The sequence below is a fragment of the Pyrgilauda ruficollis genome, unplaced genomic scaffold (genome assembly GCF_017590135.1).
Source record: "Pyrgilauda ruficollis isolate IOZ18807 unplaced genomic scaffold, ASM1759013v1 scaffold252, whole genome shotgun sequence".
Classification (NCBI taxonomy): domain Eukaryota; kingdom Metazoa; phylum Chordata; class Aves; order Passeriformes; family Passeridae; genus Pyrgilauda; species Pyrgilauda ruficollis.
Window position 1 is genome coordinate 148,153 of NW_024523845.1, and position 127,483 is coordinate 275,635.

The 127,483-nt window shown below is 46.8% G+C and overlaps 6 protein-coding genes across 13 annotated transcripts in view; 2 read left to right on the forward strand and 4 right to left on the reverse strand.

Moving 5' to 3' along the window:
* The window catches only part of GBX1 (gastrulation brain homeobox 1), a 19,151-nt gene extending 17,125 nt beyond the window's left edge, over positions 1-2,026 (reverse strand). The window contains exon 1 of the transcript XR_005955426.1: positions 992-2,026. The gene's annotated coding sequence lies outside the window, so the exon portion shown is untranslated. The remainder of the gene's footprint in view (positions 1-991) is intronic.
* A 282-nt stretch (positions 2,027-2,308) lies between these two features.
* ASB10 (ankyrin repeat and SOCS box containing 10) lies at positions 2,309-11,200 on the reverse strand. 2 transcript variants are annotated; one of them, XM_041471034.1, is made up of 5 exons: positions 10,772-11,200; positions 6,003-6,270; positions 5,042-5,546; positions 3,202-3,315; positions 2,309-2,954 (listed from the first exon to the last, which is right to left on the reverse strand). In XM_041471034.1, the coding sequence occupies exons 1-5, from the start codon at positions 11,064-11,066 to the stop codon at positions 2,769-2,771; spliced, it is 1,368 nt and encodes a 455-aa protein (XP_041326968.1). In that variant the 5' UTR covers positions 11,067-11,200; the 3' UTR covers positions 2,309-2,768. The 2 variants fall into 2 exon arrangements, with proteins under 2 accessions (XP_041326968.1, XP_041326967.1); XM_041471033.1 differs by lacking the exon at positions 10,772-11,200 and adding an exon at positions 7,745-8,086.
* Positions 11,201-18,765: 7,565 nt separating this feature from the next.
* LOC121355538 (late histone H2B.L4) lies at positions 18,766-19,947 on the reverse strand. Its single transcript, XM_041471035.1, has 2 exons — positions 19,685-19,947; positions 18,766-19,002 (listed from the first exon to the last, which is right to left on the reverse strand). The coding sequence occupies exons 1-2, from the start codon at positions 19,802-19,804 to the stop codon at positions 18,766-18,768; spliced, it is 357 nt and encodes a 118-aa protein (XP_041326969.1). The 5' UTR covers positions 19,805-19,947.
* A 3,561-nt stretch (positions 19,948-23,508) lies between these two features.
* ABCF2 (ATP binding cassette subfamily F member 2) lies at positions 23,509-33,869 on the reverse strand. Of its 3 annotated transcripts, none has more exons than XM_041471019.1 (15): positions 33,718-33,869; positions 33,342-33,509; positions 30,948-31,160; positions 29,863-30,045; positions 29,385-29,556; positions 29,151-29,246; positions 27,995-28,097; positions 27,815-27,910; positions 27,595-27,714; positions 26,970-27,059; positions 26,635-26,745; positions 26,315-26,377; positions 25,720-25,848; positions 24,719-24,922; positions 23,509-24,104 (listed from the first exon to the last, which is right to left on the reverse strand). In XM_041471019.1, exons 2-15 carry the CDS (start codon positions 33,493-33,495, stop codon positions 23,967-23,969), a joined length of 1,872 nt encoding a protein of 623 aa, XP_041326953.1. In that variant the 5' UTR covers positions 33,496-33,509; positions 33,718-33,869; the 3' UTR covers positions 23,509-23,966. The 3 variants fall into 3 exon arrangements, with proteins under 3 accessions (XP_041326953.1, XP_041326954.1, XP_041326952.1); XM_041471020.1 differs by having other exon boundaries at positions 33,793-33,859; XM_041471018.1 differs by lacking the exon at positions 33,718-33,869 and having other exon boundaries at positions 33,342-33,711.
* A 70-nt stretch (positions 33,870-33,939) lies between these two features.
* Positions 33,940-39,208, forward strand: CHPF2 (chondroitin polymerizing factor 2). The gene is made up of 4 exons (XM_041471017.1): positions 33,940-34,491; positions 36,257-36,821; positions 37,271-37,453; positions 37,735-39,208. The coding sequence occupies exons 1-4, from the start codon at positions 34,220-34,222 to the stop codon at positions 38,995-38,997; spliced, it is 2,283 nt and encodes a 760-aa protein (XP_041326951.1). The 5' UTR covers positions 33,940-34,219; the 3' UTR covers positions 38,998-39,208.
* A 9,569-nt stretch (positions 39,209-48,777) lies between these two features.
* SMARCD3 (SWI/SNF related, matrix associated, actin dependent regulator of chromatin, subfamily d, member 3) lies at positions 48,778-120,318 on the forward strand. 5 transcript variants are annotated; one of them, XM_041471023.1, is made up of 13 exons: positions 48,778-48,905; positions 81,309-81,526; positions 84,641-84,683; positions 94,773-94,895; positions 102,041-102,163; positions 103,858-103,953; positions 104,453-104,554; positions 106,049-106,210; positions 110,175-110,272; positions 114,987-115,122; positions 117,184-117,306; positions 118,575-118,676; positions 118,774-120,318. In XM_041471023.1, exons 2-13 carry the CDS (start codon positions 81,318-81,320, stop codon positions 118,825-118,827), a joined length of 1,371 nt encoding a protein of 456 aa, XP_041326957.1. In that variant the 5' UTR covers positions 48,778-48,905; positions 81,309-81,317; the 3' UTR covers positions 118,828-120,318. The 5 variants fall into 5 exon arrangements, with proteins under 5 accessions (XP_041326957.1, XP_041326955.1, XP_041326958.1 ...); XM_041471021.1 differs by lacking the exon at positions 48,778-48,905 and adding an exon at positions 70,232-70,411; XM_041471024.1 differs by lacking the exon at positions 48,778-48,905 and adding an exon at positions 70,826-70,850.
* Positions 120,319-127,483: the final 7,165 nt, after the last annotated feature.

A 127,483-nucleotide genomic window follows, 5' to 3' on the forward strand; every position in this document is an offset into this window, starting at 1 on the left:
CCACAGCCCTCCCACTCAGGAAGGTTAAATTTCCCTGGCAAAATTGTCCCTGCAAATACATCCAATGCTGCATTAGGAATTTCCCCTTCAGAAACCTGAGAAAATAGCAAAGTTTGTTAAGTTGCCAGAATGTGCTCTGGAACATTAAATCTTTTAAAATCTGTTATTGTAAATGTTTTTGAAAATCAATTGCTAATCAATTAGCATAACTGAGTTGAAGTCAGAGCACTTACACTCAGCCTGCATCTTAGCTTGAGCCTTTTTGATTGTTTCCATTTGCAAAGGGCTGGAGTTCCCAGGAGCTTTTCTGCTGGATTGGTTTGATTTGGTGTAGTTTTTTCCCCACCAGTTGCATTGGTCATGATGTAAAAGGTTCTCCCTTTTTCCTACCAGCCTCACATTCCTTGAAGACTGTTATCCAGTGGTATCCTTATGCATGATGAACTCGTGCCCCTTTCAGTTTTGGTAGGAGCACAGACAAAACTCAGTTTCTGAAGACATGTGGCCAGGGATGGCCTGTTCCTCTCTCCACCCACCTGACCTCAGCCCCCCAGGCACACAGGATGCTCTGTCTGCAGTCTGGTGGCTCTGAGGGGAGCCCTTGAAATGCACCTGCAGCCCCACCACGGGTCCCTCATTGCAGGAGGTGCCCGTCTGGCCACCTTTGTCCAGGAAGGACAAGGATGTGCCAGAGCTCCATCTGCTCCTGCCTTTGCAGAAACCAGACCCTGTGTGTTCACCTCTTCCCACTGGAAGAGCTGGAGCTGCCTCCATCAGCCAGTGCAGAGCAGCCTCAGAACTGGCAAAAGCAGCCAGCGAGACCCAGGAGACAGCTGTAAGCCTAACAGCTGCAAATAAAACTACAAAATAAAGCAAACGATGAAATTCAACTCTTCCCTGTTCTAAGGAGATATTATTATGGCTGAGCATGCATTACTGAGCACAAGTTAATGCAGGCATAGGGACAATGTTGGAGAGAAGGATGGTATACCTGTCCAGGTGTGCTGCTCTGCACGCTGCCTTCAGACCAGGACATCAGGTCAGGCTAAGGCAATCCCAGATTGTGCTGCCACCAAAAAGGACAGACCTTCCTGTTTCTGTTCCTCTTTGCTCACAGACATCACCTGGCTAAAAATGAACTCTTTAAAGCGGTGATTAGACTTTGGGAACAAGACCACTGGCCCTGGTCACATAAACAGATGACCTGAGCAGACAAGCCAGCTCAGCCAACAGGAAGGAGGCAACTTCAGACTCCATTCCTTCACTGGTGCAAGGGAAATGCACCACTGGTCTGTGGGGAGAGGGCAGGCCATCGTCCATGTATTTTAAAAACTTTGGTTCCCCTGTACACTTCATGCCAGTTTTGCAGATTGTTGTTGACCACCCAAGCCAACACCTCACCTCTCTGCCCCTGGATGTCATAAAGCACATATCCTGAGATATACCATCTCTGTGCATTAGCACCTACTTAAAGGCAGGCACAAGTGCTTTCCAGGCACCTTGTGGGCACCTGTAGCACATGAACACATCCCTCCTGTACCCTGTTAGCATCCCTGCTGTGGCACATCAGCAGTGCACGATCAGGAGCAGCACCATCCACCTCTCAGCGTGGTTTTGGGCTCACGTCCTCAGAGCAGCAGGGCTGAGGGCTCAGGGCCACAGCCCGTGTGCCCGGAGAGGCAGAACAGGGAGCACCACTGCTCTGTCACACAGCCTTTCCTGCAGAGCTGCGTGTTGCAGGGTCCCACTGTGGCCGTGGAGAGAGGCACCACAAGTGCAGCAAGAGGAGGCACCCGCTGCCCCGGATACCTGTGCCACAGCTGTGGTGCTCAGGGCACTCCCTGAGCCAGAGGCAGTAATGGAGCTTGCTTAGAGCAGATCTTTAAAGGATGGATAATGCTTCTTTTTCATCATAAGTGTGTCTTATGTTGCAGGATAAAACATTTCCTCTCACCCTGCCAAGGCTGTGGTGCAGCCCAGGCCGCAGTGGGACCCTGCACAGTGCTCTGCTGCTGGCTGCTCTGTGCCCAGGGGAGCAGCAGTCCCAGGACACGTTCCTTCTCACCAGCAGCGAGGTCCTCAGTGCTGCACAAGCACAGCCAGCCTGTCCCAAGCTCCTGAGCCAGGTAACCCAGACATTGTACCTTCATGGGTTTTATTGGAAGGGGTTTTATTGGAACACCCACCACACATTTCCCACTGAAAAACAGGTGGGTGCACAGCTCTGAGTGCAAATGCCACCACCCATGGCATGTCAGGTGAGCTCTGTCAGGACAGTCTTCAAAGAAATGAAGAAATCATGCTCAGGTGGGTATAAAGAACAGGATTTATTCCAAACACCTTTGGGTACAGACCAAGCAACTTGACCAAAGACAGGACCACAGCAATCATCCAGGGCATCAGAATTGCCTAGTACAGGCTAGAGTATTTGGATTTGGGATAGGAAACTGGTATTCTACTACTAAGCCTGTGATCCATGCAGCATCTTTGCTCCTTGTACCACAAAATTCCCTAATTCCCATACCTCCTTTTGTTAGTCTGGAGTCTGTCTGGATTAGTATGGACAAACAGAACACTCCAAAACAGGTGCATGATGCAGAGCACAAGGCTGCTTGGGACTGGGACATGGCAGCAGGCTTGGCACAGGGGGCTGATGTGGCCAGGCAGGAGTGGGGCGAGGAGAAGGGGGCAGCTGCAAAAGCACAGACTGCATTGGCAGAGGTGGAGCACCTGCACAGAGAGGCACAGCAGGACTGGAGCTGCCACCCCTAGTAGAGAACGTCCTCAAAGCCGAGCAGCAGGAACTGGTGCAGGGCACTTGGCAGATGTAGCTGGGACAGGACCAGAAGCAGGCGGCCCTCCAGGAGGGTCCTGAGTGTGCAGCGAGCCAGGTGCTGCAAGGAGCGAGGTCTGTGCCCCAGGGAGAAAAGCGACTGGTAGAAACATGGGTATTTCTACAGAGAGAAGAAAGGACCAGAGGCATGCAAAGCTGAAGATATCACCCTGGGACCAGAGGTAGAACCAGACAGCCACTTGCCTCACTATGGAGCATCCTCCCTGCCCCCAGCAGCACCATCCCGTGCCTGCCACCCCCCTGGCCAGCCCCAGCTCCACCCAACCCCCTCCAGGCCTTCGTGCCCCGGCAGCCCACCAGAACCTGGGCACGTGTTCTCCAGCAGCAGCTGGCGTTTGCTCCCTCACCTGTACCACCTCTGCTGGAACCGCTCCCACCCAGTCCTCGGAGACGCGCACGTGGCTGTAGCTGTTCACCAGCGCCTCGATGACACGCGGGCAGCTGTGGCAGCACCGCAGCACCTGGCCAGGGAGAGACAGATGCCTTCAGAGGCCACCTGGAACACAGGCTGGACTCTGCTAAAGGAATAAAGTAGGGATTGATGAAAAAGGCCTTCAAAGGATACACCTTGGGCAGTACAAGAGTCTGGCTGAGGCTACACCCAAGATGGACTCCGAGTCACCAGCTGTCATATTTTTATAATTTTTGGTCCATTTACATATTGGGGTTAATTGTCCAATTACAGCTTCAGGTTAGGCAGTCCCATCCTTCCAGTTTGCTTTCCTCAATTCATGGTTGTTTACACTCTTTGGGCCTGAAGCTGGAATGGTGTCCTTGGTTCTGGGGCTGGAAAAGGATGGGTTTGTGTGACTGAGGTGTGAAGAGAGTTTGCTAACACTTTATATGAAATTCAGAGTTACATACTAATGCAGTACAGAATCTGGAAAATATGGAAGCTAAAACTTAAGGCATCAAGAGCAGGTGATCACCATCATTTGGCAAGATCCTGCAAGCCCCACTGTCACCTCCTAAAGTACTGCTCAATCCAGGTGTAGTAAATCTGGTGAACTGTCCTTCCCTCATTCTGACCCAGGAGAGAAAAACCACTGCAGGTATGAAGCACCAGAGCATCCCTGCTTGCACAGAGGAGGGCTGAGCCACCACTGAACATGCACAGCTTGGCTGCCTTCAGCACAACCCACAGCTCCTCCTCAGACACAGGGACAATCATGCATGGCTGAGGAGATGATCTCCATCAGCTTCACTGCTGCAAGGAGCTCATAAACACCAACACTCTGCTTGACACCAGACTCCTTACCTCCCATTTCAGTAGTTAGAGCATGAGCCATTCCAGGGCAGGGACTGGCATTCATTTTGTGATCAGGCAGAGCACAGCACACCATGCCTCTTTTGCGGGCCACACTGGGGTCTCAGGGATGCAGGATTGTGCCTCTCTGGTGCACGGCTGCAGAGACACCTGTGCTTGTGTCTAGAGCAGTGCTGTGGCCATGTCAAGGGTGGCACAGAACCGCAGAGGACTTCACACATATCTGTACAACACCTCTGGTGTGTCCCACATTGGTGTAGGTGCAGGTGACACGCCAGTGCCGTGTACCTAGCAACAGTGCAGCCTTTGGAGAGCACCCCACCCAGGCAAAGCCGCACAGAGGCAGATTTCCCTGGCTCCGGGCTGCCACTCCCCATGGCCCAGGCCAGCAGTAGCTGTCAGAGTCTATTCTGGCTGTACCAGTGATCCTCATTATCTGGCGTTAATAGGAGATTAATTAGTGTTAATTGTTGATTTTCCTGTATTTTCCCAAAGGGGAGAGCAATCTGCTGATCTCCGGGCTGGGTAATTATTGCAGTGCTCAGGAATTAAGACAGGAAATTAACCCTTTGTCTGCGGGTGTCTTGCAGAGACGGCAGGAGCTGGAGGGTGTGCCCCTGAGAAGAAACACCTCCAGAGGAAAAGGACCAACAATTTCCAGAGCAAGTAATGATGGAAACTGGGTGAGTGCTGTCCACACAGCTTAGCAGCCAAGCAGGAGAGTACTACAGCAAACCACACCCCAGCAGAAAGCATCAGGGATTCCCGTACCTATAATGCCAGTTCTCCCTTCCCAGGCCCTGGGCAGAGCAGGGCAGGACAGCAAACAGGCTGCCTTGGAACAAGCCCTGCTGTGGCAGGAGGGCCCACGGGGGCCCTGGTGTTGCTCACAGCCTTCCCCTCCCACACACTCCCCGCACCTTGAGGAGGGAGCCCGGCCAGATGCGGACGGCTCCGTGGTTGAGCAGCGCTCGCACCACCAGCTCTGGGCGATGCTCCCGCTTGTAGGCAGCCACTTGCAGGATGTTGTGCAGGGCCGTGTTGCCGCCGTAGTTCATGACATTGACATTGGCGCCCCGGGCCAGCAGTAACTCTGCGATCTGAGCGTTGGCATTCTTGCAGGCCAGGTGCAGCGGGTGCTGCCGGTCCCGGTCCTCGGCGTTGATCCTGGCACCGCTCTGCACCAGCAGCTGGCAGACCCGGTAGTAGCGGTCCATGTCCTGGGGCTGATGGGGCTGAGCACAGGCAGCATTCAGCGGTGTTTGCCCCTCCTTGTTCCTCACCTCCAATTCAGCCCCGTGGTGCAGAAGCAGCTGGACATGCTCTGCCAGGCCGTGCCGTGATGCCACATGCAGTGCTGTGTCCATCTCCTCCTCCGTCTGACTGTTCACACTGGCACCATGCTGCAGCAGCTGCCGGACACACCTGTGTGGGCCGAGGCGACTTGCTGACCATTTCTCATCTCCATCTCCCATCTGTACCACCCCAGCTTTTCCCCAGAGTCCAAAAATCCCTGCTCCTCATGCCCTGGAGCAGAGTTTTTAAGCCAGCATGACTGGTGAGCAGAGATGCTGTCACCCTAATTTAAGCTAACTCTGCACAGACCTCTCAAGTGTTGTCACACCTGGTGCCTGCTCACAAGCACAGTGGATCTGCACAGGAACGCCCTGAACATTACAGCGAGACCACTGGCTCCTCAGATGCATCTGCTAAGGACACGAGCTTGCAGTCACCTGCTGGACCTCAGAGCTGATCCCGGTCCAGGAGCAGCCCCATTCTGCAGGCATCAACCCACCTCCAGGGGGGAGGAGGGACCCCTCCTACACGGGATTAGGCTTGAGCCGCAGGGAGGCTGGCGGCGCTCCCGCAGGCAGGACTCACTCGATGGAGTCGGAGCTCTTGCAGAGGTGCAGGGGCCGGCAGCCATCCTCGGAGACAGCCTCGGGGTCGGCTCCGGCGCCGAGCAGCAGGCGCACGCAGCCGGCGCGGGCGGCCGCGCACGCCTCGTGCAGCGCGGTCCTGCCCCCCGGGGCCAGGTCCACGGCCGCGCCGCGGAGCAGCAGCAGCCGCACGCAGTCCGCGTAGCCCCGGCCCGCCGTGATGTGCAGCGGCGTGGTCAGCTCCTGCTCGTAGCTCAGCGACCACAGTCCTGCAGGGGAAGAGGGGTCAGGGAGCCACATCCAGCCGCGGTGCACGAACACCTGCCCTTTTCCTTGAAGTACCTGAGGGACGGCCCCCTGACAGACGTGTGTTTCCCCAAAAGGGACATCAGGTCCTTTCCCTGCAAGATCCCTGCATGTGGGCTGGCCGCAAAGGCAGAGATCCCTGGAGGGCTCTCAGGCCACAGAGCCGTGCAGACAGGGAGCTCCAGGGAGCAGCAGCCCGCAGCAGAAGCTGTTCTGGGCAGCGTGCCCCTCACCTGTGGCTCAGGGGGTACAGGGGTTTCTCTTGTCAGGGATGCAGCACATGAAGGGTCTGGTGCATGAGCAGGGCTGATGGCAGTGACGTGGCTGGGCCAAACACCATGTGTGTAGCACCACAAACATGAGGAAGCAGGCAGTAGAGAGGTGTCAGAGCCAGCTGCCACACACACAGGGAACTCAAACAAGCCCTGAGCAGGGTGCAAACAAGCTACAGCAGAGCTGGACATCTAGAACCTAGGAGAGAGCAAGGGGCTGAAATGTGCCAGCTCTCAAAGATGCTGACCCAGCACAAACCACCGCTGAGCTGGTGCTTTCTGCTGGCTAACAGCCTGCAGATGCTACAGGAAAAAACTCCTTAAACTGTGCCTCTTGCTGCCTACCCAGACTGAGCTGGAGGACATCCCAGACTGCATGGTGTGTTCCACACTACATCCTCTCAGCTCCTTCTTGCAGAGGCAGTATGTCATCTGTGTTTTCCAGGGCCAGGTTCAACCTGCACTGTCTCAATGACCTAACTCGTGTTGTGACAGCCTGGCACAACCCACAGTGAGAGCCCACAGCGCAGAGCAGTTTGCACACAGAGCAGCTCCCAAGCACTTAAACAATCCCTATGGGAGGGACCAGGTTTTCTGGATGCGCCCTGTGCTCTCAGAAATAGGAACCCCTTTCCACAAGGAACACAGGAGAACCTGACCATATCCCCATGCTCTTGTTGCTGTTCCCACCACTCTGCAAGCCAAGGAGCACTCATAACACAGAACCCCACAGCAGCCGTGCCCCACAGCACGGGCTGAGCCCCACAGCAGCCGTGCCCCACAGCACACAGCACAGGCTGAGCCCCACAGCACGGGCTGAGCCCCACAGCAGCCGTGCCCCACAGCACACAGCACAGGCTGAGCCCCACAGCACAGGCTGAGCCCCACAGCACAGGCTGAGCCCCACAGCACAGGCTGAGCCCCACAGCACGGGCTGAGCCCCACAGCAGCCGTGCCCCACAGCACACAGCACAGGCTGAGCCCCACAGCACAGGCTGAGCCCCACAGCACAGGCTGAGCCCCACAGCACAGGCTGAGCCCCACAGCACGGGCTGAGCCCCTCAGCACACAGCACAGGCTGAGCCCCACAGCACAGGCTGAGCCCCACAGCACGGGCTGAGCCCCACAGCACAGAGCATGGGCTGAGCCCCACTGCTCCCCATACTCAGCCCGCGGGGGTTGAAGCGGTAGTTCTTCCACTCTTCCAGGTCACTGGTGTCAAACACAGCACTGGGGCTCAGGTTGTTCTGAGGATCTCTGAGGATCTTGGCTACAGTGCCCTGGTCCCCAGCCAGCAGGGCCTGCCAGAACACCTGGGCAGGGCCGTGTGCCTGCTGTGTGCGGATGGGCTCCTGGCTCTCGTCTCCTCCACCCGTGATGCTGCCCATAACACCCAACCAGGCTCTCCTCAGAGACCAGGACAGGTCCTGCTGGTGCACCCCAGCCAGGCTCTGAGGCACAGCCCTACCAGCAGCCTGTGTTTGGGCCGAGAGTCTGCCTGCCTGCCAGCCCAGGGCGTTCCACAGGGAGGGGGAACACATCACACCCCTCGCTTTGGCTCAGGCTGGGCACAGCTCAAGTCTCAGCTGTTCTATTCTGGGAAACCTTGTGACCAAATGCTGGGGCCAAGAGGCTGATAAAGGCTCTCCACTCAGGCAGCAGTACCTCAGCAGTGCCCTGCTGTGAAGGGAAAACCTTCAGGAAGGGCAGGGGAGCTTGAAGGGTAGAAATGGGGATGGGACATCACTAAGACAACAGAGAGGGAAATGGTTTCATGCTTACTCAGCGTATTGCCCAGTGCTGCCCAGACCACAACAGCATGACCCCAGCAGCTCCACACACCTCTCCATGCCTTTGTTCACCCCTTGGCTCCACACACGTCTCCAGCACTGCACATCCATCTACCAGTTGCACCTGAGCCATTGCCACTAGGAAGATTTTTAAACAAGCTACAAGACAGCTATTTTTAATCAAAGCCAAATAAATGGTAGAAACAGGCACAAAGATGGGAAAAATTGGAGGTAATTATGCTTTAGACCCTCCCCACTTTCTCCTTTTTCTTGCTATCCGCCTTGCACAGAGCCCCTGCACAGCTCTAGTGCTCCCTTTCAGTGCTCAGAGACTCCCCTGACTTGGCTGCTCACTGCAGTGCTGTCACCTGAGCTGGTGTTTTCCTCTGCCCCCACTTGGCTCATGCAGGCAGCCCTCCCAGCTCGGTCACAGAGGAGCATGCCCTGCTCACGTGGCACTAGCACCGTGCACATTGTTCACACCGTGTGATCTGGAGAACATGTCAAACTGCACGGCAGGCTGGTAGAGTCCCCTTTAATTTTGTGTCATGGAGCTACTCAGATCATGCAGCTAAACACCAGTTAAGTGACCCCAACTGACCACCAAGCAACAATTACCAGAGGACCAGAGCAGAGTGTAAGACAGGGAACTTTACCATTCTCAGTAATGAAAATAAATGAGCAAGTTCTGTGCTGACAGCATCCAGTTTGCTCTGTGTGTGCAAACTTCACCTTGTCTGGCTGAAATGTAGCCTACAAAAAGGTAAAGAAAGGGAAGTCCCTGGCAGACGTTCTCACCTGATGGGACCCTCTATTTACCCAAGGATATAAGCAGGTATCCCGTGGGAGCCTGAGGTTCCCAGCCAGGCACCAGGGAGGCAGGAAGTGGTGTAAGTATCAGTGACACCAGACAGTTTACACTTCCTCTGGGCACCTTAAAATACCAGCGAGGTGATCTGGGAAAGACAAGGTCACTAGAACCTTCTGCTAAGGTCACTGAGTTCTAGGAACCTGTCCCTACACGGTCAGTGAGATACAGAGACAAGCCTCAGGTAGCATGAAGGTTTGTTTTGGTTTTTGTTCTCTATTCTTATCTGACAAAATTTGGCAGCACATTTTTGCTTTGTGCTTGATGAATGATTTTGTTTGTTTGGGTTTTTCATGTCTTGAAACTTTGTTGATTATAGAAATTTCTACATAAGGTTGTTTTACATTGTTCCATTTTCTCTGGGGCACAAACCCTTACCAGCAGAGAGACTGGCTGCTCCAGTGTCTGCCAGCCTGGCACAAGACAGGAGTTACCACACCCAATCCGTATTTTACTGACAAATTATCTCTCTTACATGAAAGGTAATGCCTTTAGTGATTTCGTTCCTAAGTAGACTGTAACAATTCAAAACCTGGGTCTTACAAATCTTACAACTCAGTGAATAATCTTCACCCCTCATAAGTAGCAGCATGTGCATTGGCAAGCCCACGCACCCTACGTGTCTCTTGCTGGAGTGGATCCCCACAAATCACTGTCTAAGCACCAGGACATTTGGCCTGCTCCTCTGGGAAAGCAGCTTCATCAACAGCTCTTCCATTCTCAGATGAGTGGCTTTTGCCACCAGCCTTCTGTTGAGGAGGCTCTTTCCCAAATTTGCCCTAAACCAGGACAAATACAGCTAAAGGCCTTCCCCACTTGATGCTCTTAAATTCTGGAGTCTGCCTGCACCATGTCACTACTTGACAGCAGAAGAACAAGGGCACATCCAGGCTGCCCAGCACACCCCTGCCTCAAACACACCAGCTGCACTGCTTACTGAGCAGCTTATGGACAATGCTGACGAGAAGCTAAGCAAAAGGGACCAGAGAGTGTGGAAGCATGTGTGGTAGCCCCAGGACGTGCCTGGACAAGGCAGAGATGGAGAAGTGAGATGTACAGACAGAAAGAAGCACCAAGAATGATCAGCTCCTACCACCTGTCACTGAGGAAAGTTTGCTTCCACCATCTTTCTCATACACTGGATTTCTGCTCCCCTTGTCAAATCTGTGTCATGGAACAGAGCAGCATTCCGATGCCTCTCCACCCATGCACACTCCCCACCTCACACATATTTCACATCCATCCCAGCAATCTCTAACAGGACAGTCCTGAGCATGTGCTTCTCCAGCAACTCTTCCAAGGGTCCTATTCTTACTATTTCCCAGTAGATCTGCCTCATGCCACCTTCAACAAGCCTGCTACTTCTTGTTGTACAGCCTTGGAAAGTTCCTTCCTCACACTAAAGCTGTTCTTCTCAAGTCCTTCTTCACCACTGGGGATTCCTTTCAATATTTTTCTCAGGTGCCTGAGCCCTATCCTTGGACCCCATCCTGGGCATTTTCTATTCCCCCATGTCCCAGTCCCTCATACCCACCACGTTTGCTGCTGGTCCAGCGCAGCACGTCGCCCCTGGTCTCAATGATGAGATTGACGGCTGCGCTCTTGGTGAAGTACTTCTGCACCATGTCCAGGTCTCCAGTGAAGAGTGCATTCTGCACCAGCAGGTCCTGGCACTGCAGTGGCTCCAGGCGGCTGTGCTGGTGTCCCCAGCCCTCTGGGCTCAGGCTGTGCTCGCTGTGGTGGGACCTCACACCGCAAGAATCCTTCCACGGCGCGGGCTGCAGCGAACGCTGAGGGGCAGCGCGGAGAGGGGAGGTGCAGTCCATCATAGGTGGCTAGCCAGACAAGTCTGAGCCACACAGTAAATGAGATATTACAGCAAAGACCCTCTCATTCAAGGGTTTGTCCTTTGCAGGTTGCTCCTGGGTTCCAGCTCCCCTGCATCTGGCTGGACTCAGGCAGAGGCCTGAATCACCCAGTATAAATAGCCTGGCTTGGCAGCTCCTCATCACCACCTCCCCTTCTTCCAAGAGCTTATTTTCAGCTGCTAGGTGCAATCACCAGCATGGACTAGGCACAAGAGAGGGTGGCAGGCAGCCAGGGAATGCTCTCTTTGTGCTTTTTGGCTCTGCAAAGAGCCCCTGCTCCACACAGTGCTCCCAGTGAGAAAGAGGAGAGCAAGGTGGGGACAACCACGGCAGGGAGGTGGGTGGTGAGGGGGAGCTTGGGAAAGGCCTGGATCAGACTCAGGGTGAGAAGTCATAAAGGACTAAGGACAGAGCTCTTCTCCACAGGCAGCTCACAGGGACCAAAAGACCCTCACAAGCACCACACACTGCTCTGGCAATCAGCCCCTTCCCGGGGGCAGCAAGGCTGCCCACAGGGCTGCAGGATACAGAAGGGCAGAGAGGTGAGCCCTGAGAGAAACAGCTTGTACAACACTGTCACATTGGCCCCAAACTGACATCAAATTCTTTGTGGTGGGGCTGGAGATGCTGGTCAAACAGGCAACCAGACTTCGCTTGTGTTCCTTTTGGCAGCTGTTTCCAGAGCAGAGAAAAGTGTTATATAAGAACCTTGAAGCTGAAGAGGGTCCACGAACCAGCCCCAGGACTGGGATCATGGCAAACATTCCCATTGCCACAGCACGGCTGCTCTGTGCCAGTGAGCACGTGCAGCATCCCCCTGGTGCTGGGCTGGGGGCACATTGCTCTCCTGAGGGATGCAGTGGCTGTGTCTCCAGCTCCACTCTGGATCCACATTCGAGCTTCAGAGTCTCCTCCAGCCAGGCGAGGGGCTCAGAGCAACAGCCCTGACTTGGGGAACTTTGGGTACAGAAAGTCTGGATCCCCTGAGAGATGAGGAAAAGGACAAACTAAGAACTCTTAGTTCCCCTCCAACCTCTCTTTACAACTTGTGCTGTTCCTGGAACCAATGCCGTCATTTTCACCCAGCTATGGGCTTGGGAAAAGAATCCCAAACTAGCCCCTGGCACTGAGCACAGTTCCTGCACTCAAGGCCATCCAGGGAAGGTCCCTGGGAGGAGTGCCCTGGCTGCAGTGTCCCCCACCCATTACCCCTTCATGCTGGCTGAGGCAGGCAGCGTGTTCACACTCAGCACTTCACACACCTTGGCCTGCACCAGTTACCCTGGACATTTTCTCCCATTCCCATGGCTAACAACAAAACAATCCCTCAAACCACTTCAAGCAAACCAATCAACCCAAAACTACAAACAAAAAACCCACAAAGAAAGGAAAAAGCAACAAAAACCACCAAACCCACAAAGAAAGGAAAAAGCAACAAAAACCGCCAAACCCACAAACCACAAGCAGCCTCCTTTAGCATCTCCAAGCCCAGCACCCACAGGTGCCAAGTAGAAAAGTCCACAGGGACATGGAGGGCACTGAGGGTCCTCAACTGCAGGCAGAGAAAAGGGTGTCAGAGCCATCTAGCCAGAAGAGCAGCCAGCTGGGTCACTGAGAAAGAGACAAATGTCAGAATACAACATGTCTTTAAGTGCACTTGGAGCTTTCATCCTCACCCCACTAGTGTTTGCTCACAAGGTAGCACTGAGAAAAACCACAGCTGGGAGAGCCTGGCTAGGGGGCCTGAACATGATCAGGAGGAAGAGGATAAGGACTGAACACTGCCTTGACCTCCCACACAGGATTTCCATCCTGCATGGCTTGAGGGGGCACAGAGGGTGCCCACACAGCAGTCAGAGAGAAACAGAAAGAGCAGCAAGGCCACTCTGCCAGCCAGCCACTAACCAGCACCCGCAGCAGCCCTGCTGAGGCTGCTGCAGCTCCATCAGCTCCCTCACACCTAGTCCCTCCAGCTCGTGCCTCTGCCATGGACATTCAGGAGCACAGGCTTGTCCTCAGCTTCAGAGCAGCCGAGGACAGCAGGCACAACTCAGCAGTGCCCAGAGCACCCCAGCTGGAAGCCCTGGGCCTTCAGGGTCAGGAAGCTGCAGTGACACAAGTCCAAGGGCTGGTCAGAAGGTGACCACAGGTGAGGGCCAGGACGCCTGAACAGCAGCTCCATCACCAGGCACGGCTCCATTCCCACGAACAGCACCCAGGTGCCATGACCTGCTGCACCTTATCCCTCAGCCCAGGGGACACCGTGGCTGGCTTGTCACAGAAATGTCTCCATAGGGCCAGGCGCTGCAGCCGTGGTGGGGGAGACGCGCTCAGAGCCTCAGAAGGAGGTTGTGTGGGGAGGGAGCAGCATGCGTGGAAACGAGCCTGTAACGAGTTTGTAATATGCATGTGTGGCACGGCCTGCGCAGCGTCATCACAATGGCACAGGCACTTTCCTGCCTCATTGCCTCCCAAATGGATTTTAAATATCATTCCGAGGACACAATTATTTAAAACGCTGAACTAAACACTCACTAATGGGAAAACGGCGTGTGGCCTGCAGCAGCCATTCCTCATGGGGCCACTCTGCCCATGTCATCCTCTTCCCCAGCCCCACACCCTGCGTGGGGCCACAGGGAAGCATCCTCCTCCTCTTCCTCAGAGGCCAAACAGGGCACCACTGGTACCTGTCTTGAGCCCAGGCCAGCACACATTGCTTATGTGCCTTTTGTCCCCATCCCAGTGACCTTCAGCCCCAGAGCAGCTTCCAGGCACCAGGGACACTGCGAGTCAGCCCCAGGGCTCCATGTCAGGGAGCACCTCACCAGACAGCAGGTCTTCCTGTCTCTCTCCAGTTTGGCATCAGGTAATGCAGGACCACACAGGGAGGGGACAAGGATGAGGACAAGGATGCCTCCTGACCCCCTTTATATGGCCCTGTAAGTTATGGTTACAACATCAGATTTACTTTTTCACTTAGTCTGAATACCTCCCACACCCCCAGGCACAATCCTGAACAGAGAGATGAAGAAGGCAGCATTATTGTAAGAATCCAGAGCACACAGAGCATGAAAAGAGAGAAAAAGCCCAAGGAAACAAACTCCTTGTAGCACCACTTGCAGGGAAGAACACGGGTAGAGGCAGCTCCAAGGAAGCCGTGGATGCTCGGTCCCATTACGGCCCTGGCAGCAGCAGGGATGACAGAACTTTAGGCAGCAGTGCATTGGTGATGGGGAGTGCCTGCCTGACCTTTGAGCATCCCCCTCTCCTTCCCTCCACGCCGGGATTCCAAGGCCACCACAGGCTGGCAGCACTCAGGCTAAGCAGAGGAGGGAAGTGACAGAGCAGCACCATCCCCACGCACGAGCAGCTGAGCTCAGAGAGGATGAGAGCCCGTGCTGGAACCCCGGCTGTACATCAGAGGTTCATATTTTAACAGCTTTGGCATCACCAGGGCTATCCATCACCAGCTCATTTTCCTCCCTGCGCTGAGCTGCTCCTCTGCTGTTTGGAGCAGTGTCTAATGAGACACCGGAGCACCACCTGGCAGCACGGCTGCCAAGGGACACACACGGGAAGAAGAATACACACAGGTCTGCACACTGCTGCCAGCTTCCACTGCCCAGAAAGCTCCCTCCCCTCAAGCCTGCTCCACTCCTAACAGACACCAGGGATGCTCTGCCTCCTGGTCCTTCTCCATGTGAGAGAAAGCACACGCTCCTAAGCCACTGCTCTCTTAGAGAACAGAAAACAGAGCACAGCACAGGTGATGTTTTCATGAAGGCTCATCCAACACTACAGTGCTCTTTTTGAGAGGTTGAAGAAAGGACAAAGAAAAAAAAATTAATTGTTTCTAGCCCACAGACAAGCACAGCTTAGTCAGAACATAGATGTGGGGCCAGGGATATGCAACATGAGGTGATGCAGTGTTGCAGCACTAAAAACTTGCTGTGAGACTGTGAAGACATAGGCAGACCTGGACAAAGACAGACTCTCTGGAGCAAGGCAGCCCCAGGACACTTTGGAAGAGAGCCTGCACAGGCTCCAAGTTTTGTTTTTAGTGTGAGCTGACCTGAGTACTTCTGACTGGTTCTCAGTGAGCAGTGCCCTGTCACTGGGCAGCAGAGCCTAAAAGTAACTTTGCCCACGTCTCACAGGAGCCACAAGCCTGGTCTGAAAGCAGCTGAGCTGAGGCATGGCTCTCGGCAAAGCTCATCAGCTAAACACAGGGTGAGCCCTCAGGAAAAGCCAGCCCTGTGTGACATCCAGCGTCCCGGGACACTCACTGCGGGGACACGAGCAGCAGCACTCCTGCACGGCAGAAGATGGGCCCTGACACGGGAAATGTGAAAGGAACAGCGTGGGCAGGCTCAGCGCAGAACTCCCTCATTCCAACAGCAACCTCCTGCTTCTGCACCACCTGCCACATCTCTGGGGATGTGCAGGGATCTAGCAAGAGCCATGTGAGCCCAATGCCCAACTCTGTTCTTCAGGTCTTTGCTGCGGTGGGGGGAGAGGGGGATGTGACACGAAGCGGGATGCAAAAGTGGAGTACTGGAGAAGCAAGCACCTACACCTCTAAATCCTGACTCCAGGGCTCACCCGGCGCTCGAAGCTCTATCAGACATCTGCAGGAGAGAGCCTCTCTCCTCAGATAAATCAGCGCCTTACCCACACAGCGCCGGCCGAGAGCCGGGCTGCGGCGAGCCAGGGGCACGGTCCGAGTGGCAGCACGGGCTGCGGCTGGCGCAGGGAAGGATCCGAGATCGGCAGTCAGACAGACCCATCTCCAGGGCAGGCGGGGAACTGCAGCTCCGCGCTCTCCTCGGCCTGCCATCCGTCCCTCAGAGCGCACATCCCGGCTGCCGGGGCCGCTGAAAGGGGAACGAGCTGTAGCGAACGCGTCAAGAGTTAGGAACGTTTCTCCATTGCCTCCTCAGAGATAAAGGTCTGTAAGTTAAAGCTTTGAACGGCCTCCGCAGAAAGTGATTCGTTTTAGAAAATGAGGCACTCCTTTACAGGTCACTAAAAGGGCTTGTAGATGATACATCAGGCAAAAAAGTAATAAACTTTTGATACATCAGGCAAACTTCACCAGATACTGAGGAGCTGATAATGACGTTTTAGCAAGTGAAGATGAAGATCTCCGCACGCCTGCTGTTGATAGGAGGTGGCTGTGACCTTGCCCCTTTCAACACCCTCTGTGACCAAGTACCTAACTTGCCACAGGGGCTGCAAAATCTACAAAACATCTAAGTCTTTGTTGTCCTTCACTGTCCTGGCTGCTCCTAGGAGGCTTTTCATGCCCGCCGCTGCTGGCCGGGCTGCCGTGGCTCTGCTCCCTCTCTGGCTTGCTGCCGGCTCTCAGAGGGAGCTCACCAGGGGAAGACCCATCACACCCAACACAGATCTCCCCCATTGCGCTCTATAAGCCAGCTCTGGACCTGTGGCAGTGGTCTCCCCTTTCCTGTGCTTTTCACAATTATTCTTGGCATTTTCCTTATCTTCTATTTTCTTTGCTTTTCTCTCTTATGAAGGAAAAAAAAAAAAAGTTTAATGATCGCTTTGTTTTCCAACATCTAACCTCATTTATGTTTTAATCTCGCTTGCAGGTATGTTTAGAACCTAGCTCCTTTCCACAATTATGGATCAAGGCAAAACTTGCCTCTCCTCACCTCAGGTGGATCAGAACTCCAGCACAGACACGTGGCAGTAGAACAGACTCAGCAGGGAGATGAGCTGCTCACCTGCTCAGCCTCCCACTCTCTGGCTGGGCTTTCCCCAATCCGTGCATGCAGCTGAGCATCCCCACAGCTCTCTGCCCTAGTGCCTCTCCCCACAGCACAGCCACCACAAGGGCTAGAGGCAGGAAAAGAGCTGCAGCCCACACCTCTGCTCAAGTCCAGCTCTGGCCTGCAGGCCAGACACAATGAAGAGATCGCTCTCCAATGCTGTCAAAAGGAAATGAGCACCCAGCACAGCCCTTGGCTCTCTCCCCCAGCCAGCCCCACTCTATTGCAGCAGGGACAGAGCTGAAGGGGAGATGCTCAGTGCTGCTGCCTCCTGTGCACTCCCTAGAAGCATCACGTACATCCAGGCTGGCCCCCATCAGAGATCAGCATCTGTCACAGCTCATGAGACTCAGCAGCACCTCACAAGCTGGAGAAACCCAGGACTGCCCCGTTTACTGTCACCTTAAAACTTAACACAGCTCTGGTTCCTCCTGCTACTCCTACCCTGATAGTGGCTGTGAAGATAGGACATTAGAACCAGGCATCAAGTCCCAACCTGAAGCTGACAAAAGGCACTGCAACAGGTTGTCCAGAGAAGTTGGATGCCCAAGCACCCAAAGCCAGGTTGGACAGGGCTTGGAGCAACCTGGTTTGGTAGAAGGTGTGTCTGCCTGTGGCAGGGAGGTGGACATGGATGGGCTTTAAGGTCCCTTTGAACTGAAACCGTTCCATAATCTCCCTTCCAGGATATGGACCATGTGTTTTCTCCACTCCACCACAGACCCTGAGGCAGCACGTCTGTGCAGGAGCCCAGGACAGCCCCCCACACCCCGGGAAGGAGCTGTACAGGGCAGTACAGACAGCAGGTGCTGTACAGGGCAGCCAAGCCACCCAGCACAGGGTCACGGCTCTGCACACAACACTCAGCCCTGCGGGTTGCCCCCGCAGAAGAAAAGGGCCCATGCTGCCTTCAGGGCCCTGGATCCCTCCTGTGGGAAGCACTTGGGGATACAAGGAAAGGCAGTGAGGGCCAGTCACTAATATGATGGTCCAAGGCAGAACACCAGCCCAGTCCTAGCCCAGTTTAGAGCCCTGCAAGATAAAGTTCTCTTTAAAGACACTGGGAGCAAGTAGAAATGATGGCCAAGTGTCTAGAAAGAAAATAGTTTGTTTTTCCTATCAGTGAAGCTCATTTTGCTTCAGTTCTGCCTATCCCAGAAAAGGAGAAAGCTTTCACCAGAAGGAAAAATGACCAAAAAACCCCACAACAAAAAAACCCCACAAAACCAACAAAACCTAAATTAAACAACAGCAATAACAAAAACAATACACAAAACCAGCTAACAAGGAAACACTCTCATTCCCACAGCCCACCAGAAAAACTCCCAACCAAACAAAGAACTACAGCTTTGAAAATAGTTTATAAACATTCAAAGAACCCTTGACCCAGTGCTAATTTCATCCTATTGACCCAGGGAGATTTAGCATCTACTCTGACCAGTATAAAATGCTAACTTGGGCGGAAAGACCCACCACAGTCAGGAAGCAGTTGAAGAACAGCAGGAAAGTCAAAAACAGCAGAAGTTTTTAGCAGTCAGGAGTCTGACAGCCATAGTAAGGAGTTTGGAGAACTGCAGAGAGCCCACTGTGCTCCCCGTAATGACCCCAGCTTTGCCCAGGCATACCCTGTGGTCCCTGCTCCTAGTTGCAATGGTTGTTTTCAAAGAACAGCTGTTCTTCCAGCCCTCCCAAACAATCCCCACGGCCACAGTTTAAACTGCCTCACAATTTGTGATGCAAAGATCAAAGACACGATCTGTATTTCTATGCATTTTTTATTTGCAGGCAGACAACACGAGGCTTTGCTTTTTCAGCTGAGTAAGACCAAGCACTTTTCCTGCAGGGCTGGTCTCTCGCGGCCCGGGCGGTCACTTGCTGCTGGTGTACTTGGTGACAGCCTTGGTGCCCTCGGAGACGGCGTGCTTGGCCAGCTCCCCGGGCAGCAGCAGGCGCACGGCCGTCTGCACCTCGCGGCTGGTGAGGGTGGCGCGGCGCCCGTACTGCGCCAGGCGCGAGGCCTCGGCCGCCAGCCGCTCCAGCATGTCGTTCACAAAGGAGTTCATGATGCTCATGGCCCTGGAGGAGATGGCGAGGTCGGGGTGCACCTGCCGGGTGGGAACCAACACCGGCTGGAAATCACACACCCAGCGCCCTGGGAGGAGCGGGAGCTCCAGCGCCCAGCCCTGACAGGGCACCCTGACTGCCACCCTGAGGGTTTCAAATCATGGGCCACTTTAAACTCAGGATAGGCTCTCATAAAGCTGTAGGAGTTTGGGATTGCACTGGCAGAACCCTCCTCACAATCCCTGTGAAAAACATGGCTGTGAGGGATGGAAATACTCCCATCTCCAAGTCCTATTTACAGGCTCATGCAGACAACAGTGGCCTAGAAAACTCATGGCCACTTCCAAAAATGCTCTCATCTCCCCATAAAAAATCACTAGACATCTACTCTCAAGGCCAGAAGCAGCTATTTCTACTGTACTGACTTGCATGAAATTACTTCTTTAGGCAGAGCTAAGCATCAGAGCTAAGCATCAGAGCTCATTCCTTCTGGGAAACACTTTCTGCTCTGGATCCATCTCTACTACCCCTAGAATCCACCCCCTCAACTTCTGAGCTCCAGCTGGGGCTCTACTGTACCTGCACTTACACTGTTTTTTCTTTTCCCATCTCTCCAGAAAGCCAGATTTTTTTCTTCCTTGCTCTTTATGATGCTAACATACAACAAGCAGAAGTTACTTTATGTACAAAGCAATTTCTAGCAGAAAAGAAACATTTACTCACCTGTTTCAGTACTTTGTAAATATAGACTGAAAAGGCTTCCTTTCTCTTCACCTTCCTCTTAGATCTTTTTTCCCCAGGAGCAGCAGCATAACCACGTTTCTTCAAAGGTTCTGGGCTCATCTTAACCTCCAACAGAACAGGCAGCAGGTGCTGTGGGGCTGGTTATATAGCACAGGCAGCAGGACCTTATCTGCCTCAGTTGCAGCCCCCAAGAAGCAGGACAAGTGCACACCTGTGGCTGGTGATTCACTTTGCACTAAATGAAAAGCAGCTGGCCTGAGAGCAGCTTGGAAGTGACAGATTCAGCTAAACTTTCAGACCTGAGAAATTTGAGTGTAGCTGGGGCAAAGAGGGGCAAGAGCAGAAACATCTGGTTTACTGGGGACAGAATTACCAGAGAAGAGCCATTCCCAGGTCCAAAAGGAGTTTGGTGAAAGGAGGGATCTTGCTTTGGTGCAAGGCTGTGAATTGGAGTACTCGAGGTACTCCAGAATCAAATGGAATCACATCTGTTCTATGGAACAGGTAATGCCATCAGGGGAAACTCAGTAACTGCAGGGAGCATTGGTCCAGAGATGAAATGATGGCACTGTAAACATCCTACCAGCCAAATTTCCCCTGCTACCTAGCCTGCTCTTGGGATGCCACCTACTGCCACAACAGGGCCTGGAATGTCAGGAGGGAGGCAGTGGAGGGCTGACACCCCAGGTGTGGATTTGACTTGTCTTGGAAACCAGTGATTACACTAATGAGGGTAAATGTGACACAGGATTTAAGCTTAGCCAGGAAAAATGTGCAGCAGCACAGCAGAGACATGAACAAAACAGAGTTTTCTGTACTTTGGAGAGAAAAGAAAGCCTTTCAGCAGACACCACTACAGCCATTTCATAAAAGGGTGATGCCAGTATGCTTGTATGGTGGGGGAACACACCTTGTTTGGTGGGGGTCTCTTTGCTGACATGTGGAATCCCCTGCTCAGGTGCACACCATACTGGCACATCCTGAGCAAATCACATCTCCCAAAGAAGGAGCCTGGGAGGCCTGCTCATCATCAGTCAGTGATTCTGCTACTGCTTGTGTTTCACCGAATTGCTTTATTCTCAGCCTGTCCTCATGGGGAGGCACCTGATCACCCTGCCCCAGTGCAAATAACAGTCACAGTGACAAGGGGGGCAGTGACAGCGAGGCTCCCAGAAACTGAAACATTACTGATCAGGCAGTACAGGCTGCAATGGTCGTGTCGGTGTGTTTGTGAAGATACGTGGCAGTGGGATCCTCCTGAAACAGGAGTGACTAATACTGGCAGCGAGGAGCAGGGGACATCACCACTCGTAAGGGGCGCTGTGTTGTCAGGAGCAGCGCCGGGCTCCCCTCGGAGGGACATCCCACCCTCCGTGTAAAGGAGCTGTGTTTCCTCGGTCTCGGGTCACAGCACGCAGGGAGGGACTCTTGTATCCCTCCCCAGCTACCACCCTGTTCATGATACACCGTGTTACACTGTGATAAACACACAGCTGTCTTTTCTGAAAAACCCGTTTAGTTGGAAGGGAGCCTGTTGGCGGAGGAGCAGCAACTGCTCACTCAACATCAGGCACAGGCAGTCTTTACACACCAAGGGTGGAGGCTCGGCTACGGAGCAGTACAGTCAGCTTTGGACCCTCAGGTTTGGAGAATTACCATCTGCTTCCCTGCACTGCATGTGCTAGAGGCTGTACACGCTGCTGTGCTGGGTCTGCCTCATCCTGCTGCTGGTTTTGTGGCGTGTGGATCGACTTGCAGCACACACACAAGGGAACGCCACGCGCCTGCACCTGCCGCATCTGGCTGTGTTAGAGCCAACCTTTCTTTTGGATAACAGACAAGTCTGACTGTGCAGGCGCTGGGTCACTTTTACAGAAATTACCATCCTAGCACCTGAGGAGCAATTATTGTAATTTATCGATAGTTTTGCTTTTCTGAAAACCAGAAAATTCTCAGCTGAAACAGCCTGAAGTGGCACTGCCTCAGCTTGTTACTGTCTCTGAGATCAGTGCTCCAGGACATCTGTCTGCCACAGCTGCTTCAGCACAGCCCAACACACTGTCACCACAGAACAAACTGAGGTTAAATCAAGGCTGTTAAAGCACATTTATGGATTCTATTTTACAAGTCCTGGCCTACGGTGACCTCTAGTACAGCTACAGCTTCTTTTGCTTCAAACATGTGTCTGTGGACCTTGTTTATACATCAGAGACATCTCTGCACCTGGGAAGTTCCTCTCTTTGCAGCAGCAGATAGGTAACAGCTCTTCCTGGCTCCATGAGCTGCAACAATGCTCCAACTACTGCCTGTCATGCTGGCTGTCATCCCAGCATCCCCAGGACATTCTCAGGATTTACCATTCCCAAAGAACTCAGGGTAAGATTGTATCCTCCATGTACTACCCGCAGATCTGAAATGTAGTGAAACGAATTGCTGCCAAATCTTTGGTAAGGAAAAAAAGTATAGGACAAATAGCTCTAGCTTCAGTAAGGACTCTGACAGCTCACCATTCTCAGAGCTACTTCACAACCGTTTCCAACTCACCAACACTTTCTACAACCTAGAGAGCAGAACAAACTGCATTAATCTATTATTGTTTAACTTGCGACCCATCAGTCTTTTCAGTAATCACTTCCCTGTGAGTTTTCACAGCCTTGCTCTACCTGATAACTTCCAAGTCCTCCACTGTGAGATATTCATCCAGGTGACATTTACTGCCATCTAGACCTTTCTGCAGAACTAACTTGGAAGCACTTATACTGACTGGCATTCTTTTCCCAGAAAACATTATTTTTCTCCTCTCAGGTCATTGCTAGAACGAATAAAAACCTGAAGGGTCCTATTTAATCTACTGGAAGCAGCTTGCATTGTGATATTTGTCCTGTGGATGACACTCAGTGCTTCCACAGCAGCAGTCACAACTTGGATGGGCCCTTTGGGAAAGAAAAATAAGGAAAGACTCTACTCAAAAAGTTAAAGCCAGTCAGCTGCACCAAAGAATGCTCTGCATGGGAGCACAACTCCTTTGTTTGTCCTTTCATTCACCCGGGCACTTGTGCTGCCAGATGGGCTGCTGGGCTACACAAGCCTCTCCTCTAACCAGTGCTGTCACTCTCATGTGTCAGAAGAAATTAAAACAATGACTCACGATCAAAAATAGCTATTAGGTTCAATTTGCTACTTATCTTTCTCTTTAGTACCCTTTATTCCAATACTAAATTAAAAATGTGTTTTATTCAAGCTTCTGTGGCTCAGGGTGAGGTTTGAACACCAACTTTTCCAAGAATCTGTTACTGAGAACAAAAATAACAACTAAACTTCAGTTGATCAGTCTTTAGTTAAACCTGCAAGGAACAAGGAATTAATTCAGAGTCCAAAATTCCTACATTATTGAGTCTTATTATTAGACAATTCAAGGTGAAGCAAAAGGCCACACCTGAGCCAGTGTGTTTGCAAGAACACACACTGGTGTTCCACAGACCCACGTTCTAACAATGATCTTCAGAACACTTTCAAGTTGTGTCTGTCACTGTCTGACACAGGCATCCGTGGCCTGTTCTGACTCACTGGAAATGCAGCGCTCAGTCTGGCTGAGCCGACGTGCCCCAGGTGAGGGCCCTGCTCAGTGCCTCCACAGCTCAGTACTCACCACTGCACATCTCATCTCTCAAGTTCTGGCCACAGCTTTGCTTGTACTGAGGAACTGAGCATTTAGCAGGAAGGGCTGATCTCACCCAAAGCTCAGGACTTGCTGACTCGCCCCAGCACAACCCAACTACCACGGCTCACAAAACAAGACAAGATTGTTTTTCTCTCTTTATTGACTGACGGATTCTCAGGCAGATCTGTTAATTACACTGTTAAATAATAGTTAAAAACAAACCAAGGCCAGAGGAGTTTGAAGTGAAGTATCTAAACTGAAGCAGAAATTGGGAAGGAAAAGGCAGGAAAAGCTGGGCTGGGGTCTCCACTTGTGGTTCACTGCAGCTTGGACACCCCAATGGCCACTGTTGTGACCCCAAGCCAACAGATTCCAAGGCCTGGCTCAGATGGGACGTTGTCTAAATAAGGAAACAGTTGCCCAAATGTAGCCAGATCAGAAGAGAACAGCTCTGTCCAGACATAGAGGCGCAAGGCAAGTCGAGGGGAAGCAGTATTGCAGCAATCCTAGAACACAGCCAGAGGGAGCAGCAGCTCTGCTCCTGCCGAGTGGCGCGGCCGCCGCCAGCCCCAGGGAGAGCACGGGCTGGGGCTCCTCAGCTCACACGTTGTGGGTCCGTTTGGTGAGCTGCGGGTCCTCATCCACCAGCTTCGACTTGAGATGCTCCTTGTAGGCAAGGATGTCCCCTTGCCACTTGGTGATTGTCTGCTTCTCACAGACCCAGATCTCCTGTGCGACCTGAGAGCAAACACATGAGCAGGAGGAGGAGGAGGAAGAGAGAGGTTTGCAGTGCCAGTTTTTATAATCTTACCAAAATTATAAAGTTAACTAAAACTACTCTCTGAAGTCTGGCAGAAAAGTTTGATAACTTTCACATTTAGACTACCAAAGAGAAGTATCTACACGGAAACATCTTCCCTGATGTTTCCTGAATAATTTGTACAAGATTTTAGAACTGAAAGTTCCAGGTCCCTCTACATTTCTGGTTTTGTTCATGGACTAAGATGAAAAGCCTTTCTTGCTAAATTGGTAATTGAAACAAAAGTAGTTCTTGACCTGAACTACTTGGATCTATCACAGTGAGAAATAAAATCATACCGGAACTTGCAGCCAAAGCTATAGCAGATAGATCAGCACTTCACATTTGTAGTGGTTTTTGTTTTATTTTAAGTACCTAATGTTTTCCTGGGCTAGCTCACCAATTGTTTAACACGAACACAGTAAGGGAATGGTGTTTTTTTTTCACTCACCCATCTTTTTGGGATGAGTAAGAGCCAGTCAGTTGAAAACACCTTGTTTTAATGACTAAAATGTTAGAAAGGTGCTCTGAAAAAACTCACAACTCTCCTTACCTGTTGGATGAGTCTGAAGTCATGGCTGACAAGCATCATTCCTCCCTCGAACTCATTGATAGCATCTGCCAGTGCATCTATGGTTTCTATGTCCAGGTGGTTGGTGGGCTCATCCAGGAAGAGCATGTGAGGGTTCTGCCAGGCCAGCCAGGCAAAGCACACACGGCACTTCTGCCCATCAGAGAGGTTCCTGATGGGGCTCACCTGCCCAACACACACATGGCTTGCAGCTCTGCAGTGACCTGACAGCCTGCCACCCTGACCCAAACCACTTAGGTCTCACCTTGGGCTCCCAGCAGCTCCATGACACAAGAAGACAAATGTTCAGTTAGCCTTATACCTACACTAACCTTCTCCCACCCAGGGGTTTCTGAAGGACTGTACACAGCAAGGCCCAGCTTGTGCCAAAGGTGTGTAAGGACAGTTAATTGGTCTGACTGGTATTCACTGACACAGCAAACTACTCTCAACTTCTGCAGTGATAAATGGGCAAAACCAATGGAAAAATCAATGCTGAACTGCAGCCATGTGGACAACTGTCACACAAGGACGTGTCACGTACAGTAGCGTGTCATGCTGGGACTCAGAGCACCAAAGGTGAGCCCACTCTCTTGTCTGAACCAAGTGGACCCTACAAACAGCTGAGCATCTTCTAGCACTTTGGTATTCATCTCGGGAATAAGAGAGAAGCAAAATAGTTCAAATTATAATTAAAACATGCTCAGGTCTAGCACTAAACCAGAACTTGCTTTCTTTCCACCCAGAGTCTGAGGGAGTCACCCCTTCCAACCCACACACTGCTGTGATCCAAAGGAAGTTCCCACGAGCCGTGATTTATTTTTTTCTCCAATTTCAAAGGCAGAGATAGAAAAGGCATTTTGATGCTGTGATGTGGCATGCTGCACACTGTATCACACTGTCAGGTACCAGCAGAGTAACAGAAAACACAGAACCTCTACTCCCTAATGAACAAAAAGCAAACCCCAACAGCGCATACTCACCTGCTGCTTCCCTGTCAAACCATATCTGCCAATGATTTTCCTCATCTCCTCCTTCTCCTTGATCTCTGGGTAGCATTTCAGCATGTACTCCAATGGTGAGAGGTCTAAGTCCAACTGCTCTTGCAAGTGCTGGCAGAAAAGAAAAGTCAGCTTCAGGCTGTGCAGGCCAACCACTTAATGGCCCTAAGCACTACCCCCCTTGCACACCTCGGGTACCAGGTGAGCAGCAAAACACATGAGCCAATAATCCCACCTGCAGGATACAGCCTCTGTGCCAAACTACTAGGGAATAATTTCCATTTCAGGAACAGGAGTGCTGCTCCAGAACAGGAGGCTTGTTCACCACCAAACACAAGGTAACCAGCTCTGCCATAGCAGGTGTGAGACTGAACAGGAAGGACCACAGCCAGCCTCTTTGCAGGGTAAGAACATGAGCTGGAGCCCATTCCATGGAACAGTTCCTTCCCCCATCTCCAGACACAGAAAGGCAGCACTGGGAGAAGCCTTAGAAGCACAACTAGAGGGGCAAGGTTCCTCATTCCTGACAGCTTTTTCCTCAGCATTCCCTGTCCCTTGGGGCTGCTGTAGGGAGTACCTGGTGGTATCTACCGATCTTCACATGCGAGTGCTTGCGAATCATCCCATCTGTGGGCAGCAGCTAGAAGGGGAAGATAAAATCATTTCAGCAGGAAATCTCTCCTCTTGTAGTATGCCAGAAATACAGAATCCAGCCATCTCCAGTCTGGCACAGGGGAGACAGTCTGAACAGGTAATACAGAGAAAAAGCCCTATGTTTCAACAAGACCACATGACTTCTAAGGCCTGACCAGGGTGTTCTGGCAAACAAGTGCACTTTGTTGAAGACTATCCCAAAAGTAAAGGCCCAGAGCAGGGTAGACAATGCACAGAGCAAACCTCTCCTGTGAGCAGTTTCAGCAGTGTTGACTTTCCAGCTCCATTGGGTCCAACAAGAGCTACACGAGTATCCAGGTCAATCCCAAACTCCAGGTTATTATAGATCCATGGCTGTGAACCACAAAAACCACAAAACATTATGCGTTTTCAGCACTCTCCAGAACCTCCCCGCTGCACGTGTAATGCTCTGTCCCCAGCAGGCCCAGCATTAGCAGTGCCAAGAACTTTGCTCCACTAGTCATACACTGCAGCACCTCAGGAAGCTCAGCCAAGTCTCCCACTCCCAAACAAGGCAGGAATACAAGTGATCCCTGTATGCATACTCCCATACTCACCCCATCCTTGGTGTATCTGAAGCTGACATTCTGCACCATGATGACGGGAGGGGGAATTTTCCCACACGGCGGAAAGTAGAAGGATAAAGTCTGTTAACATAGAATATCCACCTGTGAGACACCCAGATCACAGACAGCCCACTCATTCCAGTATAACCATGCCTCACTACCAACATCAGCTGTAGAACAAGGCACCAGATTGTGACTTTTTGTAAGTCCTTCTTGCAACTCACTCAGATTTATTCTGATGAGCTGCTTGCAAGTTCATCTGCTGGCCAACAAATCCCTACTTCTTTCCCTCTGAAACAAATGTCGGTTTGCACTCTTAACACAAATAAAAGCTGCACTGAGCATCCTCTCCTGTGAGCCCTAAGCATTCCTTTCTGATTTCTATATTTGCAAAATAGCCTTATTGATAAGACAACTACACTTCCCCCCCTAGAAATTTTCTCCTTCTCATTGTTCAGCACTACTCCATGCTGAGTACAGGGATACTTGGCATCAAGGAAGGGCATCTTGTTCTTGGCTCTGTCAGCCATTCCTGCTGTCTGCTGAAGACCCTTCTACTCCAGCAGTCCATGTTTCAGATCCTGATCTCAAGATGCAATCCCACGTCTGATCCTACCTTATCATTCACAACTCTCTCTGTCAAGCCAGAAGCCATCATTTTTTGAAGGGTCTTCTCCTTGCTCTGAGCTTGCCTGGCCAGCTTCGCACTACCATGCCCAAATCGTGCAATGTAATTCTGCAAAAAGAGTTAGCCAAAAGGCACAGTGATAAGGCTGACGAGGGGCAGGGATGCCCACTAAAAGGGTAGGAGGGTGCTCATGCGGCTAGGCAGGTACCTTCATATGAGCGATCTGATCTTGCTCCCAGTGGAATCGCTTCATTTGATTTTCTTCTAGTTCTAAGCGAGTCTTTACATACTGATCATAATTTCCCTGGAAAGAGAGCATGAAACATCAGATGTGTCCAGAGAACAGGCCCAGTTTCTGCTCTGGTTACATGGGGCTCTGCTTACTCACCGTGTAGTACTTAAGTTTGCGGTTGTGCATGTGGATGATGTTGGTGCAGACGCCATTCAGGAAGTCCTGGGAGTGGGATATCAGCACAAGAATCCGCTTGAACCTGTGGCACCACGTAAGTTATTAGAGACTAAATCAAGAAAAGAAATCCTGTTTGCTGGCCCTGATGGTGACAAAGGCTTTATATGCATGCTCTGGGAAATCGGCAGTGAAGCAGCTACAACCAACTGCAGTGGGTAAATCCTGCCAACAGTTTTCACTGTAGTATTACACCCTGCACCATTACATAGTCTTTGCCTGTTATCACAAAAAGTCCAGAGCTGGTTGCCTTTGAGGCAAGTGACTTGTGTCACTGATGCAGCTGACTCCACTGGCATCACGTTTCTAAGAAGTTTCAACCTTTGCTGCTTACTTTCCCCTCAGTACAGACTCCCATCCATAAGCACACTGCATCTGGCTCTGCTCCAAATCCGTACAATGAGGGGTTAAAGCCTTACCAAAAGAGGTTCAAAGTTCTTTTCTAAAGCACCTCACTTCTAAAGCGAGGACACAAAAGATTCACCTGACAGAGCTGATGGGAAAACCTCTGCAAAGGCAAAGCCCTTCTCATAATATAGTTCTTTTAGTGCACACCCCATAACCTGAGCTTCCTAACTGTTCAAAAGCTTTTTGCCTTACACTTCAGCATTTTACCTTTGTTATGAAAACCAGGCACCTCACACACTAGCAAAAGATGAAACCAATACACTCCAATAACTAGCTCTGTGAAAACAGAGAAATGGTGGGGAGGAAGATGAGCTGAGAGCCAGGTCTGGAAAGCTCATACTACTAGTACAGTACATAATGCTGGTACACAGGCTGCCAAGGCCTGCTCCTGGCTTTCAAGGAACCACCTTTAACCTGGGAGTACAAACCAGCATTTCTCATTTCTTCAGTGCCAGGGAGACAGGGAGTTGAACTGAATTCTTTGCCCTTGTATCAAAGAATCTCACATAGCAGCAAGCAGGTGTCATTGGTACTGCGACACAGTTATGCACCCACAAGAACTATAGTTACTCCTGCAGAACTTGCTTACGTGCTGACAAGATGTTCATGCTCACATGCTGACAAGCAGAAAAGCACAACCCACAGAAGCAGCAAACTCCTCCATGCTTACGTTTTCAGCTCTTCCTCCAACCACACACAGGCATCCAGGTCAAGGTGGTTTGTGGGCTCATCGAGCAGCAGCATGAAAGGCCGAATGAAGAGCGCTCTGTGAGGACAGGGAAGATACAGCACAGGGTAAGTGTAGGTAACCCAGAGCCTCTCAACCTGCTCGGAGTTCTTACAGCTGTCTGCGACTCCGCAGGCACGCATTCTCACAGGAGGCAGGCGGCACTATTCCACTCACCTGGCAAGAGCCACCCTCATTCTCCAGCCACCACTGAAGTCCTTCAGCTTCTTCCTCTGCATGGCTGGCGTGAACCCCAAGCCGTGAAGGATACGTGAGGCTCGTGCTTCTGCCTTATCAGCATCCAGCTCCTCCAGGCGTTCATATAACTCCAAGAGTTTCTCACATTCCGCTGAAAGAGAGCCTGCTGGTCAGCACCTCTGCCCACAAAGGGCTCTCAGCTGCACTGCTGCACAGCTGGGAAACCTCACAGTCCCTCTGCTTTACTCCTATTTAGCCCCCCCCCATCCAAGCCGGAGACACTTCTTAAGATGCCACATGGAATAATTCATCCAAAGAAGTGTCATCTCTGCCCTTAGTACAGGGCAACTGGGGGAAACAGGTACCACAACATGTGAAAACTTCCCCAAGGAACCCCAGTTTTTTTGGTAGGGAAGAAAAGGGAGGAAATGTCCCTTGGGACTCTGAGAAGCTTTACCATCTTCATGAGCTAAACGCTCTGCTTCTCGCTCCAGCATGGCCCTCTCTGTATCCACCTCCATCACACACTGCAGAGGGGTCTTGTCACTGGGAGGCATCTCTCGGGTCAGGTGATAGATGTCAATGTGCTCTGGGATGGGCACTTCTCGCTTCCCAATAGCTGACAAAAGCATGGATTTCCCTGTGTGCAGATAATCACAATTAATTGCTCAATTCAGTGAGATACATCACAGTGAAACAGATGAGATACACTCAGACCCCACTGTGATTCCTTCCCTTTCCAACCTCAGAAAATCCTGGGGATTTTTTCCCCAAGAGGCTAGAAGAACTGGTGTCACAGCAGAGCCCACTGCCTCATTAGGACAGGCCGCCCTCCTACCTAAGGCTCACCACCCCAAAGACAGGACTGAGACATGAAGAAACTTTTTGGAAATCACTGCACTTCAGCCCTTGCCCAGATTTGGGAAACTTTATCTCTGTTTTAGTTCTTCTGTCTAACCAGGTCTGACAGCTGGTATCAGGATCCCAGATTCCAAAGACTTCTAACATAGAGAAGAGCAATGCACTCATCCCTAAACAACCTGGGTTTTCCTGAAACTTAAACCAGATGGTCACTCTTACTAGCACCTCTCTAATCATACCAATATTCTACAACTCTCAATGTAACATCACTTTCTCCAGGGACTGTACCGTTGTTTCCCCAGTCAGGCCAAACCACACGTTTTCTATTCCTCCCTACAGTACAAGTTCTTTGACCAACACCATCAGCAATGGGTTTACTAGCTCTGCTAAGCTAATCAGGCACACAGGAAACAGGCAGATTAACAGATCCCAGACAACTCACCCAACTCTCCACAGAAACAGGATCAAAAGTACAGTCCAAATCTAGAATGCAATCTCAGACTTCTATCAACAATCCCAGTAATTCCCCTCCTGGGTAGAGATATGGGAGAACAGAAACTGCTGGGTTGCAGCCATATCTGTCAAACAGCCCTCCTTCTGGTTTCCAGCACTTCCCACCTGCACCTGCCCAGCTTCTCAGCAGAGAGTTCCAGGGAGGCACATTGCTTCGCCTCAGCTTACCAATCCCATTGAGTCCAATCAGGCCATAGCGTCTCCCAGAGTTCAGCTCCAGTTTGGTGTCACTCAGCAGCTCCTGGCCATGAAAGGTCAGTGAGAGGTTGATGATATGCACATCAGTGCTGTTGGGGTGGGAGGCCAGCACTCCTGTCACGGCTCGGGCAGCAGCTTTCTTTAACTCAAAATCCTCCAGCTCCTTTGTAAGAGCATCCACCTCTATATGTAGAGAAGACCAGAAGTGTTACTGATTTACAAACACAAGGGAAGCAATAAGCCCCTGCACCAAAAGGCCCAGGACCACAAAAACATCCCCCATTCCTATGGAAGAGTTGAGGAGACCAGGATGCAATGACACTCAGCTTTTCAGCTTAGCAGGAGGATATATATGGTCTAGTAGGAACTTCCACCAGCTAAATATCTAAATGTCATCTAAACAGAACAGGACCATCAGAACTAAGTGAGCAGCCACAAGAGTGAGCCATTTTCTGAATGTGATGGGACCAACCCCTACTTGCATGAAAGACTAGACTAGGAATAGAGCATACAAAGTATTGCCTGCAAATGTAAGAAAAGGTTTGGCCAGAAAATGAATTGACTAGGAAATAAACAAAGAGATAGCTGAGAACAGAGAAGCAGCAGCAGCAGCATTGAAACAGTCCCTACTAATTTTCTGAGAAGGTAAAATGCCCATCTGCATGTTCCCTCTTCCTTTCCTCCTACAGTACAAGGAAATCATAGAATCACAGAATCCTAAAATGGTTTGGGTTACATCTTCCAGAGCATGTAATTCCAAACCTGCTGCCATGGGTAGGGACACCTTTCACTAGAGCAGGTTGCTCCAAGTCCTGTCCAACCTGGCCTTGGACATTTCTGTGAACGGGGCAGGCACAGATTCTCTGGGCCGTCTGTGCCAGAGACTCACTGCCATCCTTCCTGTCATGCTGACCTTCTGTCACAGGCCAACTTCACTCCTCAGTGAGAGATGCTGCCCTTTGAAGCAGCCAGTGGCACTGGGGATCCTGGCAGGCAGACCTGATTTCTGATTGTGCCAGTGCAGAATGACACCCTGGCTGTCAGCATCCAGCACTCCTGGCAAAATCACTCACTCTGCAAAATCACTATTAACAAACACCATGGCAAATGTGCCTTAGCCGAGGAGCAAAAAATATCACTGGCACTGATACAGGACCCCTTTGGGCAATGCCATAAAGCAGTGACAACAAAGAATTAAACAGGTGAGCAAAAACGGGTAAGGGAGTGTTACCCCGATTTATGAATAGCTCAGCAAGAAATATGCCGGTATTGACCCACATACAATCACATGATCTCCTGAGCCGGAAGGGACCCACAAGGACCATGGAGCCCAAGCCGCGGCCCTGCACAGACACCCCAGCCCGCGGCACCCCGCGCCCGAGAGCGCCGCGCAGAGGCTCCGCGCTCCGGCAGCGCCGGGCCGCTCCCGGCGGAGCCTTTTCCCGAGAGCCGCCCGCCGCCCCGCCCGCCGCCCGCGCTGCACCAATAGCGAGGCGGCATGCAAATGAGCGCGCCGGAGGCCGGCGATTGGCCGGCTCGGGCCGGGCTGCCCTCGCGCGCCGGGGCCCCCCGAGCCCAGAGCCGCGCCGGGAGCGGCCCTNGCCTCCCGGCACGGCGCACGGGGGCCGAGCCTCCCGGCACGGCGCACCGCGGCCGAGCCTCCCGGCACGGCGCACCGCGGCCGTGCCGCGGAGAACCCGCGGGCTGCCAGCTGGGCTAAAGAGAGGCCCAAAAATAAACTCTCTGTAAGCCTTACCAGCCCTCTTTCCTTTAGGACCAACAGCTCCCTGTGGCAAAGCCTTTCTCTTTAACAGACACAAAACCTCTTTTAGAGACAGGCTCTTAGTTTCTGCAAACCAGGTACGTCTCAGAGAAACAGGCGAGCAGAGAGTCACAGCAAATAGCAGTAAGAGAATTAATTCAGACGCTACAGTGGTTTCTGCAGCAGGAAAGAAAACTCCAAATGAAACGAAAAACAAGAAACCCCAAACAGGTCTGGGCATCAAGTATCAGAAGACACTCGACAATGGACAGTGTCTGAGAGAGGGAGAAAACACCATCAGCCCCCTTCATCTTCACACTGCCATGCCCCGAGCGAGGGCCAACGGGCATCCTTCACACACATGGCCCGTGCGGAGCCCCCAGGGCCCGCGGGTGTCCTGCTGCCTCAGGGCACAGCGGTCCCAGCTACCGCAGCCGCCCGGTTCCGCGCAACCCATGCCCGCGGCGTTTCATCAGAACATCAGTGTCGCGGTTCGCCCTCCCAGGACACAGCCGAGCGCACACGGTCCGCCGGCAACGGCGCCGGCCAGGCCCCCCGCCCTGGGACACGCGGGGCACACACAGGACCGGCCAGCTCCTCACCTGGCAGCACCGTCCCGTTGGCCTCCGGGGGCCGCACTTCCTGCGGCTCCGTCCCGGCATCACCGTTCTCGTCCGGAACCCGGCGCGGCCGCTGCCGGGCCTTGGCCGCCTCCTTCTTCTTGGCCGCCTTCTTCTTGGCCAGGTCGGAGGGCATGGCACGGGTGGGAGCTACGCCAGAGGGGGCGACAGGCGCCGTTAGGCCGCGCCGATCCGGCCCGGCCCGGGTCGCTCCGCCTCTGCTCCCCGGCCCGGAGCACACGGCGCCGCCGGCTCCTGCCGAGGGTTCCCGCCCGCCTGCCGGGCTGCCCGCGCCGCACCGCCCACCCCGGCCCTGCCCCGCTGCTCCCCGCTCTCGACCCCCCGGGCCCGCCCGCACCGGCCGCTCGCGCTTTCCTTCTGTCGCAACAGCCCCGCCGCGACCGCGTGCGAGCGCCCCGCCCCCTCGGCGCACCGGCCAATCGCAGCGCGGACCGTCACCGGCGCCGGGCGGCGCGCGGCCCTGGGGAGCGCCGTCCGCACGGCCGCCGCGCCTCCCGGCATGCCGCGCGCCGGCCCGGCCCCGCCCCCGCAGGTACCATAGAGGTGCCGGAGGCGCGGGCCAGAGCGGCCGCCAGGCACCAGCGAGAGTGGAGCGGAAGCGGAAGCGCGCGGGGCGATGTGGCAGGTGAGGTGGCAGCGGCGGAGCGCGGCCGCGCTGGCGCCGCCGTCACTCCCCGCGCCCCCGTCCCGGAACTCAGGCCCGCCCTCTGTCCTGTCACCGGCCTGTGGGTAACAGAGCCCTGGGGCCGCCGTCCCGCGGGACCGCTGCCGCCCGAGCGCCCCGCGCCCGCCATGTCCTGCGGCTGCCCCGCGAGCTCGGCCCGGCCGTAGCTGCCGCGATGCGCCTGGGCGCGGTCCTGAGCGCGCTGCGGCCCGCGCTGCCTCTCCTGCTCGGGCTGTCCCTGGGCTGCAGCCTGAGCCTCCTGCGCGCCTCCTGGAGCCACGGCGCGGCTGAGGAGCGCTGTCTGGCACCGGGCCCGCCCGCGCCGCCCGCCCGTGGCGCTCCGCCCGAGGCAGCGGAGGGCAGGCCGGGCCCGGGCCACGAGGACTTCAGGCCTCGGATTGTGCCGTATTACAGAGACCCCAACAAGCCTTACAAAAAAGTGCTCAGGTAAGGCATGTTTTTTCTGGCCTAGATTTTCTTCAGTCAAAATATTCTCGTGGGAAGTTTTAAATCTTCGTGTAAGTGAACAGGTTAAAGGTGAAATTTGCTGTTTGAAATAACTTGTGTAGTAAGAGTGTGGTGCACCAAGGCAACAGCCAAGATTGTTGCTTTAAGGGGTGCAAGAGATGTGTTCCGGAAGTTAACCTCAGGGGGGAAAAAAGGCTGCAAATTGCCCAAGAAGAGTGAGAGTATTTCTTCTCGGTACAGGGAGGGTGATTCTGCCCTGCTCAGGTGAGACTCCACCTGCAATGCAGCATCCAGCCCTGGGGTCCCCAACACAAAAAGGGCATCAGCTTGTTGGAGTGAATCCAGAGGAAGCCACCAAGATGATTGGAGGAGTGGAGGAAAGGCTGAGAGAGTTTAAATTGTTTAGTCTGGAGAAAAGAAGCTTCATAGTGATCTAGCTGCAGCCTTACAGTACTGCAAAAGAGCAGCCAAGAAGGATGGAGAGAGACTTTAACAAGGACGTGAAGTGACAGGACAAGGGGGGATGACTTCAAAGTGAAGGGGAGTAGGTTTAGATTAGGTATTAGGGAGAAAGTCTTTCCTGTGAGGTTGGCAAAGCACTGGCAGAGGTTACCCAGAGAAGTTGTGGCTGTGCCATCCCTGGAAGTGTCCCTGGCTGGGTGTGACAGGGCTTGGAAGATGTCTCTGCCTGTGGTAGGGTGTTGGAACTAGATTGTGTTAAAGGTCTCTTCTGCCCCAAACCATTCTGGGATTTGGGGATTGTTTTGTTACTCATGTTTAATAGAACGTGTTAAATTATTATTCAAAACTTGTTTTAACTGGTGTACTTGTTAGAAAAATTTTGGTCAATGTGTTATGTAGTGTATGTGTTAAGGAAATTTTCCTGCCTGACCATTCAGGAGCCACTCTGGGTATCAGGCTGCCCCTGCCCTGACTGAGGCTCCTTTGCAGCTACAGCTCTGCTGACCCAAAAGGTGCCTTGCTCAGCTCCTTCCACACACCACACTCAGAGTGCCAGACAAGTTTCCTTGGCCCCAGGTTTCCTGTAGCAGAGTCTCTTTGGTTTCTCTTAGTATTTCACTATGGTGTAGCAACATCATAACAGCTCAGCGGGGTGCCTCTGCAGAGGGACCCTGGACAGAGACCCCTGGACTTTTGTACCTTCACAGTCTGTGTATTCTCTTCATATGTTTCCTCATGTGCCCCTTGGTGCAGTGGTGGTTTTTGGTCCGGAGTCTTCTCAGTGTTCACTGGGTCCTGCAGGGCTTTGTGCCGTTTGTGAGCCCAAAGACCACCACCCATTGCTGGCTCATGGCCTGGGTCTTCAGTGATCTCACAGCACCCAGGGCCCCATGTGCAGCTGGTGAACTCCAGCACACATCAGCCACCAGCACTAGAGACTCCTCAGCAATCATTCCTGTGTTTTTGTTGAGCATACCTGCTAAGCTGCACTGCGTACTAAGCTCCAAGTGGTTAGCTCTGTGGTATTTTAATTTTAATTGCACTAGCACAGTTTTCTAGCTTAGATAGATAATGTGAGATTGTAGATACCTTGAAGGAAGCTAGTGTTTTTACAGAATGGGATTTTCACTAGTGAGTCTTCTCTTAAACCTCTATGACTAGGCTTGACTTCTTCACCCTGGGCAGATTCCAGCATTTAATGACTTGTTCCAAGTTACTGTAATTCTTTGATGTTTTTTTCTCCTCCAGCTGTTTGTCATGTAGGTATGTACTTCCTTTACAGAACTCGCTACATTCAGACAGAATTGGGATTCCACGAGCGACTGTTTGTGGCTGTGCTGACCTCCAAGGCCACCCTGAACACATTGGCAGTGGCAGTGAACAAGACAGTGGCCCACCACTTCCCACGCCTGCTGTACTTCACCGGGCTGCGCAGTGCCAAGGTGCCCCATGGCATGGTGCTGGTGGCCCACGGTGACGAGAGGCCCATTTGGCTCATGTATGAGACCATGAACTATATCCATCAACATTTTGGTTCTGACTATGACTGGTTCTACATCATGCAGGATGACACCTATGCCCAAGCTGAGCAGGTCAAGGCTCTGGTGACCCACCTGAGTATTAACCAAGATGTGTACCTGGGACGAGCGGAGGAGTTCATTGGGGGAGATGAGCAGGCCCGTTACTGTCATGGGGGCTTTGGCTACCTGCTGTCCCGTAGCCTCTTGCTTAAGCTCCACCCACACCTGGACAGCTGTCGCAATGAGATCCTCAGTGTGCGCCCGGATGAGTGGCTAGGTCGTTGCATCATTGATTTCCTTGGCATCACTTGTGTTTCCCAGCTCCAGGTACTACCTCCCTGCTCAGATTTTGTGTTAGCTGAGCCTGGCAAAGCCCAGAATCTGATTTGTTCTCTCCTGCATAGCCAAGTAGCTTTTTTGTGAGCTGCTGCTGTGAGTTGCAGAGGAAGGAAGGGCTCTGTGCTATGGCAGCATTGGCAGAGGGGGGCCCAGAATCACAGCTGGGATGTTGGAGGAGAGAGCACACACAGGATTTAACTTTCAGCCTTACTAGCAGGGCTGATTTACAGGTTTTTGAAGGCATGATAAGGGGTATGTTGGTACTGACAAGCAAGTGGGAATGCAGTGCAGGGTGGGAGGGGCAACTTACCCCTTTTTTTTTTTGGTGGGTACTGCAGTCAGTATGGAAAGAGGGGCAGACGTGTGTATGGGGTGAGGAAAAGCTGCTCTGTGAACTCAAGTTCCATGCCAGTCTTTCTGGCTTTTGTCTGCTTCAGGGCCAGCATTATCGCACTTATGAACTAGCCAAGAATACTGAACCGGAGAAGGAGGAAGAAGAGGACTTCCAAGCAGCTCTGGCAGTGCACCCTGTTTCTGACATGACCCTGATGTACCGGCTGCACAAGCAATTCAGCAGGATCCAGCTGGACAGAGTCTATCAGGAGATCCAGGACCTCCAGGTATGTGGTGAGGGCTACCTGCAAAAATTCCTTGACCAAATGGAGGATTTCCTTCATTTTCAGCACACTGGAGGAAGATCATTGCTTCTGTTTGTGGGCAGCTGTCAGTCAGGCACAGGCTATAGTCCCTTGTCTCAGAAACAGAATTTCTGATACCGTGTTACCCAAAACTCCTGGTGAGACTACCCAGGTTGTAGGTGGTGAGGTGGGCCTGGGGAGGAGCTGGCCTAGATCTCTTTGGGAACATAGTGGTGATCAATTTGTGCTGTCTGTTTGCACAGATGCAGATCAGGAACCTGACAGCACTGACCCCTGCAGGTGAGGCAGGTGTGACCTGGCCTGTGGGCATTAATGCCCCATTCCTTCCAAAGTCTCGTTTTGAGGTGATCAGCTGGGACTACTTCACGGAACAGCACCTGTTCTCCTGTCCTGACGGCTCCCCAAAGTGTGAGCTCTCTGGAGCCAGTAAGGCAGACGTCAGTGAAATCATTGAGTCTGCGGTGGAGCAGCTGAACCGTCTCTATCAGCCCCTGCTCCGCTTCAGCAAGCGGCAGCTGCTGAACGGCTACCGGCGCTTCGATCCCACACGGGGCATGGAATACACGCTGGACCTGCTCCTGGAGGCTGCCACCCAGAAGGGCCACAGTCATGTTCTGGCCAAGCGAGTGAGCTTGGTCCGACCCTTAAGTAAGGTGGAAATTATTCCCATGCCATATGTGACAGAGGCCACGCGGGTGCAATTGGTGCTTCCCTTGACAGTGCAGGACTTGGATTTTGTAGCGAACTTCCTGGATATGTTTGCTATGAACACACTGGACACGCATGATAATGCCTTGCTGACTTTGCTTTTTATCTACCATCCCTACGATGCCCAGAGAGTTGGTCAGGTGGATGTTTTTGCTGGAGTCAAAGCCATGGTAGGAGAGCTAGAGAAACGCTATGCAGAAGTTAAAATCCCGTGGATTAGTGTTAAAACAGAGGTGCCATCGCAAGTAAAGCTCATGGATATAGTCTCAAAGAAGCACCCTGTGGACACACTGTTTTTCTTGGCCAGCGTCTGGACAGAAATCAACATGGAGTTTCTGAACCGCTGCCGCATGAATACCATCAGCAATTGGCAAGTCTTTTTCCCTGTGCATTTCCAGGAGTTCAACCCTGCGCTGGTGTACCGTGGTGAGCAGACAGCATCCTCCAACACTGACTTCCTGAGAGATGGGCATTTTGACAGACATTCCTTTGCTGAGGCCTGCTTTTATAATTCTGACTATATGACAGCACGTACCAAGCTCGCAGCTGATATCCTGGACCGAGATGAGGTGCTGGAGAGCATGGAAGTATTTGATGTCTTCCTCCACTATTCTGGCCTGCACCTGTTCAGGGCTGTGGAGCCGGGGCTAGTGCAGAAATATACACTGAGAAGCTGCAATCCCCGGCTCAGTGAGGAGCTGTACCACCGCTGTGTGCTCAGTAACTTGGAAGGACTTGCATCCCGCTCACATTTAGCCATGGCCCTCTTTGAACAGGAACAGGCCAACAGCACTTGAGAGATAAGAAGCATCAAGAGTTTCTCAGCACCTTAACACTCGGCACTTTCCATCCCCTTCCCAGCCTTGCCATGGGTGAAGGGTATGTGAGGTCAAGGGAGGAGGAAGACTTTCCCAGACCCTGGGGCACATGGGCTATGGAATGAGGCTGTTTCAGTAGAGGGGGTTTGGTTTGTTTTGGGGTTTTTTAAAATAAATTTAATTTTCTTTCCAGGTAGAGTAATGTCGTCACTTGTAAACTTTGCAGCCTCTGGGATGATGGAGGTAAACAAGCTGTAGAATGGATGTTACTTTAAGCTATGTAATTCTGCTGAGCAGTGCAGGGAGAGAATGAGTGTGAGCTGTGTACTTGGACAAAGTTACCTTGACTGTGCTATTCTCAGGGCTGTTGCTGCACCCTCCTGTGTGTTTATGCATTTCACTTTTTCAAGAGGCATAGACACAGCTTGTCTGGGTTAGCTGGATAAAGCTATTCAGCCACTTTCACTTTGGTGGTTTTGGCTCTTCCAGAGGTGCAGAGTGGTTCCAGTTTAAATATCTTGGGGGTGGAGACTCCCAGCAGTAGAGTGGATAGTAACATTTACAGTTCAAAACTTCTTTCTCCTGTTCAAATGATTTTTTTTGCATTTTAATTTGTGCCCATTGCTTTTCTCAGCATCACTGGACACCACTGAGCAGCAGCTGTTTGTGTCTTCCTTACACTTTCCCATTACTAACACACACACAGATGACACTGTCCTGAGCCTGTTCTCCAGACAAAACAGTCCCAGTTCCCATTACTTAACATTTCCACATCCCTTTCTGGACTAACTCCAGTATGTCCATGTCTGTCTTGTATTGGGAAGCCCAGATTGGAGACCGCACTCCTGGCATGTCTCACTTTTGCTGAGGAGACAGGTCATTGTCTTTGACCTGCTGGCCACAGTCCTACTGCTGTGGCCCAGGATGATGTTGGCCACCTTTGTTCCAAGGGAATGCTGCTGGCTTATGTTTAGCTTGGTATCCACCAGGACCCCACTAATCCTTTTACTTTTTCAGCTTTCCAGCATCATTTCTCCAGCCAACATCCCAGAAATCAAAGCCCTGAAGTGAGCTTGTGAATTTATGTGATAAGCTGGCAAGTGCGACTGACCCTGTTCATCGCTGCAGGGCCACTGCTGAAGGAGAGAGGTTGTATTTGCTACACTCATCTCATGAGGTGAGCGAGGTGAAGGTCTGGTGTGGGCAACAAAAGAGATGCTGAAAAATTAGAAAAGCTTGAAAGAAGTATTCAAAGTCAGGAACATTGGTTCAAATTGGATAGAAATTTCAGATTTTCTTACTTAAGTAAGGTATGTCTCAGTTACATTTACCTGGGAAGATCACAGATGTTTGCAGTGCCTTGTGGAGATGTGTGTTTGCTGCCAAGTGAATGAAGCAGAGCAATGCAGAGTCTCCAGGCAAGTGCGAAGGAGAGCCCTTTATTGCAAAAACCAGGCCTTTTTAAGAAGTTTGGTGGTTATCGGTTACATTCCATTTTAGCATAACAAATGTAATTCAGCTAACCAGCATTCACCACAATGTGAGCACGTAATGATTATATAACTTGTTTTTCTCCCTCCAAATCAGATGAGTCACTTTCCCATAGTCCTCTTCTACTTAGCCAAAGTAGCAGGCCTGAGCCATGATTTTACAAGGTTAACAAGGCCCTTATTTTATAAAGCTTTACCTATATGCAACATCTAAGCACACATTCACAGAATGAGGACAAGGGCAATTACCTGGAAAACCTTTTATTATTTTGAGGGTTGTTCTGCATGAGGAGGTTCTGATGCATTATGATCCAAGTAGGAAAGGTACTTGGGCTGTGTAGGGTGCTATTTAAAATATAATGTGTTAGAGCAAACAAAAAGAAGATTAGTGTATATCATCTCATATCCTTTAGATGTGGGAGCCCTAATTAGGCCTCTGATCCACACCCAACATGCCCTGCAGACCCCACCTGCAGTGCTGGTTTTTTGTGATTAGAGCCATTATAGGAGTGCAAGAAAACAGCTCTGTTCCTCATTCCTGCTGTCACACAGAAAGGATGTATGAATGAGAATTTCTTGCCTCACTGTTAGACAAAAGGCAGGCCGTATGAGTGGCAGAATGGCTGGGCATGACCAAGAGCTGCCCATGGGCATTTCTGTATGATGAGTGGCTGAGACTGTCTGGTGGGCAAGGGGTTTGTTTGGCAGCAAAGCCAGGTCTGACTGTCGCCCTGTGAGCAGCACAGGCCTGTGTGTGCTCAGGTTAACATCTCCTTGGGATGCAGCGACTGCCAGGTGGGATCACGTGCCACAGCAGAGATGGACAGCGTGAAAACTCCGGTGCTGCTCACCTTGGGGATGGTGTGCTCATGTTGAATGCAAAAGAGATTCTGGTGCATGAAAAATAACTTCCTGGTGTCAGCGAGGATACAGAGCTTGCAATTGCAGGTTTCAGTACAGTGTAATATCCAAGGAGAATTCCTTGGATCATTGTTCTACATAACACATCTGGAAGCACTGGTAGTGGACACTGGGAGCTGTAAGAAACTAAGCAAGCATCAGATCTTCTGCACAGGGACACAGTGGGTGTCATGCCACCAAGCTGAGCATTGACCTGGGAGAGATTCAGGAATAGGCTGTCAGGAATTGCTGACTGAGAGCTTAGGGGATGTGACAGGTAGGGATGTCTGGGATGTAAAACAAGCTGCTAAAGGAAAGGGTTTGAAATTACATAGGGCAAACAAGAATCATTAATGAGTCCTCATTAGAGAAGAAAGATAATAATAGGCAACAGGATAGTGAGATTTGATGGACGTAACCCAAAAGCCAGGAATGTTGTTGCCAACTTGTTGTTGGCAAGTCCCTGCCTGTGTTTAGGCTATGTCAGATGATGATGCAACACTACACGGAACTTAAAATTCTTAAGAGCATCTTGTATCTTGGGAGAAAGCTGAGGGAAGCTGGAAGCTGATTGTTCCATTTTTTACAATCCAGCTCTGTAGGAAAGGAGACGCAGGAAATATGCCAGCAAACTGCCCAATCCATAAGCTGGGGATTCTGGTTTTATCTGAGGGACAGTCAGCCAGTGTTGTTTGACACTTAATTATTTGGAAGCAAATATAAGATCTCTACAAATAAAATCAGCAGATATGTAAAAATATGCAAAAAAGTAATGAAAAGAGTATGATAGTGAAGAAGAGTGTGTAGCAGAGTAAGGCCCTTCATATAGACTTTTGTCTTTGAAAAGTCAAATGCAAACTTACCTGCTTGGGGAAGATAGTGTGTCACTCCTCCAGAGAGGACTGCATGTTAATAAAAGGTAAGTCTGTAAAGAAATTGACTATTAAAGTGCAAGCAGCTTCATTTTTTTTTTGACCCACTGTTTCAGACACTAATATCCAGGCTCTGTCCAAGCCTTATAAAGTATAAATTTAAGACATGATATAACAGATCTTTATGGGTAGACAGTGTGGGGGAAACAGATGCTGTTGTGAGACAGCGAGAAGAGCCCTGGTGGCATAGCACACAGCCTATTTTTAAGGCTTCTGGGGAACAAAGAAGAACATTTCAGGTTCACAAAACTTACCTCAAGATTATACGAAGTCTTTTACAATGTGAGATGCAGAACTCTTTTTAAGACAAGGGGTAATTACTTTAAACTGGGTTTAACAGTTTTAAACTAAAAGAGGGTAAATGCAGACTAGGTGAGAGACCATTTTTAAAATGAGGCTGGAAAGCACTGGCACAGGTTGCCCCAAGAACCTCATCCATGGAGGTCTCCGAGGCTGGGTTGAACAGGACTTGGAGTGACCTTATTATGAGTTGGAAATGTCCATGGTGGGGTGGGACTAGATGGCCTTTAAAAGTCCCTCCCAACCCAAACCTTCCTATGAGTCTATGAACTTTTAGAAGGTTGTGAGTGATCTGAATAGGGTGTGTGAGTAGATGTACAAAGTGAAAACACTGGATGCTAAAGCAGTTTTTAGTTGTCCAGGGGTAAGGCATGACTGCAGCAGATTTAATTCCAAAGGAAAACAGGCACATGCTTTCAGTGCTGAAAGTGAGTAGCTAGTGGAATTACGCTAGTAACTTTTCCCATGTGCTGCAATTTACTTGGTTTGTGTTACAGAGGTCATTGGAGGCAAGTGTGTAATTACTTGTCAAATATAAGTGGGTATAGTAAGTCCTTCATGGCCTTAAATGTCATGACTGTCACTATACAGTGGATAAAATTTGCAAAAGAGAATTCTATCAAAGGCTGTTAAAACACAAAGCCGAAACCCCTTGCACAGCAGGTCTCTGAATTACAAATCAGTAAGCTTTAGGAGAGCTGCCAGGGAGGGAGCACTCTTCATGTACCCTATTTTAGTGATTTTTTTCTAGGCAGGCAGTGTTGGCCACTGTCAGGGAGAGGGTAAATCAGTGAGGTGTGCTTATGATGTGACTCTGTGCCACCATTTTTGTCTCTTGTGCTAAGAAAGACTAGATCTTTTTTAAGGATGCACTTTATTTCAGCCAGAAATGATGCACTATGTGAGGATCATGATACAGAGTCTGTGTACTACAGTGGGTTCATGTACTGGCCAGGAAGATAAATTACCATGATTGTCATGTTTGATCCTGTAGCCCTGGAGAAATGCACACCCTTATGTGATGTTTCTGCTTTCCCCAACGTGCACTGGGTGTGTTTACTTTTGCGTATACGTCACTTTCTTTGGGGTCCACAGCAGTGGATATTTTTCTTCCTTGTCTTCAGTTGTGAAGGTAATTTCATCCATTGCATGTTTTAGACTGGCTGACATATCCTGTTGGAATAATCTGTTGATCCTGGAGAAGGATGTGTAATATATGTTACAAACACAAGAAGCCTCAGTCCCAGCTGCATTTTTAGCATTTGAAGTCCCTTCAAGAAACAGGTAAAAATAGGCTCTCCACCTTTTCATCTGTGACAGAGCTGCTACTCTATCCCAAATTAACAAGTATACTTAAAAAAAAAACCAGAACAAAACAACCCCAAAAAACCCAAACCCAGATGCTGTGGACTCAGATATTGTATCTAATCATAGTGTCCATCAGTCTTCTCCAAGACCAGAATATAAATGATGTGCCACTGCCACGTGATCTGGACGAGTAGCCCATCTCCCTTTGGGGATCTGCCCAGGGTGGCCTTCCCTCTGCTCCCTGGGGCACACCTGGCCAGCAGTTCAGGTCTGTCTGGGCAGGTCCTCCACTCAGTCACAGCTCCATGCTGCTTCACCCCAAAGTGCTGCAGAGCCAATTCCCAAGCACACTGGAGAGTGCAACCCAGGTCTTGCAAATGGTCTAAACTGCTTCACAGAAGTTCTGGAGCTGCAGTTGGTCAGATGAGCAGAGAGAGGACAGGATGCTCTCATTAACACGTTTCCCCAGCTACAGCAAGGTGTTCTTGCCCAGCATAGTCCTCCATTCTCAACTCCAGCACAGAGTTCTTTTCATAGGAGCTTGCTGTCTTCTATTTGGATTGGAACATTGCCTTGTCACACATCTATTGTGAAATATTCTGTACAGCACCAGAGCATGTGCAGGTGCCAGCTTGGTCTCAAGCCAGGAGTCGTGGCCTGAACCCCACACTAGCAGATGCTTTCATGCCCCACTGTCCCAGGGCTCGCCACTCCCTAGAGCTGTACTTCAGCCAAGGCAGTCACCCTCTCCCATTATGAACTTTCCTGGATGTACTGGGCACTTACCTTCTCTTCTCAGCATGCATGCTCATGGATTCTCAACGGGGCAATTTTCTGGTGACAGGTACCACAGAAGCTCATTTTGCATTTGCAACAGTGTTTTGCTGGTACAAGTAACCACAGGAAAAAGCTTGAAAATGTGACAAACAAAATGTAGTGAAAAAGCCAAAAGCATGTGTACAGTCCCTCCTTAAAACATCCACTAAGACTTAAATCCACCTTGTGGTCTTTACAATATTTTACTTCCATCTTTTAGACTTGCACTGTTTTTGAGCATGTCAAGCTGTCAGGTTTGCTTGGCTCCTTGCAGGTAGAGCTCAGTCCTTTCACTGCTTCCTCACAGCTCCTTGGAGCATTACTCCAAAGCTTTCATTCTGTCTGAACTTCCCTCATCCCCATGGACTGCAGGGCTTTGGCAAGGCACACTGAGGGTTCCTTCTAATCGCTCTGTCAAAGTGCATGTCACAGACATCTCCCCTTGCGTGTTTAAGAAGCAATTTTCCTTTGCTTGATAAAATTGACACCGCACCACAGACCCGTAGCCCGCCAGGCCCAGTACCCTCATTTCACCCTCCCGGGAGTCACCAGCTCCTTGACACAAGGAAAAGCATGCGGATAGTGGGTCGCAGCTCCGGGCCGGTTCTGAGTTTGAAGGACTGGACGTGCCTCAGAGCTCCCCTGGCCTGTTTGCTCTTTCATCCTGCTACTGCCGTCCTCATCTCCACTGGAATTCTCACTGCCTCCCGGTGAGCCCCGGCCCGGTCGCTGTCGGTGCGAGCCCCTCTCGGTACCGGTCGGGAGCGCTTCCGACGCTGCTGCGAGCGGGCGGTGCTGGGCCGGGCCGGGCCGGGCGGGGCGGGGGCTCTGCGTCGGGCCCCGCGGCCCGGGGGGTGATGCAGAGCGGGGCCGGCAGGCGGCGCTGGGGAGCGCGCGGAGGCTGCGGCGGCGGCCGGGAGCGCTGCGAGAGCACCGGGGCTGCGGCGGCGGGGGCGGCAGGGGGCGGCGGTGAGTGCGGGGCGCTGAGTGCGGGGCTGGGGGCTGCCAGAGTAAGGGGGCTCCGGCGGTGGTGCAGGGCGCTGGTGGGGAGAGAAGGGGATGGCTGTGGCCGCGGAAGCAGGGGCGGCAGTGCTGAGGTCCCTGGCGGCAGACCTAAAGCCAGTCCGTCCCTCTCTCGAGCTCCGTCGAGGCGGCAGAGCCGGCGCGGCCCGTGGGGCTGGGAGGGCGTGGGCGCCGCACCCACCGGTCCCCGGGAGGAGCTCCGTGCCGCGCCGCCCCCGCGGGGCTGGGAGCGGGGCAGGGGCCGCGGCTGCACCGCCCTCCCTCCGCAGCAGCGCGGCCGGGGCCGGGCTCCCGGTGCGGGACCCTCTCCCCCGGCGCGGCGGGCGAGTGGCACTTTACAGACGGTCCCTGGCCGCTCTCCGCAGCGCCGCGCAGGCGCTCCGCACGCGGACGGGAGCGGAGCATGGACGGGACGGTGAGCGCCGCGCGGGCCCCCGGCCCGGCCCCGGGCATCTGCGGGACGCCCACCCCGGCGGTACCCCAGGGCCGGGCACGGACCCCGGGCAGCGCCGCTGCTGCTCCCGCCCGGGCGTTGCCCGCAGGACTCGCCCTCTCGGGAGCCTGGTGGAGTCCGGGCGGACCCCTGCACCGCCGGTACCGCCCGGCGGTGCTCCCTCCTCCGCCGCCGCCGCTCGCTCGTGGAGCCGCGGCTGGAACCCTGGCGGCGGCCGCGCCACGCTCTCTGGTCTTCCCCGCGGACTCGGCTTCAGGCGGTGCAGCCCACGGCGGCTGTCCCAGCGCGGGCCCCGCGTCCTCTGCCGAGCCCCGGCGGCTTTGCTGCCTTGCGGGAGCTCGGCTCGTTCGGAGAGGCGGGCAGAAAGGGGGAGCCCAGTGCTCATTTACCGCTCCCGAATGTGGGCTGCAGGCCCCCTCGGGAGTCCCTTTAGCAGGGACTGACTTTACCGAGGGAGACACCATCACTCTTCTGGATTTGCCCATCCTGCCCTGACATAGTCCATGCATCCTCTGAAGAGGAGGGTCCTCTCCTTAACACCTGTCCCTGGAGACAGCCCAGCGCTGCTCTGCATCTAACTGACTGCTGTCTCTGGTGCTCCAGGAACAACCAGCCGTCACACAGGAGATGGCAGCTTTTGAGAGAGTACTTGACTTGCTGCCTCTAAGATGCCTCTCAGTTCTGTCTTCAGAGGGAGATACATGGTCCAAGATACTCTCTCAGGACTAACAGATCCATGTCTGTGGGAGACTGATGCTCTGCGTGGCCTTCTGGAATATCTCCTGACTTCCCACACATGCAAACCATCTCACTTTGGCACCAGGAGTTTGCTGCTGGAGATTGCTGCTCCTTCCTTCCCTCCTGTTCCCTGAAGCCTGAACTCTTCTCCGTTCCCTCCATCACCGTGGCCTGTGGAGGATCTCTGTGTGCTGGGAGAAACTGAGGTAGAATTGAAATGGGGGACTGAGGAGCAAGCAACGTCATTCACCAGTTAGCATGATCTGGGAGAGTGTGCATTATCCTTGCCTGGTGCTGTCAGCACTGCCCTTCTTGGAGAGACTGACTTCACCCTACCACCCATTCAAGGAAGTGCTGCAGCTTCTGAACATAATCAGTTCCTTGGGGTTGTCTCAGGAGCAATCAACAATCTGCTATTTTCCATGGGGACACCACCAACCAAACGAGCTGGAATTCCCTGACCTCTCTATGAGGAGGAACTTGCAGCTTGGCCTTGCCCCTAAGGCAGGGTGAGGACACTCAGCCTTTGCTCTCCTGCTTTTCCTCAGCGCTGCAGTAATGTTCCTTTCTGTACCTCATGCACTCTCCCTTCTCACTTGCGCTGCCTCCACTGCAGTGTTTGCCTCAGCCCCTGTGTGCCTGGGCTCTGTCCTTCCTTGACTACAGCTCTGTTTCAGCAGAATTCACCATTATCTTCTTTTTGCCCTTTGTTCTTCCCTTTTCTTGACCCCACTAGATCCAGAGCCTTGGTCCTGTCCCTGGTGGAGATATCCACTCTGCTCATGCTGCCTGGCACTGCCCAGGCTGGGACTGCAATGCTCATACTTCCCTTTCTTGCCTATCCATTCTTTGAACAGTTGTTTCTATTGGCATGTCTAGGTGTGAGCTTTTGCTTGAGAATGCTTTGTGCACTGGTGCTCACGCCTGTTCTGCTGTAATGCTGCTTTTCTTCATCAGCTACAGTACAGAGCTGTCAGCAGCAGCAGGGCTTTGAATGTGCAGGTGCAGCTGCCTCAGCTCTTCCCGTGGAACAGGTCCCTTTTCCTTCTTAGCCTGGGTAATCATCTTTGGGAGCTATCATAGCATGCAGACACTGAAGCTGCCTGACTATGCCCTAAATCTGTAGGATCATTATTCCAGTCTGCCACACTCCTTAAGCTACTCGGGCACCTAATGGTGCCTGATAAAATGCTGGAGTGGATTTTGAGTTCTTTAAGGAATTGATTTTTTAAGAATGAAAGCAAGCTGACTTGGTTAATGTTCCTAAACTGGCCTGCTTTCCCAAGGTTGAGAACATCTGTGTGAGACAATACCCTTGCTTCTTGGGACAGGCAAATTCTAGGGGTCCACTGCAATCCTACCCACCCTGTGGTTCTTATCAGAGCCTGCTCAATAGGTTGACGGGTTATAGGCAAGCAGTAACATTTGTGTTCTTTCCAGCCTCCACAAATACAAGCTGGGTCCTGTGGGGAAACTGAAGACTCTACCTGGATGGGCCAGTGCCTGGGCAAAACTGCTGTCCTGGCAGCCTGGTCATGCACCTATGTGCACAGTCTCCAGAGAAGTCCCAAACTGCTGTGTCAGTCTCATCTTCCCTTTCTTGCTCTTCTCCGCTCTCTCTTTTTCCGCAAGTTGTGCTGCTTATGAAGCGTCACATGGGTTTATGCTGTTCTAGAGAGTGTTATTTTTATTGTATGTTATTTCCCTCTCACCCAGTATGTACTTTCTCTTTTCAGAGCTGGATCCAAATGCATTCTCAGCCTGTTGTCTTAGAGCTGTTCCTGCTTAAGGTCAATGAGAACATCTCCTGCTAATTCATCATGACATAATATCTGGTCTCCTGCTCCATCCACAGGATAAATTTCTTGCTTCCTCTTGGTCTACACAGATGTGACTCCAGGTGTTCAGCTGCCTTGTCTGATACAGGTAGGTTTCAACTCTTTGGAAAGTGACCTGTTTTAGTCAGGAAGAATGTGTCTGTGCTTTGGACTGGGGATGGAAAATGTTTGCCTTTGGGCATATGGGAAATACTATGCTGTGAAATAAATCCTAAGATGCCAGCTTGCTGCTGACATAAACTAGTCATTTCAATAGCCAGTTGCTGCTGTGATAGTTTGTGCTGGTGTTGGCAGGAAGATTCTGATCTGGCAGAGTGGACTGGCTCAGAGGAAGTGACACTGGAGGATGCATTTGCTAAGAGGAGGAGGAGTAGTAGTAGTAGCAGCAGCAGGTATTCTTTGTGGTAATTCATTACTCCATTTGCCACAAGTAAACATGATTAGTTCTTGTCAGGTGGTTAATGGTCTGTGGGGCTCCCATGCTTCTCAGTGCATGTTTAAATTAGCTCTTCCCAGCTAGGACGACTTCTTCAGTACCTGCTGTTGCTGGATGGACATTGGTCACCTCCATGATAAGGTAACCAAATCTGCCACTCATATCCTTATTTTCTACCATTAGTTACATTGTTCTTGTTGCTTCCACTGTGAATATCCACCTGTAGCTGCTGTCTGTTTTCCCAGCCAGTACACAGCATGCCTTTAGGGGACTTTTGTTTCTGCCACACCTGGATTGGCGACTTTTCACCTTTCACAGCCTACACAGGTCACCTCACTGGTAGTATAAAATGTGTGGTAGAAGAAATGCATACTATTTTGCTTTGGAAATAAACAGCCTAGGTTATAACAATTCTCACTGGAATTGGAAGGGCTTATGTATGAAAACTCCTTCAGTTTTTGATGAAGATGGTAATGTTAACATTCCATTCTCATCATCACTCAGTGCTCTCTCCTTGCCCAGTGCAGTGCTGCCACAGTGGTTTTCAAGCAGAGTGCTTGGGCTAACACCTGGAATTTGGTGGTCTCTCCTTGAATTGAACAGCATTCCAGGAGCTTATCTTTTCTGGAAAGATTCAGCTGGAGGAATTGAATGGTTCTTAATTTAAACTTCGAAGGATTAAGAGTTCGGGTGTGATACCAGGGAAGTTATCCAGGTTTTGCATTTATATAGAAATGTCCTGGGTACATGGAACCAAGCAGGTATCTACAATTTGTGTGCCTTTTCATGTAGCTCACAAGGTTGCACTGTGCACACTCTCCATAGAGTTTTCATAATGCAAACACTGGGTGATAGGTCTTGTTCTGGGAATGTTCCTCAGAGGTCATCAAGTGAGGTGTGTTTGGTTTCCTCAGTGGTCGTCAAGTGAGGTGTGAACTGACAGCCTGAGATGCCCTTGTCAGTTGTTTCCAATATTCACTGAGTAGATGTGGAAGTGACAATGACACTGTCATTTCTGTACCTGCATGTATTTGAGAGCAGTGGCGGCTTTGTGCTGGACAAGAGCCTCATGAATGTTATGGAAAGCTGTTTTAGTCTTCCTTCCATTTTTTAAAAAACTCTGCATTCACAGGTTCCAGAGTTTGAGAGACAAACTTCCTATCCTTTCCTTTCTGGCCTCTTACAGTCCTGTAGCCTTCTCTGTTTTCTCTGCTGGTATGGAGGTGGTGTTTGTGTCTGTCTGTTATCAGTGCCCAAAGCAAGGGATAGAAGCATTTCTCCCTGAACATAACTAGCTTTAGCTAGCTTGAAGGCCTTAGCTAGACTTAAGAATTTGCCTGCTCCAAGAATGTCAGTATAAGATTCTATTCAACATTGTATTTTTTACCTTTTTTAACCCCAAAGTTGGCACACTTACTCTCTGCCTGTGAATAAATTTCTTACTTGTTTAAAGGTAGTTCAGCTCCTTTCGAGATCCTAAACTGCAGAGAAGAAAACACAATTTACCAGTTATATATTTTTATATTTACAGGTACAGCTATTGCATTGAAGTGGGAAATCATGTTAACTTAACTTTTCAGCATGTGGCCTTTGATTTGCAAGTCTGCTTTTGATGAGTAACTCCCCTATGGAGACAGGCTGAGAAAGTTGGGACTGTTCAGTCTGGAGAAGAGGTTATGTGGAAGTGTCTGAAGGGGCTGCAGCGGAGCTGGAGAGCGAGTCTTTGTTAGTAACTGCAGTAATAGGAAAAGGAGTAATGGGTACAAATTGAAAGAGGGAAATTTAGGTTAGATATTAGGAAGAAAAGTTTACTATGAAGGTAGTTAGACACTGGCACATGTTGCCCAGGAAGGTTGTGGATGCCTCGACCCTGGCAGTGCTCAGAGCCAGGTTGGATAAAGCCTTGAGTGACCTTGTCTGGCGGGGGGTGTCCCTGCCTGCCCAGGGCAGAGGAGCTTGGGACTAGATGATCTTTAAATCCACTCCAGCCCCTTAATGTTTTATGAGTCTACAATGTGAAAGAAATTTGACTTCACTTGGTGAAATTCTGAGGCCCAACAAAGTATGTTATTGAAAATTTATAAATGTATTAATTTTAAAGATCTAAACCAGTCATTTTCTCCTGGAAAATACTATGATTCATGGCAACAGCAAAATTCACAATTAAAAGGTGTTGTCTACATGGAACAGAAGAGCTGTGTTTGCAGCTGTGAGACCAATGAGGAATGATTTTACTTGCAGATTTTTAAGCTTTCAATTTTCATGATAGAGAGAGGACATAGTGGAAGGTTACTTGAGTAGTTTTATTCTTGTTTGTTCCTTGAGATCATAGGGGTAACCACATAGTAGCTGAATGGGCTGGCAGGCTAATCACTGTGTGGACAGGGGCCAGTCTTAGCAGTTGCAGGAGAGGGTACAAAGCTCATTCACTGTGGGTCACAGAGGGATAGAATGGGATGGGTTGGAAGGGACCTTCACAGATCACCTAGTTGTGTTCCAGCATTTTACCTTCCTCATTGTAAAAAATGTCTTCCTTAGGTCTAATCTAAAACTGCCCTCTTTAAAACAGCAGTTTAAAAGTGTTGTCCCTTGTCCTGTCTTATAGGCCTTGGTAAAAGGTCTCTCTCTGTCTTTCTTACAAGCCCCCTTTAAATACTGGAAGGCTGCAAGAAAATCTCCCTGGAGCCTTCACTTCTCTCAGCTGAATACCCTTGTCTCTCTCAGCCCATCTCCAGAGCACAGGGACTTCAGCTCTCAGAGCATCTCTGTGGCCTCCTCTTGGCTTGCTCCAACAGATCCATGTTTGTCTTGCACTGTGGACCACAGGTGAGGTCTGACAAGTGCAAACAGGAATAATCCCCCCCATACATGCTGTGTGTGCTGGGGCATCAGCTCAGGACACAGGTTGTTTCTGGGATGTCAGCCCTCATGGCCAGGATCTGTTCCCCCAATAAATGAGATGGAGAATTGGTGATGACCAAAATGGAGAAGGCTGAGGTACTCAACAACTTTTTTCCTGCTCAGTTTTCACTCTTAATTGCTCTTCCCAAATCTCTGGAGTCCTTGAATCTCATGGTAGGGACAGGGGGAATGAAGCCCTGCCCACTGTAGGAGTAGATCAGGACCTAGACCATCTGAGGAACATGTACATACAGAAGTCCATGGGACCTGATGAAACACACGCCAGGGTCCTCAGGGAACTGGCTGATGGTGAATCCTATCTCTCCTTAGTAATCTGTATTTATCAAAGAACATCCCATGACTGGAGAAGCCAGTCATCAACCCCAGCCAGGTGTTGATCCACATTGATCGTGGTTGTTTACACATTAATGGATTAAAGGAAAAGAAGCTTTTGGATCATATGACACCCATATTTTACTGAGTGCTAATTGATTTCCATTGGTCCTTACTGTGAGCCTTATACCTTCCACAGAGACAAGCTGGTTAACCATTGGAAATTTAAATGTGATACACTGCTTGTAGACCTTCTACCAGTGGAAGGTTTAAGAACTTGGACAAATATCTGTTAAGAAGGGTTTTGGCAGATCAAGGCTGACTTGGGGCAAGGAAGGATTTGGAGCTCTAAAGGCCATGCCAGCCCCTCTGCCTGTTCTCTTAATACTAGTCTCTAGCCCAATGGTATCTGTATGTGGTTTGTAAGTAATTCTTGTGCCAGTTTTGTGCTTGGTAGTCCAGACCTGTCTTAGTAAGGAAGTGAACCCGTGTGGACTGCTAAGAACAGCACAGATCTAGATCTATGCCTAGATCTCCCTGGGATGTGCACAGACCAGCTAGGGGACCAAGACAGTGTGCCCTCAGACAGGGGACCTGAGAAACATCTGCTGTCATAACTTTGCTCTGGACTGTCTGGTACTTTTAGTCTCCACCATCATCTGAAGTAAATGGTGGTTTGTGTCTTGTGGACATTTGGCACATACAGGCTTTGCCAAGCGGTTTACAAGACTGAGAAAACTGGATGCTCCATATCTAGTTACTGCTTTTTGCATCTCCAGTGTCTCTTGGCAAGTCCTATATCAGTTAGTGCCCCAGGCTGGCTATTTTACATGAAAAACATTTAATTCATTTTGAACTTAGTCCTCCATTTTTGTTGGTGATCCTCAAGTTCTTCTGTTGCAAGATAGTGTGCTCCTTTCATCACAGTGACAATTTTTATTCTGTATATTTCCCCTCCTCTGCAATATAAACAGGCACTCTGCTTCAGCTCCTCTCCATAAGAGGATTACTTTGTATCTAGTCTTTCTATATCTGTATGGTTATAACTCTGCTGTGTGCTTTCAGAGATGTGACCAGCAGTGGCTGCAGTGTCATAAAAAACCAGTACTGGCTGATACTGTGTTCTGTAATGTCTTCTGTCAAGCTCTTCATAACTCCTTCAAATTTTATTTTCTAAGTGAAGTCTTCTGTCAAGTGCTGCAGCCATCCTCATCTGTTAATATCTTTAACAATGTAAATTGCACACAAAGTTGTAATTAGTGGAGTCCTGTTTTTTGTTTGAAGACTTGGTGTGTAAGTGTGCCGCTGCAGGTAAGGAGTCACCGTGTCTTCTGTAGAGAGAAACACATGTGCCCCATGGGTCTGTTATGTTCTTATTCTAGTCTCCATTGAGTCCCTGTTTTATTAGGATTAGAATTCTTTTATAGGTCATGTAAATAAAAGTGGGCTTGTCAGCATATTGCATTTCAGTGTTTTGAAAATGGCTCTCAGCCAGGTTTCTAAAGAATATAAAAGCTAACAAGGGAAATAGATAGTCAATAAAGAAAACTCCTTGTAAGCAGTAAGAAAAAGCAGTGACTCATACAATCCTTGAGGTTGGAAGGGCCCTCTGGAGGTCATCAAGAAGAACTGGTTCCCCAGGACCATGTCCAGACAGCTTTTCAATATCTCCAAGCTGGGAGACTCTACAACCTGTCACCCTCACTGTAAAACACTATTTGTTGGTGTGCCAAAGGAACCTCTTGTGTTTTAGTTTGTGCCTGTGGCATCAGAGCCTGTCACTGGGCACCACTGAAAAGAGCCTGGATCCATCCTCTTTGCATGCTCCCATCAGGAATTTATATACATTAATGAGCTCCCCTCTGAGCCTTCTCCAGATGAGCAGTACCAGCACTCCTGGCCTTTCCTCACAGGAGAGATGCTCCAGTTTCTTTGTCGTCTTCTCTGCCTCTTCTCTGCACTCCCCAGTATGTCCACGTCTCTCTTGCACTGGGCAAGTTCTCCAGCTGTGACTCACCATGCTGCAGTGAAGGGCACGGTGGCCAGTGCAGACAGGTGCCCTGCCCTTGCTGCTGCCTCGGGCTCCACTCAGGGTCTCTGTGTGACAAACTGCTCTTGGGCCAGTCACCTCCAGCACATCCTGATGCCTGAGGCTGTTCTTCCCCAGGGGCAGCAATTTGCACTTCCTGGTGAATTTTGCTAGGAAATGTAAGGGTACTTGTGAGGTGACAGTACACCTCTTCTTCTTTAAGGTCAGGCAGTCAAGGAGGTTCTCCATGCAAAGGGGATAATAAGTAAATGGGGAAAGGCTACAGAAAAAGAGAGATACTGTCAGGCTGTTAGTCAAGAGATAATGGTGACAAATCCCAAGAGCAGACTTCCACTGACTGATGAGCCTTTAGGAAACTGCAGGCATAGCTTTCAAGAGGTCTAAGCTGGATTAGTGCAATCCCTGGGACACCGGGAGTTGCTGAAGGTGGTGGCTGTAGAAGGATGAATAAATGTTGTGTTTCTGTGCTTTTTTGGTTCCCCATTGGTGCGCAGTGTATGATGAATGATTTCCAAAGGTCTAAGTAATGAAGCAACAAAATTAGATGATAATGTGACATTGTTTGGTGCAGCAGAACCTAAATCTGTCTCTTAGGATTTGGGAAGAGTGTTTCAAAACTGGATGATAATATGGCGGAATAAATTTATACGTAAAGTCCATAAAGAAAATAAACCTGCTAATGTAGACACATCATTGCTAAAATTATCTCTTTTAGCTCAGGAAAGAACTCTTGGCATCTTTATAGAGAGCTCTCTGTAAACCTAAGCTTAACAGTAGTGATTAAAATGGAAACTTTGATGTTAGATATTAGAGAAAATGAATTAACAAAGCTGAAGTTACTGCTGTAATATTGTATAAATCCGTGGCTCTTCTATGTTGTGAAGAGAGAATGTAGTTTCATATCCCTTAAGATGCAGTGACTAGTAGAACAAGAGGAATTCTAGAAAAAGTGATTAGGATAGTGAGAGGTGGAGAGATTTCCATCAGAGGAGGCATGTGAGAATTCTTTAGAGAAATGATATATAGAGAATTCTTAGAGAAATTAACGTAAAAGTGCTAGAGATCATCAGCCACAACTGAGGAAAGGTAAAGCACAAATGGACTTAGAATTTATAGAAGATACAGGCATGTGATGAAATTATAAAACTAGCAGAAAATGTTTTGGGTGTCGGGGGTTTTTTCAGTTGAACATAAGCCCAGATGCCCCCAGGTGGGCAGGAGGCCAATGGCACCTGCCTTGTACCAGCACAGCCCCAGGGCAGTGCTTGTGCCTGTGCTGGCCCTGCTGAGCCACCTCCAGTCCTGGGGGCAGCTCCGAGCCTCGCCACAAGAAGGACATGGAGGGGCTGGAGCGTGTCCAGGGAACGGAGCTGGGAAGGGGCTGGAGCCCCAGGAGGGGCTGAGGGAGCTGGGAAGGGGCTCAGCCTGGAGAAAAGGGGGCTCAGGGGGGACCTTGTGGCTCTGCACAGCTCCTGCCAGGAGGGGACAGCCGGGGGGTCGGGCTGTGCTCCAGGGAACAGGGACAGGAGGAGGGGGAACGGGTTCAAGTTGTTGGGATATATTTATTTACTGAAAGGGTTCTGAAGCCCCAGCACAGGCTTCTCAAGGAAGTATCAGGGTCACCATTCCTGGAGAGAAGATAAAAGACATGTAGACATGACACTTGTGGATATGGCTTAGTGGTGGAAGTATATTGTATTTGATGATCTTGAAGGTCTTTTCCAGCCTAAATGATTCTGTACTTCTATTCTGTGATTAGTAAGTGGACCATGTTCCCCTTCACTCTTCGGGCACTGCAGTGCATTCAGTCAGTAAATTGAGGCATAAGGGTGGAGAAGGGGTCCCTCTGCTGCCAGAAACGCCAAGCCGCCAGGCTTCCCCATTACGAGGCGTGCTATCCACTGATCTTTGAGCTCAGTCTCTAGCAGTGTCTCCTTCCCCACATCAGGTATGTGGAGCAGAAGGCCCCTTTTTCAGTGGACACTCCTCCCCAGATTGCAAATCTTAAGTATCAGTGCAGCCTTTTCAGAAGGATGGGGAAAGGGCTTGGGTGAGGGAGGAGAGAGAATGTGGAACGGGATTGGGTGGCACCAGCAGTGCTGTGAGCACAGCATCCTGCAGCCCAGGGAGCCCCCTTGCTGCTCCTGCGCGGCTGCAGTGCCGGTCCCACCGGCACACAGCTCCCGTGCCGCCGGACACCGGACAGTGTCCGTGCTGAGCCGGGCTGAGCCGGGCTGAGCCGGGCTGAGCCGGGCTGCGGGGCAGCGCGGACACCAGGACACTGTCCGTGCTGAGCCGGGCTGAGCCGGGCTGAGCCGGGCTGAGCCGGGCTGCGGGGCAGCGCGGGCACCAGGACAGTGCCCATGCTGAGCCGGGCTGAGCCGGGCTGCGGGGCAGCGCGGACACCAGGACACTGTCCGTGCTGAGCCGGGCTGCGGGAGCTGCTCCCGCACCGCCTGCGAGGAGCCTGCCGTGTGCTGCTGCTGCCTGGGGCCTCCGGTGGACAGAGCCCGCTGATTTTACAGACATATTCTGGCTAAAACTAGTGGCAAAGACAGAGGAGAGATGGACACTGCCTTTGCCAACCAGCTTTTCTGGAAGTGCAGTTCTAGACTACAGGAAGCCTGTGGAGAGGAAGGAATATGTTTTATTGCACATTAGATCAGTGAGAGTGAATTGAAAGAGCAGCAGGACAACAGGAGAAAAGACAGGCATGCAGAGGTGTGTAGGCTGACAATGTCATTTTAAGTGTTGATATCAAAACCAGATATTAGGGATAATCTGACATATTATAGCAAAACGCTTAAAACGTATTCTGAAAACAAGAATGGAAGAATGATTGATGTGCCTAACTGGAGGAGGTGATTATGTCTGTGTAAAACTCTTTATGATCTTAAAGATGCTGAAATGCTTTGGGCACAGTCTCCAAAAGCAGTGGCTGTCTCCTTGGCAACAGGAAGGCATCTATCTGTTCCCATGGCAACGGGCTGCAGGGGTGCTCAAGAAGGGCTTGTGCCGGGCTCTGTCAGCGTCAGCGCAGGCTCCCAGCTCTCGTTGTTGCTCCTCCCTGGAGCAGAGGCTGTGGGTACATTCAGGTGCTCTGATCCTGCAGCTGACAAGGAGGAGTGAACTGGAAGTGTTCCTGCTCTCTGTGTAAAACAGATTAATTGTGCAGTGTTGTTTCATCTGGGGAGTTCCTTCCTAATTGCCAGCATTAAAGAATTCTTTGCGGCTTCCCATAAGAAAAGTCGGATTTTTGCTATCCAGAGAGGCATCAGAGGGTGTTTGATGTTGATTCTTTCAAAGGTGTGGACAGACAGATCTGAAAAAGCAGGAAACAATGTATATGCAAAGAATCTGCATCTCAGCAGCCCTTTCTGGTTTCTAAAAGGAGAACTGTGCAGACACTGACAGGCCTATCTGCACTAGATCCACCACATAAGAACTGCTAATAAAGTAAGCAAATTATGTATAATAGGCACCACTTCTTCTAAACCCACTGTGATTCTTTTCTAAGGGAGCCAACTCATATTTGGCACCAGAAGTAGGATTGAAGCATGGTTTGATGTTTTTATCTTTTTTAAATACTAGGCATGGGATGCAGAAGCACTAACGGAACAGTGATAATTTCAAAGTGATCAACTGAGAAAATTATTTTAGAAGCAGCATTTTGAATGCATTTCTGTGTATTGTGTGTAGGTATTACTAAGCAGTGTTTAGTTTTTTCATCAACAGCCTGCTTTTCATTCCAGTAGCTTCTTTCTAGTCCTGCATTAAAGGATAGCAAAACAGAAATGCATTACTTACCTTCATTAGCATACTGTTTTGCCCCCTAATACGGACCTTTTAAGGTAAAACCCACTTTCAATCACTGCTGCTGGACTAGCATATATGCTTGCAGGTAAAGGCACTCCAGGTGTTTTGTCCTTACCTTGTTTCAGCTCCAGTCTCCAGGCTGTGGTTCATCATACCAATTCACTACATGTTGATTGGGCAAGTTGAGTTACTTGTCATGCTTAAGTCTTTCCTGAGTAGAATCATAAAATCACAGAATGGTTGAAGTTTAAAAGGACCTCTTGAGACCGTGTGTTCCAACCTCCCATCTCAGAGCTGGGTCAGCTTGAGCAATTTGCTGAGTACCAAGTGCAGTGAACTGCTGGGGTTCGTTTTGGGGTGGGGGCACCCCGGTCAGGGCAGGACCACAGGCTTAGAATATACCATACATTTCGGAGGGGTGAGACAGGGCATGCCATTTCAATAAAATGCAATACAACAGTGAACTTCTGAATATCTGCAGTGATGGAGTGAACTTGCTCTTTGGGCAATCTTTTCTAAGTAAAACCTGTTCACCTGTTGTGTATATCCATCTGGTTCAAAAATTCCCTAGTCTTGTCTTCCTTCACTGATGTCGAGTCTTCCTTGCTCCAGACTTCCTTACTGGTCTTAGGAGCCTGGAATTCCTGACAGCCAATCTCGCCAATAACGAAAGATGCAAAGAAGGCATTCAGTACTTCAACTTTTTCTGTGTTCATTCTCAGTAAGCCTACATTCTCACATACTGTCTTCTACTGCTGAGATATTTGTAAAAACCTTTCTGTCTGCCCTTCATGTTCCTCACTAGATTCAGCTCCAGGTGGGCTTTTGTTATCCTGATTGCAACCCTGCATGCTTGGGCACTGTCTCTGTATTCCTTCTGGGTCATCTGTCCCTGCTTCTGCCTCTTGTAATGCTTCAGCTCAGTCAGGAGCTCCTTGTTCATGCATGCAGGCTTCCTGCTGCTTTTGATTAATTTCCTGCCTGTGGGATAAACCAGTCTTGAATTTGGAGGAGGTGATCTTTGAAAATCAACCAGATCTCCTGGAACTCTCTTCTTTCCAACTGATTGATTGTTTTCTACCCTGGTCCATCCTCTCATGTTCCTGAAATATCATGTCATGGTCTAGCCAAGGCTGCTCTGACCTTCACATTCCTGACCAGTTCTTCCATGACCAGCAGAGCACCTCTTTGTGTGCTTCTCAGTTGCCCATGTTAGGAGTTTATGGTCAGTGTGACCCAGAAGCCCCATGGATTGCTTGTGCCGTGCTCTGTTATGCCCTCAGCAGATACTGGGGTGGTTGAAGTCTTCCATGAATACCAGAGACTGTGGACATGGGGATTTTTCCTGCTGCCTGTGGTCCCACTACTTCTTCCTCAGCAGGTAGTCTGCAGCAGACCCCTACCATGGCGCTACATGTTGGTCCACCTGATAGCTCTGATCCTAGCTCTGGTCTCTTAACTCTCAGCTCATGCTCTGTCCATCCCAAGACAGAGCTCTGTGTGCTCCAGCCACACGCTTGGCTGAAGGGCAGCTCCTCCTCCTCACTCCCCAGCCTGCCCTTCCTAAAGAGTCCTGAAGGCTGCAGCCATCGCAGCACTCCCGTCCTGTGAGGTGTCAGTTACCCTGGAATTCAGTGCATGCCCAGGGTGAAAAGGGACCAGAGAGAGCATCACTAGCGTGGGTATTCAGAAGCTTTCTGGAGGAGGGAGAGATGGGCTGTCGGGCTGGGAGCAGATACTGCACCGTTGCTATAGGAATCAGGAGAATATGTCACAGCTTCATCAGTCTGAAGAGAGTGACTGAGGGCCTTCTGTCCTCCAGCCATCGGCAAATGGCAGAAAAAGCATTTCACATGTTCCTGCTCTCTCAGATGCTTTGCTACAGGGAGACTGCAACGAGATCAGGAACTGAAATATTAACTGTTGGAGTTATATGTGGTCCATTCTTCACCAGCTGCCAGACAGAACAGTAATTTTCTGGGGAGGTGTTCAGGGCTGTGTCTGGTTTGAAATATCAGAGACCTGTTGTTTCTGCAGACAGGCAAGAGGATTTGTCTTTTGATAGACATATGAAGTTGAAGTGTAAGGGAAGATCATAAGCCTTACAATAAGGCCATAACAGTGGAGGGATGCAGGTCTGGAACTGATTTTGATTAAATAATTTCTTACGAGGAGCTGAGATTGTTGACTCCTTGCAGCACTGTGGAAGAGAAAAGTCATCCTGGGATTGCATGGCAAAGTGGATGCAGGGCAGGATAAAATCAGCAAATGCATAAGGCTGATGGGATGCAGAGGGATGCAGAATTGGGCCCTTTTCTATATGCAGTATCTGTACTGCATATAGACAGTTTCAGAGCAAATTTTTGCCTGTGGCATTCCAAGAGGATTTAATCAGAGTGAAAAAAAAAGTATTTGCTAAGTTCAGAAGAGACAGAATTGCAGTTTTGTGATGTGCAACAGCAGGAGCTTGAACTGGGGAGAGGAAGGATTGACTCAAATAGAAGGAGGTGGAGAAACAGAAGATAAGAAAAGATGAGTAACTGTCAAAACAAAATCAGCCAAATGGAAGAGTTGCTAAAGATCAAATGCAGCAGAAAATGAGTAAGTTATGTGATAGACAGAAGAACTTCTTCTGAAGAACAGAAATACAACAAGCTTTTTCTGTGCTGGAATATTTCTTAGCTCCCTGTATTTCTTATTATTGGAATATTAGTGATTAACTTTCCATTACATAAACTTTTCACTAATTTTTTAGGTTTGTTTTATGCTTGTTTAGATTGGGTGAATACCCTACTGGAGATTAATGTCCAAGATCTGATCTAAAAGGATTTAAAGAAATACTGCTTTAATTTTCATGGTATCTCAGGCTTACAATAACAATTTAAAAAGCTTTTCTCTCTATAACCTTAGCAGATATTTATGTATTATTATTTGGCATAATATTTATAACATAATATTTAACATTTGGTGTTGCTGTATCATATGATATATACTAGCTTGGCTGTGTATTCTGATACATTTATCAGAACACAAGGGAATCTCTTTGAAGAAGGAAGCATGGTTATTTCCCAAGAGAAAATAAGGTAGTCAAAATCCCCCACAAGTGGTTGTTGATGGTTGATGGTTTTAAGTTGCAGGCTGGGTATAAATTGATCTGAGAACAGGTGTTGAGGATGGGGTGCACAGGGTAGGAATTTGGTGGCTGTTCCAAACTAGAGTAGCAAGACAGCTGGCATGCCTGTCGGGATGATTGGTGTTCTCTGTTCCACTGGGCTCCTATTTCTATCCGTTAACTTCATCTGCAAACTGTCAAGGTCAGAGACGACATTGTTCTTAGCTGTACCTCCTCATACTTTCAAGCACCAGAAACTAGTGAGTCCCAAGAATGGGAAGGATTGTGGCGTGTGACAGAGAATGTGACACAAAGTACAGCACTCCGCTCTTCTCCCTCTGACAGTTCATGGCCATGCACAAACACGCCCCTCCCCTGGAAGTTCTCCAAAGTAAACTCTCTTTTGAAAAGCACTGAATGCCAGAATGATTCAGCTTGCGCTTCTTCTGCACGTTTTGAAGATGATTTAACCTGTAACTTGTGGTGCCACATGTGTGCCTTGCTTTCTCCTGGGATGGCGGTGGCGCGCTGCTGTGTGCGGCTGGCCCGGCCAAAGGCTGTGCCTGCGAGCTGGGGGCTGCCAGCCTGCTGTGCCTGTGCTCTGCTGACCGAGAGGAGCAGACAAGCCTCTGTGCTGTGCTGTAGCCAGACCATTTCCACTTCTGCAATGCTCAGTTGCTCAGATGAGCCGTAGTCAAAAGCCCGTTGTCCAGCTGGAGCCCAAGTGCTGTAATCGTGTCCCTGTGCCCCGAGCTGCTGTGCTCGCAGTCCTGTGATTTCACACATGTATTTATGTACTGGGTGAGTCGGCGCTGAAAGGATTAGCAAACCATCCTGCCTGCTCTACGCACATTGCACAGTTCTTCCACCTCAGCATTTATCTTCCACCAGCTTGACTTTTTCCGGCTGAAATCTCCTGTCTAACATTTTAGGCCAAGTTGAGTTTTTTATCCTCTCTCCTGATTGGCTTGAAACTTTCCAAAATCTTTTGTGTGAGAATTTAATCTACAAATATTTTGCTTCTCTCTTTTAGATCTTTGATGGAGGTAAAAAAATCTGTATGTAAAACCCACTTTGGAGTCCGTAGTAGTAATTTTCTTTCCACTTGTTTTTATTACTTTTATAACTTTATTTATATTTATAACTTTTCAGTAATGTTACATACAAATTACGTACAAATTATGTTCCTATTAAGAATTTCAGGCATATAATAATGTTTTACTACATTGCCTCTAAGTCACATTTGCCATTTCCCGTTGACTGCCATTGTTTTTTTTCCAAAGCCATTGTTTGCTGTAATGATGTACTGTTTGAGATTATCTTTGACTTTTTGGAGTAATCTGTAATTGTTGTAATTATTCTGCCATGTAATTATTAATAAAATAATTTTTAAAGAAATTTTGCCTTGTCTGGCAATACAGTTTTTGTTATGATGACTATTGCTTGCTCTCAGTTCCATCATGTTCTAAGGCTGACATGATTGTATTCCCCTGTTAATTGTCCTTCCAGTTCAGCTGAAGTGGGAGCTGGATTTATGAGACAGTCCATGCCAAGACTGCTCTGTTTTCCTTCTTTGGTTTTGTGCTTTCTCCAGCCTCCTAGTGCTCAGTTCTTAAGCAGCTTTGCCTATGAATACATCTTTCAGTCCATATTTACTTACTATTGATTTGCTTAAACTATAGAGACTTTTCAAATTGTTTTCAGTGAGAATAGGACATAATTCTTAGCACTGCTAGTATTAATCAAAATGGACTTTAATGGACTCGTGACAAGCAAACAGGAAATCCTGTAGGTTTTCTGACAATACAGAAGGGCAAGAGTACTCTAGGCAGATGCACTAGCTTCATCCTAAGTCCATGCAAAGCTCAAGAATGATTTTTGAAAGAGAAAATAACTGAGCATGAGGAGGATACATGTGGTATGAAAAAGCAGCCTAAGTTTACTAATCTACTCTTTCTCAGATAAGTAGATTGATTCCTCACAAAGGAATCAGTGTCTTTCTTGTCCAGACTTGAGTGAAGCCTTCAATACAGTGTGATCTGAAAATTTGGCTGGGACTCAGAAGACAGGTGAAAGCAGAACTGCAGAGTAGATAAGGAGCTCAGTAAAGAAGACACAAAAGACATTGCAGTTTCTTCAGGATTTCTCTAGGGATTGGTGTCATTTAATATTTTCACTAATGCCCATGGCACAAAAATAGGAAATGTAATAATTAAATTTGCTGCCAATGCAAAACAGGTATTGTTGAAGCAGAAGAGAACAGGTTATGTTGAAGAACTGCTTGAGCTACACAACTGTGAGCTACACTAACAGAAACCAGCTGGTATCTGGTGGCAGTACAGTGCACAGCCATGCACTTGGGGCCTTGCCACGGGAGTAGGAACGGTATGCCAGAAGTGATCTAATGACAGTGCTTAAGAAGGAGAAACAGCCTGGTACTTAGTTCACGTGCAAGTGAACATGGAGCTGTCACTGTCCGGATGTTGAGGAAGGAGCCCTGAGCCTGGTGAGGTTTGATAGATTTCTGCTTGTGAGAAGAGTTAATGGCACACGAGTATGTGGCCTGGGCACTGGAGGTAAATTCTGTCTGCCCTTATTCTAGCCAGGTTAACTGGGACTGACAGGAAAAGATGGAATGATGAGAAGTGGGCACAGAGTTTTAAGAAGGCAAATAACAGTTTCACTTGTTTAGTCTGACAGAAGGAAGAGTGAATGTGGATGTGACAGGTATGTAGAAATGCTTCAAAGCATAAACACAAAGGACCATTAAGGACAAGGTTGATAAGAATAAATGAAAATAGCCACAAAACCCCAGAGCTCAAATTTTTAGCAGCTGTCTTGTGGGAATACCAAGATTTAAAGTGCTGTGCAATAAACTTATATCTGGAAAGGTTAGATGTGACATGGTTGCTGTTGATTATACTTAGAATCAGAGAATTGTAGAATGGTTTGAGTAGGAAGGGACTTTCCAGCCCAACCAGTAAACCAGGTTGCTCCAAGCCCTGTCCAACCTGGCCTGGAACACTTCTAGAGATGGAGCAGGCACAACTTCTCTGGGCAGCCTGTGCCAGGGCCTCACCACCCTCACAGGGAAGAGCCAGTGGTTCCCTCAGCTCTGTTCTGTCAGTGAGTGACAGCAGGTGAATATTCTAGATGCTCTTACCAAACGCATCCCAAAGCCATCATTCTAACCACCAAATATCACAAAGATACACTTTTTGGAGCAGGGGGCAGTTGGTTTGAGGGTAGTTGTTAATAGGTCTTTTTCTCTGCTCCCTCAGGATTACTCACCAAGAATTCCTCTATTTCATTCACTTCTGAAAAATTCAAATCTGTATTCCCAGCTGTTCTCCTTCCAGGACCAAAGTCTTAATACTAATCTCTCACACTTTGCAGCTCTGCTCAGGCCCTGGGTTAGAGGATGAGGATTATGGCAGCTCCTTGCAGTGCTCTGGTTCTTTGCTCAGATGTTTGAAGCTGTGCACAGCTGTTGCTGCACACTTGGTGTAAAGAGGGATGGTGAGGATGGTGATGATGGAAAAGTGGAGGTAAAGGCATGGTAGAACTAGACAGCTTACCATGAGGTCAAACAGAATTGACTAAAATATTAGTATGGTTGATGATAATTCTGATGACTCGTTATTTTGTATCCTATAATGTTACATATATATTTTATATATTTCTCTGTCTTTTAGCATCCATGCTGTTGTCTTTGATTACTTTTAACTTTCTCTCTGTACCTCTTCACAATGACGTTTCAAATCTTCAGAGATAGAGACAAACACTTCTCTATCTCCTTCCTTCCTTCCTTCCTTCCTTCCTTCCTTCCTTCCTTCCTTCCTTCCTTCCTTCCTTCCTTCCTCCCTTCCTCCCTTCCTCCCTCCCTCCCTCCCTAACAGATTTTAGAAATAAGTACTGGAAAGGCCTAACAGAGAAAGGAACCTCTGTGTTACAAAATGTCAGTTTCTGTAGGGAAATAAGGCAAAAGGAACCTCTGGAAATCAGCTGGTCCTCTGTCCTGTCCAAAGTCAGAATCCACACCACCTACATCACTCTGGATAGATGCCTGTCTAACCTGTTCTTGAAAGACCTTTGGCGGTCAGGAGTCTCATCCTTGCTGGACAAACTATCCCAGAACATCTCTACTGTCACTCCTGTGCTTCTCCTGAATATCTGACATAAATCTTCCCGGAGAAATTCAAGCCGTTATTTCCTGTACTCTGTGCATGGGGAGCAGCTCTTCCCTGTATTTGCAGCAGCCTTTTGGAGACCTGATGACTGTTGTTTTCTCTTTATCTTGTTTGGACCTTACAGTTCTTGTCACACTTACTGTCCTTCCTTAACCATCCTGGTTTCCTGGTTTCTCCCACATTTCCTCTGATGCACAGAGCCCGACGGCAAAGGTTGGTCTGGATGAGACACTGACAATTCAAACCACGACAGAATTGCTTTGGAAGAGTTCCTCAGCAATTCTGGCAACATTTAATTTTTCAACCTTAAGGAAATGTTGAGCTGGAACAGCTTGTGGCCTGGAGAGCTCAGGGGATGGGGAGAAGGAGGAGAGATGGAATGAGGAAGAATGAAGAATCTAGAGTACCGTTGTCAGTGCCTGTGCTGCCACCAAGGGGATGAGAGCAGTGGGGCAGCATTCCTGCAGTTCCTGATCTTCTGGGGGTTTATCTGTTTATTTTGTGACAGTGTAGAACTGTTAACTCACATTTAGCTTACGATCTATCATATCCCCAGATGTTTTTTATGAAAAAAAACCTCCCTTCAGCCAGTTGTTCTCCATCTTCTGTTTAGATGTTGATTTATATCCTTATGTGGAATCCTGCACTGTTTCTGATTGAATTGTGGTTTGAAAAAAACAGGACATATCTCCAGGTCCTCAGGATTTTAATTTTGATAATCTCTTGTGGCAAACTTGTAACCTCTCCAAACTGTATGTTGCTAGGAAATTGAATAAGCATGTTCTCTAAGTACATTATCTATATTGTTAATGAGACTACTGAATAATTCTGAACTCAGGAACAATTGAACATTTCTCTAGATTAAGCAGAGCCTCCGTCTTGGGATACTTTCTGGTTCCAGCATGTCTTCTATGCCACATTGCATCAATTCCAAAACTGTTGTGAATATTCTAAGTTTCAGTGGAAAGAGCAATGCTGACTTAAGTGAAACTTGGATGAGGGAAACCACACCTTTTAAAGCAATCAGTACCTTCATATACTTCTATAATTACCTACAGACCAAAAAATGGCAAGTAGCAGCAAACATGTCTCCCTAAAACAACAGCTTGGTTCATATCTTTTCTAATCAGACCTTCTTAGCTGAACAGCCTGAAAAGCCCTGAACAACAGAAGTTAAACCAAACCACACACACAGAGACCAAGTGGGCTCCCAATGCCCCAGGAAGCACCAGGGAAGGAGATCAGCCTTTCTCTGAAATGAAATGGTCTGGGAATGGGACATGAAGCGAGCTGAAAGTGAGTACGAATGAGGCCCCAGCGCGTGCTCAGCCTTCAGGAATGAGTGGAGGAACACGGGGCTTGCACAGAGCCCCACGGCACAGAGACCTTCCAGGTCAGAGATGGCTGGGAGCTGCCAGGATACTTGCAGCACTTGGGGATCACTCGGGTTAAATCAGTCACTTTTTGAAAGAACGTTGGCAACTATTTTCTACACTTTTAGGGGGAAAAAAAAAGTTGGGAAAATAGAAAACCAAACAATTTGAAATAAAATTATGTGCTGTTTCTCCTAATATGGGAAATTACATTCTTGTATGGTAACCTTCACCCTTTTGTGCAAATGCCTCACACAGTAGTTTTCCTGGACACTATTGTGAAGGGTTGAAGAATCACAGGAAATGGGTTTCATTCTCAGCTAGGTAACGTTGGGCAAGTCACTTCCATCCATTTGTACCGTACTTTCCATTTGCAAAACGTAAGAGCTGCATGTGCTGATTTTTCTAGTGCTTGGAGAACTACCATCATGCTAAGAGCTGAGTTTTTATTATTGCAGGATTTTTAGACATTTTTTTTTTTTTTACATTTACTCAGTTGACCACTGAAGCGAGGCTGCCATTCCTTAATTTTCAAGTGGCTGGCCTTGGAATTTGATGTTCAAGGAAACCTGGTTTTGGATGTCTGTTAAGAACATCCAGGTAAATTACAATATATATGGTATGGTTTTCAGCTTAAATTACTACCACTTCATAGCAAATGTCCTCCTGCTCCAGAAGGTATTCAGTGGCTATTGATGGAGATCGGGGCGGCTGCGGCTCCAAGCCGTGTCTGCAGCTAAGGGGAAAAACAAGAAAACCCTGAAATGCACAGCCGGGCGTATGCTCCGGCCGGGGGACAAAGGGCCGGGGCTGAGGGCTCCGTCCCGGCCCGAGGACAGCCGGGTCGCGCTCCGTGCCTGCCCTCCGCCGGCGCTGCCGCCCCGCCCCGCCCCGGGCGGTGCCGGCCGCGGCGCGGGAGGGGTTAAAGCGCCCGCGCGTCCCCGCCGGCCCGCGCTGACCTTCACGGGGTCGCGCCGAGCATGCGCGCGTCCGCCCGGGGCCGCGCCGCTCCCGCCGCGGTTCTGCTCGCCCGGCCCGGCCCGGCCCGGTCCGGTCCGGCCCCAGGCAGGCGGATTGGCCCGGGCTAGTCCTCGCCCGCCCGCGGCGGTGCCGGGACCGTGGCAGGCGCACGCCCTGCCCGTGCCGGGCGCGCCGTTGCCATTCGGTGCCGCTGGTGCTGGCGACGGAGCGCGGGGGGACGCGAGGGGGGACCGCGCGCCGCGCCGCAGCCCGGAGCCGCCGCCGCCCCTTCCCGCGCCGGCAGGACGGGCAGGGCCGCGGGACGCGCCGCGCCCGTAACGACGGCTGCTGGAGGAGGCGCTGCGGCGCGTCCTTGGTGCCGTTTCACGCGATGGGGCTCGCACGGCTCCCCGCGAGGGGGAAACAGCCGCACGGGCCGGGGCCGGTGCCGGTGCCCCCCACGGGCGGGACTGAGACCGCCGGCCAGTGCGGCAGCAACAGCTAGTGCAGACTGTGAGGAAAATGCACGGTGTCTGCCGGGAGCAGGGAACGGGCTCACATGATGGGAGCCAACATTCCTGTGTGAGTCTGGGGTCTAAAAAACATAGCAGATACCAGCTGCATGCTGCCTTGCCAGTCACGCTGCCATGTAGAATTTAGAGTTGATTAGGTTGGAAAAAGCCCTTCAGATCAAGTTAACCTCAGATGACAACGTCCACCAGACATGCAGCATTTGGTTCCAGATTATATGTTCCTTTAGTTCAGCTAGAACTCAAGGAATTTTTCCAGCACAAACCAAGGCAAGGCTATGTTGATTTGCTTGGCATATTCCTTCTGAGGGGCTGAGAGGGGGAGCTGATAACCACGCTCACCCTCCCTAAGTTTCTGTGATTCCTAGGGCTGTTGCCACACAATAGCACGTAGATTGGGGTGACCCTAAAAATCAGTGGAGGTCACTGGCCTCACCCCCATGTTCAGAAGGCCATGTGACCTTCATGGCTTGCCCTTCATTGCTTGTCAATGCAGTGTCTTTTCTGTGCTTGTTTTTATTACTGGATGAGGCAGAATAATTTTTATTTGTTTCTGATCTGATCCTGTTGTTTGCCGTCTTGCCAGAAAATTCACAGCCCCCAGACAAGAATTTCAAGCAGAGGAATAGAATAAACCCCTCTTGTAAGCTGGCAACATCTCGCCTATTGCTGTGTTAAGGGAGACCAGGGTCCGCGGGCCCTGAGAGCTGCCGGACGAGACGGGAGCCGCGGGCCGTCACCGCGGGCTCGGCCATCATGGAGGGGCCGCGCTCCGCGTGCGGAATGGCCGCCGTGCTGCCAGCGCCGCGCTCGCCCGGGCCGCACAGGCGCTGCGCTGCTGCTCCTTTCTGCCTCCCCCCTTGTTCCCGTGTTCCCAGCAGAGTCCTGGGATAGCACACGCTGTCGTGCAGGGCTTTGTGTGACAAGCAGCGAACTGCTGATGTCTTAGAGCAGCTGTGGTGTTAATAATGTGTCTGCGTCTGTCAGTCAGCCTGGGCTCTAGAGAATCCACCACAGTGGTACCACGGCATCCCGAGCGTGGTCACTGGGGAGAGGCGGTGGGAGTGGGGGCTGGAAGCAGGCCGTGGGAGCTGTGCCGCCATGCTGCCCCCCGCCCCCTTCCTCCGCTGGTCTCACACACTTTCTTTCCCCTCGCTTCCACATGTTGTCCCTCCCTGTTCCCAGCTCCGGCCTCCTGCTGCTTCTCTCTTGTCCGGAGGGGTTAGCTCTCGTCTCTCATGCTGGAAATGCTGCCAGCGAATGTTTCTGTGTGCTGCCTGCCAGGTCCCTGGGGACAGGGCCTGGAAATGCAGTGCGGGAGGAGCAGTGGGAGCAAGGGAAAACCACTGCTCGCCTGCATTTTCTAATGGGAAAACATCTCTGCGAGGTGCTGAGCTCTGTCACTGCTGAAGTTGCCCCCTCCCCCTTCCCCCTGCCCCAGAATTTCCCATCCCTGATGCAGAGGAGGAGAGGCTGCAGCACTACCAGGGAAAACTGAGACGTGTTTTTCAATTTGCCTCCTGCTTATCTCTGCTGTTTGGACAGAGAGGTTTAAAAAGCTGGATTTTCTGTCCCTGCAGAGTAAACAGACAGAGCCCGGCAGCACAAACTATTTCTGGCTTATCAGTGGAGGAATGCAGCAGCTGAGGCTGAGCTCGAGTGGGCCGTCAGGAAGGCCCTGAAGGGGCCCCCTCCCCACTCCGTGCTATTAGAAGTGTGAGAGCCCAGCAGGACTCAGAGGGGAGAGTTGGAGAAAAAGGCAGAAAAGGGAAAGAAAGAGGAAGAGAGAGAGTGAGAGAGGCTGAGCAGACCCTGATGGCTACAGATGAAGTTACAGGAGGGGCTCGCAAAGCTACGAAAAGCAAACTTTTTGAGTTTCTGGTCCATGGGGTGGTGAGTCGGGAAAGTTAGTGAGCTGGCTGGCTCTGAATAGAGGGATGAGTGGAAACTGGAGGTTCTGTGCTGGGCTGGATCGGCTCCTGCAGTGTGCTCCTGGGGCGCTGATAGCTGCATCACCAGGAGAGCACTGGGGTCTGTAGAACCCCCAGCCTATGCACTGATTCATTGTTAATACAGGCTTGTGTCTGGGGGGATGTGTGCTGTGCTTTCTGCTGTGATTCTCCATGAATGGTGAATAGCATGCTTTTCAGCCTGATCATGGTGCAGAATCTGCACTGGATCTAACCCATATGGGCTTGTAGGACACTTTGTTCTGTAATCAAACTTGTGTTTTGAAAAACAGTTCTGATGAGAGCCTGATGAAGCCTTGGGGTGCTGCCTCTGGTTCTTGTCTCCAGTCTTGGCTCATTTGTATCCTCTGGCTACTTAACAGGTGACTTTCAGGGGCTTGAAGAGATTAGCTCTGCAGGTCTGTAACAGTCTATGGAAACTCACCCACGAGAGAATTTCAGGGTGCCATGCTTAATTAAAGCAATCCTTCAGGTCTTTAAAAATGTTCCAGCTTTTGTTTAAGAATCAGGTCTTCGATCTCCATTTAAGGGGAAATGTTCACCCTGTTTTGCTGCCATTGGAAACGTTCTTTAAATGACTCCAGTGTCTGAGAGCAGTCACCATTTATAACATTTGGATTTCTAGCATTAATACACATTGAACAGAAATAAGGCTGTTAAAGAGCCCGAAGGAATGTGATATTATTTGGATGCTGGTATTCCCGAGTGCTTCTTTCTTGAGGATCCTGGCAGCTCCTGTGACACCTTTTTGAAGACATCAGGTGGGGGCTCTTGTACAGAGGTCACAGAAACCTGTGGGGCTCCAGGCAGGCTATTGAGTTGTCTCCATGATTCAGGCTTACTCCAGATGTGTAGGATCTTGTGTGTTTCGTTTAGATCCTGGATATGGTGGATTTGGCAGGGCTAAGGACTCTGAGGTGGCCTTTGCCGTGGTGGGAGCTGTGAAGAGGTGATGTGGTGCCAGTGTACAGGAGCAGGCTGGGCGAGGTTGGCAGCTCTTCGGGGTGACGGAGAGCAGTGGTTTAGTTGTGGACATGTGGGTTTGTCAAGGTGGTCTGGATTGTGATGGCTGTATCTGAGCAGAACCAGAAGCAAGTTGGGAGGGTGGCAGATGGGATGATTTTGCCTTTTCTAAAGTTTCCCTTGGCATTTGCACACCAGTGCTCTTCCTTTAGTATCAAGAAGAGTGGCAAAAATAGTTATGTGAATTTGCTTATTCCACATCTAGCTGGCCTTCGTGTGAAAGCAGCATGCAGGGCTCTTAAGCCTGGGAAATTTTTAATTTATACCGGAATGAATATAGCAGAACTCATTTCCATTACTTATTTGGATGCCTGGAAAGTCTGCCTTTTCTACCCTGGGGGATTTGTTGCTCGTGGCATCTTACTTGAATATATGCATTAGCCTGGAATATCTGTAAATATCTTTCTGCTTCTTGTTGCCGAGGCTGGGGCTTCTTGGCTGTAGTTCTGGTGCCTGAACACCTCTTGTATCACCCTCTCCTCTCCTTCATTATCATCTCCTTTAGTTCTGCTTTGGTGCCTGGTTTGTTTTTTCCTTTAGTTTTTTCCTCATCTCAGGTTCATTTTGATCAAAACATGGGTTGGGGTAGTCACTTTTCCATTACTTAAAAAAGATTAAAAAAACCTATAACTGTTTTATCTCTCCAGGCGCTGTATCCTGCCAAATAAGAGAATGTGCCATGCCAGTCATTGCCTTGAGTTTGCCTAGCACTGGCTCCTCTGTTTTATTACTACCCAAAGTGTGTCAACACCTGAATGAATTAAGTGAAAAATCAAGTTGCATTGCAGACTTTAGTGGAATTTCTTGGAGTCAGATTCTGCTCTAATTCTAGGGACCAATCTTTCCTTCAAATGACTAATTTTTTTATTCTATCTGTGATAACATTATTTAATTTGGTTATTGAAAATTATTTTCTCTCCCCCCTCAAAAAATGGGGAGAACCAAACAGAGGTAGAATGTTGTGAGAAATCTTTTTTTTTGCTTTGTGGACACTTAAATTAACAGGATAATTCTGCAGTATTTCCTATGGGCAGTTAGCTCTTGGATTCACTTGATCTTTCTGGAAACGTATGTTCCTTTGCTAAGGTCACTTTGCCCTTTGCTCTTGTGCACCTGATCCTGCCTTTGTGCTTTTCCATATTCCCAGTTTAGATGATGTATTCTTCCTTGTTCGTCCCAGGCAGAAGGGATCCCCCTGAAAAGTGAAATCTTCCAAAGGTTAAAACTCTCAAGTGGGACTCTTCATTCTCACCTGCTTGAGACCTTGATAGTTTGTTACACCTCTGGTTAGCAGCTGGGCTTTTAGAAAGTTTAAATCTCTTTCAGTTATTTATTTTTACTATGCTTTTACTCCTGTTCAGTTTCATCAGCATCTTGCACATAATTTTTGTGGGAAGAATTGTTTTTCCCCCCAAAGGCTTCATGCTGTACTTAGTTGTTGTTGTTGTTGCTCTATTTTTCTAGCATCTGTATGGACAAATATGGCTTTAATCACCACATTTATGTTGATTATCTTTTTATCAATGCATTTTCTGCTCTCCAGTAGTACATTTCAGGCAGTCTTTATGACATTTCTCTAGGTGTCCAGCTGTTTTCTTATATTTTGTTGAACAAGTTACTAGTCTTGCTGCAGATCATTACTTTCCTCAGTTTCCTCTATCCTCCAGTCCCTACCATAGGCCTCATTGCTGGCTGGATCCCTTAAATGGATCCTGCCTATGTCTCTCTCCCCTGCTTTTTTCTTTGTTTCTTTCTCTTTTGTCTTTTTCTTATTCAAACAGGTATCTATCTGCCTGTTTAGTCTTGAGAAGGTCCGTGGTGCTGGTCCTGTCAAAACTCTTGTCCAGACATCTGTCCCCTTGTGACTGGATTGCAGGAGCCTTCACCTGGTGCCTTGTGCTGGCGACCTTGGCTGTGTCATCTGCGCACAAGAACCTGCTGAGAGGTTCATTTTCTTCTCACATTGTTCTGACCTTTTTCGTCTGCTGCTGTGTCCTTTTCCTGTTCCCACTTTATCTTCCTTCCAAAGCCAATCTTCTTGCCTTTTATCCACCAGATACCCCTATAAAGGTCTATGTGCCTTTCTTAACTCTGGAGTCATAGCTGTATTTACAATGTACTTGCTGTCAGTTCAAATCACCTTCTTTTTCCCATAGTGATCTTGGTCTTCATCCTCTTTACTATGCTTAGGAAGCTCTCTGTGGCAGTAGAAGTCATTATCCATATTTATTTTCTGCTAATGGGTGTTATTTCATAATTCCTACTAATCTCTACCGTTTAATATTAGCTACACTCCAAGATTGCTAATTCATTGTGTATTGCTGATGTGACTCCTTTCCTTATCCTCAGTCCTCTTTTTGTTTGGCTATCTACTTATCAAATTTGGTCATAGGATTTTGTGGTGAATACATAAAATGTCTCCTATGAAATGGCATTTACAACACTGAAAGAAGAGTGTCAGAGCACACCAGCATGTAAACAAATACTTAATATATATGATAAATAACTCGTCAGTGTTAGAACAGACTAAACAACAGGTCTGATGGATACAGAGGATCTATAACAGATTTATCAGTGATTTGGAAAAAGGGGCAAGCAATGAATTTCATATATGAGTTTTGCATCTCCTGATACATTGTGGGTTTAAATGAAATGTCACTATTCAGGAGAAAGGCTTGGATGTCCTGTGAGCTGCCTAGTGTCTAACTAATAAGAAATCACATAAACTGTTAGTCTGATTGGGAAGTGGGGCAGGGAATAACGCATAAGCAATTGTAAATCCATGGCATATACTTACAATAATGTTTTTCTGGTTTTGGTAATCTGTATGACTAATAAGCCAGAAGACTGGGAACTCAGAGGACAGTAGTAGTGGGACACCTCTGAAGGCTTCATCAGTGAGGGAATAGGGGTATTTTTGGTTTTATTTATAATCTCTTAGTATAGAGACTGATCATGTAAGTTGTAAAATCTGTCATTGGAGGCTCTTGGGTACTGGTTAAAGAAGTAAACATCTGTCAAAGATGATGGAGATACTGGTAGTACTTCTGTGAGAGGAGGAAGAACTGCATGACTTCAAGGACTCATATTTCAGTATATTATAAAAATTATGGAGGTTTTATTAGAATGGGAAAAACTAAAGCTATTTTCCCAAAATTGAATGGTGGTCTGTTTTAGTTTTAAGTGAATAAATGTGACTGTTTCTCCCACCCAGTCACAGGGTTGTAGAGATCACTACTCACAATAGTGAGGTGAAGAGTATGGCCAAGTTTGAAAAAAGTAGAGCTTTGCTAATGAAAAAATATCCTACTAATTTTCTTTTGTCCTGGGTGTAGGTACTGTCTTGTCAGAACATAAGCCAGCTAACACTGGAATGGCTAGGAAAGAGCCTCCTGAACAGTTTGTTTTGGACAATTTGTTCCACTTTCTACCACAGAGCTCCCTGTGTGCTTCTCTCTGCAAGGGCATCCTCAGAGAACAGGGCCTGGAATGGAGGCACTGCTTCGCTGTGTGCATGTTCCCTGTTGTGGTCAACAAGGAGGTATTTGGGGTGAGTAGGGCAGCCTGGAGAAGTCAACAAACTTTATGACAAGGAATTTGATTGGGAGGTAGTTGCAGGGGACAGCTAGAGTGAAAACTTCGTACAACATTCAACTATGTGAGCAAGCTACTGGTAGAGATTGAAGGTTTGTCCTTTTCTAGCAATGGACTGATTTCAGACTGTCAGATAGAGAAAGGTTGGTACATAATGAAGAAAATAAAATCATTCCTGCTAGTCAAGGCTTTAATTGAGATCAATGTGATTTTGTGCAATATGGGCTTGTTAAACAAATTTGAGTTTCTGCTTGAGAAAACTTGGATTTGCTGATGATTGTAGGTGTATGGATAAAATGGATCTGTGAGATGCTTGAATTGCTCTTCTCTTTCAAAAAAAAATACTGTAGGAATATGAAAATAGTCAGACGATCATTTAGTTCAGTATCCTGTGTAGAATGGGGGCAGTGGAAGGCAGCATGGAAATACAGGAACAAGGCAAAACCTTAGTGATTGTTCATACGAATACGCTGCATTGGAGCTTGGGAGCTATCTGACCCAAAGCTGCCCTCTGTGTAGTGCCTCTATGTGGATTTTATTTATGGATGTTAGTCTAATGCTATCTTCCTGAACCCTTGTAAGCTTCTAGCAGTCAGTGTTTTGTGTCAGGAATTTTTTCAGCTTGTCTTGCATAAGGAATTATCCGATCCTGCCAACTGTTGTTTGATTACTGTAAGGGAAGAGACAGCAAGCTCTTGACCAGCTTCTTCTCTCTCCGAGCTAGTCATGGTGCTGCAGAGGTCTGTTGTTCCTCTCCCTCCCAAAGCCATACTTTTCAAGAGGTGCATCCTGGTAGTTCTTCACACAAAATCCCTTCTATACATTAGATCACAGCAGTGGTATGATGAGATCTATTAAAGCTGGTGGAACTCAAAGCTGGTCTGTAAGTTTTATTTGTTTCAATTCCAAAGACTGGGTTTTTTCTTTTGGTTGCATCCAAGTGCACCACTTGAGCTTGGTGGCAGATTACTCTGAGCTGTGAACAGACAGGCATGAATTAGAACTGAACTTAATCTCATGTTCCAATTCACAGTTCTGTAAATGGGATATTTTCCTAATTAAAGACTTCTGGATTGTTGTGAATATTATATTAAAATGTGTGGTACCTGGAATACTTGGACTTACAGACCGAGAGCTTTTAGGAAATGGAGGAAGGTGAATATGGCAGGAAGCAAGAATTGCAATACTGATGTTTCAGCTTACTAACCCTCTGAAAGATTCATAGACATCAAAAGGGAACTCGTGAAGTAACATCTATATTTGTAAGGAGGAGAGAAGCCTTGTACCAGTTTTATTTGTTGTACTTCTAAGAGTCCATTCTGAAACAACACATCCAGTTGGGAAACCATTTGTGCAGTCAGAAACTTGTTGCCATTACACAGCATCAATCTAGTCTAAATTTCTTAAGGGTTCCACGTACTTGTAGTTACTCATTCTTACTTCCAGACAGCATCAGGTATCTCCTCTTGCTTATGTTTATGCCCTATAGAAATCATAGAATGATTTGGAATAGAAGGGATCTTAAAGATCAGCTTGTCCCACCCCTCTGCCATGGGCAGGGACACCTTCTGCTAGACCAGATTGCTCCAAGCTCCATCCAGCCTGGCTTTGAACACTTCCAGGGATGAGGCAGCCACAACCTGGGCCTCATAAGTAAAGAATTTTCTTCTAATCTAAACCTACTATCTGTCAGTATGAAGCCCTTCTCTCTTGTTGTGTCACTCCAGGCCCTTGTAAACAGTCTCTCTCCATTTTTCTTGGAAGCTCCTTTTTAGTTAAGAAATATGCTGTTTGTGTACTTGGTGGTGGTGGTTATTCTCAAAATCTGTCAGTGTCTGTTAACAAGGAGCTGGTGGCTGTTCCCCACGAGCCAGCCGCAAGAGCCGCCTGTGTGGTGCTGAGGTGGTTGGAGTCTGTCAGGACAGGAGATTGCTCTAAGTGCAGCTCTGCACTGCAATGCAGCACCTCCTGGCTCTCTCTTCAGTCTTTCTGAGGCCTCTTGTGGGTGTTCTTGCTTTACTTTTCTTGACACTTTCTTTTACTTTCACCTGTCAGTTCTCCAGGTTATTTTCCTCTTACTGTTATGTCCAGACAGGACTCCTTTTTTCTACTTCTGTGTTTTGACTGCTGTGATGCACATCCCCTGAGAAAAGAGTCCGCAGTAGAAGAGCATAGAAAAGCACTGCTCTAATGTTGTCTTGTTATTGCTGTCAGACAGAAGTTCACTTAAGTGTGACAAAGAGGACAGAGGCAGAGCTCTGATGTGACAGGAAGTTCAGACAAGGAAGACAGCAGACAAGCCAAACACTGCTTAGAAAACTGGTCAGTGGAAGGCAGTGGAGGGCTGTGGCACAGGTGTCAGGGGGCAGGTGTTCTGCTGTACTGACAGCATGCTCAGGTTTGAGCAGCTGTAGCCAGAGCGGTGATGGGCTGTGCACATGTACACAGGCAGTCGGCAGAACTCTTGGGGACCAGTATACATGCATGAAATATTGGTTGTGTGCCTTTGTGTCTTTGCCTTGATGCTGTGCCTCACTTCTGCTCTGTTCTCTGCTTCACCTTCTCAGAGCTGTGAGAGTGGTCCTTTCAGCTGGGGACAGGCTGTAGTTTTCCTCATTTCCTATGGCCAACAGTGGTTTTGCCATCAAGATGCTTGTGCAGATTAATACATGTAAATGGAATCAATGGAGGTAAAAAGGACATAGGACCATGGGTACAAACAGAGATGGGTCAGGGATGGGGGTCTCAGGTAGATGATTTTCCAGGAAGGAGGATGTGTCAGTTTTGCACTGCAGTGTTTCCCATGAATGCTTCTTGTTTAAGACTGATTCCGTCCTGCTGAGGAAGAGGGGGAGAGACAGATCCTCATCTGTAGACAGATGCACCTTCAAGATCTCTTTCAAAAGTCATAATGGTATTGGAATACTCTTTAGTATGAAGACTTTTCTTTTTTAATGTAACGATTGTGAAAAATATGGTGTATTGTCCCTCACTGTCTTGTATCGTGCATGCGTTTGAGAGCAAAATAAGCTTTGAGGTACAGTGAGATACTGCTTGTATGTTCTTCTTTTATCAGAGTTTAAATAGATAAAGGATTTGTTTATCTTGGGAGTCTGGTGGGCTTGCAGCAGGAAGACAGTTGCACAGTTGCATAGTGAGTAATATTTTATCTATGAGTGATTTCAGAGGTAAGAACATGAGAACAGAGGCAAAGGAATGAGGCGGTCAAGGGATGAGATCGAATGTGCTTTTGCTAGAGCTGCCACTCTCTTCTCATGTTTGTCCTTTCTCTATGTTTCTCTGTTTTAGTGCTTAACAAAGGAAACTGAAGGAAGTTCAAAAACGTAAGACCAAGACTGATAGTAGATTTAGCTTGCTGACCTTGTTCTTCAAGCCTTAAGTTGTCCTTCAGAGCAGCACCAAAGTGGGCCTTCAGTTTTATCCATGTAGGCAGTCAGTCTCCACGAGATGGCTGTGCTCAGGATTCGGGCTCTTCTGAATGACTGTCAGATGTCCCCAGCTGACTGACAGGCAGCAGCTGGCCGGTGGTCTGCCCTTTGCTGGAAGGAGGCCACAATGTGTGGCTTGACAGATGACAGGTCTTAAATGCAGGCTCAAGAGAGAAGCATTTTCTGGGCCGTTTCTTTCCGCTGACTCTGCCTGGGTCAGAGGGTCGGGGCGCATACACGGGAACAGAGAGCACTGTTCTCTTCCAGCTGTTCTTGGGGCTCCAGGCTCATGGCAGAAGACATTTGGAGCTTTGCACAAAGCTGCAGTGTGGTCTGTCTGCTGCCTGCTGCTCTCTCCGTGGCCATGCCTGCCATTGCTTTCTTACATTGACACTTGCTGAATTCACCTGCTTGAATTCCTGTGCTGGTGACTCTCCTACCTCCTGCCTTGCTTCTCTGTCCGTACCAGTTACAGCCCATATTGGTTCTTTGCTGATTATCCGTTCTTCTCCTTTCTCCAGTTTGCTTTACAGATACAAGCGTGATGAATATCTAAGACTTGTGGTGATCAGGGAGCGCACTGAGCTGGGGCTTTGGGAGCTGTAGTGGATTTGGGTGGTTAATTTGGAGATGCAGGTTCAAATTATTTTTAGAATTATGTTTTATTATAATACATCTATAAATATTTAGAAATCATAGAAATTATGATATAAAGGTGATACAAACTTTTAAAAATAATTGTATATGTTGACTGTGCACTAAATATTTTCTTCCCACTCCCAGTGGACTCGCTTGCATACCCTCAGGGGTGGACATATCTCACTTTGGGGTCCACTAGTGTATTTCTCCCAAGTGCTTTCACAGTCTGTAGCTATTGAGCCAAGTATGTCTTCCATGTTGTTAGCACCCTTTTGGAAGAGGGTTCCACAGGCTGATACCCACAGTGTGACAAACTCACCCCTCCAATGGTCTGTGAGCCTGACCCCTCTGACCCCTCCATGGCCAGGGTTTGCTATTCTGGCAGGGGCAGTGAACGGTCAATACCTGACTGTTCTCCCCAGGCCACACGTGATTCTGCAGAGCTCTGGCAAATGCCCCTTTAGATCACCTTGGATCACCTCTTTCCAGATGAAAAGTCACAACATATTTACCTTTACTTCCCTGGATGCAGTTCCATATGCTAAGAATTCCTGTGCCATTCATTGTCCTTGTTTCAGCTCTTCTCTGCTATCACTGAGCTGCAGGAGCCAGAGTGCGCACAGACCTTCATTTGTGGACACACCATGGCCATAGTGCACTGACATCCTCTGTTCCTTCCACTCTTATTTCTTTTCTTTATGACTTTTTTTGATCTCTAGTAACCAGTGAACCAATGTTTTTCTGGAAGTGTCTGTTTAAACAAGGTCTTGGTTCTGCTGGACAGCAATCAACTTAGGGCCCATCACTTTGTCTGTGATTCTTGTATTGTTTTTTCCCCTTTTGTAATTCAGTACAATATGCATTGAACATTTGCATCTTCCTTTTAAGCATTCATTCTGTCGCATAAAGTCCTTCTGCAGTTCTTGAAGCTGGCCTTCGTCCTTGTCAGCATGAATAACTAAGCATTGCCAACAAACTTTTTCACTTCCTTGCTTTTTTCCTGGCTTTTTTTGGTTCTTTTTTTCCCCAGGTTGTTTTAAATATGCTGAAAAGGAGACATCCCAGTAGAAGTTTACATGTGCCTTTCTTTTGTTTTCAGAACAAATTATTTTTGCCTCATTTCTATCCTTTAACCAATTGTTTATCCATAATGGATGCCATTGCCTCTTGGTTTCCTTAAAAGACTTTGTAGGGGCACTTGGCTTTCAGATGACTTTTGTTGTATTCTTATTTTCATCCTGGTTCAAATGCGTAGAGAGTGTGTGTTTCTGTATTTTTACATATATGTGGACATATACATATTGATAATTCTCAGTATGAGACTAAGCTCATCGCTCATTTTTGAATTGCATTTTACAGGCAGTCATTATTTTACTGGTGGTTTTCCTTGATGGCTATAAACTTTTAGAATTCAGAATTGGATTTACTGCGTGTCTTGTGCAGCATTAAGCTTGTGATTTGACCCAGTGTCTCTCAAGAACATGCAGAAGACAATATAAATGCCAGGGCTTTAGAATGCCTACAGGGGCTGCTGACAAACTACCACATCCACTTCATTTTTTTATTTTTATTTTAAAGGCTTGATCAGAGACGTGACCTTTTCTATAAAGGATTCGTGTTGCGTTACGAACTTACACTGCTCTCTGGTGTAGGCGAAGTAGAAGGCTCTCAGTGGAAATGTTTATCCCGGTGCTTTGCCTGTGCTGCTTTCTGTCTCCCGGCCGATCAGAGCCGCCTGCTCGGATCGCAGCGCGGGCAGCGCGTGAGCTGCACCGGTGCGGACTGCGTGTTGCTGCCATGGGGGGTTCCCTTCGGGCTGAAGGTAGAGCTTTCAGCTGTAACCTGGTCTGGATCTGCTACTGACCGCTGAGTGTTTTCCCAAGCCTAGTATTTTGCCTCCCTGTTTCCTGTCTACTTTATCCCGGAATGCCTCTCCATGATACCCAAGATACACCAGTCACAGGGCTGACATGCTTTGTGTTGCTGCTTAGTGCTTATGAGGATGGTCAAAACAGGGAATCTGTTGGGGCCTGTGTCGCATGATGTACAAATGTCTTGGCAGCTGCAGAAAGAGGAACCAAACTGCCTTTTCTTTCTGTTTCGCTTTTCCTCCAGCGCCCTGGGATGCCATCAGGAGCTCGAATGCCCCATCAGGGGGCTCCCATGGGTCCTCCAGGCCCCCCATATGTCGGAAGCCCCTCAGTGCGACCTGGGATGCCCCAGACTGTGATGGAAACCACAAGAAAACGCACTGCACCACAGCAGGTCCAGCAGCAGCAGGTGCAGCAGCAGGTGCAGCAGCAGCAGCAAGCCACTCAGAACCGAGCTAGGAGGTGAGTGTTCTGGAAAGAAAACACAGGAGGGCAATTTGAGGAAGCAAAGATGGTACCTGTTTAGCAGTAGATAGGACTTTTAAGATCAAATGAGACAGAAGATCTGTGTACTGACAGTTTTTTAGTAAATTTTACTTTTTTTTTTTTTTTTTTTTTTTTTTTTTTTTTTTTTTTGTGGCGATGTTTTTCGCAGCTTTTTTTTTGTATTTTTTTTTTTTTTTTTTTTTTTTTTTTTTTTTTTTTTTTTTTGTGAATGGTCTTGAACAAACCAGCCTTTACTAAGATCTGGTTTTGAAGTTATTCTGTTTTTACTTTGCAGGTTTGTCAGGCCATAAATTTTTCGAGTATGTTTGGCCTTTAGAATTAATGAACAGTTCTCTTCTAATATAGTACAATTACTGTATTACTTGTTGCCTGTTCTGTATAGTTGCTCTGATTTCTGACTGGCTTACCTAGTTGTTTGGAAACACAAAGTTGTTTCCACACAAGTGGAAAAAACTTTGGTTTGTCATGTGAATGCTTGTACTATGGTCACTCAGAAGAGTGGTCATAAAACTTGCAGTTGTCCCAAGTGTTTTTGCATATAAATAAATATGCACTGGAAGTAATTTCATAAAATCAGAGGGATTTCTGTGTGGAATTTTCTTTTTGAAATATGCCCACCTTGTACATTGCTGAATGCATTCTCTCTTAAATAGGTTAGCTACCTTCTTTTTGCAGCACATTAGACCTCATCAGTCTGGAGTGTTGAGTGTGATCCACACACACATAGGGTGCAGTCATCTGAGTGGACTACCTTTTGCAAAATCATTATAGATGTATATACAGCTTCAGGCAGTGTTCTGGTGGTGTCAGGGACTCTCCAAGTTCAGTTCTTCAGGAGCCCTGCTCTGTCCAGGTTATATACCTTGGATCAGCAAGCCAGATTTGGGAATGCTTGTGTCTGGGATGCATCTGGAAAGGACACTGATCTTGAGAGTATGAACACATTACAATTGAAAAAGGTTGACCACAGAAGGAATGTGTGTGAGTGCAGCACGTGAGCACAAGCAGCGCGTGTGCCTCCTGGAGGCCTTCCCCAGCACCAGCCAAAATGCACATTCTATAGCACCTCCCAGGAGGTTCTCCAGGAGGCTGCACAAAATAACGCCCAGCCTTCAGCTACTAGGGTGGATATAACCGGAAAAATTGCCCCTGCTGGATAATTAAGGTAAACTTTAGTCACTAACTAGTTTTCAGGGAGCATTAGAGGACAGTATTTGCTAAAAGTGTTGGCCTGACTCACAGTAAAAAGTTCCCCTCCCCTGTTCTTAACTTCAGTGTTGCTAGTTTGAGACCCAGCAGTGATCTCTGCTGCCTTGAGCCCAGTTCACACCAGTGCTGCGTGGGTACTCAGAGAGTTTCTTCTGCTGTACCTTCCCTTCAGATAATGTGTTGAATGTTTTCCATTTTATCATTTCCACCTCCCTGTTATTTCCCATTAGGTGTTTTTCAGGCACACTTTTCTGGCACCTTGGGTCCAATTCTGGGGGTGAAATGAGTTCCATGTTTTCTAGCATGGGCCAAGAAAGTTGCACTTGTCCTTTTTTGGCAGGTTCGGTGGAGACAAAAATCTCATTTCTGTAAGAGATTATTGAAGAACTGGTTGAGATCCAAATTGTTTGGGGATGTTGCTTTGTTTTTTTCTTGCTTTTTATTTGCAAGCCTATGGGATTGTTGCAGATACATGAATATCCCTATCCCTTTTGGAGGCTGGGGCTTGCTCATCCTTTACTTCCAGATTCTGTGAAGTGCTTCTGTGCAAATTTCATTTTGTGAGCTGTGGAAGCTGTTCGAGTTTCACACCATGTGACATTCCATTCCCATTATTCCTACATTTTTTAAAAGGGACATTGTTCACCTATTAAGTTGGGTTTAACTGAATTTTCTGCCCGCTGTATCTCCAGGCACAAAGAGTTCCTCAGCCTTGGCTTATGTGGGGATGGGGAAGAGTCTTAAGAATCTGGTATTTCAGCCCTGGCTCATTATTAACAAAGGTGGGAAGAGAATATGCCACACCAATGTGCGTGGAAACAGCTTTTATGTGAACACGGCTGATGACAGACTTCCAGTGTGAAAAGGAGGGGTGTCCTTGTGACATGGCAGAGTGGCAGCAGGTGTCTGTCACAGACGGAGTGATTAATCTCCTGCTTAAGATAAAGGCCTCACAAGTTAAAGAGATGAAGAATAGGACCTGAACTCCCTCTTGGCCCCTGTTAGAGAAAGCTGGGTGACAGGTTTGGTGGGCATGAACAATTATTAGAATCTGAAGACAGTCTTCCTGACAGCAGCATTTCTCAGCCACATACACATTTGTGTTTATGTACATGAGTACAAGTGTGTTTTTAAAAGCATAACTATAGAAATGTGCCTATGTATGGGTATGGACACAGTATGTATACACACTGCAGGCACACATATGTCTTCCCACATGTGTGTTCATAAAGATGAAGAAATGTGGAAATGTAAGGTCTTCTATCTTTATCCATCACTCATGCAAATATGTTAAAGTAAAACAAGTGTGTATGTACATATGAAGGAAGGGTGTGCATATGTGTGTGTTTTCATACCTCATGTGAAATACATACTATATATGTATGTGTGTTCTTCAGCACTTAATTTTGGGCATGATTGAATAAATGAGTGTTGTCTGTTTGAACAAGTTGATGTGCCATTTGCAGGCACTCAGCCACTCAGAGGTGCACATGCATAGGTGTGTCCGTGCATGCCACACGTGAGACTGTCCTCTGCATGCTTGCCTGTACCTAGAAGCAGTGTGTGCACATGCACTTGCATATGTTGCCGCCCTGCACCACGGCAGATGCTGTGATCAAAGAACTTACAGACTTCTTTCCAGGATGCATAACAGACAGCCCTGATTTGTTTTTACCTATCTGCCTCCCCAGGCTGCTGAGAGAAGGGGTACAAGGTCCTGGGCATGGGTGAGACCCTTTTGCTGATGCATGCACAGCTGTGCACCAGCATGTGGAGATGTCAGGATAATTTAGCAGGTGGCCTCGTTACTCCTAGATCTGTCACCATGGTAACGTGTTTTTTTCTTTAAAAAATGTACAGTGCCAAGAGGAGGAAGATGGCTGACAAAATTCTCCCTCAGAGGGTGAGTCGCTTTCATTTCCTATTCCCTTCACAATCAGTTCAGCATCTTAGTGTAATTAGAGGAAATTTAGAAAATTCTTTCACTTTTTGTTTAAAAATCTAATTAAAAAGTAAGTAGGCAGTGGGTGAAAGTCTGGCGAGGCGGCTGGGGCTGGCTGGGGGCTGGGAGCGCGAGCGGCCCGGCCTGCGCGGCCTCGTGCCTGGGTTAGCCGAGCCAGCACTGCCGCTTGCTGGAGGCAGCGCGGCGCTGGGTGCAGGCGGCTCCTCGGCTCCGCGGCCTCGCCTCTCCTCGAGGCTTGCCATCCTCCCTTGAGCCTGGCGAAACCTGGCCCACATGTGGCTCTACCTGAGGGGTGGGCTCAGACTCAGGTCTCTGGCCCAGTAGAGCTGCCAGGTTGTGATTTTTATGGTTGTGTCACCATAGGGCTGAAGTGAACCTGTGTAAACAACAGAGTCTGAGGGGTCTGTATTGTCTGGAGAGTTACTAATTCTCTTATCTCTGGGGGTACATCTGGCTTTTGGTGTCTGCCTATGTTTGATCCTCAGTGCTTACATCTTCTACTTCCTTTCTAAACATTGGGATTTCTCTCTGCTCTCCTCTCTCATTATTCCCATACTTTTTATTTTCTTTACCCTCTTCAGTACAGTTTGGAAGAAACTGCTTGGTCCCTAAAGGCTTCAAAATACATACCCTTGTCACATCCTAATCTAAGTTGTTTTGACTGCTGGTGCTTTTTCTGGGCTCAGAATCCCTTGGACAGGTGTGTCCTTTTCCTCCATGTCCTTTTCAAGTTTTCAAGCTCCACTGCTAAATTGAGCCCAAACTTGCTGGCAGGCTCCAAAGTCACTTCTGTGACATCTCACAGGTGCCTACTGCCAGCCATCCAAAGAAATGAGCCCACTTTGATGCTCCTGATGTTATGCTATCACTTCTTCTCTTGTAATTCCTGCCACATTCTGAAAGCACAGCATTTCATATGTAAGCCATTAGATCTCTTATGTTGCTGTCTTGAAAGGACTAAGGTACCATTAAACCACTGAGCCACTAGCAGCCTCCCTGGTGATTATGTTGAAGTCTCATTCCTGCTCTGCTGGTGGTCTGTACCTTTTTTTATAATGAAAGCTAAGTTTCTTGTACTGTCAGTTTTGTCTGTCCCACACAAACTGTTTTCACAGACAATGATACGTCCTGTATAGTGAGGCTGTTACTGAAATATATGTCAATTTCAAGATGCTTTTAGTTTTGTTTTGGGTTGGTTGGTTGTGGGAGTGGTTTTATTTTCAGTTTTTATTTTGCATGTTGCCTTTATAAGATTGAAAGGTGTAAGAGGTAATCAAACTTTTTTACCAGCAGAAGATCACTGACTCTGTTTACCAAGTCCATGATAATTCTTTAATAGGTAGAGCCATACATAGGTGTGTCAGAAATCTCTACAGATGCTTTCAGAGCCATCCTGTCACCAAATATTCTTGCTTTTCAGTATCTTTGTTGTTGCCAGCCAATAGCTTTAACTGATGGAGTAGTAAGACATTTGCTAGAAGTCTCTTCTGCAGTGGGGTTTTTATCAGTGCAGCTGCAGTAGTGGTATCAATGATGTGACCTCTGTCTGGGTTAAGGTACTTTGTAAGGCTGCAGTTAGTGTGTCAGAAATCCCTTACGCTGTCTGTGGGATGAAGAAATGCTGTGCACATCATTGTCCTGTCAAGTGGAGGATGTGCACTGGTGGCTGTGGAATGCATGTGAAACATGGGGTAAAACTTCCAGCTTTCTGTCACTACCTCTGGAGTGCTTTCCAGCCAGTCAGCATCTGTTACCCATAGACTTTTTACAGACTCTTGCTTATGTTTTCTGGGAACTTTGAAGGGGAGAGGGGAAGATATTAAATACATTTGACTCTTGAAAATGATCTTATGTAGTAGTGGGAAAGGAGGTGGGTTCTCACTGCTCCTCACTATGATAATGACTCAGGCAGTTGGCACAGGTAACCTCTTGTTGGATTTCCAGACTCTCTGGTCAAGCCTGTGCCATAGTCCTGGAGCATCGTGCTGGTTGGGTAGAATCACTGAGCCACTCCAGGTCAACTATTTGAGAAGGATTTAATTTTGCAGGAATATAATTTTATGAAAAATTCAACCCAGCAAACATTGCACATAAGAAGATTGGATTAGGGAACTGCATGGGACATCCTGGCAATTCCAGTCTGGTTCCCTCTGTCATGGAAGCCATGACACAACAGCCACTTCAAGACTAGTTAGGTTTCTTACCTGAGACATACTTTTGGTCTGGCAGTTTGGGTTTTTTTTTTGTTTTGCTAGGCTTGGCAAGAGAAGTACTTTTAGATTGCCAAGTTAGAGAGGCTCCCCTCTTGAAATCCTCTTAGTCATTTGTTTTATCTGATCCCAGTTAAATTAATCTTTCAAACCTTTTTAAATCTACCTCTGAAGAAACCAGAACTATACATAGTATTACAGATTGCCAGTATTCACCATGCTTGAATGCTGCTCCTGCATTTTTAGCTCTATTCGAAATAGCACTGCAAATTGGGATTGCTGTGCTTTTTGTTTATTTGTTTGGGGTTTTTTATTGGCCTTTGCACATTGATACAGCCTCTGGTCATTCTGTGATTGGCTAATACAAGTATTTCTGCTTTCTGTCATATGCAACTGATGAATTCCCATATTAGAGCAGGATTTAGACTCTGAGGCATTACTCTTGTAATGTTATATATCATCCCATCTCCATTATACAGTTCTGAACTTCCTTACATTTTCTGTACTATCCTCTTCCTTGCAATGACAGTGACACCTAAATTTATCACTAATAAGTTTTCTTAGCATACCTCTCCTTTTTTGTACAAGAACACATTTTTCCTATGCCAGGTCTTGCTCCAGCTCCCATTTTTCTGTCTTCAGGAGTGGTTCCCTTTATGACTGTATGTCAAATGCTTTACTTAAATGTAAGTTGATTGTATTGACTGCATATCTTTTGTCTAAAATGCAGTTTTAATGAACTCAGAGACATTGGTTACACTTACATTGACATACTGTAACATAACAAAGCTTAGCATTTTTATAGTGTATTTAACATTGACTCCATTTCTGTCCAGCAGGATCTTTCCTGCCCTGTTTTCCTCACTTCTGGATCTTTCCCTTGTTCACACCTGGCTGTTGCTGAAACCCTCATTCAGTTTTGGAGAAGTTCACAGGCATTTTCATTCATGACTGGAACCTAAATCTCTGGAGCTGATGCTACCTTTGTGACCTAGGTTTCGCAGTTGTGCCTCAATTTCGACCTCAGACCACAAACTGTCTCTAGGGACACATGACTGCACCTCAGATTGTACCTCTTTCTCCAGGCCTTGCCTCCTTATTGCTTCTGGTCAGTCTTATTTTCTCTTAGTATTGAGTCATTGCATTTTTTCCCAGGGAGCTGTGAATGTGATCCACCATTCTGTTTTTTTGGCTTTCTCGCCTACCCATTCTGATGCAGGAATCTCAGGTGAAAACCATTCTGGCTGCATAGGTGTGCTCATCTCTGTTTTTCCTTGTTTAACTTGCTGAGTAGAGTGCAACTTTGAAACAGCAAACTGCCTCTCCTTCAGTGGTGTGCTTGTCTCTTAGTATTGTTTGCTGTTCTTCTCACTCAGCCCTGAATTCCTGAGGACTTTTTGTCTAGCTGTGCTGACAGGGTTTTGTACACCTGTCCTCTCCTTTTCATCTTCTCTGCTTCATTTAACTTTGCACAAATATTTAGTCAATTTTTGCTGCTGCTGTTCACTGACCACCATGTGGAATTCTTTGCACAGATCCCATGCTATAATAGCTGTCCTGCTGTGGCTGTTGTCCACCTCTTTCTCCATCTGAGCCAACCAGAGGTGAGGAACACCTGGATCTGCCATTCTTTCATGTAAGAAAGAAGAGGTTAGGGGTGTGATAATCAGTGGTAGCCTTGGATATAGCAACTGTGAAATAAAGAAATTAAAGATCTTGCCAGGGATGAGGAAGGAGAGTAGTCAAGTACAAACCCTGGACTTTAGACAAGTAGAGTTTGGCTTATTCAGGGGACTGGTAGGTGTGATTCCTTGAGAAGCAGCTCTGAAGGGCAAAGTGGCTTAAGGAAGCTGGGAGGTCTTTAAGGACCTTTAAGAGCAGCCTGTTTTAAATTCAGGAAAATGAGCAGATTTATGAGGAGCCCAGAAGAGGGTAATCACAATGGTGGTCCCAACGTCAAAAGGCATTGTACAAGAAGTGAAGCAGGGACAGGCTGCAAAGGAAGAGTTTAGAACCATTGCCTGGGCATGCAGAGAATGTTATCATCAAAGTCAAAGCTCAGCTGTAGTTGAGATCTTCAAGGGACATCAAGGACAAGAAAAGCTTCTACTATTGCACTAGTAATAAAGGCTGACCAAGGAACATGTGTGCTCCATGCTGAGTGGGCTGGGTGATCCAGTGATGACAGAGACAATAAGTCTGAAGCACTCAAAGCCTTCTTTGTTCAGTCTGCACTAATGATGCCTCCCATGCCCTGTGATCAGTGAACACATCCCAGAGGAACAGGCAACAGTGAACGGGAATAGGGCCAGGGATTAGTTGAGGAAATTTGACCTGTGCAACTCCATGGTATCCAACAGGCTACATCTGAGGGAGCTGAGAGAACTGGCCAATGTCCTTTCAAGGCCACTCTCTCATACATAATAGTCTTGTATTCAGGTTGGGACATTTTGGTCTAAGTGGCCTGACAGCCATGTGGGCGGATGATGAGGCTGAGAAGGTGGCTAATGGTTGCTCTTGGCCATGAAGATACTGACATCAGAGTGCTGCAGGGATGTGGCATAGCAGCTGTTCAGTCCAGCATCTTTGCCACTGGAGGAGGCAGTGCAGTGCTTGCTTATAAAATCTACAGATGACACTGATCACTGGGTGGGGAAACCAGTTGATATGCTTGTGGACATGCTGGGGGAATGAACCAGCAAGCACTTTATGAAAGTCAACTAAGTCAAATGTTCTTCCTTGAGAAAGAGGAGGGCTACCTGGCTGAGAAGCAGCACTGCTGGAAAGGCCTTGGAGGCACTGGTGGACAGTGAGCTGAGTGTGAGCGGGAGGTATGCCTTGTCAGCAAAGATGACTAACAGCATCCAGAGCTCTGTGGCCAGGAGCACAGCCAAGAGATTGAGGGATTTGATTACCCTTCTTTGCTCTATACTTGTTAGCTCAGGGCTAGAGCACTGTGTCTAGATCCTGGTCTAGAATCCTGAATTCAAGAAAAACATTGGCAAACTGGACTAAGGTCAGTGGATGATTGTCAGGTTGATTGAATGACTGGATCAGCACATGAGGAAAGACTGGGACAACTGGTCTTGTTCAGCCTGAAGGATGCCTCTGAAGGGACCTAGCAACAGCAGTGGCTTGCCAGGTCCGAAGAGACGAGGCCCAAGAACATGGATTGCTTTTGCCATTTTATTGGACTGTGTTACTGGCCCTGTGGTAGTCAGTCAGAAATCTTCCTCAAACCACTCTCTCTTAGGGGTTGTAGAGTGGCACAGTTATGATTTATAAGGAGTGTCAGCCTTTAGCTGTCTTTCTTTGACCATAGAAGTCTCAGTGGTAGAGACACTTTTGTCAATAAGCTGTAGGCTAAAGTTTCTCAGCAGGGAAAGTAGCTGCCAAGTCAGACTTCAGTCACTGCCACTGAAGATAAAAATTCTGGTTCTCAACAATACCTGTGAGATGTGTGGGTTATGTCTATCTGCCATAGGTAGTAAAAAAAGCTAGGGATCAAATTGAGCTTGTCAGACTTGAGGGAGTAAGAGGTTTTGGATTTTGTTGCCTGTCTCAAAGACAGAAATTCCAGGGTAGCTTAATTCTCAAGAAGCTGCCAAATCTCTATTTATTAGTGATTTTTTAAAAAAAATCAAGATTGCTGAAACTGGTATTTTTTGTCCTGCTTAGGCAGTGAAGAATGCAGCTCCAGTTGTTCCTGCCTGAAATAGATCCAATTTTATTTACTGGTTTTTTTTCTGGGATCTTGGAGGTGCACAGCAGTAGGATCTGTGAAAGTTTTGCAGGTCAGCTGTTGTATAAAACAGGTTCAAATTACATCAACTTGCTTGGGACCTTGTCCAGATGGGTTCTGAATACCTCCAGTCAAGGATGGACACAGAGCATTTCTTGCCAGCCTGTTCCAAGGTTTTAATAATATAATGTGTTTTGTTTGTTTTGTCACAGGTTTTTTTTTTTACAAACCAATTCCTTATAGGACTGAATTGCCCGTGCTGCAGTGAGTTTCTGTTGCCTCTCACCCTAATCTCATGCTCCTCCAAGGGGAGGCTGGCCCTGTCTGTGCTTCAGCAGTCCACATGGCTGTCGCACTCTCCCAGGTGATCTCCTTTTGCCTTTTCTTCTCCAGGCTGGAGAAGCTCTTGCAGCTTCTCCTGGCAGGTCTGTGCTCCAGCCCCCAGCGTCCTACTCTGCTGAGCCTCTGCGGGCCTTGCTCCAGGGTGTCACATCTTTGTGGTCTTGTGCCCGCCGATCCAGATCCAGTTTCACCAGCATGGAGTAGCAAGGAAGAGCCTCTTTCCTGGGCTTGATGGCAAAACCTGTGCTAATGCAGCCCCTTTTGCAGCTGACCTTTGCTCTGGCTGCCTTACCCCTCAGACTCCTTCTGCACTTGTTGTCTGTCCCTTAGGGCCCCCAAGTCCTCTCCTGCCAACCTGTTTTCTACCCCACCGATGCCCACCTGTCCCCCTGCCCGGTGTGAGTCCATCCCAGGAGCAGAGCTTTTCCTGTGCTGACCTTTACCGTGCTGAAGTGCCGTGCTGTTTGTGCAGCCTGTCAGGGTCCCTGTGCACAGCCCTGCTGCCCTGACTGACTTGGGCTCGGGACTCTGGGAGGCCTGAGGACAGGACTCAGCCAGGAGCAATGGAGCCAGAGACAACGTGGAGCCTTCTCTGTGCCTTTCGACACGTGCAGCAGAACCAGACCTGGACCTGGGTTTTTCTTTAGCTTTCCTTCTGCTGCTCATCTTCTTGCAGAAGGCTTCTTCATTGCTTCCCCCATTGCTGACTGCTGTTATTGCCTTCCAAGCTGTTGTACTGTGACAACCATAGAAGCTATCCAAAGATGTTGTTCGTATCCCAGAATTTGTAGTGTTGCAGCTGTTCCTTGGCCTCTGATTCTGTCTCACAAGCCTTGCACATCTGGTTACAGGCAAGTGTGGTGGGGCCCCCACACTGTCTCCCATCATGCCATTCATTCCATGCTGTCCTCACTGCCCCCACTTGCAAGTTGGCCATTTTTTTGTCACCACTGATAAAAAGTCTTGTGGAAATCAAGGATAGAAAATGCATAATTTAGTAACAATTGCTTTTTGTTAATCTTTAAAAGTTTGAAATGTTTGAATTTTCATAATAGAAAGGTAAACAACTCCAGCCTCAAGAAAGACACTGTCTTACTAATGTTAATAGTAATCTCTTCCAGTTATCCATGGAATTCTAAGATAAAGTATAACTACATATGCTCAAAACCTTGGCTGACGAGATGCTGGTTCTGCTAGGTGCTTTCTGGAGTTTCTTCAACTAGATAAAGGCCAGAATGGAGAATTTAAGTATTGAAACACTCTTCGTGTTTATAGTTAGAACTTTAGTAGAAGAGTGCAGACCTGCATGGAGCTATGAACTTTTCTGTTAGGGCAAACCATGCAAGAGAAGGAATTAGGCAGGCTGCACAGATCCTTATCACATAGGCACTATCATGTCTCCAAAAAATTATTCCAGTAGCATGGTGAGAAAGCAAAAGACTGAGAGCTGGCAAAACTGGCCTGAGTGAGCCTTTGATCTTGCCCGAAATCCCATCTCTGCTGTGACCATAACACATCTCTAAAGAAGAAAAACACAGCAAGTACAATTCTTCTCTCAAATGTTCTCCCATCCTACGGCCATTTGCAGTTCAAGGAATTCGATGCAGTTTTGTCTTTGGCTGATTTTAAAGTTTTTGTGCTTTTTAGTGTCTTATAATATTTAACTTCCAGTTTGGTTAGAGGAATGAAATAGCAAATAACCCTTTCACTTTCATGTGATAAAAGATGTAAAAGTGTGGAATAAAAATATTTATTGAAGGTTCCCACTGTTTCTACAAACTTCCTAGGAATTTGATTAGATCCTGGGTCTAGTGCCCATTGAAGCAGCCGGAAAGGTTGTGTCACCTGTGTTGTATAGGCTGTATCCTAAGGACTCTGTAGGCCTCGCTCTGCTTCACCATCTGCCCGGGGGGTTCACAAACCGACTCTGATGGAACTTGGCATTAAAAGTCTGAAAATACTTTCTCAGTCCAGAATTTTTAGTTGACTGTAGCACACCATCATTAATTTCTTCAGGCAAGGAGCTGAGGAATCTTTTCATCTGTGCAGAACAGGAAGAAAACATTGGGGTATTTTGTTGTATCCAAAGATTTGCACCCACTGCCTCTCTGCACTTGTTCTGCAAGCTGTCTGTCAGTTCCTTGACGTTTCCAGGGTAATGCTTGCTCTCCGTGCTCATGTTTCTTTTATTATGCTGCTGATACTAACATTTTGAGAAAGCAGATACGCAGTTTAAAATATGATGGTTCGGCTAAAGCTGAACAGAGTTTTTGCTCTGGTTTCTGCTTTTCCAAAGTTTTAGTCTTGCTGTAAGTAGAACAGGTATTCTGCCATCTCAAAACAAAAAGAGTTGGTTGAAAGAGACATTTATTTGATAACCTTAATTTGTCTAAATACAGCAGGGAAAAATTGTTGGTCTTCAGGCTGGAAAAGAAAATTATTAAGAAAGGGATGACAAAAACCTGTAAAACAGGCAAAGGTGCCTGGGGAATGCCTTCCCACTGCTGCTCCAGCAGTGCAGGGAAATGCCATCAAATGAAACTCACACATGGCAGGTTCCAAATGAGCAAAAGGAGGTTCTTCCTCCCGCATTGCCTGGTGAGGTTCTGGTACGCTCTGCCTTGGGCTGTTGCAGATACTAAAAGGCAGCAACTTTGAAACCTTGTCAGAGACACAATGCTAGGAGAGCCAGCTGTTGGCATGACCTCCTGCAATAGTTCTCATGTCCTTGCAGCACACAGGGAACAGATGCATGCCTGGTATCTCTCACATAGGTGTTTGTGCCTTGCACCAGATATAAACTGTAATTTTAACTGTAACTAATTCTGTTTCTAAAGCAAAACGTGAACACCAACTCACTTTTAATTCCTGTGGAAATATTATAACAATTAAATATTTTAGTTAAATAAGTGAAAGCTAGAGTAAATATTGTAGAAATAGAAAAGGTTGTCTAGTAGATCTATTTTAGTTACTTACAGCACCTTTTTATGGTTTTCCTGCATGAGTTATTCCAAATTAAGAACCAACATTTTCATTTAAGGGTACACTTGCCCATTTCTAAGCTCAGTTCTTTAGGTCTTGCTTCCAACCTACTTCATACCCCTCCTCTGCTAACTTCCTTGTAAAAGAGAAAATAAAAAAAGGGTTTGTCAATAGAACTAATGCAGTTACCTAATGTATTAAAATACCAGTAAAAGTTGGCAGGATCGTAAGTTGACACACCTGATGGCTGGTCATGTTGAAACTTTGACATGGAGGTCAATTTCACCTCAGCCAGGAAGATGTGCTGACAAAGGCAGGCATCCTATGTGGCAGCTTTTACTTATAATGGGTGAGGCTTGTTTTTGAAATGCCAACATGAACACCCCACCCCCAGCCCCCCTTTAGTCTAGGGAGATGCAGCGCTTTTCTAGTCTGAACAGGACAAATTCACTGTACTTTGGATTGCCGACAGTAGTCTCCCTGGCTGCCGGTAGCTAAGCCTCACTCGAAAACAGCCGTGAGTCAGGCGTTGTGGATTCAGGCGGGGTCTTCCAGAAAGCCTGAGCCTCAGTTCTGTGCTCCTGCTCTTCATTCTCTGCTTGTCCCGTGCCGCGGAGACCTGCCCCACTGTCTGGGAGCTGCTGTCGGAGGGAGAGCTCCTGTGGGCACGGGCTGGCAATGTGTCAGTGTTGCTGTTCTGGAGCATGACAGATTCGTGTTTCCAGTTTTAGATATTCCTTGCTTCCTTCTCAGATCCGGGAGCTGGTTCCTGAGTCCCAGGCCTACATGGATCTCTTGGCCTTCGAGCGCAAGCTAGACCAGACCATTATGCGGAAGCGCGTGGATATTCAGGAAGCGCTGAAGAGGCCAATGAAGGTATGTTGGGAAAAACTGTAGGTTGTGTCAGGGGAGGAAAATAATTCTTGTAGTAAATGATGGAAATACTTTTCAAGTAAAAGTCCCATGAGCAGAAATGCTTTGGTTAGACAAAGCTCCTAAGAGTGAACAGCTGGGAATCAGCAACAGAAAAGTGGTAGAGAAAATTCAGTGGCTAGTACCAGCTCTAGCTTCTGGAAGTCTTTAATGAGGGGATTAATAGCCTAAGGATAAATAAGCAATAGATAAACACTAGTTTGGGAACTTTGTATTAAAATTATTAAAAATGAGAAAATAAGAGATTAGAGGGGTGTGCTGAAGATATGTATTATGTTTCCAATTCAAATTTGGTCAAAAATGGAATTTGTGGAATAACAGAACATACAATGGGAAGAATTACTTACAGAAATTATTATTTGCGTAAGAAAAGAATGGATGACATTTTTTGCAGTTTCTGTTAGATAAAGTTCATTACTTCGCTCTTCCTAACTTCCCACTGAAAAGGTTTTTTCTAAGTTTTCTGAGCCTATTCATTGGAATCATGGAAGAGTTTAGATAGGAGGAAACTGGAAGTTATCTAGTTCAACCTTCTGCTAGAAACAGGGCTGTCAAGGCCTTGTTGAGTTTTGAAAATCTGTAAGGATGGAGGTTTCACAGCCTCGTCAGGCAGTCTGTTACATTTTTTGCCCACTCTTATTGTGTACAATTTATTTTCATGTCTCGTTTAAGTTCTTGTGACTGTACTGGGTAGCTCATACTCTGTTCCTCAAATAATGCCCATAGAATGAAGAGTTTTGTAGCTATATGTCTGCCATGACATAAAACTATCATTCTTGTCTGTGTCAACAAAGATCAATATTCTGTTGTCTTTGTCACTGTACAGGTACCTGATAAAATGTGGAAAGCTTTTACCTCTTGATGGTTTTCCAGTTGATATATGTGAAACGAACAAAAAAAAAAAAAAAGAAAAAAAGAAACAATTAAGTTCTATTAACACCTCCTAGACAGAAAAGAAACTGAAATGTGGATGGTCTAAATAATGAGTTCATTCCTAAAAAGTGTTTTACATAATAGATTTTACTCTCAGAAGAAATCATTTGTCTTACCTTCTTGATATGTGTAGAACACCATTCTTTTAAACTAGTTAGGAATCTGGCCATATTTAAAGGTGATTGAAGACTTTGACTTGAATTCGTAAATCACCAGGAAGTTATTTATTCTGTGGCAAACTCTTTAATGAGGGAATTAACAAGTGCACAAGATCCTAGCTGTAAGCTGTGCTATGGAGCTATTCAGTGTCTGGGTTAGGGAGGAGTATAGGAGGCACAACACTCTACAGAAACTGTAGACAGAAAATTTTGTTTCCATCTAGGACTCAAACCTAGATAAACTTGGGTTTTTCTTAATGTTAAGTATTTCCATTTTATTATAGTTGCAGAATTGGTAACAGCAGTAGAAGTTATCTCTGCATTTCCATCTCTTATCAAAGGTCTTGTAATTTTGAAATACTTTCCTTAAAACAATAATTCTCAAACACAGACTACAATCCTATGAGAAATATGAATTTGTCTAAAGTACATGAAATTATGTGGGAATATGCAGGATTTCTCAGAGTTATCAGCTGTGGCTGCAGTTACAGTGTCTGTCACGGTGATTGAGCTGTAGCTAGAAACAGTTGTAGAGAACCACAGATTTATGGTCAAGTGTTGCTCAGGCTGGGTTTTTTTCTGTCTAAAGACTAACTATTCTGGAGAAATTTTAGGGTTAAGTGGTTAAAGAATTTATTTTCGTGAGGACAGTGCATAAAATATGTTTGGCTTGTTGATCCTACTTGGATTTCCTGAGAGCAGTTGCACTCTTGAACCAGATGACAGCTGTGGGATGGCTCAAGAAGTGAGGAGACCTGGAGTTTGGACGGCTGATGAAGGGGAAAATGGCCTTCCCCACCTGTCAGCAGCCCTCTTCAGCTGCCAGCTTTTCCAGTTTAGATCCTGCCTCGGCAGTTTTCCACTGGTTGGGCACTGCTGTGTACTCTCCTCTTCTTCAGCCAGTCCTGCATTGTTGGATTTCATCTGTCTTGAGAGTCTCAGAATTCCTTGTCTGCAGAGCAGCATTAGCAAGAGTCCTTGTACTGACTTCATGGAAGACTCGCATGGTCAGAATTCAAGAAAGAACTTTTGGGAGGTAGTCAGGCAGACAGGGCTGTTTGACAGATATAGCAAGCTCCATGGCCTGAAGGAAACAGAAACCATACACTCAACAGACCAGCAGATGACATTAAAGAATGAATTACTGAAAACCGACGCAGCTCTGTGGGCATGGTGGACTTACAGGAGTGGGATTTATTTCTCTAAGTATAGACGTAGCCATTTCATTCATTTATATGTGAGCTAGTCACTCTTGACTCCCTTCACAGTTGAGAGAATAAGTTGGTGTAGGCAGTGGTGTTCAGGGCACAATTCTTCTCATACAGAAGTGGATGTTTAAAATAATATAGATAAATAACACCCTAGAAATGCTTATTTCTCTCCATTGTGTAACCCTGAGATAGACAGTTGTTGCCATAATTTTAAGACTGAGATGATTTTCATCCCAAAGCCTGAACCAGGGTCTTCTGACTGAAAGTGGGATGTGACCATGACACGAGCAGGGCTCCTACTCCAAGCACCACTCCTGGCACCACAGACAGTACTTTCGTTTCACCTAAACCAGAGACTGTTGTCCAGGGGCTGTCATTCTTTTGCAGTGAAATAGTGTGAGACATTCAGTTTACCAGATATGTGTATAGTTGCAGTTTCCAAACTAAATTATCTGCTTCCAGGTTCTCCATTTTTAGGTGTAAAACAAGTAGTAGCGTCAAAACACCATCATAGTGTCTCTTTCCCTAGTTTTGTGAATTGAGATTTTTCTCCCCACTTTCAGGTTCTAAGTTGACTGAGGAATTGATATTGGATTGTTGCCAGAGAGCAGTTTTGTTTTTTTCTGAAATACTTGTCTTGTGGCATAATTCTATGTATTCTGCTTTTTGCATTATGAGATAAGGAAAATCCGATCACCTTATCTCCTTTAATCAGTCAGTGTTTTAAATATGTCTTTCAGGTTCTTTAATGTTTTCTTTTCTCAGGTAAAAAATTAATTCCTCCCAATCCCTGTAGAAAAATAATTTTTCAGCGCACCTGGCTTCTTCTTATTACCTGTCACTATACAAGTCCTCATTCTCTCCTGAGAAAGTACAATATACAACTATGAAATAAGCTGCTACAGCTGGTTTTGTAGACTACTGTGTGTACTAATTTCCATTTTATTCCATGTAGCATTTGCTTCACCTTTTTTTGCATTTTGTTGTTGTTTATGCTTTTATAGAACTGACTGCAAGTGTTTTTCATGTGTCGGTGCAATTTTGAACTCAGTAAATATTGTCTCATTCCTTTTATTATTCATGATACTTGTGTAGTCTACCAAGTCACTGTTTTTTCTGCTTTGGGTTGGCCATTTTTATGTTCATGTCCATTTTTTTTCCCAGGAGTTACCTAACTAATTTTGTTTCCTCTACAAATTTTGACATATCTTGCTGCTGCTCTGAGCGAGATGCCTCTATATTCCCGCTCTAATATGGACATTCTTCATTTAATTTGGGTATTTTATAATGATCAGACAGTGGTTATTGTTTTTTCTGTCTCCTGGTTTTTAGTTTCCACTGTTCATTTTGCTTTCTGAAAAGTTTTTCTTTTCTGTGAGACCAGGAAACGGTTACTGTATATGCAAAGGCAGAAACACAGATTTTAATCTTTTCTGTGCTTTGTGCTTGAGGTTTTTATGCTATGTTGAGGTTCATAGAAATTCACCCTTAAGATATACTTAGCTCTTAACACAATACTACTTAAAAGATTGGCAGTCAGATTTTGAGTCTGAGTCAGTCAGCAGTAGACTATCTGCTAACAACTTTGTTGGTTTGAAATCCCAAGCACAACTTCCCTGGAAGTGTCCGGGAGGTTTTGGGTCCAGCCTGAGAGTTCATTGAAGGAAACTTAAGTTCAGCAGTTGATGGAGATTTATCTAGGGGATAGCACACAGATCATGGGATCATCAGATACTTACTTTCTGATTCAACTTGTTAGGGATTCAATACTAATGGAAACTGAAAAAAAAAAAAAAAAAACAAACAAACACTGTAAATGAGGGAAAGTTTTCTGAAGGATTTGGCAGATTTCCAGCATTTCACCCATTTACTTGAACTTAAAGCTGTATTGATTTGTGTGAAGATGACATCAGAGAACTTGGAGAAAGAGCAAGCTGTAGGTGTGCTGCTCCACTGTTCCTGTCTGCCTCCCATTCAGATCTGTTTGATTTCACGTGAGCTCACCCAGCAATTGTGCTGAGACCTTTGCAGGAGTTCATTGCTGACATGACCACTCATCTGTTACATATGATTACTTTTTTCCCTTTCATTTTCTCAAGGAGAAATTGCAAGTGAAATACAATGGGTTTAGGGGAAGACTTTTCATTTTAATAAGACTGCTATTTAAAGTTTCTTTTGCTGAAGCTGAGTCAAAGATCAGTGTCTCACTGTATGAGAGCAAGGAGATCAAGCATTTACTGATTTTTGGACAAGAGATTGTTTGAATCCCAATGTTGATCAAATCTCTGTGAAGTTCTCCCTGCTTAGCTTTGCCGTTTTGGGTGATAAAGTTCTGGTGTGTCTGAAAAGATGAAATGGGATGCTTTCTTTTTGCCCTAGAGCTGTAAGTCTTCTCTTTAGTTTTTGCTTCCAGCTACTGAGAGTCCTTTGGTTGCTTGCCCTTCTGTTCTCTGAGAATCCACCGTACAGAGAGGAGAAGGGATTTTAGATCTGTGTGATAAAGCACATGACTAAGAAATTTACAGAATTTATTGAAGGGCAGTCACTTCTTGCCACCGCTTTATATAAGCGGCAAAGCAATAAAGTTGCTCATAAATGTTATCATTTTGTGCCTGGATGAGATGGAGTTGCTCAGCTGGAGATGGAAGAATATGTCATTCTGAAAGCCTTCTGGATATGAACTTGACATTATTGTGGAACACGGTGATACTGAGAGGGAACGAAATGCAGTGGTTTTTGGTGTGTATCAGCAGCTGAAGAGACTTTGTGGCCTGTACTCTAAAACCCCACCCAGCACCATGTTGGTGTCTTTCTTTCTTGAGCTGGGTTTTGACTATATCTTATCTCTGAACCGGCATCTTCCAAGACTGGACATCCTTATGATAGCAGTATAGCTGTGCATGCTGGAGTTGTTACTGGATAGATCCCTTCAGGTAGGATTCATACTGTACTCTTGGGTGTCTGCTAAGGGTCTTGCTTGCTTGGTGGTAGTTTGAATCAGCTGCCAGGAGAATAGTCACAGTAGGAGGGAAGGAGCTTAAGGGTCCAAAGTAACTGTTCCTGGCTGTAGAGCCACGGTTCTGAAATTTTACTAGGGATTTCTAAATTTATTTTCTTTAAATTCCACTGCACAAAGTATGCATTACCACTGTTGGTAATAAGGGTATGTAGGGAAGTTCAAGAGCCGTTGTCTAGTTCTTGGACCTGGAAGAGGAGACAGCCTCCCAAAATGTCTGGGAGCAGAACTGTTCCCAGGTAGCTCTTACAAGGAGACAGTGGTGCTGGTGACACTAGATGTCTATTAAGTAAAAGCCTGCTTGTGTATGTAGATACAGTTCTGCAAGTAATCCAGGTGGGGATAAAATTTAGGAATGGTGCATAAAATGTTTGGGGTAATTTGAAGAGTGTTGAGTTTAGAAATGTGAAGCCCTTCACAAATCCACCACACTAAACAGAGATTTGGGCTCATTAAAATAATTATATTATGAAATAGCACTTTGGCAACAGAAATCCTGTAGGAAAGGATGGAGAAAACATGGATTCACAAGAATGTTTTTCTGCTAATCTGCCTGTTCTTATCTGTGTAAACCTGTCATTTTCTGGACTGATGGCACTTTGGAAAATCCTGCTCCCTGTCAGAGCATACTGTCGACACTCCATTTCTATCAAACCTCTCTGTCACTGTCTTCTCCAGATCTGGCAAAATGCAGTAATTTTCCTGTTCCTCTTCAGCCGTAAATCTCTGCCTTCCCCATTCCTCTATGCCAGATTATGCTGTATAATCTGCTGTATGTAACTTCATTCCCTCCTATGTGCGTATAAGCTTTACAAGATTGCGCCTTTCTTACTTTGTTTTGTTGGCATTAACTTGACAACTGTAGCCTTTTTGACATTGTATTCTACATAGGTATTGGAGATTAGAGTCCCAAAGTAATTTTTGATAACAATCTTTTCTAGAAATGCATCAGACTTAATAGCTGGGTTTTCCACATGATGCGTGGAAGGAAGGGCACTGAGAAATGACACAGCCATAAGCCACTATAGTGACTGGGAAATTTCAGGTGGTCTGTAAAAATAGCAATGTATTAGCATGATTGTATCTCTGTCAGAACTGAGCACCTGGGTTAGGGATGAAGCAGACCTTCACTCAGGTCTCCCAGCAAGCTGGAGCTGCAGCATGTTTGCTCAGGGTGAAGGCAGGTGGGGTGAAGAGGAGAGTAAGGCAGCCGGTGTCAGTGTGTTCAGGTGTGTCTGCAGGAGGATTGCTACCAGATGCTGCATGATGGCAGAATGCAGATCGACAGAGATGTGTCTGGCAGGTAGTTTGCAGTATGAGCTGTATTTGTTACTGCCATTTACAAATCTGAACTATGCAACTATGAAAGATATTTGTGTTGCAATAGAGTTGCAGCTGAATTTTAGCAATCTAGCTAGGTTGAAGCCAGAAAGTATATAATATCATGCTTTACTCACAATGATTTCTCAGATATCTAATCCAGAAATATAGAATGTATCACTTCTTAGGCATGGCAACCTCCTGTCTTCCTCCATTTACAGTGACTTTCAGCATGTTTATATAACCAAGAGTTTTTGAAAGGAATTTTCAGATTCAGCTCTTCAATGTATTTTCATACATAACAGAATCTTAAATTATAATACAACCAGTGTAGCTGTACAAAACATGGAGATTCCCTATTAAATGTGTAATTGTCACCTTTCCTGCAGCTTCCTCAGATCCTGAACTTAAACTGGATATGTACTTTTCCCTTTTCTATGTGCATAACAGCAAAAGCGGAAACTGAGACTTTACATTTCCAACACATTTAATCCTGCAAAATCAGACGCTGATGACTCTGATGGCAGCATTGCTTCGTGGGAGCTGCGCGTGGAGGGGAAGCTCCTGGATGATGTATGACTTATCTCTGCTTCACTGGGGCTGGCAGGATCTAAAGATTGGCCTTTGGGGTGTTAGGTTTTACTGGGGACGTCAGCTGAGACAAGACATGTCTGAATGGCAGTGTTGACGTGTTGCTGCTGGGAAGGCACTGTGCCCAGCCCAAGTGAGGGATAAGGCCCTAATGGGAATGTTGGAGAGTGCAGCAGAAAATGAGGCAGATATAAGGACGGGATAGGTAGGAGGAAGTGAAGAGGGCTGAGATTAATCCCTTTAAAGAGATGGCAGGGTTCAGGTTACAACAGGTGGGGTAATTCTGGCCTACAGTGAGCATTGCATCTTGTGAAGAGCAGGATAACAAGGAGAAGTGAGTACTTCATATTCTTAGGGGGTACAACAGGAAGTATGAATGGTTAGAGCAAGGATGGAAGAAACATTTTACTATTTTGAAGTCCTCAGAAACCTCAGTGGTGGATTTAGCTGTCCTTGTGGAAGGCTGGACTTTCCTAACAAAGCTGTCATCTATTTGAATAGACTTCACAAGTAAGTATTTATAGGCTAAACAGATGGAAAACATGCATGCATGGAGAGGACAAGGCTTTCAGTCTGTCTGGAGGTAACTGTACATAAATCAGCTGGAGGAGGAAGTGGTGAAAAAGTGCAGCATCTGGGAGTTGAAGTTAGACAAATTCAGTTTAGAAATTAGAGCATAAATTTCAATAAACAAAGAGATTCTTTATTGGAACAACATAGCTTTTCAATTTCCAGCATTTTTAAATAAAATATTATTTGCATTAAATACAAAGAAACAAATTGGAATACTGTGGCATGTATTCTGTGGAGAGTCAGGTAATCATAGACCTTCTAGTTTTTTAATATAGACAATATGAGCTGTGCAGTAAACAACAAATACTGATAATTAAATGAAAATAAAAAACTTAAGAGGAAATGGTTTTGCTTAGTGTATGAGAGTCTGCAAAACTTACTGTAATCTGATAAATCAGACCAAGAAACTAGCATTCATCAGAAAGGTATACAGAGAATTTAGGATCATAGAATGGTTTGTGTTGGAAGGGATCTTCAAGACCATCTCATTCCATCCCACTGCCCTGGAGAGGGACACCTTCCACTAGTCCATGTTTCTCAAAGCCCCATCCAACCTGGCCTGGAACGCTTTCAGGGATCAGGCAGCCACAGCTTCTGTAGGCAGCCTGTGCCTCACCACCCTCTGAGTAAAAAATGTCCTTCTTGAGACCAGTCCAAAGCGACAATCTGCCCCTCACCCTTTCACTACAGATCTTGGGAAAAAGTCTCCCTTGATTTTTCTTACAAGCCCCCTTTAAATACTCCCTGCAACCTGTGTTTCTCTGGGCTTACCAACCCCAGCTCTCTCAGCCTGTCTTCACAGGACAGGTGCTCCAGTCCTGAGGTAATTTTCATGGCCATTCTCTGGACCTTTCACATCGATGCCATGTTCACCTTACAAGACAGTCCTTTTTAATAACATTAAGAGTCAAGGAAATCTTCCCTAAAAAGTGCACTGTTCCACTACTGTTGAGATTTTTGCATCTTACCCTATTTTTGTCAGAGGGAGAACTCAGTTAGATTGATCACACTTGTGGTTTATGTGGGATTTATTGTTCAAGACAGACTGAGAAGTCTAGGACACAAGCTAATAAATGCAACGTCTGGTTCTTCTGCTTGTACAGCTCAGCAAACAGAAGCGGAAGTTTTCATCTTTTTTTAAGAGTTTGGTTATTGAACTGGACAAAGATCTTTATGGACCTGACAATCATCTTGTGGAGGTGAGAAGGCTCTGCACCCTTTGCGTACAAACCAGTTACTGGCACACATAAACACCTGGCGCCTGTTGCCTCCCTTGTTTAAGGGACTTTGCATTCATTATCTCATGTAAAGTATTTTCAAATTTTTCAAAATTCCATTAATCTTAAGAATATTTGCTAAAAGAATCTACTCTAAAAGCATAGATGATTTAGTGCTGCAGCGCACATCTTAGAACAGAATGTATGAAAAGATGAAACTATTGTGCACATTTCTCCTAACACGTAAAGTATGTTAACAGCAGAGCAGATTCTGCACTAAAGCTGAATTGAAATGACTGGGGGGGATGGAGGTGGGGGGGGTGTTGTGGTTTGGTTTTGTTGTTATGGGGTTTCTTTTTTAGATTGCCAGATCTTCAGAAAGCTTGCGCTTGTCTGATTCTGGTATGGTGTACTGTGCAAGATGCACCTCCATGGACATCAGTGAAAAAAAGACCAACAATTTTGTTTTTCCCTTTGTTAGTGGCACAGAACTCCCACGACCCAGGAAACGGATGGCTTCCAGGTGAAGAGACCTGGGGATGTCAGCGTGCGATGCACATTACTCCTCATGTTGGACTACCAGGTCAGTGTACTGCTTTTAGCCTGGAACATATAGCCTCTGGGACCTAGTGCAACAGAGCAAATTTGTCTTGTCACACACCTCAAAACCCAGTATACTTGTACTTGCAGTGTCACATGGTCCATTGTAGTTAGAATGATACTAAACAGACGGATTATTTAAAATTTAAAGGGGACAAATCAAGTGAGTTTCTAATATAGTCTAGCAAAATATTGGTCTTGGCATTATGATAATGATAACTGTTACTGCCCATCTGCAGAAAAAATATGCATTTCCTCCTCTAGCCTTTTAGAGGATAGTCAGAGAAGTTGCACACAAGTTACACATGTGGTTCTTTGAAAAAAATTCAGAGGAGAAGCTATTGCTAGTGATACCTGAACTAGTTGTATAGCTGTGGCAGCCTTACCTGGCACAAACGATGGATACTGCAGTTGTAGTATCACTAATCTGACTGAAACCATCCCTGGAAGAAATGTTGCTGTCTTAAGGAAACTGCTAACTGTTAAACTCGCACTGCTGTGAGTAGGTTGGGATCCCCCCTTTCAATGACAGTTCAGGCTCAGATGCATTTTGATGGTGTACCTTTAAGAACTTGTTCTCTGCCACCTTCTTTTGCCTCCAGACAAATAGCATCTATTCAGGATATAGACACTCCATTCTATGTTAACAGAGAGAAAATTTTATTAATTTTAGGAAGCATATGGACTAACTGAAATACTGATATAGGCAGCGAGAATTTTTGCTGTTTAGACAATATAATGTTTGTTATGCTCACAATTATTATAAATTTTAAAATAAATGTTCTTTTGTTCTTAGGTCCTGATTTGTTTTAAAGCTAGCTTTGGGTGACCCACCATCCATCAGAGTAATCCTTGCTTATTAATGTGATAAATACTAAACCTGAGTATGAGTACACATTTGAAGAAACATCTGATTCCAGATTATCCAAGGAGTTTGTTACAAGAGATGGAGAACAGGGAAGTTGAATTATATCACTGAGATCAGGAAAAGAAATAAAATCCATTGATTGGTTGCGGTTAGATAAATCTTTTGGTTTGCACTGGAATGGTTCATTGCCTGAACAGAGTTCCAAGTTGACATGAGACAGCAGTTATTAGCAGCTGTGGAAGCATCATCCTGCCTTCCTTCTCTCTGTCTGTGGTTAACTTCCAGTAGTTCAGCTGTTCTTTTTCTTCTCTCATTCAAATTTTGCATCAGTGTTGAAAGGGATAATTCTTTCTGAGTCTTTGTGCAAGTTTTTATTATTTGAAGCATGTGCTACAGGTAGTCTGTGTGCACAGCATGGGTACAAGGTCCTTTTTCCAGAGCGCCAATGGTGGGACACAAAAATACAAACTTGTATTTTTGGAATCTCTGCCACTGAATGGGATACTTCTCCTGAGGAACAGAGTCCCCTGAGAACTAAAACGGAAACGTCATACTTGCATATCTGTCTGCTTTCCTCTGTACTGCCCCCTCCTTGGCTTTCTGTTCCAGCCTCCCCAGTTCAAGTTGGACCCACGGCTGGCCCGGCTGTTGGGGATCCACACGCAGACACGCTCGGCCATCATCCAGGCTCTCTGGCAGTACATCAAAACAAACAAGCTGCAGGACTCCCATGATAAGGAATACATTAACTGCGACAAGTACTTCCAGCAGGTAACTCTTTTTTGGACGCAGTCGCTGTTTAGAAGCAAACTCTAACATCCAGCCACAAATTTGGGATGAATGAAAATGACTGGTTTTTATTTTCCCTTGATGATTTGTGTTATCCTCAGTACTGAATGGCTTTCAGCAGCCACTACAACTAATATCATTAACACCCTCTCCATGTGCCAGTGTTGTCAAAACCAAGGCCACATGAAAGCATCTCCACCCTTTCTGTAAATATGATTATGGGGTTTTTTTGAAAGGTAATGTTAACTGAGCTATCACTGTCTTACCTGGCTTTGTTTTTCAGGCTCACATGACTCACTTTGAAAGTAATTGAAAGTAGGGTTTGTGACATACTTCTGTGTAGGGAAAATACTGGCAATTACAATGAATGAATAATGTTTTAGCAACCAATGAAAGTAAATGTTGTGATGAAACTTGTGTCCTGGTTTTCTTTTTAATTTTTTATCTTCTGTTATTAATTTGCCCTATAACAGTTCAAAGTAGCCAATGCTTGAAGTAAATTTAAAGACACCTCTGCACATTTGAAACTACAAAATGCAACAAAATAATTGTGAGATTCATGGATAATTTTAGGAATATAAACTCAAAGTGATCATGATTATCTAGTCACTCTCTTGTTTGTTTGGGTTTTGGTTTTTTGAGGATTACAGCATGCAGTCTTTTTCAAAAATAGTGACAACTCCATATTAAAACCATGTAAGAATTTTTGGCAAAATGACAATTCTGTTTGTTCCCTTAATTAGATTATTTGATTTCCATTTTTTATTTATCTATAGCCAATTTTGACAAAGTTTTGTTTCTGCCAGCCCAAAGAGGAAATGGGAAAGGGGAGGTGAAAAACATTTGAAAAATCATGAGCAGAAAGAAAAAGGTGAAAAAGGAGTAGTTTTTTATATGTTGGTCAGTAATTACAGTCCATCAACTAAAACTGGCAGGTAGCAAATTGAAAACAAACAAAAGGACTCAAGCATATTTAAACTTCAAAACTTCTTGCAACAGAACGTTGCAAATGCTAAAAGTGTATATAGGTTCCAAAAGTGACAAACCAATGGATGGAAAATCTTGGGCTGTTTTAAATGCAAAGCTGTGGAAGTAGGGCGAGTTTTTTTGAGGGAAGAACCAGTATATGTTTCTCCTGTTCTTACATTTTTCCTTTAGTATCCACTTTTGGCCACTACCAAGGGCAGGATAGTACGGTAGATTTGCAGCAGATCCTTTGTGTGACCCTGTATGGATGTACCTATCTTACTTTTAGTAAGCAGAAGAGCCTTATCAATTTTATTTATTTTAACTTTCAGTTTAAGAACTTTGTTAGAATAAGAAGTTGTTGAAGCTATCTTCTCCTCATTCATCTCCTCATCATTAGACACTTACTGGCTCTTAGGTCTCCTTTGTCATAGAACTCTGCAGGAATGCTATGATACCTGACAATTGTCTTCTCATCCTCAGAAAATGAGTTAAATGAGAGAGTTGGGAAGTAGCTGATTGCTTTTCTAGAAGACTGACTCTCACACCCTGCAAGAGCTGGCTAATCTGGAATAGTTTCATAAGAACTCAGTGCTTGCACTGGTTTAAAAGATAAATGGGATTGTTTTGAGTGTTTCTGTTTTCCTTTGGTCTCTGGAAAAATTGTCCTAATTAGGTGATCTTGCTTTCAAAGCTGACGCTACTACTTAGGAATCTGAATCCCCTTACAATAAACAAAATATTTCATTATGAGGTTTTTTTTTTTCCCTCTCTAATAATCTCAGGTTGAGAGATGGAGGGCAAAGAAATTGGGTTAGTAATGCCTTCCAGTCTGATAATATTTCTGTAGATTCTGTAGTTTTAGCCACATAACTCCTGGAAAGAAAAGCATTGTCCTGGCTGTGTATATCATTCAGGGGAACAGCACACAATATGCAGCAGTATCTCTGGCATTCCCCTTGCAATACTGGTCTTCTCATTTGGTGTGCCATTTTTTTTTCTGAATCCCACGTTGCTGTGTTGTCCTTGTGTCTAAGGGCACGAGACAGTACAGACTAAAAAATTATCACTGAATGAGTTACCTGACCCACCAGGATCACTGTAGCCAGAGAGGCTTTCAGAGCCTACCTTAGTTTAGACCACTAACTCCACTTAGGCAGCAATGTGAGAAGCTTTATGAAAATTCTACCCACCCTTAGTTTCCATCATCCTCTCACTAATGCGTGTCCTTGATCCCTTTTCCCTTCTTAGAGCTCTTGTCGCTCGCGCACGCATCCGTGTTAGGAGTGTGACATGAGTGTTGAGCCAGTGATGAGAGCAGATGGCGTGGAGCTTGGTGTGGAGAGATTTTGGGTGGGAATTCCACAGTCATCTCTATCAAGTGTCAGAATTCAGAACTCAAATAAGGAGTGAGCTGCAGACTCAGTAAGTTTTGTTACTTCCTTGTTCTTCAGAAACTAGCTGGCTGAATTCCTGGATACAGGCAAGTCCAGCAGAGCTTTTAGAGTTGATGAAGACTGATCCTTTTCTGTTTAAAAACAATGCTTACATTAGCAGGGAGGTTTGAAATCCACTGTGTTACAAGCAAAAGCAATAAAAAAGGTTCAAAGGTATTTCAAAAGCAACAGAACCTTGCAAATGGTTCCTTGAGCTGGCTTCTAGGTATTTCTGCTGCCAAATTCACTCATGTGAGAAAACTGTGAATTTCAAAAGATACCCTGTCTGAGGAGCCAGACCATCTGACTTTGTATGTCTGTTCTACAACCTGAGGGTCCTTTATTTTCAACCCTGCCTGCATTCTTTGTCTCTGGAGCTGCAAAGGTTATTTCTGTTTATAGATACAGTACTATGAGTAGTGTATCTCTACTGTCAGGTGAAAATAGTTTCCCTAAGAGGCATTTGCATAGGCCTGAACATTTTTACAAATTGCCTCCACATAAGGGCACATTTTAAGGCAAATGGTAATATATAGGTTTTTATATATGTGGTTTTTTAAGGTCAGTTTAAATGGAGTATCTTTAGAGAAAAGTCTTGTTTGTTCAGAGCATTAAAAATCACGGTAGGAAACAAAGGCTGTAATAATTATATTTCTGAAAACTCTTGCTGAAGAAGTGTTGTTTCTATATTCATGTCAATGCACTGCCATTGCTCACAGAAAATTTCCAAACTTTACAGCTTTTAACCCTTTCCAGATTTTTTTTTCCTGGATTCAGCAGAAATTCATTGTGTGATTTCCGGGGTTGTCCTGTGCAGAGCCAGGAGCTGAACTCAATGACCCTTGTCAGTCCCTTCTCACCCAAGATATTCTATGAGTCTATGATTCTATTTAGCTTCAGGATCAGAGTAAAGAGAAAGTAACCAAAAACCATTGCTTGGAAAGGGGTGTATCCCTCCCAAGAGGCTGTTCAGGCTTTGGTTAAAAGTAAATAATATCACAATGACTTTATTTTTCTGTAATCCTGAAAAACCCACAAATTGCAAATGGCTTTAAAATCCAGAAATGTTTTCTTGTATTTTCCTTTAGCACAAAATATTGCAGGAAACATTCCTTGGGGGGTTTTTGTGTTTTCTCTGGGTTTTTTTGGTTTTTCTCTGTGTTTCTCTCTGAAAAAAATTCAGTCATTCTCTTTACAATGTGCTGCTGTAAATCCTCAGTAAGAGAGGGAGTATTTGCTTCTCTCCCATCATTGATACAGTTGATCCTCATGTCCCAGTGAAGGGTCCCGTTCCCTCCAGCAGCGACACCAAAAGTGAGACACCTGAAATTGTCATGGCCTGATGGATATGTCTGGAAGCCCAGATGAAAATGCAGGGATAGAAGTGACCAAAAATTCAATCTGTGCAAGGAACCTGAATTGCAGCTATCAAAACTACCTTCTGTATTTGCCTCAGTTCCTTGTGAGCTACAGATCCCTTACTTTCTCATTTAACTGCAAGATAGGCTTCGGACAAACAAAATTTGTTGTTTATTGTGTTCCAGATCTTTGACTGTCCACGGCTAAAGTTTTCTGAAATTCCTCAGAGACTCACTAACCTACTGCTGCCGCCAGACCCGATAGTGATAAACCACATCATCAGGTAAGCTGGTTGGTCAGCTCAGCGCTGTCCTGTGCAAAACACTCACTAGATAAAGAACAGAAAGAGCTGCAGTAGGTGTAGGGACCAAAATTCAGTTTTTATAACTTCCAGATGAATACCTTGGACTTTGGTGTGTGTTTGTTCTGTGTGTCATTCTAGTTTGTGTAGTTCTGAATTATTTTCACTAGCACGGCACCAATTTTCTAGGAGTATGACATACAGCTTTTATATTTTTAATATTTTTATATTTACTAGAGTACTTTGGTTGGGCTTTTTCCTAAGGAGAGAGGAATGAAAGTTTGAACGCACAAAAATAGATAAAAAAGAAATTGAAATGGGGTATTGGCCATCATGGGCAATCATTCTAATCACTGATATATTATGTAAAATATACAAGAGCGTTACAATTTCAAATGCAGGGCCAGTCCATGCATGCTTTGTTGAGATTGGGTCAGCTCCTTGACTGTTAGTCTTATCCTGAGAATGCCAAGGAGTCAAGAGATGTCCAGAGATTAACAACAAAGAATGTCTGGATTCAGAGGAGGTCATTGTGACCAAGATACTGAGCTCTTGTATCCTTGTCAATCCTGGCATAGCAGGTGAAACACAACTTTCAGCTCTCTTGGGCTCCTCCAGCATGTGCCTTATTTAAGTGACAGCTGTGTACATGGAGGAGGGGGATAAAGAGACTTCTGGGGGTTGCAACTTTACTGTTCAGATATTTCAATCCTTTCCAAGTTTCTTTGTGGTCAAGGTCAAAGCTCTGATTCTGGGTGTTTAAAAATTATTATTACTTAGGTTACTGATTTGATTTCCTACAGAATATATGAAATATATTTTTAAGCAAATGTTTCTGAATTTGCTTAAAATTGGTCTGTTTATTTTAAATTTGTAACATACATGATAAGAAGTTTAAATATTACATAGGCTGTGAAAATAAAGTTTGCTTTTTGACTCATTTGAATGTATCAAACAGAGTAATGAAAAAGCAGCTTGGTGGCCTTGCAGATTGAGGGCTGTGTACGTACTGTCATTGGGCACAATTCAGTAACCTGTCTGATATTCCACAAAAAAGCCGAGGTCCTCAGAGATAGACAGTCATTGCTTAGAGAAAAATGACAAGGTGCTGATGATTGTGTTTCCGGGGCAGAGAGATGACAAAAAGGTGCTGGAGGGAGTGTTTTTTGCCAGGTACCAGCTAAAGAACAGGTGTGTGTCACAAAGCTACAGCTTTGTGTCTAGCAGCATTCTCTGATAGGCTGTGTGCACCACACGACACCTGACAACCTTAAATGGTACTGACATAACAGTGTGTACAAAGGAAGAACTGATTTCCTGGGAAGAGGTAGTACTTTTGCAGTGAAGTCTTTACAGTCTTGGGCTAAACTAAAGTAAATCTGGAAGTCTGTCACTGAATTTAAAGAAAGTAAGTAATTTTTAGACTCATAAAGTCACAGAATAATTTACAGTAGAAGGGATTACTGGTGGTCGTTGAGAGCTCCTCCATGCAAACTCTAATCAGGCTCAAAGTCTATCCAGAACTTAAGGATACTTAAGGGCCTGCTCCAACCAAGCTTAAAACAGGGTCTCACAAATGCTCTGCCCTGTCGCTCCACATTCAGTTTTTTAGAGTGAATGTAATGAGCCACTCAAACAGTATGCCTACTGCCTGTCCTGGTTTAATCCAATTTTCAGCATGTCCTGGTTTAATCTATTCTTAATCCATCCGCTTGTTCTCTCTCCAGCAGGGCAGGGGGAAGTGTTGAAAAGGTAAAAGGGAGAGAAAGACAGTATAACACTGATGATGATGATGATGATGGTGATGAACAAAATCCAACACTACAAGTGATACAGATAAAAACTATTGCTCACCACCAACTGACTGATGCCCAGCAAGACCCTGAGCAGTGAACACCTGCCCCAGTTTACTGCTCAGTATGGCACCACATGGTTTGGAATATCCCTTTGGTCAGTTGGGGTGAGCTGTCCCAGCTGTGTTCCTTCCAGCTCCTTGTGCACCCCAGCCTCCTCGCTGGTGGGAAGTGTGAGGAGCTGAAAAGGTCTTGACAGGCTGCAAGCAATGATCAGCAATAACAAAAATATATCTGTGTGACCAACCATTTCCAGCACAAATTCACAAAACAGCCCCATACCAGCTACTATGGAGAAAATTAACTCTATCCCAGACAAAACCAGCACACTACTACAGGAAATTTTCATCACTAGTGATCGTAAATGTATGTGTTTGGAATTCAGATAAATCCTCAGGCCTGCCTTTTACAGGAAGATCAAAATTATTAATTTTAGTTTTAGAGGATATGCACAGGGACATAAATGTGAAGTAATATAAACTCATTCTAGAAATTATAATAGTATTGTAGAATCACTCTCTGGGCACCAACAACCTCCCTTTTTGAAGAAAAAGAAGAAACAATGCAATGGAGTTCAAGTGGGCATAAAGTAGAGATGCTGGTAGAAGTCAAATCTTACCTGAGCTCAAGCTAGAAGTGGAGATTTTCTTCAGTTGCACTCCTGCTTGCAGCTGACATACATGGAATCAGAGGTAAAAATAATGACCTCTCTGGGATTTCCATTTCTGCAATGAAGCGAGACATCTTCCACACTATTAAAGAACACAAGCAGACTGCAAAGCATAGCTCTCCAATATTCTTCTAGTACAAACAGGTTATCTCTGGCATCCCCCTTTTTGACTACCATCATGATTTTCTAGAAACCAGTTCCGTATAGGGAGTGAATTGCCCGTGCTGCAGTGAGTTTCTGTTGCCTCTCACCCTAATCTCATGCTCCTCCAAGGGGAGGCTGGCCCTGTCTGTGCTTCAGCAGTCCACATGGCTGTCGCACTCTCCCAGGTGATCTCCTTTTGCCTTTTCTTCTCCAGGCTGGAGAAGCTCTTGCAGCTTCTCCTGGCAGGTCTGTGCTCCAGCCCCCAGCGTCCTACTCTGCTGAGCCTCTGCGGGCCTTGCTCCAGGGTGTCACATCTTTGTGGTCTTGTGCCCGCCGATCCAGATCCAGTTTCACCAGCATGGAGTAGCAAGGAAGAGCCTCTTTCCTGGGCTTGATGGCAAAACCTGTGCTAATGCAGCCCCTTTTGCAGCTGACCTTTGCTCTGGCTGCCTTACCCCTCAGACTCCTTCTGCACTTGTTGTCTGTCCCTTAGGGCCCCCAAGTCCTCTCCTGCCAACCTGTTTTCTACCCCACCGATGCCCACCTGTCCCCCTGCCCGGTGTGAGTCCATCCCAGGAGCAGAGCTTTTCCTGTGCTGACCTTTACCGTGCTGAAGTGCCGTGCTGTTTGTGCAGCCTGTCAGGGTCCCTGTGCACAGCCCTGCTGCCCTGACTGACTTGGGCTCGGGACTCTGGGAGGCCTGAGGACAGGACTCAGCCAGGAGCAATGGAGCCAGAGACAACGTGGAGCCTTCTCTGTGCCTTTCGACACGTGCAGCAGAACCAGACCTGGACCTGGGTTTTTCTTTAGCTTTCCTTCTGCTGCTCATCTTCTTGCTGGTGGCCACAGCATCACAGATTCTCAGAATGTTTGAGGTTGGAAGGGACTTCTGGAAATCATCTGGTTTAAATGCCCTCCCCTGCTCAAGCAGAGCCTCCTGTAGCAGGTTGGCTGCAGCTGTGTCCAGATGGCTTTGGAGTGTCTCCAACATGGGAGACTCTGGGCTGGGGGAAAGGCAGATGGGCTTTGAGGGTCTTACTGCAACTTGTGCTATTGCTTGGTCACCTTTACAGTAAAAACCTGTTTCCTGGTGTTCAGAAGGAGCCTCCTGTGTTTCAGTTTGCACCAACTGCCTCTTGTCCTGTCACTGAGGACTACTGAAAAGATCCTGGCTCTATCTTCTTTAAACCCTCCCTTCAAGTTTTGGTATGTTCCCTCCCCATCAGCTGCCTGTTTTCAAGGCTAATTAGTCCCAGACCTCTCAGCCTTTCCTCAGCTGTGAGGTGCTTTAATGCCTTAATCATCTTCATGGACCTTGCAAAATTCTCTCCAGTAGCTCCATATCTCTTGCCTTGGGGAGCCCAGCACTGAGCACAGTACTAGATGTGTGTCCTCATCGGTCTTGAGAATAGAGAAGGATCACCTTCTTCCACCTGCTTACAACACTCCTAATGCAATTCCATTCCTGGAAGTTCTTCTGCTCCCCCAAGTCAGTCAAGCTCAATTAGATCCCTTTTTTTTTAGTGAATTTTTTTTTTGCTACCTACTGAATTGCACACAACCCACACATTTGACAGGTAGGGTTGAGAAGCCAGCATTTTTATATTGCAAGTGACAGTGACTGAAGTCTGGTTTGCCAAATACTGCGCTGAAGACTGTTTTCTTGTTAAGAAACTTTAGTCTAACAATAAAGTAAATGTTAAGTCTAAAAGTTGGCAAACTAAAGATGAATTTAGGACAGGACAAACCAAAGAATCATACTGGTATTTAGTGTAACATGTCTCAGGAGGATGTTAGAAATTAAATTTGATGGTCTGGGCAAAAGCTCCAGCTCAAAAGTCTTTGAAATCTGACTGACAAAAGATGAGAGAATATACTAGAATAGGAAAATATATAAAGATACCCTATTCTTACACTTTTTTCACAGTATCTGCATCAGGCTTTATTGAAGAGTGAATTCTGGGCTGGTTGGAAATTAATTCTGATTCATTATGGCAGTTCTCATGATCTTGTGTTATACTCTCCATAGTGTTGACCCCAACGATCAGAAGAAGACGGCTTGTTATGACATAGATGTAGAAGTTGAAGACCCATTAAAGGGCCAGATGAGTAGTTTTCTTCTCTCAACAGCTAACCAACAGGAGATAACAGCATTGGATAACAAGGTATTAGCTCAAGAGTAAAGTATCCCATGGTCCATGTACTCATTGTGTAGCTTCACGTGTTTGGTGTCGTGTCAAACAGTAATGTTGTGAGATGGGGATTTGTGAAGGGCACGTGCTTTCAAGGGATGAATAAGCCAAAATGCAGTGGGAATAGATCAGGGTGAATGGCATTCCCACTTAGGATTTGATCCAAGGCCTGACATGGTTGTGGAGATGATAGAGTTTCACTGGTAGTGTACTAAGTCCCCTGACGCTTGAGAATCACCTGAACTGTATGATTAACTTTTTATTGAGAGGTCATGGTGTCTTGTTAAATTGCTAAGCCAGAGCTAGGAGAATCTCATACTCAAGTGTGGGGTTTATATTCATAACTGCAGAATGGCTCTCTGTATTAGGTGGTAATGCAGAATGTGCATGGCAGGAAAATCACTTGGACCACTTTGGCAGTTCTAAGTGTTAGTGGAAGAGGATCATGTGCACTTCAAATAATAATATCTGTCTTAAGGCAATGGTGGGTTTTGCAGGCTGTTTTAGGGATTCCTGTCCTAGGGGCTGTTAGCCAGTTCTGGCATGTGTCAATGGCTGATTCGGATTGGTAAGGGATAAACAAAAATGCCTTCTCAGAGCAAGGCCCAGGTTCTCTTTTGCTAATACAATTTGCTAATGCAAACAAATGTGTTAAGCTCTGGTCTTCATGCAGTTTTAAAGGGGTTCTGGGCACCAGCAATACAATGGATTCTGGTAACTGTTGCAGTGTCTTTGATGTCATGGCTCTTGAGGATGGTCCTTTTCAGCTGCTCAGTCAGTTGGTTCCCAGCCTATATAAGCGTGCAAGCAGCATGCATAGGGTTATTCTGTTCCCAGTCCCACTCAGCTTTTCCTCTGTCTATGGCACCTCATTTTTGAATATTTGCTACAGCATAGGGCAAGTTGTGATCAGTGAAGTTATTGAAGTCACTGCTGGGTGAATGGGCATGGGCTGCTCCTGTTACCCTGCCACGGAGTCCCCTCCTGGGAATTCGGCACACGCCAATGGAGTTCACTCCACACAACTACAGCATTTTACCAAAGAAGGAATGATTTTTAAGTTGACAGCAGCTGTCTTCTCTTAACATACCATGTAGTAGTTACACTAGTGGCCTTGATGGTATAACCAGATCAGGGGATAATTATTTTCTCCCACGTGCTTGGTCACCTTCACTGTTTTGGCAAAAGAGATGAATACCCGAAACTAAACAAGATAGGTTTACTATTTCAAGCTATAATGTTGGAGGAACAGGGCAGCAAAAGTTTGCTTTTGTGTGTGTCTATGTGCAAATAGTTCATGAGATGTCGTCCCATTCATACTTGGTGATTATCCATTATAGGACCTTGACTCCTCTTCAGTCTTCATTCTTTCCCACTAGCTAATGTTTCTGCCATAGTATTTCTAAAGATATGATTAATTTTCTATAAACCTTCCATACTCGTGATTTCTCATTGTTCACACTCTTCTTTTTGCAGTCATCATGACTTTTACAGGCTTTCTCTTAAGAAAAATCTAGAAGTCATGGCTATTCATTTGACATGGACTTGATCAGGAAACTGCTAGAGTTTTTAAGGATTACAGTAAAATATTGAATATATGATCATGATGGTAACCAGGGGAATAACTGCTTTCTTGCACTGGGCACTGCCTATCTGCATATTTGTATAGCACCTTTCCTCAAAGATCCCAGTCTTGGCAGGCAGAATGATTCTACACAGGAAATTATTACATTGTGCAGTGACATGGCTTAGTTCTGCATGCCATGTAGGAGTTCAGTGCAGGAAGTGAAGGAGAATCCTGTACATACTTGTATTGCAGAAGTACAAGTGAAACCAAAATGTAGTGGCAGGATTGCAGTTAAGTTGCTGCTTTTTGAATTGAAAAAGCCCTAGGAAGGGCTGCACAAGTCTGTGGTGTAGAATTGTCACCTTTGTACATTACCAGGAGTACAAAGACAGTAATGGAGCTGACCTGATGGTCACTGGAGCATGGGAGAAATTAAAGAATATCTGCTTTTTTTTTTTTTCTGTCAGATACATGAGACAATTGAATCCATAAATCAGCTAAAAATACAACGTGATTTTATGCTGAGTTTCTCCAAGGATCCCAAAGGATACATCCAAGACCTTCTCCGGTCCCAAAGCAGGGATCTTAAGGTGAGCTAAGGTTTGAAAAAGAATGAATACTGGAACCAGAATGGAAGAATTCTATCTAAATGTACAAGAGTGTATAGCCAATCATCTAGGATGGGTGATTGGTAGAAGACAGACAATGAGTGGAGTACTGCAATCCCAGAGAAAATAGGAAAGATAGTTTAGGAAAGGAAAGGTAGTTTAGGTTGGAGGAAAGATAGTTTAGGTTGTATTCCAGTTCCAGTGGAACAGTGGTGTTTCATGGGAATGGTAGATCAATTTGTGGCAACACAATAAGTTTGAAATGCAGGGCTTTGTTGATGTATTCTGTAAATTCAAAGCTGTGTAAAACTCCGCAGGAGCATCATACAGTACGAGAACACAATTTGGGTGTTTGTTCTTAATTTAATCTTATCCGGTGTCCTTGAGCTTATCTTTGAGATATACAAGAAATTAAATGTAAAGAAGGTCAGTTGTTTGCCAGCAAAAATTAATAATTTGTTCCTCATAGTTTCACATTTTCTGTCTTTAACTGACATGCCTTAAAATCAGTTGTATTATTGAATCCATGAAATTATTGGAATAAAATCATTGTGTCTTTCTTACATAATTGCCTGTTGTTAACTGAATAGTCTTCCCAAAGTCTACTCTTAAGATTATGGTTGTTACTATTTATATTGTATTCAAAGGGGACAGGCATCTGAAAGCATGTTTAAATAAATAAAGCAGACCTCTACTTGAGGAACTTACAAACAAAGGTGTTGTGGAGCTTCTCTAGCTATATACATGGAATAGTTGTTCAGTTTTCCCTGACTGAGAACTAGTCCCATAAGAGCCTTTTCTATTAAGGTTCTGCCCTGCTGGCATCAGAGCTGTGATTCCATAACACTGCTTTTCAAAATACCAATAACTATATTTACCTGTGACTCTGTGATGCAGGAGACATAGTCATCAGGATTCTGTTTTTTGTGGAATGGTTCCAACGCTCTGCTGCCCTATCCCTGGAGGCAGATTGGACAGGACTAGAGCACCTGATCTAGTGGAAGGTGTCCCTGCCCATTGCAGGGGTGTGGAATGAGATGAGCTGAAAGGTCCCTTCCAACACAAACCATTTGATCGTTCTATGATCCTGTTTTGGCAGTAAGCACACACTGTCCATTTGCTTTGGGCTTTGAGAACAGTTCTGACCATTTTTATGTGTCATGTAGATAAATTTTCACTGTGGGTAAATCTGAAAATTTCTCTGTGTGGTAGAAGAGCTATGGTGAAAAATGGTTTTATTTTTGTCACAGGTGATGACTGATGTGGTTGGAAACCCGGAGGAAGAACGGAGAGCTGAATTTTATCATGAGCCATGGTCTCAAGAAGCTGTGAGCAGATACTTCTACTGCAAGGTATGAAAGAAATATCCACACTACTGGCTTATAAATGCATCTCTTGCCACTGAGTAATTTAATCTGCTAAACTGTACAGTGTGTCTTTCTCTTTCAGATCCAGCAGCGCCGACAGGAATTGGAACAATCTTTGGGAGTGCGTAACACATAAGTACTGCTCACAACATTCCATTGGCATCAGGACCACCGAACCAGTGGACTTCTCAGTGTTACTTAGCTCACTGTTACACATGGACCTGCTTCCTGACTGGATGAGAACGTGCCGTCAACACACCAGTCAGAACACCAGCTTTAGAGTGACCCTTGAAATCTTGTCCAGGACGGGTGTCTCAAACCATTCCAAGCCAGAGACAGCACCATACAAGTGTCAGTGTGAAAGAAGACTAAAGGTTCACTCATCAACGCACATTGTTAAGTTTTAGTGGAAAGTTAGACACTACACAGCAAATCCTAATGGGCTATGCTTAGAATCATGGATGGCACCAATGGTGGAGGTTGAGATAGGTGTTCTAGGAGACTACAGATTTAGAGAAATAAATGCAGTTCTTACCCTATGGTACCCAAGAGTCTCAAACAGTAACTTATCTGGAATTAGACAAGATAGTCTTTCTTATAGCTGTGGAATGCTTTATATTCCTGAATAGAGTTTTTATTTCAGCCAAACCAGTGTAAGAAGCTATCTCACCATCTGAAAGAACAAACTAAGAACATTTGCATCCTGGAATGCAGAGCCCGTCTGGAAGAAAGACATATAGTCAGGCCATCTCTTCTGCAGATGCAAATAATTCCTCTTCCCTTTGTCCTGGCAGTGAAAGGTAGATTGCATCACATATCACTAGATGGGTATGATCTGTACACTGTACTGAGAGAAAGAGAATAATTCCTGGGATAAGAGCTTCTTATGCATCCTTAATATCAGTGGTATTAGCAACAAATGAGGCATTCTGAGAAAACTAAAATAACGTAATGGTGCTTTGCTGATGCCTGCCTTTAACACAGCAGATATTAACAATAAGTATATATGTAAAATACCAGATTATTTAAATGTTTCTCTGTGTGCCTGTAGGGTTCATCACTGAAAAGAACTTCCTAATTCTTGGTGTAGAATCCAAGATGCTTAATTTAATGTCACATGGTAGTTTTTTCTTTACTCAAGATGTTAACAGAGTCCCTGGATTGGTCTCACATTTTGATCATAGGTGAACTGCCTCTTACTATGAATTATTTAGCTCTCCCATACATGATACGTGATGGTTATTTTGGATGCTGTTGAGTTATAAAGCATATCAGCCTTAAATAGCACAGAGAGCATATCCCGTGGAAATCATCTTCTTTGTAAATGTATGACAAATTCAGATAATGGGAATTTATAGAATGATTACTTGGAAGCAGGGACATCTTCCTTAAATCCTTCCCCTCCTAATTTTTTGTAGTGCACAGATGTGCCATAATAAAGGCCCAATATAATTTCTAGTCCAAAAAGCAGCTGCCAAAGTATAACTGTCCATTTGATGTGGCATTCAAAATCCTCTTCTAGGTTACTCCTTTTCAACTCCATTCTTACACTCCTTGGGAAGAGAATCAAATTCACATGTGATATGGAAGGAAGGCAGCTCTTCTGAATAAATGCATTTTTTCTCTAGTGTTGTGTTTTCTGCTGTCTTTGCCAATTTCTCTCTTAGTTTAACTTAAACATTTCTTCTCTTCAGTCACAGAAGAGATAGGCTTCTCTTTACCCCTTTATTTAAAATCTTTGTTTTCACATTAATAGTGCCATAGCTTTTAGTCCATCCATGGTGTTCAGAGATGTCTTGGAAAATTTACTTTTGACTGAATCTATGTGATGGCAGTAGTCTCCCACAAAACCTGTTGGTGTGAGAAAAAGTACCTTATTGTCTGAGGCCTTTTTACATGGGAATGGCTTGATTTGGCATTTTTCTTTTTTGTGTTAACGCCTCTTTTCACAGTAAAATGTGAAATCCTGCAGTCTTAAACTGGTTATACTGAGGGACTGTGAGGCTGCCACAGTGATGGACTTGAAACGTTACTTAATTTAGGACTTCACTAATTGGACTAAAAGCAAGCATTATGAGTAAAAAACAGTGGGGGTCATCTGCTGCTGTGCTTCCATATTTGTTATGCTGCTGTGTCCGATGTATGCATGCTGCTCAGTGTAGAAAACTCTTGTCTGTATGTGGCAAACAGAGCAGCTACATTCAGGGGTATGCTCAGTCTGCAGGAATAAGAAATGCGTAGAAAAATATTCAAGGATATGAGAAGGGCACGGGACTGAGATTGATGCCTGCAGAATGTCTGCCAGGGAATTCTAGGGTTTGAGAGCCTTCCCACTGAAGTGGAAGATATTTATGAGCAATGCCAGCCATTTGCCACAGCTGACAACATACTGGAGTCCAGCCTGGTTTTAGAGCCTCTGTAGAACTAATTGGATGGATCTGGTTCCAAGTCTCTTTCAGAGCAAATGAACAAAACTAACGTGGTGCTGGTGCCAGTGTTCACAAGTGCATCACTGAAAGCTGAACCTCTGTCAAGCAGCAGTGTTATACTGAAATGGGTGTGTGCATGAATCAGCCACTGATTCTGGAGATCACAGTCCAGAATCTAAATTCTTATATTTCACTGTCTGTAAAAAAAGACTGGTCACTACCAGTGAGTCTTAGGACTAGCTGTCAGGTGTCTTTGCTTAAACTGGGGTTTGAGAGCTGTTCGGGTCTTACTGAATCAGAGAGAGAAAAATTTTGTTCTTTGTTCCATAGGTGCATCTAAGAGCTTGTTTGTTTGCAAAACAAAAAACTTTATTTGAAGACAAATAATGGAGCAATACTGGAAGCAACTAGACCAAGTGTTGCTTGAGCATTGAAAATGAAAGGTAGTTGAACTGAACAGGCAGGTAATTATGGCAGACTGTGAATGAGGAATTTCTTTTAACTTCAGGATGGTTGTCTTTTTCTGTGTATAAAAGACAAGAAGATGTTTCAGGGTCTTCATTTGCCACCGTACAGTACAAATCTATGCATACTGCAAAAAAACATTCTGTGCATAGAAGTAGTTCTTGTATAGATGATAATATAGATTGTTAGGAAATATAGCATCAAACTAGGAAAAGGTTCAATGGAATTCTGGAGTACCAGCAGGAGGGAAATGTATGTTGGAGCAGAAGTGTTGATGTGGCAGGTTAGAAACAGGTTTTTTTAGTCGTCTGGGTTGTTGGCCATGAGGCAGGAATCAGATCAAATGTTTCTTAGAGACTGAAGGGGAAGCAAATGTTCAATTGTGGAATAAAGAGAAGAATACAACAGTGGGAAAGGAAATTAAAAAATGGAGCAGAGTACCACTGAAGCACCAGAAAGACACAGCACAAAATAATGTGCAAAGTACTCTTGGAAGTAGCACAGCCCACCTGAGTCTGTGCATTCTGTGTGCATGTGTGTATGCAGACACACAGAACTCATGGCAGAGACAGTCAGTGCGTAGCCTGGGAAGTGGGGGGCAAGGACAGAACCAAAAGTTTTGCAAATAACTTTGAGACGCACTGTCAAAGCACTTTCACTGTTACCAGCAAGGATTCAGCTGTTGGACATAGCAGGGTTGGTAGCTGTAGTGCAGGCGTCGTCTCAGCTGGCAGGTTTTTTACCTGCACATTGTTTACCCATTGTTTAGAAGTTACCCTGTGGAAGCCAGGTGAAAATATTAGTATGTAAATCAATATTGGTGTATGTCCTAGGGCTCCTAATTTTGCCAAAATGCTAATCAGATATGTGGGGGTTGTTGATCTGGTTTCGTGTGGAGAACTCTTTTAAGTCGATGCAGAGAGATAAGGGGGGAAAGAAAGCTCTTTTTTCCTAAAGAAAGCGGTCTCCTTTCTGTAACTGCTCTGTTGTTTAATCGGATGTATCTGTTCTGCCAGATCCTGTATTATAAACATCTTTTCCAAACTCACTGAAGAGAGGAGCTCTGTTTAAAAAATACAACAGTGGGTTTGTGAGAGTGAGAAATATGTGTATAAAGAATAGGGGGAAGGGAGAGACTCCTTCTACTCTGTAACCACCATATCCATTGTATGATGCCGAGTGATTCGTAGAAGAGCTTTTAACAATAAATACTTTGTTTCTTTCTATCTCGTGCACTAACCTTATGTGTCCTAATGAAGACCGGTACCTTGGTTTCTTTCTGCTCCTGCTAATGATCTCTTGTGTTTGGATTTCTCTTCACTTGTGAATGCACACAAAGACATGCAAACATTTACAGATTTTAATGAGACTTGATAAAGGTGAGAACTGTTCCGCCTTAGATCTTTCTTGTGAGTTCCTTTTTTTCACTAGATTCTACCTTCAGCCATTTCCATACTCAATAAGTGAGAAATCCTTTCCATTGGAAAGATCTGGCTCCTCTCCTGGACAGCCTGGAGCCTGGGTGCTGAGAGGTGCTGGTGTAGGAATTACAGAGTCACCATCTCCACTGTGGTAGCAAATAGGTGGATACCACTTCTATAGCACTTCTCCCTAGATTCTGCTTATATAAAAAAATCAAATGGAGTTTCTTCTACTATGTGTAGTATGTCATTGTAGTTCCAGATTGGGCCAGGAGCTTCTGACGAGGAGACCCCTGCCCCCTGTCCATTGTTGATTTGGCAGGGAATATTGTTTTGTTCCAGAGTGGGTGGATGGAGCACAGGGAACAGTTGTGGTTGTCAGCTTTAGAGTTTGATTGCAAAAGTCACTGAAAAAAAGAATGACAATGAGGTTTGTCAAACTAGTGCTTTCAGACCTCACTCGACATCTTTGCTTTGTGTTGGAGATTGTTGTGTATTTGCACTACAGGGAAGTTGAATTGTAGCCCTTCCAAGTTCAGCCCAGAAGGTCCCAAGGGACCTTAACTAGGAATATTTCTTCTTTACTTTCTTTCATTTGTGATAACATGATCTTCAAACTGCGTGCGGGGGGCGGGCGGCGGGGGCTGCGCGGGGCCGAGGGGGTCCCGGCTCGGAGGCGGGGGGAGCTGCGGGGCCGCGGCCGCCCGGCAGAGCCGTTCCTGGGGAACAAAACCCGCAGCTGCCCGCGCCGCGGCCCCGTGGCCAGGGGCAGCAGCGCCCAGGCCGGTGGGGCAGTGCTGGCGTACAGGGAGGATGCGGCTGGGCTGGAGGCAGAGCTTGCAGGCTTCTCACATTTAAATGAACGTGGAAAGCAGGGGGAGAGGTGGTACAAAAGCACTGATCTTCAAACTGCCAGGAGAAATTCCTTAATTTCTCCTGGAGAAAACCACATGGCACAGGCAGTTTGCAAAGGAGCCCAGGATTGTGTTTGGAGAAGAGAGTGCAGTGTGTCCTGACAAGGTGTGTCTGCCTGTGCTCTTATTCCAGGAAAAAAAGTGCACTATGCCAAGTCTTTTTCCATTCTTTGACCTAGAAAGGCTCTTCCTGGCACACAGGGAGCAGATTTCTTTTCCTCACGTGCTCGGACTTGACTGGGACCACTCCACAGCTGAGGAATAATTTCATTTTTCCAGAAGGAAGTGGGAAAATCATGGACTTCCATGTAAGAATGGTTGGAGAGAAACTTGGAAGAAGTCTTGCAGCTTGTTTATGATTTTTCTGGTCTGGCATTTTCGCCCCCAATGTCCTAAACCTTCGCGCTCCCCGTGTGAGGGCTGAGGGGCCCGGCGCTCGGCTCCGCAGTGACGCTGCCCCCGGGAGCGGCTCGGGAGCGGCGGGCGCGGGTCCCGGCTGCGGCAGAGGCGGGCGAGGGCCGCGGTGCCAGCGGAGGAGGGCGGGAGTTGCTGTGGCAGAGGCGAGGTTGAAGACGAGAGGAGAACGGCGGGTCCCGGGAAAAGCCCGTGCGGGGGGCGGGCGGGGGGGGCTGCGCGGGGCCGAGGGGGTCCCGGCTCGGAGGCGGGGGGAGCTGCGGGGCCGCGGCCGCCCGGCAGAGCCGTTCCTGGGGAACAAAACCCGCAGCTGCCCGCGCCGCGGCCCCGTGGCCAGGGGCAGCAGCGCCCAGGCCGGTGGGGCAGTGCTGGCGTACAGGGAGGATGCGGCTGGGCTGGAGGCAGAGCTTGCAGGCTTCTCACATTTAAATGAACGTGGAAAGCAGGGGGAGAGGTGGTACAAAAGCACTGTGGGTGTTCGGGCAGGTGAGACATGACTCAGGGAAGGGAGTTACTTTCCTGAGCTCCTGGAGTTCCACTTGCCTCTCTCAGGAGCAGTCGTGAGAAGTTTCCCGTTGGAGCTAGGCTCCAAAAGGAAGGAGCCTGAAACTGCTTCTTCTGATAAATCCCTAAGTGTGGAAGGCCGTATGAAGCTCACTGCTGTAAGCAGTCAGTAACTTCCATGGATATTTTAACTATTAAAAATGGTGACTTGTATTTCCTCTGTGCACAAATGACTTGGTTGTCCCATGTAGAATCCATGGAGGCCGTGAATTGCAATCCAGAGCATCTTCAGGCTTCTGGTGTTCAGGGCTGTGGCGTTTGTTGTGCAGAAAACATCCCAGGCTGTCTGCCCCAGGTCTGGATGTGCATTTCCATGGTTCCTCAGAGTGGGAAAAGCCAAGAGGCTGGTGGGAAGGGCTTTCTCCCAGGCCTGGACATCCTCAAGACACCTCAAGTTTTGTTTTTAAATGTTTGTTGTCTTTTGCTTCCCAGAGCTAAGCTGGAGAAAAGGTGGAGAGAGTAGCAAGTGGAACTCCCATGTTCAGATCCATCCTTGGATTCCAGGTTCTCCCGATGGGTCTTTTCTGCCTAAAGGAAGGAGAGGTTGGGAGTACCTGTTGAGGTTGGAAGAGACACTAAGCAGGAAATTGCAGGGAAGCTGCACTTGTGTAGTGACTGGAAGAGAAGCATCTTGCCGCACGTGCTGTGGTTGTTTCCCCTCTGGGTCCTTGTTTCCCTCTGTGTCTCTGTATCCCTCTGTCCTTGCCGTGTGTTTGGCACTCTTTTTCTCTGTTCTTCACGCCTCACTCATGTTCCCTTTTATTCTCTGTAGCACTCCCTGTGCTATTGTTCCTCACAGGATCCTTGTGTCCTGTTCCCTGTTTCTGTTCTTTTTTAATCCCTCTTTAATCCCTCTCTGTCGTGCTGCCCATCCACTTTTTTTTTTTTTTTTTTGTGTGTGTGTGTGTGTTTTGTTTTGTTTTGTTTGTTCGGGGTTTTTTTGTTTGTTTTTTTTGGGGTTTTTTGTTGGGTTTTTTTTTTTTTCAATTTCATCCTGCACCCTGTTCTTCCTTTTCTTCATGTGTCCTCTCTGCTTCCACTTCCTCCCCCTGCCCGTCGCCTGGTCGCGAGGCTGGGGAGGAACTTCAACCCTTCTGGGGGCTGCCCCCCCTTTCTTATTGCAGCACAGTCCCTTTCTGGGGGGATGTACATGTGGAAAGGGCTTGAAGGAAACGCTGTGCTGCTGTGCAGGGCAGTTTGACTCGTGCAGAGCAGCCCCGGGTGTGAGCTGTGAGGATGAGGAGGGGGCGGCTCCTGTTGGGGGGAGGCTGTTTTAGGGGGAGGGTTTGCCTCAGCTCCCTTTTGCATGTATTTGCTGAGTAGAGGTTTTTATGGGGAGCTGCCGGGGCTGTCTCGTGGAAGGACGGTGAGAGCTTCTCAGAGGATCTGGGGCAACACCTGGATACGCACTTGGATACCCGGAGCATTGCCTAAAGGAGGTGCCGAGGGACAAAGCTTTGTGCTGGGAAGCAGCAGCTGAACAGGTGAGCTTGTGTGGATTTGTAGCGGGGACTTTTCTCCTTTCCTTTTGCAATTTCGTCTTGCCAACACCTCCCCGGTGCCCCCAGGAAAAAAAAAAAAAAAAAAAAAAAGGGGGTTATGAGGAGAAAAGAAATATAAATTGTGGGAAGCCAGTTCTCTTCCATTTTTGCCTGTGTTTGAATGGGGCGGAATCCCTCTTCACTTGTGGTTTTAGGGTATTGATTGAAGGAAAACCTGCCTTTTCCAGGGTGTTAGGGGTATCATAGGGATGAAAGGAAATCCCTGTGTTCTATTTTAAAGGGAAGGGCAAAAATATTGTTGTATTATGGGTTTGATTTTAAGTTTGCCCCTGCATTTTTGTAATCCTAAGGTTTAAATTGAGGGGGCTGCCCTGTTGTCCCTCCTTTTAAAGGGTTTGAATTGAGGTCAAAATCCCCCTCTTCCCATCATTTGAAGGATTTCATTTGCGGAGAACCCCATTTTTTCTGTTATTATAGGGTGTTAGAGATACTTATTATAATATTGGTTTTTTGCAAATATTAAAATGGGTTTTATATGTGTGAACTAATTTTGCTATAAAGATATAGTTTGTATTTCTGCTGTTAATTAAGCTCAGACATAGTAGTGAAATAGCTATGCTTGTGTTAAAATGCCTGCTTGGATGGGAAAACACCCAATGAACACAGGATGAGGACACCTGGTACAGATATGCCAACTACCAGCACGCACCGTCTGAAGAAAGCATGGACCAAAGCAAGACTCAAACTGGAAGTGATAAGGAGAAGGAGCCAGCCAAAACCACAGCCAAGAAACACACATGCTCCAAAAAGGCAGACCTGAGGAGGGCCATGTAAAATAGTTCCTGGAAAATGTAAACTAGTTTATGGATATGCATAAGGATCTATGAATATGCAACAGGCTGATGTAAGGCAAAAGGTATTTAAGTGGTATCCCCAAAGGTAAGTGTGGGCTTGGCTGAGTGCCAAGATGCATCCTTTGCTCTCTGGTCTTTGTCTCCTATTGTCCTTTATTAAACTTTTTAAATTTTTACAGGAGACTGAATGTGTTTTTCACGGAGGGGATGGAATGGAAGGGGAGAACAC

What these genes read in the sequence shown, in the direction of transcription:
- ASB10 (XM_041471034.1), bottom strand. Translation starts at nt 11,066, where the DNA reads ATGATGGACTGCACCTCCCCTCTCCGCGCTGCCCCTCAGCGTTCGCTG. An exon ending in AAGAGCTCCGACTCCATCGA is followed by an intron (nt 5,547 to 6,002) that starts GTGAGTCCTGCC and finishes CGGCCCACACAG; the next exon opens with GTGTGTCCGGCAGCTGCTGC. An exon ending in GGCCGGGCTCCCTCCTCAAG is followed by an intron (nt 3,316 to 5,041) that starts GTGCGGGGAGTG and finishes CTCCCTGGCCAG; the next exon opens with GTGCTGCGGTGCTGCCACAG.
- SMARCD3 (XM_041471021.1), top strand. Translation starts at nt 70,334, where the DNA reads ATGGCTACAGATGAAGTTACAGGAGGGGCTCGCAAAGCTACGAAAAGC. An exon ending in ACTCAGAACCGAGCTAGGAG is followed by an intron (nt 81,527 to 84,640) that starts GTGAGTGTTCTG and finishes AAAAATGTACAG; the next exon opens with TGCCAAGAGGAGGAAGATGG. An exon ending in ACAAAATTCTCCCTCAGAGG is followed by an intron (nt 84,684 to 94,772) that starts GTGAGTCGCTTT and finishes CTTCCTTCTCAG; the next exon opens with ATCCGGGAGCTGGTTCCTGA.
- ABCF2 (XM_041471019.1), bottom strand. Translation starts at nt 33,495, where the DNA reads ATGCCCTCCGACCTGGCCAAGAAGAAGGCGGCCAAGAAGAAGGAGGCG. An exon ending in CAACGGGACGGTGCTGCCAG is followed by an intron (nt 31,161 to 33,341) that starts GTGAGGAGCTGG and finishes CTCTACATATAG; the next exon opens with AGGTGGATGCTCTTACAAAG. An exon ending in GTTTGACAGGGAAGCAGCAG is followed by an intron (nt 24,923 to 25,719) that starts GTGAGTATGCGC and finishes TGTGTTGGGCAG; the next exon opens with GTGAGCCCCATCAGGAACCT.
- CHPF2 (XM_041471017.1), top strand. Translation starts at nt 34,220, where the DNA reads ATGCGCCTGGGCGCGGTCCTGAGCGCGCTGCGGCCCGCGCTGCCTCTC. An exon ending in CCTTACAAAAAAGTGCTCAG is followed by an intron (nt 34,492 to 36,256) that starts GTAAGGCATGTT and finishes CTTCCTTTACAG; the next exon opens with AACTCGCTACATTCAGACAG. An exon ending in CTTGTGTTTCCCAGCTCCAG is followed by an intron (nt 36,822 to 37,270) that starts GTACTACCTCCC and finishes TGTCTGCTTCAG; the next exon opens with GGCCAGCATTATCGCACTTA.
- LOC121355538 (XM_041471035.1), bottom strand. Translation starts at nt 19,804, where the DNA reads ATGAGCCCAGAACCTTTGAAGAAACGTGGTTATGCTGCTGCTCCTGGG. An exon ending in TTTACAAAGTACTGAAACAG is followed by an intron (nt 19,003 to 19,684) that starts GTGAGTAAATGT and finishes CCCACCCGGCAG; the next exon opens with GTGCACCCCGACCTCGCCAT.